The sequence below is a fragment of the Sciurus vulgaris genome, assembly GCF_902686455.1.
Source record: "Sciurus vulgaris genome assembly, chromosome: 1".
NCBI classification, from domain to species: domain Eukaryota; kingdom Metazoa; phylum Chordata; class Mammalia; order Rodentia; family Sciuridae; genus Sciurus; species Sciurus vulgaris.
This window is the reverse complement of record NC_136461.1, coordinates 105,446,301-105,567,138: the sequence shown is the minus strand read 5'-3', so window position 1 is coordinate 105,567,138 and position 120,838 is coordinate 105,446,301. Positions and strand designations below refer to the sequence as shown.

Sequence of the window (120,838 nt, the reverse complement as noted above, 5' to 3'; positions counted from 1 at the left end):
CAATTGGAGGCCTTTTTTTTTTTTTTTTTTTTTTTTTTTAAATCTGGACTAATGCAGAACACTTGGTTTTCCAGCGTGTCCTCCCCCTTCCCCTGCTGCCAGAGATCTAAAACACAAACACAGTTATGCACTTTTCAGACTAGACTTTTCCAGTGGCTCCCCAAATATTGCTAGAGTTCAAACTCCCTGAGGAGAACTTACAAGCTACCTGCCCTTTGACTTTCACCTTCAGAAGTAAAGAGCCACCTGTATTTCTCTGGATCTGTCTTACCAGGGTTTCCCTCTTTAACTTTGCCAACACTCTTCCTTCTGCTTAAAATCTTGCCCCCTCCTTACCTGGTAAATATCTTTTTTGTTTAAAAATTTAAGTATCTGGGTCTGCATCTCCTTTGCAAACCCTTTCTTGACTCCTTGGATAGGGCTCACCACTCCCTCTGTGCTGTCGGTGAACTTATATAATCTCGCTTTTATATAGTAATCAATTATTCACATAACTCTGTCTCCTCAGACCATGAATTTCCTAAAGGTAGTTTCTAATTCTTATTCATCTTTCTAGCTTTTCAACAAATACTTACTGAATGTCTGGAATATCAGGCACCGAGGCTGATACAGTGATTTTCAACTTGCAAAGACTTTGGAGTCAGATTACTTAGGGGCTGTGTGTGTGTGTGTGTGTGTGTGTGGTGCTGGGGACTGAATCCAGGGTCCCATGAATGCCTCTACCACTGAGCTTCGTCTTCAGCCCAAAGGACTGCCAGTTGATCAATGAGAAGAACATGCAAGTAAAGCCAAGGTCTCTCAGACACTTATTGCCACCTAAAACCATACACATGCACATTTATTCACCAATTTCTTGACACTGACCCAAGCCTTTCCTTTGAACTTGGGTCTATAGCCCGGAGTGTCTTACCATTTTCTCGCACAGACAAAACCTATGTTGTTGTCTTCTCTACAACTTTCAGGTTTGATATTTTTAAGTGGAGGAAGAACTTAAAATTTGTTAAGTCAATGAAGTACAGAATTCTTCATGTTTTTGTAATCTACTTCCACCCTCAGTCTTTTCTTTTTTGGGGGGGTACTGGGGACTGAACCCAGGGGTGCTAAACCACTGAGCTATATCCCCTGCCCCTTTTAATTTTTTGAGACAGGGGCTTGCTTATTTGCTTAGGGTCTTGCTAAGTTGCCAAGGTCTCAAACTTGCAATCCTCCTGCCTCAGCCTCCTGAGCTGCTGGAATTACAGGTGTGCCACCATGCCTGGTCACCCTCAACCTTTTATAGTTATTTTGCCCATACCTAATTTGGTAGCATGTTTTTTTAAGAAGCAATTTGTCTGAGTCTTTCCAGAGACTCTTTTTTATTGATAACTCTTTTTAAAATTACTAGGTTAAAAAAAACACATAACATTAAATGTATCATCTTAACCCTTTTTAAATACACTGTTTAGTATTAACTATATACATTATTGTGCAACAGATCTCAAGAACTTTTTCATCTGGCAACACCGAAACTCTATACCCACAGATTTTCCCTCCCAGGTCTTGGCAACCCCATTTCTACCTTCTGTGCTATACTTTCTACTTTAGATACTTTATATGAAAGGAACCATACATATTTGTTCCTGTGACTTGGTTTATTTCACTAACAATGTCATCATGGTTCATTCATGTGGCAGTATATGTAAGAAAAATTATCTTTTTGAAAGCTGTATAATATTCCATTATATGTACATACCACATGTTCTTTACCTATTCTTCTGTGGATGGCAATTGAGGTTGCTTCCACCTTTTGGCTAATGTGAATGCCATCATGGACATGGACATGTGATGTCTGATATATCATTTTGGTTTCTTTTGGATATATGTATCTAAAAGTGTGATTACTGAATCATCTGGTAATTCTATTTTTAATTTCTTGAAGAATTCCTCCTACTTTTTTCTATAATGGCTGCACCATTTTACATTCTTAACTACAGTACACATTCCAATTTCCCTGCATTCTTGCATAAGAATAACACTTTTCTATTCTTTAGAGTGGGCCATCTTAATGCATGTCAGGTGATGGCTCATTGCGGTTTTGATTTCCTTTTCTCTTATGATTAGTGATGCTTAGCGTCTTTTCATGTGTGCTTGTTGGCCATTTGTAGATATTCTTTGGAGAGTTTTCTACTCAAGTTCTTAGACCAATTTTTAATTGGGTTGTTTTTTGACTGCACAATGAAGTTCCTTCTATAGTCTGGGTATTAACCCCTTATCAGATATGTTTGTAAATATTTTCTCCCATGCCACTGGTCAGTTTCACTCTGTCAATTGTTTCCTTTGACATGCAAAGTTTTGAAGTTTGATATAGTCCCATTTATCTATTTTTGGTTTTGATGCTTATACTTTTGGTATTATATCCAATAAATCATTGCCAAATGCAATGTTCTGAAGTTTCCCCTTGTTTTCCGCTAGGATTTTTATAGCTGTAGTTTTACATTTAGTTTTTAATCCTCTTTGTGTTAATTTTTATGTATGGTGTAAAGGGTCCAACTTCAATCTTTTGCATATAGATATTCAGTTTTACCAACAGTCCTTTCTTCCTTCTCTCCGTCCCTCCCTCCTTCCTTCCTACCTACAGAGGACTGAACCCAGGGGCACTTTACCACTGAGCTACACCCCAGTCTGTTTTATTTTTTGAACCAGGGTCTCATAAAGTTGCAGAGGGTCGCACTGTTTCCCAGGCTGGCCTTGAACTTGCAATCTTCCTGCCTCAGATCTTCCAAGTCACTGGGATTACCTGGCAAGAGCATTTCTTGATGACCTTTTCTTTGATGTTCTCATTTCAGTGGTTTACATGCTATTCAATGGATTTATATAATCATGGTAACCAGTACTGTTGGCACACATAGATTTAGGAATACAGAGAACAGAGAGGATGCAGGAGCAGTACCTCTGTGGTGCAGCTGGGCTGCCTCAGTGGATCTCAGCAGCCCACAAGCCCCGAACAGTGTGTATTAACCGTGTCATTTAATCCAGCTTTTTGGTACTTTAACATTTGAGGTTTTGCTAATTTTGGAGAGACTGTCCCTCCCAGGGCTAGCCAATTACTCAAGGAGTAAAGGACTCAACTGAGATGTGCCTTTGCTATGCAAACCAACCAATCCAGAGCTCACACCCACCATCTCCTCTATCACACTCAGGACCTCGATCCTCCTGCCTTAATCACCCCAAGGTCATGTACCAGACAGGGACAGTTCCTGTGTCCCAGAACATTCAACTTAACTAATCCTAAGTCTGCTTACTTGGACTTTCCAGTTCCTTCCTGGGAAAAGAACCACAAAGGCTCTTGTCTATGCTTTTCCTCCTAATTGACCCTATTGCTTCCCCAGATGCCCCCCAATCTGCCACAGTGTGGCATGGCTCCCGAACTGTTGGCCCTGCATACCAAATAATAATAAGATTTATATTTTAAGAGTGTACCATGCACGCTGGCCTGCAGGTTAAAGGCAACGGGGTGGTTTTCATTTGAGAGCTTCTCTTGTAGTCTCAGAGTGACTGAGACTGTGACCACATCTACAAGATCCTGGGCACATTTTAAGTGTCCCAGTGTCAGTTATTATTGCAGTTTGGTACTGGGGCCACAGTGTTGAAGGGTCCCAATCCTCAGACACTTTCAGACCACCAGACCCTCTGGCGAGGGGATATTCATTTAGCCTGGAAGGGCAGGAAAGGCACGTTGGGGCCTGAGGCAGCCCAGACTGAACAGGTGGAAAGAGGTTGGCAGGCCAGCAAATGGGATGGGCCAAGGCTACAGGCAAGTGTGGCAGGGTGCCTGTGCTTAAATGCCCAGGCACATGGTAGGTGTACAGGTCAAGTTTTTGCTTTCATTTACATCGAGGAAGGAAAGGGTTTAGTAATAGGGTAGGGCATTGCCAAAGGCCAGCTCTGACTGCATCAGAATTTTGACACGAGTGAATCCTCTTGGTTCATTGACAGGCGGGTAATGACAAGTCATTCTCGACAGCAGACCATTTAACTGTGCGTTTATGAAGTCCGAGTACCTCCTTCATGACTGGAACGAGGCCAATCACTGGGCAGTGAGTGACAAGGACACACACCCAGCCCTTGAATAACTCACAGCATGAGGTGGTCCCAGAGCAGGACACAGAAGACACAGGGAACACACGTGGGGCCAACAGGAGGGTGGGCAGCTGAGGCCAGCCCAGGGTGGTGGCTGCTCCATCCTGGACCTGGAGCTCTTGGCACTGGCTCCTGCCCAGGTCTGCTGAAGCCAGTAGCCAGAAGACTGTTTGTACACTCTAGGGGGTTGGTGCCTTATAGCCCTGTTTGGCTCCAGACTGTATCATGAGACAGAAAAACCACCGTGTTCCAGTCACAATATGATCACAGAGCTTTGGTGTTTGTTTCCTCATCTGCAGAGAGGAACAATATGGAACTTCTCTTTCCTGAGAGGAGGCCTACAAGGTCATGAAAATCCACCAAAAGACCAAGAGACCTTCCTTAAGTAACAGGACCCTTGCCCTCAACTTTCCAATTGGCAGGAACCTCTACACAGACCCAGTGAGATCCAGTTCTTCTCTTCTAGTTTGTGAAGATCCATGATGCTTCAGAGGGTTCAGAGGGATGGGAAAGTGCTACGGTTGCAACTGGAATTCAGTCACAATCCCTCACGCTGGACAGATGAAAAGATAACAGAGGCTAATACCAAGTTCCTCACACAACTTCAATTTAAATTAAACTTCCTTTAATGAAATAAAAAACAAATGGTGCATTGCATAATATTTGTGGTCACAGTATAAAACAATACAATTAGTTCATATAACATTGGATATGGACAAAAATACACAAGACCCTTTCTTTTTCTACCGAAAATTCTGCAGATCCTTATGTGCCACGCTAAAAAAGAAAGTCAGTCAACCTTGTTCTCCTAGTGATCTGCACATGGATTTATCACTGAGAATTTGGTCAAACAGCGGAGGAGAACTTACCCAAATCCCAGTTCCCTTCTTCCTCTGTTGTCATCGGTGAAGCTAAAAAAAAGTTTTCTGAAAGTAGCAAGTTGTGTAGTATTGCTTATTGTTCCTGCCAAAAAAGGCTCAGTCTTTGGCTCACAGATGTCAGTGACAAAATCATGGCTGCAGGCAGTCTGCAAAGCGGGAGGCAAGAGCCCCCAGGGAAACAGACAGAGGTCTGGGCAGGAGGGAGCCACGTGGCTAGGAGGGGGGACACACACACATAAATATATTTCTAAATTAAGATTTAATCCAGCTGGTGAGTCAGAGTTCCGTCGTCCCATGAAAAATTTGAAAAGTTGTTAGGAAGCCAGAGTTTGCATTTTTCTCCTTTTAAAAAAGTGAAACGTGTCTGTAAACATCATAAAGTAAACCATTTAAAAGCAATTTCGAGGCTTCTATCTGAACATAGCTCAGGCTCTTTGGGGGGATATTTTTGTGATTAGAAAAAAACAAAAGCCCAACCCTCTATAAAGTTCCTTTGTGTTAAGAAGTGCAATCTTGCCTGTGCGAGGCCTGGCTGGGTCCCTCCTTCACTCACACGGTGCTGCTGGCAGGAGCCCCTCCCGGAAGAGCGCTTGGTGGCATGGGAGTCCTATTTGTTACCAGAGTGTATCTCACACTTCGAAAAGGACACACATCCCAGGCAAGTTTATGTCTTTGGAAGGAACCAGGTCCTTGGTGCAGTGTTCTGGGATTTCTGGCCCCTTGCCCAGTCCCCAGGGGACTTGCGGTTTGGCTGGCCCAATGGACATGGGTAGAGGGACCTCAGTGCTTTAACTCAGCCTTGAACCGCGACATCAGTTTGAAAGGGAAAGGTCCAACCTGAGACCACATGTCCCTTTTACTATCACTAAGTGCCTGGCGTGACCTGGTCCCTGGTTTTACACACACCTGGGGCCACCTGGTCTAGTCCAAAGCTATGTGTCCTATTCCTAGTACAGAGCCTGCGCTGGCAGTGAACCTTCCTATGATAACTACAAGGGCTCAAGGGGCACTGGCTCCAGTTGACAGTCGTTCTCTCTTGGTCCTGCTCGTACAATCACCTGGGTCCCTCTTCCTCGCAACAGCACAGTTGGGAAATGACATGTAGAAAACATCCAAATCCAGTGCCATCAGGCCCCCTCCTCTTCCTCTAGTCTCTCCCACTCAGGTGAGGCATACCTGCTGCCTGTCTTCCCACCACAGGGTCTAGGCCCGGGACATCTGTGCTGCAACCATGACACTCAAGCATCCGCTACAGGAGCGATCCCCGTGGTGCACAGAACAAAAAGGGAAAACTGAGTGGAAATCTGCTCCCGGGGGCAACTTGGTGACAAGCATAGAACCAATCACGAGCCACGGAGAGGGGAAGGGGAGCTGGTGAGCTGGGAGGAGCTCAGTCACCCGGCCCACAGTGACAAAGAGCTGCACATGAATGGCCATCATTTTGTATTACTTTATTGCTCAAAACAAACGAATCTTTTTTTTTCCCCTTGGGAAGACAGAGCAGTGTTAGATCCTTCAGAGCCAGGATAAAAGCACAGAGGATTGCAATTAGGACATGAGTCACCAGTGGGCCTCAGAAAACCCCACTGGAAGCTTCTGGAAGGCCAGTACCATGCAGGGGGCCAGACACTTCCGGGAGCCAAGGCTCCGAAGGGTGCACTATGAATGAAGAAGTCAGGGGCCCGGAAGATGTCTTTCTCTCAGCTGTCCTATTCCTGATGGAAGCAGTCAGGCAAAGCGACTGCTCTCAATCCTACTTTACAGGCTGTTCACATGACAGTAAATTGCTGGGTTTCCTCCATGTTCCTAATAGGAAAGCAAACATACCACAAAGTATACCCTTTCTCACGGACCCCCTGCAGGGGATCTTAAAAAGTCTTGAAGGACTGTAAAGGTCATGGAAAATACGTTTCCTCTGGGCAATTTCAGATTCCTTGAAGTCAGCCGGTCTTCAAGCAGCAATTTGCCTTCATGTGAAGGAGCCCAATGGGGTATGAAGGACAGGGTATCTGTGGGTCCCTGTAAGCCCCCTGGTGGCCAATGCCTTTGCCTCTCAGGAAAGGCAGGAGTGGGGAATGGCGGGGCTTCCTCAGCCTAGCACGGCCCTGGTGCCCTGGCCCTCCTGGCTCGGGCTGTGTGAATCTAACTTCCTAGGATCCCTCGAGGCACAGAGGCCTCGCAACTATTGGACAAAGCGTCTGTTCCTCTCCTTGTCCCCAACCTTCTCTTCCTCGCAGACTTCCTGACTGCCCTGGACAGAGGTGGCTGTGTATTTTTCTTCATATTCATTCTTAAGGCTAAGGTGGCAAGATAAGGTGCTTGGTGGAAAGCCAAATTCAGATTCCAGGGCTGCCATTTCAGCACGCTCACAGAAAGCAAATACAACAGAAAAGGAAGTGGGGCAGAGAAGAAAAAAAAAATGCACCTGGGCTCAGTGAGAAGTTACATACTCTGAGTTTAGATTTCAAATGTAGTCTACACCCCTGAAAATAGGGGATGGGTTAGAGTAGGAAAAGCCACAGAGGAGCCCTGGGCACAGGCCTGTGTCGTCTCTAGGCTGGGGTAGAGGGTCACAGCAGCTGTCCTCATGGGCGCCCAGGTGGCGGGCACATTCTCGCCCAAGGTAAAGAACTCTGAATGCCATCACCCCTTCCTCACCGCAGCCCCTCGCCACGGAAGCGATCGAAACACACAAGTCAGAGGACTGATAAGCCAGTAGGAGAAAAAATTAGACGATGGTTAACCATTAAAAAACTGCAGCTGGGAAAACACACACTCGATTGTTATATATCAGAAAGTGCCGTGGGAAGAAGAGCCGTGTGCTGGTAGACAAGTCCGCGCTCAGAACTTGACATGCACGAGAGAGCGAGAGCGCCAAGTCCCACCTGAGATTAGAGAGGACTGGTTTTAGTGTAACACACTTGGTTTTTAAAATCTCACTGTCCTCTTCTCACCCCCACTGTCCCTCTGTCACTCCCCGTCTGGCTGTCTAGTCCATCTCCATCGACATGAGCCGCCGGCGCTCCCGCCTTGTCTCCTGCACCTCCTTCTTACAGCACCAGTGGGAGCTGCAGTACCCGATGAGGCAGGACAGGAGCCCGATGACAGTGGACAGACCCACACCGATCAGCAGAGGGTACTTGAAGGCGTTCAGCACTGGGAGGAAAGATCAAAAGGGGAAGCCGTTAGTGCTGCCCAGGAGGCCCCTAGGGACCTCTGCCTCCCTCCCTGACCCACTGCACAGGCTCTCCCTCAGGGGTCAGGTGTCATAAACCCAGCACCTAGCACAGCGCACAACAGGAGCAGCTCGGCTACGTTAGCTGAAAAAATGCACATGTATCTTCCCCCACCCAGTTCTGGGGGGTCGTGCAACAACAACAAAAAAAGATTCCATTCAATGCGTCTGAATGTCAGCTGGCTTTTTAGGGTTTTGGCAGGAGACTGATTTTTAAAAGTCACTATAAGGGCACCGCACGTTCAGCAGCAGATGCGTCCTAAAAAAACTGTGCATAAATCAATTCCATGCATCAAATAACTGAAGTGTACTAAAGGAGCTATTTTAAGTAACACTATAGTAAATTATCCAGCAAAGTGAATAATCACTCCCCTCCTTGTTTGGTAAATCTGGGTTTTCATGTGGAGTTTCTTCAAGCAAGGAATATCTAAGATGCAAATTGGCACAGATGACAGAAGTTTTATATATGCACAGGCATTGCTTAGATTCCACCCTAGAAGCCCCATCTTGGCTCCTTGCTAGGTACCTTGAGTGAATACTGCCACTGGACTAAGTGCCTTACTTTTAGCATGGTTTGGATTTCACAGCAGCCCCATGAGAGACTACTATCCCATTGTACAAGAGAGGAAAAGGATCAGAAAGGCTGTTTTGGAAGAGCTGGAGTTCCCAGGCCACCTTCCCCAAAAGACTAGGAAAACAGACTCTTGAGTCTTCTCCTGATCCATGAAAGCACTTGGACTTTAATTCTCTCCAAGGTGTTTTTCATATTGACATTGACTTTCTGAAGCTTTTTGCAGGGGAAACGTATTTCTTGGGAACAAAGGAACAACTGCCCTGGCAGGCTCAGGGAACAGAAGTCTGTCTTTTGAGTAGGTTGATGCCAGGGTGGGTTAGCTGGGAATCACCCTCCTCCCTCTGCACTCTGTGAAGTCACTGTGTGCCTGTGACACCAGGGGGAGCCTCCTTTTTCCACGGAGGGCAAGTAGGGCGGCACGGGCACCTGATCCACAGTTTCACCTGGAGACTGGGACCCTCTTTCTCAACACTGGTCTCTTCCACTCCTCAGCAGAATCCACGCCAACCTCCGGGAATAGTAGTTTCCACAAAATTTATGGCAAAGCCTTGGAAATCTTTCCAGTGAGTCTTGAAAACCATTTCATGCTGGTGCCACCAGCAAGGGACAGCCAAGTTGGGAACTGGCAAGGGCTGCTTGTGCTTTCAGGCTATGGGCCCAGGCCAGGCCTAGAGGGAGGCAGGCTGGACATGTTATGGCACATTCCTCAAACCCTGGAAGCCTGGCTTCTGTCAGCTGTGGCATGGCACAGAGAGAAGACATTCCCCAAACAGAGAGAAAGATCTGTGTGTCACTCTTACCATCCATCTTCACAGTTATAAAGATGGGCTTGGAGTGGATCTCTGCTTCTCTCTGCCAGGAACCTGTTGGTGACTTCACCCATGGAGTCACGGAACAATAGTAGTTGCCAAAGTCCTGGTCCTCAGAGCCATGTACTTGCAGCAAGAATTCCAACACGCTCACGCGCTCCAGGCTGAGGTCACTCTTCCAGTCCCTCCGGGCTGTGGTTACAATCCCCTTCCGATCCAAGGAGGACAGGAGGACAGGAGCCTTGTCCAAGCCAAAGGAGTGTACAGCAAACCAGGACACATCAAAGGCCATGTCATCTGTGGATTACCAAGCCAAAACCCTGGGGTCAGTGCAATGAGCAGAACTAATGCAAGTAGCCACCATATACATAACCCTTATTACAGGCCTGTTCTGCTCTATAAAAACTCACTGCTGCCCTGTGATAAAGGTACCATCGTATTTGCCCTCTATCCTGAGACCACCTTGTTTAAGGTCACACAGTGAGAGGGAGAAGCATGTGTTCAACCCAGGGAGTCCAGCTCCAGGATCCAGTCTCTTACCCTTTCGGCTGCCACCACCCAGCCTAAGGAATCATGGGAAGACAAGTCAGGGCCAAAGCACTGGTATGCAGTGACATCACACAATGTCTCCCAAAGAAAGCAGGGTCCTTTGGTACTTCAGGCAGAAGAACACAAGAGTAGAAAGACACTAAAGTCATAAAGAACAAAATGTAACAAAATGAATTGCACAAAATTTAGAGTTGTAAACAGTTCAGATTTTATTGTTCACTGTGGTTTTTTTCTCCCCCTTCCTCTTTACAGAAGTGCTTAAGTTCAAAACAAGAGGAAAACGATGTCAAGCTGAGAAAATTGAACACAGTTTAACAGTCCCAGGGAGTAATGCTGCTGGATTGCAGAGTTCTCTGAAAAATTAAGGTTCTAACAGCTTCAAATAAATTAATATGGGTATAAGGGAAAGAAGACTTTGGCACAGTGGTAATTGTCATAGAATGTGAAAACCAAGCACGTGATCTCTTCTCTTGACTGATATCAACTAATATCAGTTGGGTCAGTTCTGAGATCATCCAGCAGCCAAGTAAGGACCATAAGCCACAAACACCATTCCATCTCAAATCCACTTGACAAGACTTTTATGTAAATTTAAATAAGATAATTTTGCTAAATGAAAAGTAACATTTGTTCATTTAGGAAACGTATACTAATAACTTCAAAAAGCATAGTTTAAGGCAAATAAGTGATGTTCAGATGATTACACATTTAAAAAGATTGTAAATCAAACTAAAAGCAAGAATTTCTCCAAGATCATCCAAATAATAATTCCTTTTCGACTCCTTCTGAAAACATAATATCTCCTTTTCTCTCCCCAAGGAGCCACTGTGGTACTGGAGCATACAATTTTCTTGTTTCCAGAGCGTAAAGTTGTGTCTATTCAACAAGACCAGCTCTGTAGGGGTAGAACAAGTACCACGAACTGCCTCCTACCTCACAGTGCACAGCAGGCCACCCAGTGAGGCTCACATACTCAGTGAAAACTTTAGCTCAAGGCTGCTGTCACCTACAGGTGCTGGGTGGTTACCAACGGCGAAAGGCACAACAGCATTCACATTGCTTGTGCCAGACTCTAGCTCCTGATTCCCCACTGTGCTTTGCAGGGTGGGCTACGTGGGCCGGAATCTGGGCACCAGCACTCACCAGCCATGTGATTTATACAGGTGCTGCTGGCGCCCTGAGCGGCTGCTGCCATAGGTGTTAGATGCTGAGCACTTGTACTGGACAACAGCTGACCACTGCAGGGTTATAAAGGACCAGATTCCTGGGTTCAAGCTGGGCAATACACTGGTCACTCATGAGAGCCCCCATGGGGGTAGATTTGTTCTGAATTCACATCTCTACCTGCTTCCATCCCTGTTCTATCTGGATTGCTCTCTCCAGCAGTGTTCTCTGGAGAGCGCTCCCTCAATGAATCACTGCATGTTTGTTTTAGCTTTGCTTCTGGAGGACCTGAGCTGAGGTACCACTTCAGGAGGGCTGTGCTCTGCTGCCCTCACCCCACCTTGACACAGGAGTGCCTTGGTTCTTAGTCCACTTATGCAACCATCCTTTCCCAAAGGGAATTCCCTTGTGGCCCATAGGATGCATGAAAAAATACTAAATTACAACGTGTGTTTAATTATTCAGAATCCTACACCCCACAGTCCAAGAGTGCAAAGTTCTGGAAAATCGTGATCTGTGAGATATCAGTTATGTATAGCTTTTGCAATTATACTGGAGGAAAAGATTTTTATATTAAGTCTACAATTGGTGACCCCACTAATTTACTGAAAAAGAACATTTAAAGAATTTTTTTTTGTATATATGATGAGTTTTAAGGGTAAAATGGCATCTCAGCACAGTAGAGACTGTTTACTTAAGGCCCAGGCTCCTCTTTCCTTACTCCCATGAAAAAAGCTAAGCAAATCCATGGATTTCCTTTTCTCACATTGCCCACAAACTTCTTTTTCCTATCTCTAAAGCTCATCCATATTCAGCTTTCCTAAGAGAGCCACTGTTGGCAACAATCAGTAAACTGCAGCCTTCAGGTCAAATTCAGTCCACACCTGTTTTGATAAATGAAGTTCCGCTGGAACACAGCCATGCCCATTTGTTTACATTATTATCTACAGCCGCCTTCCTGCTATAGTGGCAGAGTTGAGGAGCTGCTGCGGAGACCATCTGGCCCACAGAGCCAAAAATACTTCCTATTGGGTCATTTACAGAAAATCCTGAACTAGTTGCCACCTGAACCTTCAACTGGAGGTCCTGCAGGAGCCAGACATCTACCTGGATGGTGGCAGCCACCCAGGCCTCTGCTCTCAGACGCCAGAGGGGCCCAGTACCCAGCCCAGGGTGCTCACTTGGGTTTCACTACAGGTCACTCTTGGTCTGCATTAGCATGTCCCCTTCATAAAGAAAGAAAACCTGGTTCTTGTTTCCCCCAGGACCACATCTCCTGCTGTTTCTACACATAAACGTGAGAACCCTCCATAATTTGGCGTTCTCAAGGTGCCAATCTGCCCAAAGCCGCGGCTTTGCATGTGATGGGGTGGAGAAAGACAATCAGTGTCCAGGGTCAAAGGGCAGAAGAGATAAGGGCAGGTCTTTGTGAGCTGGTTCTTCATGAAGTCTTTGGGAAAAGGCAGAGGTAGATACAATCATGCTCAGCAACAGAGAGACCCTGCATTTAAGGTTCTTTCAGGCCCTAAGGATCCAGAAGCAAGAGTGGATCCAAGGATAAAGGGTATGAAATGGATGAGTCCCACAACTCTTAAGTATCTTGTTGGTAATGCTAATATTTTCTGTAAAGAAAAGATTTACAAAAATTTCCTAAAAATTCTATAATAGCACGATCTGGTCACTTACTACATTCCCTTACTCTTTTGCATTTCTTCAAAACATTAATTGCTGTCTTCGGCCTCTGTCCTTAACTAGGTTGCAAGTTCCAGAGGGGCAGACTTAGAACATTTTGTCTACTGCTCTATTCCCAGCATCTCCAGCAACACTTATGCTTTGAAGGAGCTCAGTAATACATGAATAAATAAATAAATGAAAGACACAGAGAAGGAATAGAACTCTGGGAGTATGTTTTGCACCAGTCTGAACCAAGTCTGGAGGGGACCCACTGACTGCCCACATGACTCAGGTTCAGATATCTGAACGTGTTTTCAAATCATCCAACAGATACATGCATCCATTCAACCAAGCCAGTACCTAGCAGGCAGTGGGGATAAATAGTCAATCCAATCCCAAGCCCTCCATATCTGTGTAATACAGTGGGGACTGATATGAAAAATATCTTCAAAAGGCAACCTGGGAAAGGGGAAGGGGAAATGTTGGTAGGATGTACCTGGATCCAGCACTGCTCCTTCAACAGTGATGATACAGAATAATTTGATCAAATCTCCCCGGATGACTGATGGTGTATCCGAATGCACAGAGGCATTAAATATGGGACCTGGAAGAAAATAAGGTCAGCCCTATTATTCTCTTTCATACTTTTTCAATTCCATTCTTGGTGGCATCTAAATGTGGTTCCCTTTCCTGGGAACTGGTCTGCCAACTCACAAGACAAGTGTTCTAAGAGTCCTTTTCCTCTGTATGAAGCAATGTGTGTAGCAGGCATATCCAAATGAACTCTGTCTCACGATGAAGCCAAAATACAACTCTTCCTAGAGAGCTGCTTTTGCTTCTGGCTTTGCCTTTCTTTTTTTTTCTGATGAAATCTCATTTGAAGGTCATCCCCACCTCTCATCCTGGTACAGGCTCGGTTGTTTCTGTTCACTGTGATTCACTCTAGGCCAGGGTGGCTTGGAGAGCAGAGGGACAGGATCAGAACCACAGATGCTTTTGGTCCCGATGTTATGAGAGACCTCATTGCACTGTGCTGGGTGCTGGGGACAGGGGCCCTGCTGTTAAAATGCTGAAATACAGTAAGAATTCAGACATGCCAACAATGATGTCTCTGAAGTAGGGCTCCAAGCTGCCAGGGGAAATCGAGGCAGCTTGGATAGTCCTTCAAAAGACTATCAAAGTCAGGGTGTACACGGGAACTCTTCTTTCTGCTCAGTTTTGCTATGAACCCAATGTTGCTCTAAATAAAGCCCATTAAGAAACAAATAAACAAACATGAAGCCGTGGACGTGGGCAGGATTTGTCTCACATACTTTCCTGAGAACACTGTAGGCGTGACCATTATTTTTAACCTATCTAAGAATCCCTCTTAGGTGACAGCATTTCACAACTTTAAGCCAAGCTGATCTTAAGAAGTCAATGTTAAAACCTTATCATCACAGCTCCTAAAATCCAGGAACAGGCAGATTTGAAAGAAGGTTCCAGAACATCAGTGCTAGGTGATTCCTCTTAGACTTCCCACAAAATAACAATAGATGGCCCTAGATGCAGATTCCAAAAACTCATTAGAAGAACACAGGTGTTACTATTTTCTTGTTCAGATTACCAGAAAGGAAAAACTACCTGAAAGTACATTAAAAAATGTATATCCCGAAGAAATGACCATGGAGAGAGAAAAAGAGAGAGAGTGCAAAAGGTCATACCATCTCACGAGGCAATTAATTGACATGTTATATTTTCATTTCAACTTGATAACTACGAAGACAAAATCTTTAGACTCTTTCCTAACACTAAGTATATAAATAGTTTGTGTTTTCTTGGGAGAAAGGGTAAGGATGGTTATAAAATATGGAACACTAGTGGGGTTTAGGAAACCCTGGATGGGAACCACTGAGTTCCCATTAGCCAGAGAGCAGTGTGTGTGGGGGGGCACATAACTCCAGAGGGACAGAGAATATGATGGCCCAGCAAAGCAGGAAAGGGATGAAAACCAAGAGGACAAGGACCTGGCCGCCTGCTGGACATCAACTGCTCGGTTCCTCAGCTCTCGGTTCCTGCTCCTTCAGGTCCCGCCACCCTGGGCTTGCTCTGCCCACACAGTGAGGAGGGACAGGACTGGGTTGACGCCTCTGAGCCAGCTCTGTGGCGATGACTGGGGTGCCTGATCCACAGGTGGCCATTGCTGAGTTCAGGGTGGTTGTAGCCATGGTGAACAACGGGCATTACATTTTTCTCTCAGATAAGAATTTCACTGTAATAAATGGAACTATAATAAGGGGCTTTCTGAAAAGTATGTGGGCCCCTTTTAAGAGAACATAAAATGTCAAAAAAGCTAAAAAATCCTCACAATGGATTTATGTTTCCATTTAATTTGAAGTAGCAAAAAAGACTTATCTAGTTTGGACAAATGTCACTTTTCCTTTATATTTCCAAAGAAAACCCCAAATGCCTTTTAGGTCACAAGTTACAGTTCTCGTTTCCCCTATTGGTGGTGGCTGTGGGAATCAAGAGGGGGTTTGTGCCACGGCTCACAATACAGACAAGGATGGCGAAGAAGGCCTTCATTGTGGTAAAGGAGGCACAGAAGTAGATTTCCTTCTAACGAAATAACAGCTCACTGTTAATATGGGTCATTATCCCAGGCTTAGAAATATTTTCATTATGGTCAATTTCTGTGGTAATGCTGTTTTTGTGAGGGGATTTGTCTGGTCAACTTCACAGATGACAGACTGGCACAGAGAATTTAAGTGAACAACCAGAGTCACTAGGGGTCCCTTGATTCCCAGTCTGCAGAGAGTATGGGAACCACTTAGCTTTTAAATACAGACACTCAGGCAAACCATATTCTAACCCCAGCCCTAGAAAAAGGCTATTAATGGCAGTGTTTTTGTGAAAGCAAAAATTGCAGACCATCTGCATGTCCATCAAAGGGGTCATGGGTAAACAAATTCTACTATATATAATCATTAAAGTTAGTGTTTACCTAGAATTTATTGCATCAGGAAAAATGCTTATCTTATAACACTAAAGGGGTAAGAAAACAGGTCATGAAATTATATACACAGCCTGATCTCAAAGTCATGAAGAAAACACAAAAGGGAAAAATTCTAGGAAGACAAAGAGTACAAATTAGTCTCTAGTAGCATGACAGAATTCTTTTTTTCTATCCCTTTATTGTATTTTTAAATTTTCCATATTAAAGAGAAAAAAATTACTAATATTCTTTTAAAAGGTTGAAATCTATAGTATCACTTTTAAATCTTACTTTTCCCCCTTGACACTTGAGTCAGGAAAAGCCATGACTTAGTAGGTCACCTTGAGAAACAGGTCTCAATAATAAGAGGCCATGCCTCTGCCATCAGAGGCCAGGAAGGTGAACACTGGAAGCACTCTTTGTTGTGTGTAGGAAGGAGTACTGCTGATTTTTAGGAAGCAAAGGCTCCGGTTTCAGATCAATGTCTGCTGGGGGCTATTTAGGGCTACATTGTTGTGCTGGGTACCGAATTTGATGGCAGACTCTTCTAATTAAAATGTGAACTGGCCATGACAACTCCACAGATTAAAAATAAAAACCTCAGGCAGTCTATTCAACCTGGAAGCACAGTGAATTTATCTGTTATATTTAGTTTTAAAAAATTGAGAAATAGATTCAATATCCATTCCTTACCCAGAAATACATACAAAAGATTTTATGTCTCCCCTCTTCTACAGAACAGTTTACAAGAAAGATCAAATAACAAATGTCAAACATGATGGAATTGACTCCTACAGATAGCAAAATATACACAAATAAAGGACAAAAACCACATGATCATCTCAACAGACACAGAAAAAGCATTTGATAACACCCAACACCCATTCCCTGATAAAAAACACTCAACAAACTAGAATGGAAGAAACTTCCTCAACCTGATAATGGGTATCTAGGAAAAACCCACATCTAGCCAGGCATGGTGGCACATGCCTATAATCCCAGCTGCTGGGGAGGCTGAGGGAGGAGGATCGTAAGTTCAAAGCCAGCCTCAGCAAAAGCGAGGCACTAAGCAACTCAGTGAGACCCTGACTTTAAATAAAATACAAAATAGGGCTGGGGATGTGGCTCAGTGGTTGAATGCCCCTGAGTTCAATTCCTGGTTACCTGCCTGCCCCCACCAAAAAAAAAAAAAAAATCCCAGCTCTAACATGATACTTAAAGTGAAAGACTGAATGCTTCCCCGCTAGGATCAGGAATAAGACAAGAATGTCCTCTTGTGCTATTTCCATTCAACATCGTACTGGAGGCTCTAGCCAAGGAAATCAGGCAAGAAAAGAAATAGAAGGTATTTGCCTCAGGAAGGAAGATGTAAAACTTTCTCTATTTACAGATAACATGATCTCATATTTTAAAAATTGTAAAGAAAAAATTAATTGTAAGGAATCCATAAGAAAACTAATTGGAACTAATTAAGTTCAACAAGGTTGCAGGATACAAGATCAATGTATAAAAATCAGTTGTGTTTCTTACAATTGCAATGTCCAAACTGAAAAGTAAATTAAGAAAGTGGTTCCATTTCCAACAGCATCAAAAAAGTTTACAAAATTAGAAAGAATTTAACAAAAGAACTTCCAAGCTTTGTACACTGACAAGAAAATACCACCGAAAGAAATTAAAGAAGACGTAACTACACGGAAAGACATTTCACATTAATGAACTGGAAGGCAATATTATTAAATAGCAGTACTCTCCAAATTGTTCTACACAATCCATATTTTTATAGAAATTAACAGACAGATCCTAAAAGTCACATGGAAATGCAAAGGATTTAGAATAGCCAAAATGGTTTTGAAAAAGAACAAACAGTTGGAACATTCACATTTCTTGATTTCGAAACTAACTACAAAGCTATAATTACCAAATAATATGACACTGGTTTAAGGACAGAAATACAAGATCTCTGGAACAGAACTGAAAGTCTAGTAATACACACTTAGGTTTTTGATTAAATAATTTGTGATAAGGGAAAAAGCACAGATTTTCCAAGTACTGATACATGTGACATATGTATGATCCTTGAAAAGATGCTTAGAGACATGGAGGTCACATATGATATTCCACTGTGTGAGATGTCCAGAATAGGCAAATCTATAGAGACAGAAAGGGGATTAGTGGTTGCTACAAGATGTGACATGGGAAGAGCAAGGCAGGACTGGAGGGTGCTGGTTAAGGGTCATGGTTTCTTTTGAGTGTCATGAAAACATTCTAAAATTGATCGTGGTGATGGCTGCACAACCCTGTGAACACACACAGGGCCACTGAGTTATGCACTTTAAATGGGTAAATTGTACAGTATATGAACCCATTCCTTATACCATATGCAAAAATGAACTCAAAACAGATTATAGCTGTAAGCGTAAGAGCTAAAATTTAAATACTCCTAGGAGGAAACGTGTACATCTTCATGACCTCGAAACAGGCAACGGTTTCTCAGATAGGACACCAAAAATGCAAGCAACAAAAGGAAAAACAGATACACTGGACTTCATCGACACTACACATTTGAGTTTTTCAAGGGACACCAATAAGAAAGTAAAGACAACACACACGGAATGGGAGACAGTATTTTCAAATAATAATGTTTATGGCAGCATTATTCATAATAGCCAAAAAAAAATTAAGACAGTCTAAATGTCCATCTATGAATGAATGAATAAAAAAATGTAGTATCCATACGATGGAGTATTCTTCAGTCATAAAAAGAAATGAAATATTGATACATGGGCCGACCTTGAAAACGGTATGCTTAAGTGAAAACGGCCAATCATAAAAGTCCACAAACTTCTATGATTCGACTCAGAGGAAATGTTCACAAGAAGCAAATCTATAGAGACTGAAAGGAGATTAGAGGTTTTCGAGTGGAGGGGAGTGTGGCGGATGGGCAGACTACTAAGGGGAATGGGGTTTCCTTTTGGAGAAACCAAAGTGTTCTGGAATTAGAGAGGGTGATAGTTGCACAACTCTAAATATATTAAAAACTATTGGACTGTATTCTTTAAATGGGTGACTTTCACAGTATGTGAATTGCATCTTAATAAAGTGGTTATTGTAAACAAACAAGCAAATACACGATAAAGAGAGGCTTGTGCCTTAACTGTTCCTTCCAAGTCTTAGGGCTTAAATCAGTATTTATGTTTTATTAATTTAAAGGTTAAGAGATGCTAGATGATTATTTCTCTATAACTATAAAAGGTTAAAATAATACAAAATAATAAAGAAAACGCTTTACGAGAGTGTAGCTTACCTGTAAAGTAAATGCAAATAATTTAATTCAACAAACATCTTGCATTTGTCATAGTGATTCACTTAAATGCCTGAATTTTTATGGGTGAACATGAATTAACACATCCAGAAATTTCTAACTGGAACCCAGAGCAGAGTTAATAAAAATGTTTAGTCTTAAACTCACAAATGATAATCCTTCACATTGATACTCTAAATAAAACTGGGGCTTTAAAACTTTTAAATCTCCTCCCTGCGGAAACACACACACACAGACTTGTCAGAGGATCTTCATGAATTACTTAGATGGGGAAGAAATCTCTCAACAAAAGCAGATCCTTCTACCTTATTGCATAACAATATTCCAATTACCAAAAATTAATTAAGAATAGAAGTGAAAATGCCCTTGTTTGAATTAACTTTCCCACAGATAAATATCCTTAACAATTTTCTCAACAAATCAAGTGGACAGACATATTCACCCATACCACAGCAGCTCTGATGACGTGACTAACTGTAGGAAATCTTTTCTCCAATCCAAAAGCAAGGTGAAGAATAAGATGGAGAATCAACCCCTGTATGGAAACACTGTTCTGATTAGTTGGACTGAGAAAAGAAGTCACAGCCTTCATACCAAAAGGGCCTTAGGCACAGAAAGCCATGCAACTTGTTAAGACTGGGGTCTTGGCTCTGGATCTTCCACTTTCAGCATGTCATTTAACATCCCTGGAGGCTCAGTCCCTCCTCTTTATACTCCACCAGTTTCCCTAAAGAATATCAACTGGCTGTGATTTTTGTTGTTGTTGTTGTTTTTGTTTTTGTTTTTTAATGAGAACAGAAATGGAAGCACACATTCACAAAAAAATCTTGTATGTGAATATTCATAGCAGCATTGTTTATAATAGTCAGGAACTGGACAGTCAAATGTCATTCATCAGGTGATGAAAGGATAAATAAAAGGTGGCATGTCCATACAATGCAATATTCAGTCATAAAAATGAAGTACTGAGCTGGGCACAATGGTGCACACCTGAGATCCCAGCGGCTTGGGAGGCTGAGGCAGGAGGATTGCAAATTTGAGGCTAGCCTCAGCAACTTAGTGAGGCCCTAAGCAACTTAGCGAGGCCCTAAGCAACTTAGCAAGAGACAATGTGCATGACCCTTGAAAAGATGCTCAGAGACATGGAAGTCACATATGATATTCCACTGTGTGAGATGTCCAGAAAAGGCAAATCTACAGAGACAGAAAGGGGATTAGTGGTTGCTACAGGATGTGACATGGGAAGAACAAGGCAGGATTGGAGGGTGCTGGTTAAGGGTCATGGTTTCTTTTCATGAAAACATTCTAACATTGATCGTGGTGATGGCTGCACAACCCTGTGAACACACGAAGGGCCACTGAGTTATGCACTTTAAATGGGTAAATTGTACAGTATATGAATTCTATTTCAATAAAGCTGGCTAAAAAAAGGACATTTGATCAAAACCATTTCCAATTCAATCTATGACTCAACAGAATTCCCTGCTCACCTGAGGTTTGGAAGTCTATCTCAATAGGATTGGAGAGACTGGTGGCTGCTTCTCGCCATAGGCTGCCTCCAACAGGAGACCAGGCTGTCACCATGCAGCGGTACAGCCCTGCATCTGAGACCTGAGTTTGGTACATTCGATAGCGAAATTCATCCTCTTGCACTTTCTCTAACACAACTCCATCCACCCGCGATGCATCTGTCCAATTCTCCAGTTTCACTACAGAATCCTGGTCCAGGGAGATGATGTATTTGGTTTCGTTGGGACTGGAGAGGTCTCCAACAGGCTTCTCAGCCGTGATGAGTACAGAGTAGCGTGGAGACTTAATATTCTTGGACGACACTTTGCAAGTCATTTCAAACGTATTCCCTGCAGCAAAGAAAGGCTTTGGCTGCCTTGCCTTCACCACGAGCACAGAATCTGGAATGAAGCACCAGAAGAAGGTGATTTCCAACAGGATCAGTTAAAGTGGATATGCACCTAAAAGCAAAATGTCAAGAAAATGGGAATTTATTTGCAAATCGCCACACAAAGACACTTAAGAAAATCTGGAAACTCACAAAGAAAATCATGTGTATCCGTGAGCAGGCTGAAAACCAGCACAGGGGAAGTAGCAGTTAGAAATGATTGAATGGGTGCAAGTGTACAGGGTTAATGGACAGTGAGAATTTGGTTTGGAGGAACTTCAAGCCCTGAAGATGGTTACCAAAAGAGAAAAGCTGGGGAGCTAAAGTGCCCCCAAGATGCACAATGGAGTTCACTCTTAGTGAGCTGGGGAGGAGGACAAGGGTGGATTAGAAACCCAAACCAGGCTGCTGGGCACACCATTCCCCTTTCCTCCCCTGAGCATCTGCTGAGTACAGAGAAGTCCCCCTAGCTGAGCTAGCCTGTGTGGAGTAGCACAGCAGGGAAAAATGACTGCTCTCTGTTCATTCCTATGAAGGTAACATTATAGAACAGATAGATTACTAAATGACAGGAGCATAAGCACTTGTAGATCTAATCACTTCCAACTGGTTTACACCTTAATTTCAGAGGTGCTATTTTAACATTCTGAGCCAGTGTCTATGGCTATACTAATGTTAGGTTTAAATGTGTTCTCTCTGCTTCTGTGTCAAAACAATAATCCCTACGCATATACACATTAGAATTCATCTATCATAATGGCACAGAGTCAGGCACTTGGAAGGAACTTAAATATTTGCTGAATGGGTGAACAGATGAATTAGACCCGTTCTTTTTATCCTTTAACGCAATTATTAATCCTATTATTTGTCTGGTTCTTCAACTTTAGGTTGGGTTCTTTGGAATACTTGTTCCTCTGCTAAGAGAGCAGAACATAAACGCTACATTGTCTCTCCAGAGTCTCTGATTTCTGAGGTTCTGCCGAGCGGAGCCATCGCACTCTTGATTGTCCTGTTTGATCATTCAGTAAACAAGCACTTATTGAGACCCTTCCATATTCCAGGCACTGGGAAGACAACAGTGCACTGAATATACAGAAATTCTTCCCTCTGTGCTGGAGGAAGGAGACAAACAAAACAAATAAGTAGAATATATGGTCTATTGAGATGGTGATAATTTAAGGACAAAAAACAGACACAGAAGAGAAAAGGGTAGTTTTGCATATGGGGGTGCATGTGTCACAATTATACAGCAGCCAGCACATTCACAGAAAAGGCAACATTTGAATAAGGACCTGAGGAGGTGAGGCAATGAGCCTCGTATCCACCTGAGGAAAAGCTTTCTAGGCAGAGGAAGAGCAAGTGGGAAGCTAGGAGGCGGGGGGCCTGGCTGGCACTGTGAGGAGCCACAGGAGGGCAGAGTGGCTGGCGTGCAGTGGGCTGGAGGAGCTGCGGGAAGCCAATGGAGATGGCATTGGTTGGCACATGGCACCAAAGACCAGTGAAAGGATTCTGGGTTTTACTCTGAGATCGGAAGCCTTTGATGGTTTAGAGCTGGAGAGTTTCATGATCTGACTTGAATTTTAAGGGCGTGGTTAAGGGCAGAGGGCGGAGACCAGTTAGGGAGCTGGTGATGAAACACAGAAAGAGAAGATGGCTCCTGGGTGTAAGTGGAGCAGAATAGTGGTTAGATCCTAAGTCAATTTTGAGAATGAAGAGTTGGGGTTTGGGGGGTACAGTCAGTAGTACATCACTTACCCAGCATGCACAAGGCCCTTAGTTCAATCCCCAGCAGCGCCCCCCCCCCCCCAAAAAAAAAAGAGCAAGGAGTGAAGGATGAAGGTTTTGGATGGAACAATTAGAATAATGGTGCTAGCTAGCTCTAATAGTTTAGAGAAGGTTGAGAGAAAAGAATTGGCTGATACCAGCGCACCATTCCGAACATAGGTTTGAGATATCCATTAGACAACTAGAGTTGTAAAGAAGGCAACATAATATTGAATCGGGAGTTCTGGAAAGAGCTCTGGGTAGAAATGTAAAATTGGAAGTCACTGGTGTCTATTAGAATTCATGAGATGAGAAGCGACTATCAAGGGAGCACATTAAATAGAAGTCTGAGGACTACATCCTGAAGTTGTATAATGTTCGGAGATTGGAAAAATGAACAGAAGCCAACAAACAAGGCTGAGGAAGCATTTAGAAAGGTTGAAGGAGTGATCACTTGTGTTAAATCCTGCCAACTTTAGCAGTGTAACTGACAGGTGGATTGTGCAATATGTGGATCCCTGGTAATCTTATATGTGCAATAAAGGGAAAATTCTGATTAGAATAGATACCAAAGAGAATGGGAGGAGAGAAGCTGGAAACATCTAAAACAGAAACATTGGATGCTGTGGCTATAGAAGGAAAGAGAGTAATAGGTGGACAAGGGTTACAGGGAACAGAAAGATGGAGGGAGAAGAGGGATCAGGACTAGCTTAGCTCCTTGCTCACCTTGAAGGAGATCTGACAGCATGTTAATAGGAGAGCTCCAGAGGAGAAAGAAATCTTAAAAGTCATAGGAGAGTATAAGGCTGAATATCATGAGCTTAGCTGCTGAGGTAGAGTGTGGGGGATTTTCTTGATTTAAAAAACATTTTTTTAGAGAAAGAAGAAGCAAAACCAACAGCTAATAGAGAGGTAGAGAAGGAAGTTTTCAGAGAGAGAGAGAGGTGGAATGCAATAATCATTTGGGAGAGTGGGGAAGTAAACAGATTAAGGAAATGCAGAATGATTCCCAGGCAGTGTTGAGGACCCACTTCACATAAGTGATCACAGATTTAAAGTCAGACCAGTCAACATTGTTTGAATGTTTTTCTCTACTAACATTTAACTCTGCAGACATAGGTCGACAAGCAGCAGAGTGTTGGCCTTGAACTGGGTTACGGTTTAGTCAGAGGATAAGGCAGACCCAAAGAGGGGAAACAGAGATAAGGCTGTACACAAGGGAGTGATATGACTGACTGAGACTTTAGGCCAGTAAGTGGTCATGTGACTTATCCCCACCTGCTGCCACAGACACATCTAAGAATGAAAGAGGGGGCTAAAGTAACCACACCAGCACAATAGGCGTTATCTGGACTACCCTAAGTAAATGGTCATCCTAGCTACGAGGGAAGTGAAGACATAGGAGGAGTGAAGGACAAGAGAAGGTGTAGCATCAGATCATTGGTCCCAGTAGGTTGAAGGGCTGTTTTTGTAGTACCAGCAGGAATGATCTAGGAATAACAGAAGACACGTTTAGAGAACAGGATGCTTGAGATTGAGATGATGGAAGGGTTTCAGTTATCAGAGATAAGCCAGCCTAATGGGCATACAGGAAGGGAAGGACCAAAACAGGACAGGAGACATGTCTTCAGAGAGGCAAATGAGGGGCTAAGAAGGAAACCCACATTAGAACCCACATTAGGCTTCTCAACCTTGCCACACACAAGAAGCAAATTCCAGCATCTAGACTGCATTCATCTCCCACCAATCAAAGCAGGGTTTCTGGTGGGGCCCATGCTCAGTATTTTCTTTAAAGCCACAAGGGTGATTGCAGTGAAGTTCTCCTGATAGGAGCAGTAATAGGGCATCTGTGAAACTGAAGTTAGCATTTCCAACAAAAGAACAGAAAACCTTGCCATGAGAGACAAAACCAGATATTCTAAGGGCTGAGAGAAAATAGTCTGGAAGCTACAGGGAGGAGTGAGGAGGGTGCCTACCTGCCCCACCTCTAGGTTCAGGAGTGTGGAAAGAAATGCCACTTTAGGAGGGCTCCAGAGGGAACAGTGTCCTCAGAGAGTGAGCTGGGAATGCTAAATGAAAGAAGGGGAAGGGAACACTCAGCCTGAGGATCAGGAGATTGTGCTAAATAAAGTTGCAGAGGGCCCTCTTTGGGGCAGCAGTGAGTTCAAAGAGGGTGCAGAGGATCACATCGTGATCACGGATCCCCAGTGGACAAGCACAGAGTCCTAGTATATATAACCTGGGTGACTGCATCTGAAAATGCACTACTTAAACAGAAACGAAACAAAAATGAATGATAAACAGAATAAAGCTCTACCTTCTGAAGCCCAAAATATATTGACAGGTTTGGAGAAGATGTCCTTGCTCTTCACCCAGCTGTTATTCCGCTGTTTGGTCCAGGCAGACACAACACAGTAATAATTGCCTCTGTCTTCCTCTGTAGTCCTTTGGATTCGGAAATTGAATGTGTCTGTGTGCTCCTTAGAAAAAATGAATTCTCCATCTTGGGCCCGCTGCCTGCTTCTCTCTCCATATCGCAGCGTCCAGTCCCCATCCATGACAGCAATCAACTCACTGGTCACCACATCATCACTGCGCCGATTCATTCTGTAGTACCACGACACCGTAAAACGAATGCTCGCCTCTGTGCTCTTCACATCCACTACCCGGCATTCCAGTTCTGTGGGCTCATCTGAAAACCCGGGGACCTTTGAAGCATTCAGATATACCTGATACTCTGGTTCTGAATAGGAGAGAGGCCAGGGGAGGGAAAAATTAGGGCAACATACCAAGTATTAGCAAAAGGAATGACACAAGTACTCAGAATAAGAAAATTAAATTGTGTCTCCTACTGGCTATCGGGATAGAAATTGGTCTGATCATTGGATGAGTAGGTGCCAGTGTGAGTATTTCTACAAAATTTGCAAAATGCTTCTTCCTATATTCCCCCAAGAAAACTCCCAAGACCAAGAAGTCAAAGTCCTTGATCAGACCCTCACCTTTCCATAGGACCAGGGTCAGCTGCCAGTTTCTCCAGGAGGTTAAAATCTCAAGGATCTCATAAGAAGCCCAGTGACCACACTCAACCAAGACTGTGTGGGGAATGCTGGGCAAGCCCACAGCCCTCCGAAGTACCCCCTGGAGCAGTACTGACAAACTGTCCCAGACAAGTTCCAGGATCCGAGGCCCACCACAGTTCAGGCCCTGCCATCCTCAGCCAGGGCCCGAATGCGAGGCACTCAGGTTGCCATCCCCTGCACATTCCCGTCCTCACTCTGCTGCTCCTCTGACATTTCTGCTGATTCTGTATTTAGTCAGTAGACACCCTCATCCTCAAGCTCCCCATAGGATGTTCTTTCCTGTCACAAGTAACTTGCCCTACAACTCTGCCAACCCTGAAACCTTCTAACTGTGAACCAGCTCACGAGTGACCAACAGCTTCTCTGCTCGACCCAGATTCCAACAGAGGGTGGAAGGAAAGCTAGCCCTCCTAGCATGTCCCCCGACTCTGCCACAGGTCTGCTGTTTTTCACTTGTATAAAAAGAACTCTTCCTTCCTCTGATGTTCCATTTCCTCAATGCATCCATTTCGGCACCTCCACACTTCTGTCCTCATTGGCCCCAAGCCTCCTCCTTGCTTGCTCAGGAACTGGTACTGGAACCCCTTTGTAGGCTCTTTTCTTCCCCATTCTCCTTCCATGTTATCCCTGATCACCAAAGTTCTCACATCACTATGGTGTCCTGTTTTGGATGTCTGCAAACTTCCACTCACTCTTCACTGTCACCCAGGACCCAAGGCTACAGGGGTGACAATTTCTCTATGATCCCATATGTATACTGGCATACCAGTTATCCATACCATAATTCCTCTTCACTTCTGAGTCTCATTCTCAAGCTCTAAAAACAGCCTTGTATACAGTAGGCACTCAATATATGTTCGCTGCCTTAATGCTAAGTTTTCTTTAAAAAAATATTTTTTCTGCAGAACCATGCCCTCTAGGAGAAAGATCATTCTGCTGGAGCAGAACTTCCCATTTGCCAACCCTGCCTTTGCCCGCCTTCATCAGTTCAGTTTTATTTAACATTGCTTTTATTTATGACTCATGCAGATTATAAACTGCTGAGGTCAAGGAACTGTTCTTCTGTGATTTACACTTCTAATGAAATTTATAACATCATGACTTCTCCAAGAATGATTCACTGGGCCAGGAAATGGAAAGAACTCAAAATCTTAATTCCTTCAAATGTCATCTTTGCAAGCATTTAATTGCAAGTGAGGATGGATGCGGCTGTAGAAAGTTAAACCAACAGGGTCCTTGGCCCCTGCCCGGCATGGGAACACATCCTACTGTGAGGCGGTGTCTGTGGAGAAATACCACTGGCTGCAGGAGGTCAGCACTGCAGAGGCCCTGAGCAGCCACTTGCCTCCTCCCTTCATAGGCAAGAGTGCTGTCTGTGGTCACCTTGCTGGGGCGTGTCCTGGTTCCTGGGTGGGGGACACATGGCAGCCTCCCTAGCAATGACTGACCATGTATGCACCAGCACATGCAAGGACGAGGAATGTTTGATCTCCCCCAATCCTCTGCCCATTTCAAGGCCTCAGACCTTTGCTCATGTTGAGTTCTGGATACAGACCCAATGCCGACCAGGTCAACCCAGTTCATCTACTGTGAAAAGGGCTGATTCAAACTGCTGTGCATACAGCAAGACTGCACCCTCATAGGCATGTCAAGGTGGACCTGGGACCCTGCCATATCAACTATCTGCAAATGACAAAAAAAAAAAAAAAAAAAAAAAAAAAACTATCTGCAGCTACTGCTTAGGGAACCTCAAATGGTCCATTTCAAGTACCACAAGGAAGACCCTCATGGATGTCACCTGACTACACTAAGGCAGTACAGAGCAGTGGTGAGGGTTGGGGTCTGGAGGTAGACTGTTCAAATCCCAGCTTTGCCACTGATGTGGAGTGTCGCCTTGGGCAGATTACTTAACTTCTCTGGTCCTTCACCTGTGCAAATGGGGATAACAACAATAACAATACCTCATAATCTTAATATGAGGATTAAGAGTTGAAATAGTCATAAAATTGCTTAGACTGATGCCTGGTGTGTGTGTGGAAGGTATAGGTATATCCACACAGATACATGTCCATACATGTACATATGCATACACACATAGGTATTTGTGAATTGTTAGACATGATTTCCATTCCATATCTGAGAAGATGAAACTTTTAAAAAGTTAACTTGCCCACCTAGCTCAAAGAGGGTAGATCTGGACCCAGCACTATACCCTTCCTACCACGTTCCAAGAAAACCCTCATCTCTCAATGAACCAAACTTACTATCTTCCAACTGTGTTTTCTAAGTTCCACTAACTGACACAGTGATTTTGAGGAATACTAAATGCCATGCCAGCAAGGGCACTGATAAATCACCACCACGGGGAATGTGGCCCAGAAGACAGCTTCCCACGGGATCTTGCCTCAGCCTCAGTGACCTATGAGCTTAAAATGCCATGATGCCACCTGGGGGCTTCTCTTCTGTCCCCTAGTAGATAATGCACTCTTTAATAATAATCCCTTCCATTTTTCATGGTGAGTTTCCAGCCCTGGGCATATTCTTCCAAAGTGACACTTTTTTGAAGGCTGCTAAAATTATGATGAAAGACAGCAGATGTTCACTGAGGCACTATTCACAAGGGCCAAGGTGTGGAATCACCCTAAGGGTCCATCACTCACTAGAGGAGTAAGGAAAATGCTGCATACCTACACACATCAGAATACTGTTCAGTCATAAAAAAGTAGGAAATCCTGTTGTGTGCAACAACATGGACAAATCTGGAAGACGCCACATTAAGTGATAGAAGCCGGGCATAGACAGACAAGTGCTGCATGATCTCACTTTATGCAGAACCTAAAAAAAGTCAAATTCATAGACGCAAAGAATAAAACTGTGGTAACCAGAGGCTGGCCTCAGGAGGGGTGATGTTGGTCAAAGGACACAAAATTTCTTTTAAATAAGGAGAATTATCCAGGAGATGGATTGTATAACATATTGACTACAGTTAACACTGTACTGTATGCAGGAACTTGAAAATCGCTAAGGAAATAGATCTTAAATATTTTCACCACAAAAAAGATATGTCAGGTAATAGATATGTTAATTAGCTTAACTTAGTCATTCTACAACAGAAATGTACACTAAAACAACCATTTTGTATACAATAAACATAAACAACTTGTCAATTTATAGAAGGATGGTAGAGAAGCAGTGACATGATTGAGCTGTTAATAGTCAGAATAGGAACACATGGACAAGCTCCACCAGGGCTGTTCTCTCCTCCTCCTCCATCCCCTATTCCCCAAAGCTCGCTCACCCAGGTATTAGAACCCAGTTGGCCCCTGGCTCTGGCCCCAGTTCTTCAAACACTGGCACAGAGCTCAGAGCTCAGTTCCAGGCATCCTGAGGGCTATCTCCATGGCAACCCAAGTATAGCACATCCACAATCTAAACTGCCTCTCTCCTCATCCTCCTCTGTCCATACACAAACACACAATGAAAGCCTCACTCCAAACATAGCCAGCTCCTGCCTCCAACCTTCCAATGACTGTTCCCACTACTACATTGCTCTCATTCATTCTTCAGCTCCCTCTAGCTTGAAATATGTGCCATTTCCAACTCTCCCTCTTCCCTTCCACCTCTCTGCTTTGAGGGTTCCTAAGTCTTACACATTCTGCCTCCTTGGTGCCTCTTCCATTTCTCCCATTCCCAGGCCTGATGCATGGCAGCATGCACCAAGTTCTTTATAGAAGCAAAAGCCTCACTATGGATACCCTGATCCAGGTCTTCGCTGCCTCCAGTCCAGACTATTAATAGCCTCCAGGCCGACTTGCTTGCCAGATCCCTCCAGGGCTTTTCCTCTCACCCATAGGGTCAAGAACTCTGTCCTGGCCTGGCACTCAAAGCCCTTCACTATGTGAACCCGTGAACCCAAACCCACAGCATACAGCCTTCGCAACTCCAGTCTGATAGCAACTCCTGCTGTTCGCAGATCAGTCTGATGCTTCCAGTTTCTCTGCTTTCCCTCCCACTGTTGCCTCTGCCTCAGTACCTGGAACACCTGCTCAGTAAGTTGTTGAAGAAATGACTGAATGGATTCTCCCATTCAACTCCATCGTCTGCCCTAAATGCACCTGTTTAAATCCTACAAACCCAAGTAAAGAAAATGAGAGCACAGGGGAGCGGCAGAATGTGTGCATCTGCTTAGAGCAACCTCATCTTGGCAACACAGAAAAATCTCCTCACTGACTTCAATGGCTGGTCTCCTCATTCTCCTCCACAAAGGCCTTAGCTTTAACGCAAAGGTACCAGGCTTGCAGGTAACTTGAGGCCAACACTGCTACAGAACGTAGGACTCTACCCACCATGTCAGACTGGTAGCAGTATGGGTGGCTTCTTATTTCTTTTATTGTTTTGATGCATGTATAGAAGCTGTTCTTTCAGACTGTTTTACAGTTTTAAAATCGGCTTGCCAAGACTGTGCCTTTCTCAAGGCCCCTAAAGCACAAGCCTCTCTGTGCAGCCCCTCCTCCCTAACAGGGTGCCTCCTTTGAACTAGCTCAGCACATCACACCTCTACTTCTTATTCAGCAAGTGTTCACACAGATCCTGCCACCTGCAGACTCCCTGCTCTCCAAGGATTTTACTTCAACACTACCTTGAACTTCAGTCATTTGTATGGGCGTCTCATGAACCTTCTGTAGGACTCTTCCCAGGGACAACCCACGTTATTCATCTGCACGTGCTATGTGTGCTGTGCCTTGTACATCAAAGGTATTAACATACTTGCTGAATTGAACTAATTTTAATATTTTGCATAAAAATGCTCATTCTGGGCACAAGCACTTCACCACTGATTACTGCCACATTCTGCTTTATCTCATCAAGAAATCAGCACAGAACGCAATGGTGGTTATGTTTAAAAAAAATGCTTATCAGTTAAGATGCATACTGAGGTATTTAACAGTAAAATGATATGATGTCTGGGATATGTTTTCTGCTCTTGCAGATTAAAAAAAATGAGTGTGTGCATGTGTGTGTGTGTGTGTGTGTGTGTGTGTGTGTGTGTGTGTGTGTGTGTGTATCCATGGGAGGGAAGTCAGATGAAATAAGATCAGCAAAATATTGATAGCTTTTCAAGCTGGTGGTTATTACTCCCAGTGTGAATATTTGTAAATTTCTGTTTTTAAAAGTTAAAAACAAACAACAATCCACACAGTCAGACCTTTTGCAGAATACTGAGGCCAATCCAAGAGCGATGTCACCAGCATCCCAAGATAGGAATCTGTTTGCTTATCTGGGTACCAGGATGGTGTGTGCCCATATACACACCATCCCTGAAGCTACAGATTCCATGGTGATCTTGCCCAGAAGACTTATAAAAAAATATTGGTTAGGGCTGAGGATGTAGAGTGGTGGCAGAGTGCTTGCCCAGCACGTGCAAGTTCCTAGGTTTGATGCCCAACATGGGGAAAAGTAAAGTCGGTGGGGGGTGGGAGTGGGGGCAGTCATTAAACTCCTTTGTTATGACTTTCAAAAGAATGAAAAGCTTTCAGAATCATTGATTAATCTGTAAATCAAATATTCAGTGCCTACTGTGTGCAGGAATATGACCTAAAGTTTTTAACTTAGATTTTAAATACTTAAAAACTTAGTTTTTAAATAGATTTCCTCTCTTTACTCTCACGTTTCTATAAGGAAAGTTTCTGTCATTTGCCCCACTTTACAACAATACTGTTAACATCTGGCATCGTCGAGGGCTCTCTATGTGCCAGCCACGTTTTATGCTTTCCTTGCATTTTCACTTAATCTTTATAATAATCATGTTTCCTATGACAATTATTTTCATATATGCTTTCAAATGAAAAACAAAACAAGCAAAGATGAAGCTTGGAACAGCTAAGACAGTGTGTGAGAGCAGAATTACAAGAGGCTTTGGCTGCATGGCCTGGCTCCCATGACCACATGCCCAAGTTCATTCCATACCTGGGTGAGGTTATCAATGCGTCCTCAAAGCCTGCTACCTCCCAGAAGGCAGGAGTGTAATATCAGTGGAAGTTCTACTCCTGTGTGCCATGGGGCCATGTTCCAATACCCACTCTGACACTGTTATCTTGATACAGCTAATTAAACCACCAGGCTGGATACATGAGTTAGAGAAAACAGGAAGAATCCCCTGTCTCTGCTGGAGATGGGGTTTTACTATCTTGGATTGGGAAGTACTTCAGAGGTAGCAAAGCATATAAGTCAAAGACTTACCAAAATCATCACTTTTATAACAATTAAATAGTCTCCAACATTTAAACAGAAACAGCTATAAATAAGAAAGTATTGTTGTGGAGGGGAGACTTCACTGCAGCTTAGCTGCACTATTATCATGAGGATGCATTTAGCATTAGACATTTTGGAACAATAAAAATATAATATTTGAATGGAACACTTATGTTCCACGCTCAAAGAACTATTCAGGAAAGGGCTGGGGTGGCCAACTCAACCCTGTTCCCTAACTTCTCTTGGAAGCAGCTGCTTCCAGGACACATACCTCCCTAGTTCCTTCAGGTGGGGCTTCTCTAGGCCCTAAAATACATTCCTGTATCCTAATTGGCTGAGAATTAGGTGGGCAAGACCCTCCAACACTAATCAATCATCGTCACTACAACCAAGAAAATGTACTAAGCACTTAAGTGCTAGTTACTGTACTTCCCACTTAAAGTTCATCATCCCATTAAACCAAGAAAATCAAAGCTCAGACATGTTAAGCAACACATCAGAGACAACACACCTAGAGGATGGTTAAGTAGGACAACAGGTCTTCTTGGCTCCAAAACTTTGCCACATGCTCTTCTGTCACCAGGGATAATCCTGGGCAGACAGCTAATAACAGTCAATCTAAAAAACTGCACAGATGTAAATATTATCTCTTATAGATGGCCCAGAACTCTGAAGTTTCCACCAAGTACTTAGCAGATTAACAGCTCCTTTTAAAGAAAAAATAATTACCTTCCTCGCTGGCACACTGCTGGAATAGGGGGCCGGTCCTCCAGTGGGGAAGAATGCAAATCAGGTTCTTAAGACTGAATAGCAGAACTCAGCTCTGCCTCCTCTGGCTCTTGTATCCGAAGCCCTGGAACCCTCTCCAATTAACACCACAGAAGCATGGTACTTGGGGCAGAGAGCTCAACCATGAACTGATTAGTATCCAACTCCTGCCAAAGGCTCATTTAAGACATCTGATAGCAGAGAGAGATGGCTTAATGTGCAGATTAACTAGCCATTCCGCTAGGCTCCCTAAGTTTCAGCTATACACTAAATTGGATCAACACAAAGCAACATTTGTCCCCCACAGTAATTCAGCTTCTTACAGAAACTCCTTCACACACTTAGGATTTATGCCCTCAGCTTTTATAGAGGGTGGATATAAGAACCATCCATTTAAATAATCATTTAGGGCCTCTTGTGAAACAGTTGAAAGCACTGTCCATAATGTTAAATCCCTGAAATGAAAAAGCACATGATAAATTCAGGGCCAAGAAAAAGTCTGTCTTTCTGAAGGAGTTTATGTTTTCCTTCCTCAGAAGAGAACTGTACAATCACATCTCTTTTTGTCTCAACTCTTCAAGACTTCAGAAGCAAATCAGTAATGAATTCATCCCAACCACCTTGTAATACCTATTCTCAGATTTTTTTTCCCACTCCTTTTGATCTTGATTTTATTTTTATGTCTCCTGCTTTGTGTTTCACTTTGCAAGCCAACTTGAATCTTTTCCCCCTCTGAAGTAGGACATAAATCCTAGGCAAAAGAGGCTCTTTCTTACCATGATCCTCTTGCCTGCTACAAGTGCTCCTTGACTTGCCAGGCCATTCACACGAGAGCCTGGTGTCTTCTCAGCTGACACATGGGGACTCGAGAAGGCCCCAATCACTGACCTCAGCACTTCAATAACGAGCAAATGAGAACAAGGACTATCCAGCTTCTAGAAGTCAATGAATGCTCTGGTGTTTCCAAGTGAAGTAGATCCCCAAGGCCAAAGGTGTTCCCACAGAAGATGACCACACTTGGAACAGACTTGACCTTGGGCCATAGTTCTCTCTAAGCCATCCCACCAACCATCTCTTTTGAAACTAAAGAGAGAGAGAAAGAGAGTGAGAGAGCATGAGAGAGAGAGAGAGAGAGAGAGAGAGAGAGAGAGAGAGAGAGAGAGAAGAAAGGAAAAAGCAAGCGCGTTCTCCAGTGTGGTAGATTCTATTTTCCAAAGATGGCTGTAGCCTTTCCCTTCCTACCTGCCCTTCTGCCACATGTCTCTGCTCCCACTAAGGGGCTCTTTTATTTCCCTCCCTTTTAGGAGGTATCTTATATCCCTTTGATATTGGGTGGTCTGTGGGTGACTCTAATCCATAGAAAAAAGCGGAAGTTGTAATGTACTAGTCTCAGGCATTGCTTTTAAGTGGAGTAGCAACTTCCATTTCCTGCCTCTTAGAAATGGGACTACTCTAAGAAGATCAAGCTGTGAGAGGTGTGTGAGGAGAGAGGCCCAGGATCATGGTGACATGTCTACAAGAAAGTTACCTAGAAGGCGGTCCCAAGTCCTAAATGCCCCAGCTGTCATCAGTATATTAGAGGTGACCTCCACTGAGTCCTTCCCTAATCCCTGACCCTCAAAATTGTAAGCAAAATAAAAAATGGTGATTTTCAGCTGGTGATAGGGAGTGGCACTTGACTCATGGGGTTGTTATGGGATTAAATATTTAATGCACAAGAAGTCCTTAGCCCAGTGCCAGGGCTAAGTACGTGTCTAGTCCACAGTATGTGCTCAATAAATGGCAATTAGTATTCTGAATCTGTCAAGTGGCAAAATCGAGTTTTGTGTATGCATCAATTAAACTCAAGTTTGCCACATGACGAAGCTGGGGATCCAGCTTTCTTAAGAATGCTTCTGTGACAGAATTCCATAGTCATATAACCTAAGGTGACCTATATATACACCTGGCAGGTCACCTGTCTTCCTGCTTTTTGGGGTGGGGGTTCACTTCCCTGTTACCTCGTTCAGGCCCCAAGTTGCACATGGCATGGAAGGCATTTGCACATATATACACGTTATGTTTCTAGAGACGACCATTTAGGGTGAGGCCAAGCACATCTGTTTCTGGGCAGAGAACCCAGCGTGGAGATCCTGACTAAATGTCTGCTGCTGTACTCATGCCCGACTCGTCTCCTGACAAGTGTCCAAGCAGCTGCAAGGGTATGAGTCATAGGCACAGGGAAAAAAGAGAAAAAGGAAGAAAGGAAAAGAATGCAGTTGTGTTTTTATACCACTTAACACTCCTGGTAGGTTTATCTGTGTGCAAATACCTCTGAATATTCTATGACTTGAACAAAATTGTTTGCAATTCTGGTTTTCCTATGTACATATTTTAACATTATCTATGTGCTGGTACTGGTTTATTTACCCATTCAGCCAATATTTATTGAGTGCCTATTCTGCGTAAAGCGTCAGGAAAGGCACAGGGTTCTATATGCATTAGCATCAGTCAGGGAAAAGCACGCTGATGATCTTCACGACAATGGTGCTGGCACTCTGCAGGAAAGCAAATGACAGGATCCTTAGGATAATAACTGAACCTTTTCCACAATTTAGTCTCTTTATTTCTTCTTGCTCTCTGGAGAACAGAGCCACCAACAAATCCCTTCCAGTTAAAAGAGCTCACGCTCTCCCAGAGCTCCTTTCCTGATGTCTGACAGTCCCTGCACCTCCCCCAGGGCATGCCGGGATCAATACAGGAGTACTTCAAAGAAACCCTCAAATTGGAGTGCACACAGCAGCACTTTCGGAAAAAAAAATCCTGGAGCTGGGACTCAGAAGTTGGAGGGGGAGGGGACGGGGAGGGGCGGCGCTGGAATTTGACAGCGCCACACAATGCACTGAGGATCAGAGCTGTGAGACAAATTCAGCTCCAGAGATGAAAAATCTTCTTTTGGTGCTGACAACATCTGTTTTATTTTGAAGGTTGCTAAGGAGAGTTCTAGCTGGGCCAACATTGTTCCAGTTCAGTACTTCACAGTGAGTCTCTCACACAAGGCTCAGACAGCGGGAATAAAAGCTCACCAGATAAACCTTGCTCCTTTTACTTTTCAGATATCAAAGGCTCACTTTGCTAACAGAGACAACTAACACCCTGTCTAGTCACAATTGCAATTGGACTGTCCTTTCTGTTTATTCTTATTACCTTTCTCCCTGCTCCCTCTGTCCCCACTTGCCAATCTCCCATATTTGCCAAATAAAGGCTTATGAGGGACAGACAGACAGTGAACACAGCAGCACTCCAACAGATTTCCATGCAGAGAAAAGCGAGGAGTGAGTTGCTTGACATGGCAGGAGAATGATTGGTAACAGACAAAGGAGGAAATCATTCCCTGGCCTTTAAAGAAGTGTTTTGCCTCCTAACAATCAGAGTAACACCTAATGCCTGCCTCATCAGGGCCCAATGCACTCATGGGACAGTAGAGAGGCAAAGCTCAAAACAGTGAAGAGCTTGACAGGTAGGCCCATCCCACCCTCATTACAAAAGCAGGTGAGAGGAAAGCTTTTCACACCCCACTTGACCCCATCCCTCCTGAGTTTACTTGCAATTATAAGCCATTAACAAAAATTAGGAAGAGTTTGCACACATTTTGCTCAGTGGGCAAACATGTAGGAAAACAAGAGATGGAGAGGGAAGACGAGCATGGTAGAAAACACGAGGCCATGCCAGTGATCACGCATGTAACAAGTTGAGGACATACTGATGATCTTTACACACATGACACATTGCTAAAAATGGGTGGTGAGGTGACCCACTCTGCTCCTCCACCAAGGAAACTGAAACCAGGAGGAGAGAGCCCCTAAGAAGAGCCCAGGGAAGCAGGAAGGCCCCTATGTGTAATCGGCGACAGCAGATAAAATCATTTTGGGATTCCAGGGCATTTAAGCGAGGGGCGGGGGGGGGAGGGGGGAATCCTCCAGTTAGCTGAAGGGCTTCTGCACTGGGCTTTGGAAAGCAGCAGCCCCTGGCAGGGAGCACCCAGGATTGTCGGAACAGGAGAGGAAAAATGGCAGCGCTCTCCCTCCAACAAAGGTCCATGTCAAAGCCGTCCAGCACAGCTCCCACCCTGCAGATCTCGACACAAAAGGAAACTATGCCCTCTCAAATGAAGGCGTTGAGACAACTGAGGCCACATTATCTAAACGATTCCCTTGCCTGCCAGATTCTAGTTCAGCCAGTTTTGCTTTCACCTTCAGCTTGGGATCTATCTAAAGTACACTTCTCCCAAGAAAAAGAATGTCTAAGTAATGCAGAGCACCCAGCACCCAGATTCCTCCAGACAGCTCAAAGGAGGGATTAAGCCGAAGAGGCTAAAAGCCCTTCTCCCAACACTCACCCAGCCAGGTCACACCCACGCTGGCAGGTGCAGACATGGTCTCTGCTACCTTGTGCCAGCTCCTGTTGTGTCCAGATACCCAGAGCGCCACGTGGCAGAAATAGTAGCCAGAGTTTTCTTTGCTAACATCTCGGACCAGTAAATGGTAGGAGCGTGCATCCACGTGACTCAAGGCCACATGAGGCGACCCATGCAGCAGGGAATCGCGGTCCAGCCGGGCCAACATGTGGCGGGCAGGAGAGGAGCCATCAGGTGTCCTGCTGAAGAACCATGTCACCTCAGCCCGGACCTCATCTACTCGGTCTGTCGTGATGTTGCAGGACAGGTCCAATTCCTTTCCTTCAGGCACAGATACGTTCCTGGCCACGGTTGCTCGCAGAACTTGAAAATTAAACAAAAAATAAATCTAAGTGATCTGGATTATGTTTGCCCCTTCCACCTATCATCTCCCCTACCCTGCCTCCCTTCAGATCATCTCCTTTTAAGTGCTCATTTACGGCATTAAAATTGGAAGGCTCTGTACAGTTGTATGTACTTAGAGATATTTAATGGATAAATTCATGAAATATGCTGCATTTCTCTTTATTTTGTAAAACAGTTAATAGCAAATACTGACATATGCTCACTATATTCCAGTGTTCTGAGTGTTTTATACATATTAATACTCAAAATAACTCTATTAGTAGATACTATTATGATCTTCATTTAACTGGTAAGGAACCAGAAGCATAGAGATGTAACCTGCCCCAAGTCACCTAGTTTATATGTGACACAGTTACAATTCAAATCTAGACTGCCTGCTTCTAGGAACTCTGTTCTTAACTATTATTCTATTGTTTGATAAGAAGTCTGCTGAAAGTCACAAAACCAAAATTATACTTTTTCCATTTACATAATAAAACTTGGGTGTTTTTATATAAAAAGGACAGCTAAGTTCTGATATGTGCACAGAGTCAGTTTGGAGCTGGGAAAGAGAAGGTAGGAGGTGAAGGTGAAATCATTTTCTAGAAAAAAGTGAAAAAGCCTTGGCTGGGCGTGTTGCTCAGGGGCCGAGCCCTTGCTGAACATGCGTGAGACCCTGGGTTCCATCTCTAGAATGGCAGAAAAAAAAATACCCTAAACAGACGAGACAGAGAAGTGGAACCAGAAAATTTTCCTTATGAATCAATTCAGAACAGCATTTATTTCATTAGAATGCCCACCTAAAAGTCAAATGTAAAACATATTCTATAACCAGAACACAATGATTTTTGGATTATCCACACTGCTGCCCTCTCTCATTAGTGTGGGTAATTAAAATAAAACTATATTTAGATGAAACACTCAAGTATTTGGTGTCACAGATTCCAGGGGTTTGAGTTTCAACATTCCCCTGTCAAAGCTTTTATATGGAAACATTTTATTCTATTCAGGGGATTTTTGAAAAGGAGTCGAACATCTGTAATCAGAGTAGAAAAACATTCAACTTGTGATAATGCTCTGGGAACAATTACTTAGACAGTAAATAGCAGACATCGCCCAAGGGATAGGAACGGAGGCACAGACCTGGACTTCTAGCAAGATCCACTGCATCAACCACTGTAACCAGGAGGCTCAGGGACAAAGTCTGGTGCCCAGTTCAGAAGAGACCCAACCCAAAAGCCCATGCTCTACAGTGTACATTACTGGCATATGAATATTTCCAGAGTCACAAAATTTCAAACAAGTCTTTCAAGCCAAGTTCAACATTCCCTTTGACAGATGTCAGAAAAGAAGGTGGATACAGCATTAGAAAAAGCAATTTAGAAGTCCAATTTCACCCTTCAAATTCTTCCTCTTCCCTCATCCCTTTAAAAGAGGCCAAAAGTAACTCGAGGGTATCTTTTGAAAGGATTCACGGAAACTGCCACCCTGAACCAGGTTCTGAAGTTTGAACCACCACACTTACAGTACGATGCTTGTGGTCGGAGACCCTGAAATCTGCTGGGGAGCCTCTGTTGGGCCAACAGCTTCTGGAGGTAAGACTGTCTCAGGAGGGTGTCAGGTCAGTGAAGGAGTACTCAACATGTAGCTGTGCAATGTATATATTGAGAAAATGGATACTGTGTCTTTCTACTGTATAGTTTACTTTGTAATTTTATCTGTGCAAGTGGCTAAACATTTTGTCATATCACTAACCAGAGGTCTCACACATTCTGGATTTGGGGGTTTACCACTGGAAGACTGGCTAGAGCTGGCTGCAGGGAAATAAATAATCAGTTCTAGGGATTTGTAATACAAGAGGGGACCCAGGCAAAGCCTGTGCTGCAGCATTCTCACTTGCAATATAACTGCATCCATAAACTAGGCACCAAGATTTGCATCAACCAGTCTACCTGGTACTACAATGGCGGGAGGTGGGGGCAGGTAACTACCTCATCTGGAACACAGCTTCATTGTCTAAGTGGCTTTGTGCCATTTATAACAACAATGTGATCAGAATATTTAAGCAGCCGAATATGGATAGTACAAGACAAGAAGAGAATGACCATAACTTAGACAAGATGAGAATGATCATAACTCAAGTGCTTTTTAACCTGGGGTCTGCAGAGAGAATTTATGGAGTCTGTGAATGTGTATGGGAAAAAAATCCATTTTATCAATGCTCCCTAAAATACAGTATCTCTTCCCAATGTGAAAATGAAACAGGGTAGTACTACCTGCCCCTGGGATTTTGCTCCAACAGAAATCACCGTTATTTTCACATCACATTATAGTTTTATAATTGTTGCAGATATTATAAAACATCATTTACATTCATTGCTACCTAGAAATTATGATCATTGCTAGGTCTGCCATTATACCTTATTATTAACATGTTAACAAAGAAGCATAATATTATTATAAATTTGTCTTAAAGTATTTTGATAACTATTTCAATATAAGTGCTTTACTCTGTCATCTGGTGTATTATGTTTTAAGACTTAAGACACCTTAATTCTGAGAAAGGATCTGTGGGCTTCAAAGGACTCTCAAGGAAGCCCATGGCATAAAAAATATTATGAACCTTCAGTCTCAGGTGAGAACTAGATATTATTACCTGCCTAGTAGGCTCGGTGTTCCAGTCTTATTACAAGATACTATGGGTTTTTGTGGTATTTGAAATTAAAAAAAAAAAAAATCACCTTTACAATTGAAATTCCAGGATAAAATGGTTAATTTGCTGCAAAGATGAAACTCTTTTAACCCTCCTGTCTCATTAAAAGCTGTTTGATGCTGGCTGAGTAGCTGGAGGTTTTGTAGGGTAGCTTCTAGACAGATCACTCTGCTAAGGAAGCTGACCTGAGGGCTGGAGACACAGCTCAGAGGTAGAACACTTGACTAGCATGTGCAAGGCCCAGGGTTCCAGCCTCAGCACTGGGGGGGAAGGGGGTGGCTTGAATCCATCTAGAAAGTGATTTCTGCAGCCAAAACTGTGATGAGTAGCCCCTCTCCTTGATAGCCACAGTCACTCAAGAAGCTCAGTCTTGCTTTTCACATCTACTTCTACTGAATTCTGTTCTGAGGTGGTGGCATAAATGCAGAGGAATGTGCCCAGGACAATGTGTCTTACAGAGAAAAACATGGTGCACATTGTTTTCTTCTTTCCTTCCCATCCAAGCAACAGAGCAGCCACACACTCACATTCCTGCTCAGGAAATGAGCCTAGCCAAGGTCTTCCTAGTGTAAAAAACAGGAGGCAGCAGCAGCAAAGCACTCTGAGATCTGTAGCAGTCAGACTCCGAGAACACAAAATCTGTCCATCCAGGCCCAGAAATGACAGTACCCCACAATGGTCTTTCTGCGCTCCATCTCTGCTGAAGCTATAAGCTCCACAGGTCCTGGGAACAAGTGTCATGCCACTCTGCCCCCAGGGTCCAGCCCAGAACTGAGCCACACAGGTGTTCTATTAACACTTAACAGTGAGTCAACACTGGCTTTTTTTCATATTTTTCTTCTATTTTTGTATATTTTCTAACATGCTTTTCTATTTTCTTAGTTGGAATAGGGGGTAAAAAAATACTGGCTGATTCACAGATGACAGGACAAGGGACTTCTGTACAGATCCCAGAGTTGGATGATCCTGAGATATGTATGGTAAGGAAGTAAGGGGCCCAGTCCTCCAGAATACCTCACCAGATGGGTTGGTGCAGCTAAGGGATCCCAAAGGCAGGCCTAGAGATGAAAGTTAGATAAGAAGTTTGGGGGTGATCCTGGCACACATCCCAAAAGCCATGGCGATGGGTAGATCAAGGACTCAGAAAACACCAAATGAGATAAAGCCAAGGGAGTAGGTGTGGGCAGACCTACTCTAAGCCCCCTTGCACACCAGGCAGGACTTCCCTTTGAAAGGGATTGCTGTTCTCATCTTTGAGTGAAGTGCCTTGAATAAAATGCTGCAGCTTCCCATGGGTACAAGTTCAGATAAATGCAGCTGCCACACAAAACTAGAGCATAGAGCTCAAAACCAATGCACCTCTCCCCAAACCATCAGTACCACCCTGCTCCCTTCACCCGCAACGGAAGGCTTTACACAAGAGGCCCATAGTCCTCATCAGAGCCCACGGGCTCCCTGACTTAGTTCTTTACACCCTCATTGGTCACAAAATACAGTCAATAACGCAGCATTTCCAGAAGCTCACCTGTTGGCTGGATCACCACAGTGGCAACTTCCACCGCCTTTTCCTGGATTTCTTGCCAGTTACCCTGGTCTGCTATCCATTCGCTGACCACACACCGGTAGGAGCCCTGGTCCGCAGACAACGCCCTGGACACCAAGAGGCGGTAGGAGTCGCTGCCCACCGTGTCGAAGCGCACGTCCCCGCCGTGGTAGCGCTGCTCATAGCCTGGGCCTGGGTGGAACCTGCCCTCGTGGGTGAGGGCGAGGATGCTCCGGCGTGAGGGCCCGCGGTGCAGCTCCCACAGCAGCGCCAGGTGCGTGTGCAGGGGCGAGGCAGTGGAGGCAACGCAGCGCAGCTCGAACGGCTCCCCCTCGCGGAGGCTCAGGCTGGGTGGTGGCCGCGCACTGGGGCCCACATGCAAGGCGTCTGCCAGCACTGCAAAGAGAGAGATGGGGGTCAGTGGATGTGGGCCCCCATGTGGCAAAGGACAACCACCTTCCAGGACTCTGGTCTTGAATCATGCCTATAGCTATTACCATAATTCCCTTCTTCCTTCCCTGTTCTAATACCCAGATGGGCAACTTTTCCCATTTTGACTCATCTATCTCAGTTGACTTAAAAAAGAAAAGAAAAACATAAAATAAAAAGAAAGAAGAAACTAGTAAATCCCCTGCTAGAACTGGGGTGGGGAAGGAAAACAGCCTAGGGTAGTAGAGCTTTCAGGGATGTGCCCATGTCACCCTGAGGCAAGTTGTTTTAATCTTCTGTGCCAGCTTCTTAAAAATGACCCTTCCTCTTGGAGTTGACCTGAGAGTTCAACAGGTTAAAGTGGGCAAGCTCCCAGGAGAGTGGTTGACATCGGGATAAAATAACAGGTAATGAGTCAAAGTACTTGTTTGGTTAGAACTCTGGGCTAGAATAAGGAGTCCGTAGTCAGGAGAGTGCATCTCCTGAGGCATTCCCAGAGTTAAAGCAGCAAGACCTGGGAGGGGGAAGGATGGCGTGAGCTGCCTGTGGCTCATGGCCTGGGAACTGCCTGGGATGAGCAGGGGGAACAGGGTATCAACAGAACAGAACCAGGCCAAGGAAAGCTGAAGGCCCAGTTATTGCTCTCATAGGGCTCACTGGAAGAAACAGCACTTCTACAGGGTCTAGAAGGCCTTGGGAGTGGGGGCAGTGGTCAAGGAATGATGAGTGAGTGCTATTTAGGAAGAGAAGTGATAAGCAACAGATGTTAGTATTCCGGTAACCAGAGAAGGGGCCTCTAACAAGGGGCAGGGAAAATCTCCTATTGAGCTCCTGGACTAGCCAATCAGCCTAGTCCTAATCATCACCCTTTTGTTTTTCCCTCAGTTCTACTCTCAGAAACTCATTCAGTGTCCCTGAGAAGGGAGTACTCTAGATAACAGAAAACAAAACAAAACAAAACAAAACAAAAAAACCATTATGTCCTTAGAAGAGCATATCCCAAAGTCCAGCCCTTCTACAAAACAGATACCATGACTTTCTAGAAGTATACATCAATCTGTGAGTCTGGCTAACATGACTCGGTTCTCAATGTCAGTTTATCTCTGGGTACGGATGAATAGTTTCAAGACCCATGAAGTTGAAGGCCAGAGAAACCCTGAGACATAAGTAGCACCTGCCAGAGGGTCTGCCTAGGCAGCCAGCCAGTCTCTCTCATGGCAATCCATCTGCCTTCCCAGGCCAAGGAAAGCCTTCCCTTGCTTCTCCTGTCTTCTAAAGACTAGAGAAGATAGAAAAAATAAGACACTGGGGATGGTGACTGGGGATGGGATTCTCCTGCTGCCCTCCCAGTCCTCAAGATGAGAATCACAAGGGAAGTCAAGGGAGCATATGACCTAGTGGAGAGGAAATATGTCACACTGCATTATAACTCCAAAGCAAAATGACATGGGACTTCTAAAAAACACGCTCAGGAATAAAGAAGAGGAAATGGAAGAGGTACTTTAATACCTACTTAACCGACATGGCTGTTTCATCCCTTCATGAATTTCTAGCCAGGGGACAGTACCTGAGATGGAAGATTCTACCAATCATAGTGGATACGGATGCCTGGAACAACCATTTCTTTTTATATCCTCATGTACATTTTTCACTTTCCTGATAATTATATACATTTCTATCCTTTGGGGAATAAGGCAGGGTACAAATGAATGCATAATTAATAATAATAACAATAACAATGTTTCTACTTTGTTAGCCTCCAATTAAAATGGTTTGTTCTTGCTCATTTACTAATTAGCTGTGTGATTTTAGGCAAGTAATTAACCTATGCTCTTCCATTTCCTTCTGTTCAATTAGAGAAATATCCTGCCTCATCTTTTTCATTGGTGTTAGAGGACTGAATGTGTGAATAAATTGAAAAGGTCTTGAAAGACAGAAAAAATAAAATAAAATCCAAGACCTTGCAGATAACACAAGATGTGATTCTTTACACAGCTGGGTCAATGAACTAGCAGTGATCAGATCATTCTTTGTGTATATACAAACATATAGCTTCTGTTACAAACAGGTATTTAAACCGTGAAGGGTCACAAAGAAAGATGAACTCTGAAGTATGTGCTATTCCTGTACAACTGAACATTGTCATTGTGACCAACACCTTCTTGTCACTAACCACTGAATGCACCTTGCTGGTGGCACTGCTCTAAGGCCTAGCACATGTTAACTTACCTGTCTCACAGGTAAGTACTGTGGTAGGTACTGTCATACCAAGGAGGAAGTGGAGGCATGTCACAAGTCATACAGCTAACAAGTGACAGAGTCAGAACTGGACTGGGCATAGGTGACCTAGCACCAGAGCCGGTTCTCCCACCACACCATGCTGCCTCCAACTCCCTGGCCATGAGATGCTTCAGAACCATGGAGGAGAGAAGAGAAAGGGCATTTAGAGGTCACCTGGTCCCTCCTCTGCTTTTAACCAGGTAAGACACTAGTATTTCCTTGGACAGGGGAGTTGTCTTTTGACATAGCCAAATGGCAGAGGAAGGTCTGGCCCCAGCACAATGACCCCACATGAGGACTGTACCTTTAACCTGTACTGTGTCCTCATAGTTGCCCTGGACAGTGGCATCTGTGCTGGGGGTGGAACATTTGTAGTGGCCTTGGTCGGAGGGCTGGACATTCTTTATGTGGAGCTCCACGGCGTCATTGGCGGTCCGCCTTAACTGGATCTCGCCCCTCTGTAGGCGCTCTCGGTACAGTTGGGCGGGGAAGCCCACCTCCCAGGTGCTTGCGAGCTCCACGAAGCTGCTCCCCAACGATGAGAAGCTCCAGTCAAAGTTTTGCTCGCTAGGGCCATCGTAGTCACTGACGTTGCAAGGGATGACCAGCTCAGTACCCACCACCCGGACCAGGGTTCCTGCAGGGACTCTCACCACACGGCCGCGACAAAGAGCTGCAAGGACAGAAGAGGACAGGCAGGTCTTTAATCATGGAAGGTCTTCCCAGGATGAATGGCAAACTCAAGGATGCTCCTGCCCTCAGTCCCAGGGCAGAGAGATGGCATCCTAACTGCTGGGAAAAAGGGGTTCTGTAGAAGGATGTTCAGCTGTCCCTAGAACTTTGAGCCATGGATACAACCCCAAAATGAGCGCCTCTCACATAACCAGTTTCCCAGGACTGACAGAGAGGAAGATTAAGTATTAAAACAAGGCCAACCATAAACCTGAATAACTATGTCCCTCCTGTTACTATTTAACATACTGTTATCACTCATAATATAAAAATACGTTAGGTTCTCTGTGAAAGAAAAGGGCACAGCTAATCAAGTATTTACATTTCTGCCCACCCTATGTCAACTCTCATCCCTAGAGACCATTCCCTGGGGCTCCTGAGACCTGATTTACAATGATGGATGCCAATTTTTAAATCCTAGAGCAACCTGCTGATAAAATGATTTAACTCCTGTTATCTGACATTGCCTATAAATTAATTTTAAAATATGACGATTCTACCAAGTATTAATTTTCTATTTTCTGGCTCATTTCCTTCTCTCTACTCTTTACCCTGATCTAAATTCAGAATGAGGATGGGGAAGCACAAAGAGGAGGGAGTCCGGACGGCTGCTGGCATTGTCAGGCATGCAGCAGCTTGCCGCAGGGGACAAGCCCAGTGCACAAAGCCCTAGGTTCACGGGCATTCCCTTTCCAGAGAGCATGTGACCCACAGGCCTATGGCAGGACCCTCTAGGACTGGCACCTGTGAGTCCACTCAGAAGACTTCCTTGCTATACACGTAAGCATGATTTTACCTTAGTGTGTTTACTCCCTGCATTTCAATTCAGACCAAATGGCTATGCATGGCTTCTTCTTAATGTTCTATGAGCAGGTATAACAGGCAATGGGTTGAACTGTGTCCCCCACCCAAAATTCATATTAAAGTCTCAGCATCTAGTACTTGAGAATGTGGTCTTATTTGAGAAGAGGGTCACTGCAGATGTAATTATTTGTCATGAAATTGTCCTGGAGTACGGTGGGACCCTAACCTAGTATGACAGGTATCCTTAAAAAGGAAGAAATCTGAAGCTGGACATGGTGGTGCGTGCCTGTAATCCCAGCAACTTGGGAGTCTGAGGCAGGAGGATCAGAAGCCTTAGCAACTTAGCAAGACCCAGTCTCAAAATAAAAGATAAAAAGGGCTGGGGATGTGGCTCAGTGGTTAAGAACCCCTCAGTTCAAAGAAGGAAAAAAAGGGAGACATCTGGATACAGACAGACACAGGGAGAACATCCCATGATAATGCAGAGATAGGGTGATAGGTCTAATAAGCCAGGACACGGACACACACACAGACACACAGACACACACACACACAAAATGCCATCAAGCCAGGAGAAGTTAGGAGAGACATATGGGACACATTTCTCTCACACAGCCCTCAGAAAGAACCAACTCTGCCAATACCTTGATCTTGGATTTCCAGCTGCCAGAATTGTGAGAGAAAGAATTTCTGTTGTTAAAGCCACCTAGTGTGGTTCCTTGCTGCAGAAGCTCTCCTAAACTAATACACCATGCTGCCTGTTTTTCAGGTTTAATTCATGATTTTCAACCTACGAGTTGCCACCTATTAGTGAGTTGTAAAATGAAATTAGAGTGGTTGCAACCAGAGGTGTGTGCTTTTTTAAATGGAATTTTAAATGAACAAAAACTATTAAGAGTGCATTGCATTTAGCAAGGGATAAATACTGCTTTATTATACAGTATTTTGTTAAGTAAACAAAGGTATGTGTGTACCAGATTATGACGAAAAACTAGTATCTAAATTTGGGTCAAGGTTAAAGAAAATTGAACACTTGTTTTTAAAGCCAGCTCTTGTTTTCTCTACCTGCTATCAATTCCTTTGAGAAGGGAAAAAGAAAGTGTCCATATAAGAGAACTAGTGAAGGAGGACAGTGTGTGTTAGCAGGGGGCTGGTTGCCTCCCTGCAACTCTCAGCCCAGCTGGGATAGGTCCAGACTGAACCCCTATTTGAAGAAAAGCAGCTGAACCCTAGATCCCACCATTCTCCTTAAAAATAAAATAATGTTACTGGGGCTGGCAACTCAGAGGAGCTATGGGTCATATATCTTCCCATGGAGAATAGTTGCACCAACCCCAAATACTGCTGAGTAGTGCTGGGACAGGTTACTTTCTTCTTAAGGCAACTTAGTGCCTACTGGATGATGCCGTGACCTCACACCTCTTTCTTCTGGCAAATGCGTAGCAGACCTGTGGCAGCTGCTTATTGTTACTTACCTGCCCCTTGGATAGGACTGGTCCTACCCCTTCACCCCTGGGATGGGCACTGGAGGTAAGACTAGTTAACTCAGAATTCTCCTGGTTCTTTTCTCCTGAAGCTTCTCAGAAAGACAATTGTTCCCAGTAGAATCAAAGTACTATATAAAGGTGGTTTACCCTGAAGCTGCATGCAGGCAGTCCTCCTGTACATGAGAGGAAGCCATCCACAGAAAAAGAGACCCTTGCCAACACCTGGACCCAGAGGTGGAGAGAACATACCCAGTAACCTGAAGGCAGTATTGGGCCACTGCGCCCAGCCACGCCTTCTAGACCATTTCCCAGGTGTTTAGATACAAGTGCATGCACACATACACCTTTCTTCCTCTGGATGTTTCCGTTTTTAGCAATTCCACTCACCTCCACTTATGTTTCTTAAACTAATTTCTGTCAGTGGGAACTCAAAGAACATTGAAATAATACATATTTCTACCTGGCAGTGACTAACTCTCTTTGAAGCTATCATGATCATGGCTCACAAAGAGGTGGTCACTTTTTCACATTTAGTTTTAGAGAGGACCAGACAATTCTGAATCTCTCAAAGAGACCTGTCAGAAGGATGCACCATGGCAGAGACCCTTCTGACGCAACTCAGCTTCCTGCCATGGAGACTGCTGCCAGCATACCTGCTATGGGCTGTGGTGAGATTAAGTGAGCAAATGCACTCAGCAGGACTTGAACAGTACCTTCCATGTGGTAGGGGTCCGTGGTGATCTGCAAGGTGGGCCACCTCTACAATAACCTTGACCATAACCATTCACCTTACTTCCTTGGCAAAGTTTACAAAGGAATTTCCAATGTGTAAATCTTTTCTCTTCCCATTTTTTATGAAGAAGTTGGCTCACAGGACCTTCAGGTTAAGACTACATCACTTGTGAGGTCTCTTTATTCCGAATTATTACAGCAATGGAAACTAATCCAGTTCCTTGTCTCAACTCTCCAGTCCTTCTTCCATGTGGTTGTCAAAATCGTCTTTTTCACACACACATCCTGCATCACTCCATGATCAGAAGTCTTCAGGGGCCGAATACCACACTTAGGTCAAAGCCTCTCCCCCAGCCACTGCACTGCAACCACCCTGGTCCAAGCCACTGCTCTCCTCACTTGCACTACTGCAATAGTGCCCTGGCTGATCTCCTGGCTTTTACAAAGGGATCTTTTTAAAAACTCAAGTTGTGTTATATCTTACTCTGCTCAAAATGCTCTAATCATTCCCAGTTTTACCAAAATAAAAGCTGAAAATGCTTACTGAGGCCATCAAGGCCTCACAAGACCTGGCCTTCACACACAGTTTCTTGACCATACATCTTGTTTCTCTCCCTTCTCAATACCCAGTCATGCTTTCTCCTAAACAAGCCAGATCCGCTCCAACCTCAGGGACTTTGCAGATTTCTTCAGCTTCGAACACTTTCAGACATTCACCCCAGTGGCTCATTTACCAGCTTCAGATCTTTATTCCAATATCACCTTCTTAATGAGGTCTTTCCTGACCCCCTAAAATAGCAGCCCCCCCTCCATTCTTGCTTTTGCCAAAATTTCTCATCAGTTATCACTAATATACCTTTATATGCACTTAGATATTTATACCATTAGATGCCACTGTCTCTTCCCATCAGAATGTAATTCCATGAGCAGTGTTCTCTGTTTCGTTTGCTCATTGCTGAATGCTAGTGTCTAGAACAGAACCTGAGACAAAGTAGTTGTCAATAAATCTTTGCTAAATAAAGGAATGAATAAGACATACAAGAGCATTCACAAGGTGGCCCATGGCCACCATTCTTCATTCCCTAACACTCACCCTTCAATGAAACAAACCACTTTCACTTTCTGAAAATGTCATACTCTCCATTGCTCCAAGGCCTCTGCCTCTGTGCCTCTTCCACCTGGCTTTCCAGCAATCATCTGGCAAGAGGCAGCTCCAGCACCACTTTCTTGGTGACCTCCCACCCCACCCCCACCCCCGACAACACACACACTCTCCAGAATCACTGAGGTGCTCCCTCCTCCTCGTTCCAACTCACCCTGCAGAAGTACCTTCGACAACAGCAATGTTAGGGTGCCACTGGGAAAAATAAAGCAGATACGAACAGATGCTTTGAAAGATCAAATTCTAATCTGAAAAGACATAAACCTGAGCCATGTCTTCCATGAAGAACTGCGATGTCCCCTCATTCGTGCAAATCAAGACTTTAAAATTTTGGTAACAGAATTTCAACTTGCCACCAACAATCTGGTATTTAGTACAGATTTCCATTAATATTGTTAAATAACAGCTAATGATACATAAAAACAAATACAAGTTGTAAAAAGTAAAGCATATGGCTTTTCTCAAGTCAAAAAGAATATCTACATAGCCACACACTGCCAGTTTTCATCAGAACCTTTTGTAACAGCTGATAACTTGAGCAAAAAAGGAAAGGAAAATTTCCTCTGGTTTCTCAAGTTCTACCAGCATGTTTCAAATGAAGAGTTCCAAATCTGTCTGTACTTGAACTGTATTAATGTAGCTTCCCATAAAAATTTCTTTAATAATTAACAATTTAAAATTATGGCTTCATTTGTTTGCAGGGGCCAAAATAAGAAACCTTCATAAGAAAACCATTTCTTCATCAGTTTTAAAAGTACTACTGAGGATACCATTGTGTCGTATCACAAGGATTCACCTGATAAAAATCCATTAAAATTTAGTAGCAGAAAAAAATAACTGTTAGGGTACCATTTTATCTTCTTTCCCCAGAAAACAAGAATTACACAAGTATCTCTTACCTTGCAAGAAAGTTACCACAGCCCCAAGGAACTTTCACAATATTTCACCACATAACTGTTGCAGATTTTATGCCAATTTTTTTTTTTTTTTTTTTTTTTTTGGCAAAAAAGTAGGGTGCAACCATGATGTGAAGCTTTTTTTTTTTTTAAATGTGCTAGTATTACTTAAGCATCATCTACTACTAAACTGTCTTTAATGCAAGATTAGGATGCATAGAATACTTGTGACTATACAGTCATGCAGTGGTGGCAATTATGCAATAGAATACAGTAATACTCGAGACTAACTAAGGGTACTTCAACATCAACTTTTCTAAAATCCATATGAAGCCTTCTATGCCCAATCAGTACTGCTCCCAATTACTAAGGGGCCCAGCATCACATTGTAATGCCCTAAGTAGACTAGACCCTCTGTATGGTTTGGACCTGGAATGTCCCCCCAAAATTCACGTGTTAAAAGCATGGTCCCCAACACAGCAGAGGTGGAGCTTTCTGGCAATGATTAGATCATGAAGGCTCTGACCTCATCAGTGGATTAGTTCATCAAATAGATTCATTATATGGGTTAACCCATTGATGACTGAATGTACTACTACGAGGTAGGACCTAGTTGGAAGAAGTAGGTCACTGGGGGCCTGCTCTGGAAGGGCTTTATCTGATCTCTGGCCCCTCCAGCCCTCTTTTCTCTCTGCTTTTTGGCCGCCATGAACTGAGCAGCCTTCCTGCGCCACACCTTCCTGCCAGGACATTTCTGCCTTATAGCCAGTCAACCACGGACTGGACTTCTGAAACTGTAAAACCAAATATACTTTTCCTCTTCTAGGCTGTTCTTATCAGGTATTTTGGTCACAGTGACAAAAAGCCAGCTAACACACCCTCTTAGGTAAGTCTCAGAACCCCCATCCTACAATTGCCTCCTAATCTTCATTTAAAAGCAACAAAACAAAAAATATCTAATACAATTGTCACTGCTAACTCCATCTCTTTACTCTGTCCCAAACTGCAAGTTTCCCTTTCCCCAACAAATATAAAATTCATGTTTCTTTTTGTATTTTGGCTTCAAGGAAAATCAATATTAAATATGATATTCAACTATGAATACCATACATAGTTTACATTTCTAGTAATCACCTCCTTCTTTACACCTTCCTCTGTTTTCCCTGCTGCCCTTGTACTTTGAACCTTTTCCCTTATTTTAAGATTATCTTTGTATGTGTATGGGTGTTTCATTGTAAGATCTTGGATATTGTAGGGAAGGGAATGAGTGTGTACAAATTTCAAAGGATCAATAACTGAGATGTCCCTTACCAGATTTATGCTTTGAGCTATGATAAAATAGCTTTTATAGGGACAACTCCCCCTCTTAAGAAAAACGACAAGACAGGAAAGGCCACTTAAATGCATTGATGAGTAATCAAGACAGTCAGGTTCAAGTGGCCACACAGTGAGGAGGCCTCAACAATGTCCACTGCTTATTCTCTTGAGAAACTTGCCAATTTCTTAGTGGTGTAGACCAGACCAAGTAGAATTTAGTAATTCAGAGTCTCCAGCAACTTATGGGGCCAAAATAACACAACTTCTGAACTTCAGGGACACTAAGAAAGTCAGAGTTTGAGGAGCCAAGTTCCTATGCAGGGCAGGGACAACAGCAGAGAAATGAGCCAGACACAGACTACATTGCTTCTCCCCTCAAGGCAACTGATAACATGAAATATGCATAGCAGGGTGTGGGCAAGGGGCTGAGAGGCTAAGCAGAAAGTAAACACTAAGAGGCTGAAGGGTTGATCAGAATCTTACAAAATGGGGGAACATACACTGGGATTCTGAGTCCACAAAGGAACGTGGACTATAAGTAAACTCCAAGACTGGAAGGGTTATGGTCATGGAGTAAGAGCAAAGCTGAAAACACAATTAGCTCTCGTGAAGACTGAAACCCAATCTAAAAGAATCTCAATTCCTCATTAGATTAATGTGAGTTTCTCTTGCACTATTGACCTTCCAGGAAAAAGTCTATCCTTTCTGGAAGAAGATAACATCACATAGACCCTATACATTTCTTCAGTGTTCAAAAAAAAAAAAACTTATCAGATAGACATTCAAGATGACAAAACCAGATGACTATAAACAAAAAAGAGACAACAAAAACTGATCTGCAGAGATCCAGGTATTGTTGCTATCAGATATAGATATTAAAATAACTAAGATTAAGTTACTAAAGAAACAGAAAATAGGATTTCACATCCTAAACTGGAATCTATTAAAATAGTCATATTGAAATTCTAGAACAATAACAATATCTGAAATTAGGAGCTCAGTGAATGTGTTTGGCAGACAATTAGATGCAGCATAAAAGTCAATATAAGTAACCCAAACTAAAGTCCAAGGTATAAAAAAAAGTTTAAAAAATAAAGACAAATCTATGAAAAACATGAAACACAGCAAAAAGGTCAAATTTATTTGTAACAGAGTCTCAGGAGAAGAGAAAGAATGAAATAGAATTAGAAAGAATTAATTCTTAAAGAGATAATAGCTAATCTTTTTCTCAAACCAACAAAAGACATCATGCTACAGAAGCTAGATGTGTTAAAACCTCAAGCAGGAAAAATACAAAGAAAACTTCACCTAAGTACATCATAGTAAAACTATTGAAAAGGAGAAAAATACAATTGATAGCTAATTTTCAATAGAAACAATGTTCATAAAACCATGAAATGACATCCTTAAAGTGATAAAAGAAAATAAATGACAGAAAAAAACCTTTTAAAAGGAAGGCAAAATAAATGTGCTTTTAAACAATTCTCAACAAGGGAAATTAGTAACACCAAAAAGAAACACTACATGAGGTTCTTCAGATAGAAGAAAATGATCCCATTTTGGAATTATGAAAATGTAAGAAATTCAAAGAGCACCAGAAAGGATAACTATGTGGGTAAATCCACTGAAAACTGACCATGTAATATAACATCAGTAATGTCTTTTAGAATTAAAAATATATACATAATTAAAATGTATGGTATCAACAATACATAAAATGAAGGGAGGGGTGGAATTAATTAGAGCTTAAATGTCAAAGATCCTTATCCTAAAAGTGGTAAAAAGACCACTATAGACACTAACCAGTCATAGTGCATATTATAACCTCTATGGCAGTCACAAAAATGGAATAAAGGGCAAAAAACAAACTAATTGAGTGAGGTAATGGAATTATAAATACTTGATTAATCAAAGAACCCATATTTTTGGAGATTCCTTAGAAAACTTGGAATGGACCCACCATTTGACCCAGCTATCCCACTCCTTGGCCTATACCCAAAGGACTTAAAATCAGCACACTACAGAGATACAGCCACATCACTGTTCATAGCTGCTCAATTCACCATAGCCAGATTGTGGAACCAACCTAGCTGCCCTTCAGTTGATGAATGGATAAGGAAACTGTGGTATATATACACAATGGGGAAAAAAAGCCATAAAGAAGAGTAAGATTATGGCATTTGCAGGTACATAGATGGAGTTGGAGAATATCATGCTAAGCGAGATAAGCCAATCCAACAAAACCAAAGGCCAAATGTTTTCTCTGATAAGTGGATGCTGATACATAACAAGGGGCAGTGAGGGGGTAAGGGAAGAATGGAGGAATTTTGGATTATGCAGAGGAAAATGAGTGGAAGGGGAAGGAAAGATGGTAGAATGAGACAGACATCATTACCCCATGTACTTGTATGATTACACAAATGGTGTGACTCTACATCATGTACAACCAGAAAAATGAAAAGTTGTGCTCCATTTGTGTACAATGAACCAAAATGCATTCTGCTGTCATGTATAACTAAATAGAACAAACAATTAAAAAATACCAATACTTTCAGCTAAAATCATATGCATTTCTTAGGTATTGATATTGTGTTCAGATCTCCAAGTCTCTCCGAAGAAGAACACCAGATAAAGCAAGAAGAGGAATATGTATGTCTCTTATATGCTGTGCTCAAAACCAGACCCTGTTCAAAAATTATCTTTCTTTTTTTTTATTTTTTATTTTTGGTACTGGGGATTGAAGCTAGGGACGCTTAACCACTGAGTCACATCCCCAGCCCTTTTTTTTGTTTTGTTTTGGTTTTGATTTTTTATTTATTTAGAGACAGGGTCTTGCTAATTTGCTTAGGGCCTCACTAAGTTGCTGAGGCTGGTTTTGAACTTGAGATCCTCCTGCCTCAGCCTCCCAAGTCACTGGGATTACAGGCATGTGCTACCGTGCCCGGCTCATAAGTTATCTTAATTCAAAGAACACAATCATAAGGTAGGTATTATCATCCTATCATAGATATAAGGAAACTGAAAATCAAAGAAGCTGAAAAACCCGCTGAGGGTCTTAAAAGGTATGACATGAGGACTCAAAGTCAGGTTTATCTGGCTGTACACTGCACTGTCAAGCAACAACGGGCTGGACTGCCTGCACCTCATTGCTTCTGCTCATTTTGTCTTTGCAGAGTAGGAAGAAGAAACAGCTTGAAACTCCCCATAAACCATTTCATATCCTCCAGTGGCAATGTGAACCAGGTGGGCACCTATGGAATAAAGAAATGAATCACTGAGAGAAGAAATAATATATATTCTCAATATGAAGTAGATAGATGACAGAAATAAAGAAATGGAATTAATTTCCAGTTTCTTCAAAAAAATTTTTTTTTCATGTTCTACCTTCATTACTTGAATTGAGATTGACTCTAACATCAGACACTACATGGTCATACTCTCAAAAGGTGAAGAGAGCTTTATTCAAAGTCATGGCTTTTAGAAGCTCTCTGCTCAGGCTGCTCAGCAGTAGATAATGAACAACCAAGAGCTCACTGCTTCCAGATTATCACTCCCCTACCTCAGTAATTCAATGCCTTCAACTCCCTTCTGTCATGTGGAATAGATGAGGACAGGCAGGAAAAGTCGGGCAAGTTTTTCAAGGTAAACAACTACTCCATGTTTGTTTCAGTAAGTGCTATTGGCAACCATGAGGAATCATTAAGAAAGACAAGCCAATAAAGCTAAACTTTATTTATCTCCCTCTTTCCACCTCCTCCTGAGATCCATGGGAAATAATTTCATTTCTTAGGTTATCATCAACATTATTCTAAATCAAGGCCTGCAGAGTACAGTATATCTGCAAAGGATTCTTGCAATTGTTTCTATTATTGCTCAAATTTTATCATCTCACTGAGCTGCCTGGAAGCAAACAATCTGACTTTCCAATCTGAACCATTTGGAAGATAAGTATCAGCAGTTACTGAATACAGTGGGACAGGTAGAGCTGAAACGCAGGAACTAAAGAGCTTATGGTATTGCAGTCTGCCTTGTAAACCGAAGCTTAACTCCCCTTCCCGGGTCCTCATAAGGCCTTTAAGAGAGAGACTGGGGGCCTATGGATTTCCATATGTGAGCAAGAAATGAACACAGAGAAGGGAAACTTGAACACCCCTCTGATGCCTTTCTTAGAGAGCCTAACTCAACAAATGAAAAACCTTTGTCTCCTCCAGTCTGCCTCGGAGAGTTGTGGCAGGAAGAGACCATGCCAAGTTTCATCTAGATAGTCCCTAAGCATTGACAGTGCAGTAATGCACACATTAAACAAGTCAGGATATGTAACGGAGTCACATGTGGCAGTGCTCCAAAATACCACCCAAAAGCACATCAGGAACTGTTAGAGCAAACCTTAAAATCATTAAAAACAAGTCCAGCTAAGACCTCTCTGGGAGACACCAGACAAATGCAAGACCATATTACTCATTCAATAAACAGCTACTGAGCAGAAAGTCCCTGTGCTAGCGACAGGTGAGAAGAAAGGTACAGCCGCCTCTGGACATTCTTGAAAGGCACACATGCTGTGCCAAGAGCCACAGGCATACGTGGACACACAATAGAGGAAAGATATAAGTACCAAACAGAGGTGCTAACCAGGGCCACAGGGTTCTAAAGAAAGAGAGGGCAAAGGGATTAGTGAAGAGCTTCATGCAGCGTCATTATCTGACTTGGATTTTGAAGAATGGCTGGGTGAGGAGGAGGTTGAACAGGGGACACGGAGGAGGAAGGTGATGAGATAAAGGGAGTAGCATAAGCCAAGACCTGGGTGAAGACATGTGGGAACACACAAGCAGGGTGGTGGAGAGCAGGGTGATGAAAGTGGTGTCTGCAGAGAAGACGTGGAGGCCGGAAGGTCACTCGAGAGCCCTCCCCTCCACCAGACGACAAGGAGAACTATGAAGGGTCAAATCAAGGGCAGTGGCAGGAACGGGAAGGCAGCAGCTCTGAGAGCCCTGCAGAGGAAGGGTCAACTGGTAGACCTGCGAGATGAGAGAGAAGTCAAAGGGAAGCTCGAAGCTGACGAAAACCGTCTCCTACAGCACAGTAGCAACACGGCAGAGAAAAAGAGTTGGTAAGATTTAGACAAGTTGGAATGGAAGCCCCTAAAACATACCCAAGCCTAACATGAATGTGGAGTCACATGCACAGAAGGAGGTGGGCAGAGAGAGGAGATCCTTGTAAAGGTGAAGATGTGGGAGTCACTAGTGGGTCACCAAGAGAGAAAGGGCCCAAACCAAAGTGAATGTCTTGATTTAAGATATGAGTACAGGAGAGAGTTAGCAAAGCAAAAAGGGATAGTATCCAGTTAGGAAGGAAACCAGAAAAGGCTAACATCCTAGCAACCCAGGGATGCAAGAATTCCAAAAGGAAGTCGGACGTAAGGCCCACTGTGTCATTCCCAGACACGCCATCTATTTGGAAGGCTGCAGGCTCCTGGAAGGCTGGTGCTGTTCCCAACTCTCATCTGTACCCTGCACAATCTCTAGAGCAAACCCCTATTATATGTTTGCTTGAAAAAAAATGAACAGTAATAGCAAACAAACAGAAATGTCAAGGAAGATAGGTGCCAAGAAGACAACTGAATTGATGGCTAACTAATTACTGGGAACTCCACAAAAAAGCAAATTCAGTGATGTGGTGTGTGATGTGGAGAGCAAGAGCCAGGAGTGAAGGAACAATCAAAGATGCAGGCAAACAAGGGCCCCACCATGAAAACAGACATGGAAACAGGCAAGAGGAGATAGGGGGTCAAAGCAGGAAGCTCATCCTGAAAAGTCAGCTGATCAGCCCTTCTGAGAACCTTCTAAGCACAAGGGACACAGAGCCAAGAGTTCCAACTGCCAGAAGTTTTCATTCTAGTGAGGAGAGAGTGAGATGCAAAGCCATAGATACAGTCTACCAAGTCAAAATACAACAGTATGGGGGTACAGTGTGGTCAGGAAGGACCTCTCTGAAAGCCAGGATTGAGTCCAGACCAGAATGAGGAGAGGATGGTTGGAGTTCTAGGGCAAACCTACTCCAGACGAAAGAACAGCAAATAACAAAGCTCTGTGATGGAGCAAGCTTGGTAGGCTCCAAGGACAGAAAAAAGATCCAGATGAATGCATGAAAATAACAAAAGAACAGGGGCCTTGGATTTCTGTAAACTAGGAAATAAAAGAGCCTGCTTTATTTATAAAAAGTTCAGCCTGCTTGTGATGTGAAAGGTGGATTAGGTGGGGTCAATTTGGAAGCAAGAATAACAGTATGGGAGGAGGTATAGCAGACCAAGAAAAAGATGATGGACACTTGGCCTCAGGCTCCACAGGTAGGGATGCTCAAGAGTAGTCCAGTTGGGGATATATCTTTCATATAAACGAAGAGACTTATGGTCAAGAGAGGGAGGAAAGAATGAAGGAATGAAAGATGATCCATGCTTCTGGCCTGAGTGTCTAGGTAGGTGGTGATGCCATTTATCATGCAGCAAAATAACTGGAAGAAATCAAATCTGTCCAAGCAAAGCCAGAGTTCTCTTCTGGCCATATCAAATTTGAGATCCCCATTGGACACCAAGTAAACAGTTGGATATATAGACCTAGAGCTCAAGGGTAGTCCACACTGGAGATATTCACTGGAGAGTCATTAGCACATAGATGGTATTTAAAACCAAAGGTTGCATGGGGTCAGAGGGAGAAGGTAGACAGAGATGGGTGGGGGGTGGAGCCAAAGACAGAAGGAGAAATAGATGGGTAAAAATACAGCAAAGTTTTGAGGCAAAAGGTGTGAGAAACCTTCAACTGGTCACTATTATCTCAGTAAAGTAATAGAATGGAGTTCAGATGCTAAAGATCATGAAAAAGCTTTAGAATAAAGACCAAAGGGAATATGATAGGAAATCATGACAAAGTAAACTAGAAAGAGGGCTGGCCTGCAGCAAAGAGGGCATGACTTTGTTGGAAATTCAGGTGGGCCGGCTTTCAGATTTTCCCGAGTAAGATGGTATAGCTTGGGCTTACAGACTATGGTTAGTGTGGATTATTCAAATATGAGAACTGGCAAATAAATATGGCCGAGGGTCTGAGGATGTTCACAAACACACTGCCAAATGGTGGCCACCAGAGTCTACCTGGGAATAGGTGCCAGGAAAAGGTGAGAATGGCCTGGTGGACTGGAAAAGAAGGAGTGTTCAAGACCAGAGGGTCACAGTAAGGATGAAAAGTGGTTTCAGCAGACACAGGGAATCTGAAGGAGTAAAGGCGAGAGGGAAATATCAGAGTCAGTAACCAAAAAGGTGACAAATTAAAGTGGTGGCAAGGCCCAGGTCTGGCCATTAAATCTTTCACTCTGTTCCATTGTCTCAGAGCTCGTTACCATAAAGGGCGCACCAGAGTCTGCTGGCCTGGGTCTACCTACAGAGACTTAAGGAAAGGGCAGGGCAACTAACAGGCTATAGGGCGAAGAAGGATGGCCCGGAGAGTTAAACCTTGCTCTTCCTTAACATTTGCATGACAGCTTCTGGCTCTGTTATCTGTAGTCATTTAGATCCAGAAATGTTGTTTTAGTCTTCATACACATGTTGCCTAAATCCTACAAAGAAAAGGGAGGAAACAGGAAGGAGAATGTACTCCATCAGAACTGATGGGCTCTTGCAGTCAATGTCACTTTCCCTAGCCTCTGCTCCCAAGACAAGCATCACCCCCTGCTCTATAGACGCGGATGGCAAGGGAGACAAACAGATGCAATGCCATCAGCAACTGGGGAACAGAACTGCAAGTCACTTCTTAAAGACTGGATCATTAACTAACTTAACTCTTTACCACTGAAACCATGACATCACTTCCAGTTCTATGGCCTCTGAGAGATCCTGGGAAGCCAGAGTCATGCCAAATCTTTAATTCTACATGATGAAATTGTAAGGTTTTATATTATATCAATTTGGCTAAACCAATACTACATTTCCCAGAGTCACCTTCTCTTTGCAAATCCAAGTTAGAGCTGGACAAAATAGAACATGTGAGATTTGGGAGATGAAAAGACGGCAGCAGCCATTACCCGCTGGTGGTTCTCGAGGTAAAGGCAACGAAAGATAACAGAGATGCCAGTAGGCATCAATTTGTCTGGGCTCTTTCTGCTATTTCTAGATGCTATTCTTATGGACTAACATAACCCCAAGATCACAGATACTTGGCTGTGAACATCTCAAAAAGAGTAAGGGACAAGTCAATTACCCTTCTTCAGACCCTTATGCCAGCCCCTTTTTGGGGTTCTACCAGGTTTCCAGATTCCTCTGCAAGCTTCACTTTGTCCACCCACTGGCTTCAGGAAGCCTGACTAGTGACTTTTCCCTGATCCTCCAAATCCCCTTTTCAGGCCTTCACTTCTCCAGCTCCTTCCAAAATTCTCTAATAAATGCCTACTTCATAATATTTACTATGGCTTTGCTTTCCTGATGGAACCAAAAACTAATACAGTAAACCAAAGTAGTGAGTAGAGAGCTATGCCCTTAAGGACTCAGTAATTGACAAAAACCATCTTACATTTATAGCACTGCTTTACGGTTTGCAAATTCTGCTCACATGATTTACTACTCAACCTTGAGAGGATTAAATAAGGAAACTGAGGTTCCGAGAAGTTATGTGACCAAATGATAATGATAATAATAAAAAAAAAAAACAAAACAAAAAAAAGTAAAAACCACCTGGAGGGAGTGGGTACTGATGAGCAACCAAAATAACTCAATAAACATGAAATGATTTAAACAATTCTCGGTCTGAGAACCACAGGCAGAAAAGGCTGAAGCAAAATCTATCCATAAGGATTATTTTAGAGCATTCTATAAAATCAACAGCTGCTAAAGGCCCAAGGACTGCCCAGTATCCCTCACTGCTCAGCCATTTTCAATCCTCTCCCTATACAAACTGGCCAACTCAGCCTGCCAAATTCTGTGTGAACACCTGGTCCTCCTCTGAGCCTCTAGCTGAAAGAGAACAGGGGATTTGCACCAGGTTTAAACTTTCATCTGGACATGAAAGGTACCTGAGATAACTGCTGGTGAAATTCTCCCCCTCCCTGCCTTGGACAGCTTTGTCTCATCCCCCTTTCCTGCTCTTCCTTTGTCTTGTCCATCCCTCATCCCCAACAACACCTGAAACCTGCCTCTGACATTTAGAGACCTTGCCAAATGCTGTGGTAGTGTGGGATCCGTGCTCAGCTTCCCTGATGAAGTTCAGTAAGGAATAGTGTCATAGCTTGGCTTGCAAGGAACTGAATAGGAAGAGACTCTGGGTTCTGGGTTCACATGTCTTTTAGAAAGACTACATCAATCTGATAGGAATGAAAATTCCTTATTGAGCAATTCTTTACTCACACCTACTGTGTACACAGCCACATCCTCACATGAAGTTGTTGAGCCAACATGCAGCGAGTGTCAGTTGGTGTCCATAAGACAGTGGTCACTTTATAGACAATCACCTACAGTGTCATGCCCAACTACTTTAGGTCATATGTGAGGCACTTCAAAATCACATGGCATTTTCTTCAGTTCCACTATTTTCCCTGTAAAGACCCTACGACTTAACCCTCCTCTCCAAGGCAAAAAAGAAAATTTTCTTCATAAATTAAAAATCAACATGCTCTTATAAATTGAAGTATGTCTTTCTCTGCACCCTTCCCTCTGCCTAAAACAAATTACCTTCCCAGCACAGAGGTATGCACCTGTAATCATGCCTGCAATCTCAGCTACTCTGAAGGCTGGGGCAGGAAGATCCCAAGTTCTAGGCCAGCCCAGCAATTCAGAGACCATGTTTCAAAATAAATAAAAAAGGGTTAGGGGTGTAGCTCAGTGGTAGAGCACTTGCCTAGCATGCTAGAAGCCCTGGGTTCAATCCCCAACAAAAAATAAACAAATTACCCTCTCCTTCTCACCAGACAAAATTACTACTGATAGTCAAGAGTTCATAAACTCAAACGAGTCCATAGCACTAAAACTGTTCCCGATCTTTCAGCCCCAGCCCCAGCCTCAGCCCCAGCCCAGACAGAGTTCAGAGAGCCTTCTCACCCACCATCACCTGATCTCGTTTGCTTGCCTGCCTCCCTTGCAGGGCTGTGGGCCTCTGGAAGAGGTAGACGGCTCCCAGATCATCACCACATTGCCAGTCCAGCTCTGGGCCAAGACATAATGACTGTGATCACTCCTATCTCAGTGAGCTTCTGGAATTTTAGTCAGAATTGACCTCTGGATCATCATCCAGGTGGGTTAACAGGAGTTACTTAATCTTATTAATTTCAGAAATAGTCCCTCATTAATAAATTTTCAAAAAAGCTCTTTGCCAAGCTCATCTGGAAAGTGAAGGGCATGTTTGGAGCAATTATGACATATAGCACAGTCAAGAGACCAGTTCTCAGCACCTCAGGAAGTGACACAATCTCAATATTCCAAATCCCAAATTTCGCCACATCAATTTTATTAACACTCCTCTTTAGGGCAAGCAAAAGCCAAACTACCTGGGTGACTCAGATCCCTTTGAAAGGGTCTCAATCCAGACATGGCACTAAAGTCTTTAAAAACACATGGACCAGTACAGACACAAACAGGTGCACAGGAACACACCTATTGTTTTACCTCTTCTGCAAAAGCACCTCTGTCTGAAATGGCCCAGAATGCTCTTTCTTTTCTCTAAATTTTCAGTTTTTTTGATCCAGCAATCCTTAAACACTTCTCTAATGCCACCTCACTTCCTGTGTCTATGCCATTCCTCCACATCTAAACTGACAGTTAAGAAGTCAAGGACCGAATATATGGTTTTATGTGCCCCCAGTTATAGAATAAGGCCTGGCACAGTGTAGAGAATAAACAGTGGTAAAGTAGGTTGACAGGGAGACAAGGCACATGCTGCAGGAGCAGCACCATTATTCCTGCCTGGGCCAGGACTCAGTAGGCTGCTTCTGCAACAGCGATGACAAGCAGGCGGTCTGCGGTCTGGACCGAGCCAACCACAAGGCACTTGGAGCAAGCACTGGGACTAAAGAGGTCTGATTCTCTGTACAGTGAATATCAGGACCAAGCCCAGGAAGGGAGCAGATGCCATTTTGGAATGAACAATCCCACAAAGGGAGGAATGAGTGGAGGGAGAGAAGAGACAATAACAACCCACAAGTCCTTCGTCTTACACACGAGCTGCCAAGGGAAAAACAAATTCCACAGGAGGGAGAATGGAGACTTTCTCATCCCTTTTTCTCTTTTTTTTCTTCTTTCTCATGGCACTGAGGATTTCATCTCTTCTTTCCTTCTTTTTCAAATGTGTGGATTCCATTTTCTCCTACTCTACTATATAAATGTCTCTTAGAAATGAAATCATGGGCAATTCTTTCTGAAATATTATGGTAGTCACAAAAATAGATAAAAAGCACACACAGAGGGTAGTAAGGACACACAGATAATTTCTGAGTTAAGGCATACAATTTCATATATGTATTATATGTCATATATTACATATGTATTTTATGTATAATATATACTATATAGCTCATGGGGTGTTTTCTTTTTCTTCTTCTTCTTTTTTGAACTTAGCCTTACGCATGCTACAAAAGTGCTCTGACACTAAGCTACCTCTTCAATACCCTTTTAAGTTTTATTTTGAGACAGGGGCTAAGTTGCTCAGTCTGGGAGATCATCCTGAACTGCTGGGACTATAGGCATGTGCCACCATGTCTGGCTTCTGTTGTTTTCTAACCATATTCAAAGATTCAGGATCAGTGAAACCAGACATAGTTCTTATAGCCATCCAGGGTGAGACAGACACTCATCCTAAGACTCTGGTCATCATAAACTGGGCTCTGAAGGCATGTGGCTCAATGAGAGCCATGACAGAGACCTGACACAGGCTGGTCTGTGCATTTCACTCCAGCATCCAAAAGTGTTTTCATCTCAGTGGTGAAGCAAGACTTCCCTTGAGATCCAAAGAACCAACCAGAAATTGAAGACAAACATAAATCAAAGAAGGGCAATGCATAGGTATATTTTATAGTAGTTTCTAAGAGCATGGGGTGAGGGAGGCTTGGGGAAAATTGCAAGTGGACTCACCAAAACTTGATTATATGTTGAGTTTTCATACTTGTTTGAGGCCCAAATACCATAAAGGAATCTACTGAGCAGAACAGAGCCTGCCTTATCATTGTGGTTTTCTTAGGACTCAGTTCAGATCCTAGCACATGCTGATTACCTTTGTGTCGGAGGTATAAATTAGCTTAGTGTTGATATGTGGGGTCCCCAGGGTCCCCTGGGCAGCATATGCCACCCGGCTGCCTCCGTGACACTCCAGAGATGGCCTAATAGAGGTAGCTTTCCCAGTTACTTATGTGCTAGGTACCACACTAAGCTTTCTGGGACTCATACTGATGTTTCAGATGAAACTTGTTTGTGGGATAAATGGTTATTAAAGTGGGACTCTGATGAATAAACCGCATGATTTCATAAACCTTGTTTCCGTAGAAAACCAACTAAAATTCCCTATCCTTCCTCTGAAACTTGTCTGTGTCTATTATCAGGTGATAGTCCTTTGAAGAAATGCTCTGATAAACTACCTAAGGGGAACATCAGTAATTGTTTTGCGAGCTGTTTTCCTTGGAAGAAACAACCAAAAATAGGATTATGGCCTGACTTATCACCTTAATTTAGCAGCCTTGCTTCCTGCAAGCCCCGGCAGACCTCACCAGCGGTGTGCATGCAGCTCTGAGCTGCTTTGTGGGCACTGACAAGGCTGCCAACACTTTTCAGGGTGACTTTGTCCACATTCTTCTTCTCCATCAGCTCCCCTCCCCAGAATCTAATATCCACATTCCCTGAGGTCTCTCTTATTTTTTCAGCTTAAGTCACCTGATTCCCAGAGGGGACACCAACATGGACACTTTTATCTACTCCTACCCCCTGAGAAACTGGTCATTTTCATAACTAAAATGCCTTTCCTGCTCCTGGCTCTCTATCATGGAGCCCACCTGCTCCATGGAGCTTTTCCATAGTAACAGTCCCTGGCCTCAGTTTCATTCCTATAGTTTGACAGCCCCATATGCACAGTGATCTTATAACTCACTCAGACTCTTAAAAAGCACCTACGATCTATTCTGTCCAGATGGAACTGTTCTGTTTCTATTTTGGACTCTATTTCCTAATTCCTTTGTAATCTCCCAGTGTCAGAAGCATGGTAAATATTCCCCAAGTGCTGCTTAAGTACTATAAGATAAGACCACAAGGAAAAGTGGGAACATATCATATTTCAGAGCAGAGTAATAGTTGGGCATAGACTTGCTCCTGCAAGGGTCACAAGCATGTTCACATCGACTGTATCCTGAGTGCCCACCACGTACCAGGCTCTGGTTGAGGCATTATGGACTTAACTTGGAATTTACTGTATAGATTTCTCAACCAAAGATGATGGACTGTAATGTCTTCTAATAAATAAGAAAACATTTGGATGTGCCAGCTTTCAGAAAATGGAAAAAGGAATAGCTGTGCCAAAAGCATTTTTTTTTTTTTTAAATTCCTCACCGCAACAAAAGCAAACTGGCAGCACCCTTGATAGACATCAAGTCAGATAATATGCTGTTCTTGGTACAGTGCAGGGGCAACACATTTATCAAGCACCACGTACCCCTTCACCTCTGGAATAGCACACGATAGCAAGCTTCTTAAAACTCAGCCCAGAATTCACTCCTAGAGAGCTCAAAAATATCTGCATGCAAGACAAATGAGATGGCATCACTGGGTTTAACAGCAGCACCAATAATAACACCTCAAAGTAGCCAGGGAGGGCTGGACAGCAGCTCTGATGCAGTGAGGACTGAGGTCAGAAACAGAGGTCCCTATCACTAAATATCTTGGTTTTCTAGAAGTTATCCTGCTAGCTGGGATGGTATTCAGCATCATTTTGAACGTTCACATTCAGACCAAGGAAAAGAAAGAGGTCCCAAATGTTAGGACTTATTTCTTAGCTAATTAAAGCTATTGATTAGAGATGTCTGGACTTCAGCTTTCCTGAAAAATACTTTAGGAAGAGTGTAAAATCCAAAGCAGTGTCAATATTTAGACACATCTGAAGATGTCTGTGTCTCTTCTCTCTGGAAAGGACAATCTGTGGAGCATAGCCATCAACCAGGCTCCTTCCTAGACTTAAAGGCTAAAGGTGGAAAAAAACACAGGTTATATTTCTGAGGACAGAACTTGATTACGCAACCCCAATTTATGCAGGGCCGACATCCTCAAATACAACTTGCACACACAAAAGATCAGTAACTGTAAAAAACTGTCATCTAGAAATGCTTTATTGGTTTTACTGATTCTGTGACTTTCCCAGAAGTTTATCTGGAAGCCCAGTTAGCTTGGTGGTGATGACACCTCATACTCTGGAGAACCACAGAGAAAGATGCCCAGTTTCTCAGCACAGGAAATGGGCTAGAATGAGGAAGCTATTGCTGACACAAGGACAGAATAGCACGCACTTCCCAGAGCCCTTGGAGGCACTGCAAGCCCGGTATGGAGAGGTGCCAGGCAGGTGAGAGACAATAGGCACAGGCTGCAGACCTGAGGAGTGCTTGGGAAGATGGGCTCAGAGCCAGGGAAGCCAGGCCCCACCAAGAGGCCCATATGGCCAACAGCAGGGGTCAGCATGGCTCACAGAATTCTGGAGAAGGAACAGGAGATCTTTAGGATGGCTAGACTAGTCCTTATTTTATAGGGGCTAAGAGTTAGTCAGCACCTTCTTCAAGGTCAGGCAAGTGCTGAGTTGAGTGGAAGAACTAGCACCAAAATCCAAGCCTCACATCTTAAACCGCAAGGAAACAGAAGTTATCACACCTTAGCTAATTGTATCAATTCCTTCCTATGTTTTCAAAGATACATTTTGACTCTGAGTGATTCAGACTAACACTTTGGACAGAAGAGTCTACTGTGAGTATGTGCCCAGACTGGAGTCAGACTGTCTGTTTTAGTCCTGACAGCTCTGCCACTTACCATGTGACCTTGACCAGGTTATTTCACTGTGCCTCAATTCCCTCACTATCAAGCAGAGGTAAAAACAGTACCTACCTCTTGGGGTTATGAAACCTACTAAATGAGTTAATACGTGGAAGTGCAGGCCAGGAGCTGTGGCACATGTCTGTAATACCAGCAGCTCACAAGGCTGAGACAGGAGGATCGTGAGTTCTAAGCCAGCCTCACTTCTAAGCCAGCCTCACCAAGAGCAAGGCGCCAAGCAACTCAGTGAGGCCCTGTCTCTAAATAAAATACAAAATAGGGCTGGGGATGTGCTCAGTGGCCGAGTACCCCTGAGTTCAATTCCTGGTACCCTGCCCCTCCCCCCCCCCCAAGAAAAAGAAAGTGCAGTGCCTGGCACAAAATAAATGCTATATAAAAGGTAAAGAGTTTTTTTTAAGGAAAGAAATGATTTTATATGGTTCCTCCCTAGCACACCTGCTCCCCGGCATACCTGCTCCCCACCCCCCAATTCATCTTAGTCATAGGTTACCACTTTTCTCTGCAACACCTGGGACTAATGCTTCTAAAAAGTCACACCTCTGTCTCCTAATTCATTTAGGCTAAACTCAGTCTGCCAGAGCTAAGCTGGCCAAAATAGCAGAAAGGCCCTAATTAAAGTGCTATTTGACTACAGGCCACCCTGCCTATGACTCTAGACTCTTACTTCCAAACACTGATTTACATGTTGGCTCTTTTGATCCCACCTCCTACCTTCCTAGACCACCCACTCCCTTGAGCCTCTGAATCTGCTTCTTGACCCTCATCATGTGCTCCAGTCTTCTAAACCTGCAGATGCACCAAGTCTTGAAGTCTCACTAAGCTCCTGGTCCCATCTGACCTCCTTGGCCAATCTTCTGTGTTATCTCATCAGCAACCTAGATTCCTTCATCCCTTATCTCTCTACTGTCTTCCATGGAAAGACATAATGTCATCCCTCCTAGGTGCTAAACTGTTGACAGATAAAGCCATGAAACCAGCTGATGGTCTCTGCCACAGACCTACACTACCCATCCTTCACTGCTAAGTGAAAGTCTGCCACATTCCCATGGAGCCCAGCCCTAGTCCACTCCCCTCTAGCTCTGCCTGTACCATGGCCTTTGCATCCACACTTACTGAGAAAGCCGAGGCCACCAAGTAATCTGTGTGCCAAGCACCATTGCAGATTAGGTTTGTATATATGGTTCCTCCCTGCACAGCTGCTCCTCAGTACATCTGGGGAGCCTTAAACTTTAGCATGCATTTGAACCCCCTGGGGGCCCTGAGAGTCCCCTAGGGACTGTGATACTGTTGGTCCCCAGATCACACTAGGAATTTACATACATTGTTTAATGTTTGTATTTGTCTAGAAATATTATTTTTAATCTTCATGACAGTCCTGTAAGAGATTTCACAGAGGTAGTAAGTGAGGTTCAAAGAGGTGAAGAAACTGTTCCAAGGTTCACACTGCTGAGAGGCACGATTCAAGCAGAGGGCTGATTCCAGAACCTAAGCCCTATTTTTTCTTTATATATTTCATTGAAGAGCTAGGATGGGGGTGGGAAGGACATAAAGAGCACAAACACTTTTTGAAAAAAAGAACAGAATTTTTTTTTTAAACACACATATAATCATTTATCTGTAATACAAATTAATAAATCTTCCTAGCTGATGTGAATGGGAAGAAGATGGATTATAAAATAGGACAGAGTCCTGATGCTAGAGACTTGACACAACAGTGGAGAACTAAAAGCAGCTATCAGGGAGTAAGTTAATTCCACTAATCCACATGGAAGATGACATCCGGGAAGGTCATGGGGTAAACTTTAAAGGTATGCCAAGAGGAAAGTGGACATACAGATGACCACTACCAAGCATGTCCAGGGACTGTGGGGCCACAGGGCTGACAGCACTGAGGGATGGGCATTCCATACCATACTGCTCCTACCAAGTTACCCCTCTACCTCTCCCTTCCCTCTTCTCAGATCCTCCAAGGCCAAAGCCCTGTCCCACCATCCCCTTTCTCTGGAGCGCACCCATGTCCAGCAGTCACCCAGCCTGTCCTTCCACTACAGTCTCCCACTCCACCTGGGTGTCCTTTCCTCATGCTGGAGTCTCTTGGACCCTGTCAAGTCAGTCTGCTCCTGCCATGCTCCAAGCTACCACCCTCGCCATAGTCTTCTACTTGCAGCACTTGAGAAGTGGGCAACAGTCTGACTCAGAGTTCCATCCCCACCTCACTTATTCCTCAACTTGTGTGATTTCCTTCCTCCTCTACAGTTTGGTCAAACTTTAGTGCCCAAATTCTAGTGGTCTTCTTTGTCTTTATCCTTCAGTTTTTCAGCAGCATTTAGCCAGTCTCTCTTTAGGAAGTCCACTCCCTCCCATCTGTCTGGCCTCCTGCAGGGTGCTCTCCTAACTCTCTTCCAACCCCAGTGACTACTCCTTGTAGAACTTTCCCACCCAGTTCCTGTCCCCTAATGACAGGCATTCCCAAGACTCTACCCTGAACCCTGGTTTCAATCATCCTCTTTCTGGAGATGGCCCCCAGCACACATCTAGCATCTTATCCCACCCTTCAGATCTGAGTCTGCTCTGCTCTGCTGTGTTCACTGAAGAATTCCCTGCACTTAGAACAATGCTTGGCCCATAATAGTAGGCACTGGCCCAGCATCTGCTGAATGGATACCATGCCACCAAGCTTCTCAGCTTCCACCTTCAAACAGTTCATCCCAAGGTAGGGGTGAAAGGCTCTGGTTCTCCAAGTGAAAGAGATAACTGCCAACCTTTGGCAATCACAGCACATGCAGGAAGTGATAATACCTGTACAGCTGCCAGGTAACTGGCTTTCAGATTTAGAGGCTGCCTCTGACTCTTGGGCTCTGGGGGCTGAGGGTAGAGTATAATGCTATACCTGCAACCTCCGTGAAACCTATGCAGCATCCTTTACCATGGCCAACAAGCAGGGGAGTGCTGACTGAGGCCAGCTCTAAATAAGAACAAGGAAGAGCCATTCCTAGAACGTCCTTGGCTTAGTGTCACTTTTAAGGTCTGAGAAGAAACCCATCTGTCTGAAAACTGCCTCTATTTCATTAGGATTCAAAGGTAACACACATTCTGAAATGGGCCCTGAACTCTTAAGCACAATTCTGCTTCTCACTGTTTGAAACCAAATTCGTCCAGGACAGAACAGCAGTAGCTACACTATCCCTTTCTACTCCCCTGAAATATTTCAAGTGATGAAAATGCTCTTGTAAACTAATTGCTTAAAAAGGTGTGAAACCAGATGCAGTTAAAGCCCAGAATGACATACTTAAACTTGAATCATGCCATTTAGTAACTCTACAATCTATCACAAACACTTGGATAAATCAGCATTCGAAGAACAAATACATACACTGTGCCATTATCTCCCATCTATTGGAAATCACACTGCCGGTAGGTGACAGCATTAACCACTGGGTCTAATTTTGTTGCTTCCCAAAGACTACAGTTGGTATGGAGAGAAATATTCCAAAATCTAAAAAACCACTGACTGTGCCAACTGCAGCACTTTGCCTTTTCCAGAAGATAAATTATGAAGATATTTTTGCCAGTGCAAGTTATTTTCCCAAAGCAGAGTCAAATGGCCTTGCAACCTTGCCTTAAGAAACCAATGCAATTAAACTGAATAGCTATGAACTGCCCCTGACAGCTTCCCCCCAACTTCATTTGATAAAGTGAGACACAGACACACACCGACAGACAAGCCCACACCTTATTTAACTGCCAGACACAGCGCCAATATGAAAATGTACATTCAATCTACGGGGGGAAATCAGCCCAGCAGCTCATCACTAAAACAAAATAGCCATATAAACGCCGACTAGCCCAACTGCCTTGTAAGGAATGATCACTGACAACCAGAGACCCTATTCAGCAGGCTAAAAAGAATAATTATAGCCAGGGCAGGCATTAATCAGCTTGGCAGATACAGGAATTCTGTTAACAAGGCTAAAATGAGTGCCAAGGAATCTCTGAAGGCCACAGCACTTCAAAGACTGAGAAAGCTGTATGCATTCACTCGGATCTCCTGCTAGTCCTTTTCCTCCTTCCATGCTTCCTTCCCTCAGGGCAGGGGTAGTGACCTGCAGAGGTTGCAGGTTGTGGCATCCGAGAGGTGCATGCTGGCCCTGCCACTTCCTTCAGGAACTGTGCTTGGGCCACACTCACCCCAGATCTTATTTTTAGTTACATTCTTGCTTGAAAACCACTATCATCCTTTTTTGCTGAAATTAATCTGTAGCAGTACACAGCACAGGTTATGTGAACATCAGTCAGCTTCTCCTTAAGAGATAGAATAGAGTCCTGAGATCAAATTCTGGCTCTGCCATACAGTTTTATACAATTGGCCAAGTTATTTAATTGGTTTCATCATCTATAATAGGGAGAAAGTAATGGTTACCTTTCACAAAATGTTGCCATGAAAAAATAAATGACAGAATGTACGTATAAGCCAGACATTTGACATGCAATTTATAACTTATCTATTATTATTTGGGTCCTTCTAGGTTCAGTCCTAAACAGAAGCTATGTGAGAAGAAAAGGGCTGGGGATATGGCTCAATAGTAGAGTGCTTGCATAGCATGTACAAGGGCCTGGGTTTAATCCTCAGCACTGAAAAAAAAAAACAGTGTACAGACATAAGATACACATGTTGTAAAGGAGTTCTATGGCTAGGCAGGTGGGTGAGTGCATTTTTCATTTTACATCCCTTATAACTGACACAGAGAGCTAGCTATCTCCCCAAGTTCGTTCTTCCTTTCTCCCACAGTAGCTGGCACATGGCTGCCAGGTTTCTCTGCATCTCCCAGCTTCCCTTGCAGCTAGTGTGAGATGGAACTAAATTCCTTCCCACAGAGTATATGCAGAAATGATAGTGTCTCTTCCAAGCTTGGCCCAGGAGGTATCCACATATTCTACTACATGTTGTTTCCTTTGTGGGACTAGAGTAGCGATGAAATCATGGACTGAAGATAGCAAAACTGCCACCAGCCTGGGAGCCAGAACAACTGTGTAGAACAGGGTCCCACCTAAGCCTTCCCCCTGAAGCATCCCGAGGACACTGTTAGAGAAGACACTTCACTGTTTGAGCCTCTATTCTTTGTGTCTATTTGTTAGAGTGGTTTAGCCTCCCTAATTAATATAATACCCTTTTGTAGTGTTTGAATTTTAAAATATAGATGTAATGCTTTGTCATTTAAAAACTATTTCAATGGATTTGCTGGAAACAAAAAGAAAATTTAAATAGACATGAAGAGAATGTGTTAATCCCTCTCCACAATCGCCAGCCCTTCCACCCTCCGATTCACACTGTACACTACTTGAGGATTTATCCTCCTCAAACACCATCCCCCTGTCGTGTTAATCTCGTCCTGCAAACTTTTAATGGCTACTCATATCCACAGATAAAAAGACATATCTATTCATATATATTCAGTTGGTCAACATTTATCAAGAACCCACTATGTGTTATATGTCCTATTATTAATAGGATAGAATAGTTAGCAAGACCACATGGGCCCTGCCCCCGGGGGATATAATTAGGGTAGGGATTTAGACAAGGGGACAGACAGTTACACCCAGTGAAATAAATAGGTGCCATGATAAGGGAAGCACAAGTTGCCTGGCAGCACCCAGAAGCCAACAAATCCACCCCTCACAACCCAGACTTCTCAGCACAGCAAGCAAAGCCTCCAGCATCTACCCCAAACCCACATTTCAGTTTACTCCCCCTTTATTTCCTCCTCCTCCAGAACCTCATTACATGGAACTCATGTGCCATTTCTGAGTGAATCATGCACTTTCACTCATCCACACTTTAGGCTTTTCCCCAGAGCCCAGAACGCTCTTCTATCCTTTCTTTCAAAATTCTAATTATCCTCAAGGCTCAGCTCAAATGTCACCTCTTCAGCAAAAGCAACCCCAACCCCCAAGTCAAAATTAATCATCCTCTTCCTTGCTTCCTACCAGCACTTGGTTTCTACTGGGGAATCTCATTCTGTCTGGTAGTTAGTTGTTTTATCATCTGTCCACTCGACCCCACCAACCACTCAGTGAGAAGCTGTCTTGGTTATTTGTCTGGAACACCCAGTACTGAACTCACTGTTATGGACAAAGGGAGCACTCAAGAGATGCCAAGCTGGATGGATGGACAAGACAAGTCAGACACAGTCAAGAGAAGTGAACAGCTGCCACAGGAAGCTGAGTGGTGCTGGTGAGATTCTGGTAAGGTAGGCTTAGCTGGGAAAGCTTCATGGAGGAAGTGAGTTTTAGAAAAAAAAGGAAATACACAAGCAAGATATCTATATATCCTATGTAAAGAAGAGCAAATGAGTCACTTGGAATGACATGTCTGAACCAGAAATAAGACTGGAGGGGAGAGAACACAAGGGTGAGCACCTCCCTAGAGGAAAATCATAAGAAAACGAAGAGAAAAAGTGGATCAAAAATGATCCTTTAGGAAAACGATGAGCTTAGAAGGGAGGTTGGAGGAAAAAATAAAGATGTCAGAAGTTACCTATGTGGGAACCTCCAGGACCTGGGCTAAAACAGTAGCTGTAGAAACCAGAAGGATGAGAAGCAACTTGAGCCTGTGCTTCAGGAAAAGCCAAATAATGAGAGACTGTGTGAAGGTGAAGGTCACAGAGAGCAGTGACACAAGATTCTATGAAGGCTGCAACACTGGAGGAAAGATGATTGTGCTTATCAATGTATTAAGTTTGAGGAATCAGTAGAGGGCTAGAAAGGTGTAAAAACAGGGAGGCCTTTCCAGAGGTCAAGCTGAAACCAAAGCACAGGAGATACTGAGAGTCAGAGCTGACAGGTGGAACAGCAACACTTCAGAGAACCATTGGTGAAAAGACATTGGCTGTAGTTAACATGAGACACCTAGGCAGGGCAGGATACACTGGTGTACAGTCAAGATTTCCCCAAGCTGTGCTTTCCCACTTACATTTCATTTTTACCAGTCTCTTTCTGCCCCCCGCTCCCTTTTTCCCCCAGACTCTAGTTACTCAAAGGCATTCTTTTCAAACTTTCTACCTCACCGCACCCTTCTGACTGATGTACAGGCTCTGAACTGCCCGACTCTAGAGAGAGTCATTCACATAGACTACGATGAACAGCAGCTCCTAGAGTTGTGCAGTGCATCGTACGTGCAACCATGGGTCACGGCCCTGCTTGACAACAGACACATAAGTCAATTAAACTGTGTGAACTACGGCCAGCAATGTGCAGCAAATACAGAATTTACAAGGGACTCAGAGTGTAAGGGAAAGATTAAAAGCACTAGGATGGTAAACCATAGGGGAGATGCTACAAAACTAAGAGGAAGATCCAGAAGCTTTCTGCACGTGGGCTGCATCTGAAGCAATGTAGTTGGATGAGCTCTCTAAGGGAATGAGTTTCAGACATCACCTCCCAGTGGAGGAAGAACACAGTAAGGCAGCTAGAAAGGCTGGCTTGCTGGCTGCAGGAATCAGGGGGCTGAGACAGTGTGGCCCTGGGGCAGGCAGAAGGGAAGTGGTGTGGAAGGCCATCACTGGGACCCTTTGGCATAAAATACACAGTAGTTATTTACCCTGCGGTGCAGCTGGAGCCTGGCTGGGACAGACACCAAAGCACCACGTGCTCTGCCAAGATTCAGATCTGACTTCTCTAGGGGATTGGAAGAGAACCTGTGACCAGGTCTCAGGATTCAGCTTGTCATGGTTGACACTTATTACAGGGAGCCCAAAATATCAAAGCATTTAAGAATCAGTCCTCCAGTACCATGGTGGGCATTTAACAAACATATTTCCTTAGCTGATTAAGATCATCGTGTGTATCTATGTGGAGATGGTGACTGTGTATGGAGTGAATGGAAAATGGAGAGAAAAAAAAAAAAATCCATGAATGATTCCTTGAGTGGGGGGAGGGCGCTGGTCCATCAAGAGAACCCCAGGTTTCCAGAGGGTGAAAGGCAAGGGACAGTAAGGGGGGGGAAAGTAACAGGTAGAAAAAGTTGGAAATGCTTGGCACTTGGGTCTTTGTGTATAAATGTGAGATTAGGCTGCTTGAAGAAAAGCTAAAAGACAAGACTGAGGCAGGAGATCTAGCCAAGACAAAAATGACGGAAGGGACGGTACACCGATTGTCATTGTAACGCTCTGGGCCATCCCGTGACCTTCGTGGAAGGAAGTTGCTGGATTCTCTCGCTTCCCTGGAAAGGCGACCCAGCGAGGGCACGCGTGTGCGAAGAGCGATCGGCCGGTGGCTGCTATGGCGGGGCGTATCAAAGGCTCATATTTCCGCTCTCAAGCTAAGGCCGGGACCGCAGGCACCTTCCGGGGCCGGGAGTTCAAGGTGAGACGGGCTCCCGGCGGCCAACAGGTAGAGAGGGCAGGGGGAAAGCGGGCCACCGGCCACTCCCCCGGCACATGCGGGGGGCGAGGCTCGGCCTGGCGGAGAGGCTACTTGCACCCCGCGCGGGGCCGGGCCGCTTTGCACCGGGCTCGGGGCGGCCCGGCAGCCGCTCCCCGCCCGGCCGGGCCGCCCGTACACCAGGGCCGGGTCTCCAGGGAACCACCAGGGCACCCTCTGCGCCCCAGGCCGCGCGCTGCAGCCGCGCCCCGCCGAGCCCCACAGGGCTCCGCCGGTGCCCCGCGTCCCGCCGAGCCCCACGCGCACTTACCCAGCGACAGGAGCGCCAGCAGCAGCGGCCTCGGCGCCAGGCGCCCCATGCTCGCAGGGCGGGAGAGACTCTCCCCCTCCTCCTCCTTCCCCGCCGCCTCTCCTCCTCCTCCTCCTCCAGCTCCGGCTGCTCCAGAGTCAGCGCTCCTCCGCTGGGCCGCGCGCCTGCTCCGCTCTCCTCGCGAGCCGAGAAATCCCAGCGCTGGGGCGTACGTGCGCCCCGGGCTCCGCTCGCTCCCTCCCGCCTCCTTCCTTCCCTCCCTCCGCCAGACGGCCGGCCCCGGGAGCTGGCCCCGCCGATCCCAGTGTGCAGCCCCGACCGCTTCCCGAAAGCAAAAGGGAAGGACCGCAGCGCCCGCCCGCGCCTCCCATCCGGCCCTTTGCCAGCAACAAACACAAACTTTCCCAAGCCCCTCCCCGCTCCAGGTAACGGAGGAGGCGCCGGGGCCACCCGCTTAAAGGGGAGGCGATGGCGGAGCCCACCCAGCCCTCCCCTCGGGCCCCCTCCTCATGAGAAACTTTCCTCCGACCTTTTAAAGTTGGACTGGGAAGACTCATCTGGAAATTCCATCGGTTTAGCCCTATCCCGGGACGCCCCGAGTTCCTCCACTGAGGAGTCACCCACGCGTGCCTGCTATTCCCTCAGCCAACGACGCTTACGTTACCCTCCTCGGGAGCTAAGCACCCCACCAGCCTACTGCGTGGCCCTTAGATAACATTATTCACATAAGACTGAAAGAGTTGTAAGGACTTTAAGGGCCATGGAATCCAAACTCTGTGGAATAGAGACTTGCAGTGTTTGACTTATCCAATGACTCAAGCAAAGGGGCAAGATCAGAACCGAACTTTGACAACTATCCTGTTGCTTGCCTTCCTCCTGACCCCTCCCTCCTCTCCTGGGTACCCACGGCATTGACCAGAACAACTTTCCACAAAGACACCCGCTTACAGAAAAAAAAAAGAAAAAAAAAAAAAAAAAAAAGCATATTAATAGCTAGAGTACTCATATGGAATGTACTCGTAAGACTTAATATTCATTGCTTTAAGTGGACACAACTGGTTATCAATAAAGACTCTTTTTCCCCCTCACAATAGAGTTCCTGTGCTTCTGATTTGAATACAAAAGGCTCTACTTTTCCTACTGGGAATATTTTTCGTGTTCCTGTTTGAAACTTCACAAGGATGATTCAGACATACAAGGAGCTGCACTGGTAACCCACTGCCCCCTCACCACAGCCTTTCATTAATATATGCAAAACAAATCACAGATGTTCTTGGAGAAACTGCCCAAGCTGGGGAAGAACACTGCTTTTATTCTGATACATTATTATTTCCACCAACAAGCGTTTCTTATTTCCATTAACCAATGTGTGATTAGCCAGGTATGATCCCTTCAAAAGAGACTGACAAATTCATTCCTGGTGATGCAATAATGTGAATGTATTTAATGCCCCTGAACAGTCCATTTAAACATGATTAAAATGGTTATTTTGGTGATATGTCTATTTTACCACTGTAAAAATTTTTTTTACTTTCTTCCTACAACTGATTCTTTCCCATATTGTTTGCCCACCCTCTTACTCTTCTCCCTCCCATCTCAATCCTTCCCTGGTATTTCTAGGGGCAGTTTATTATTATTATTTCATTCAATCAACCTTGAAAACAAGCCTAATGTCTAAGCCTTGGAAGATGTTGGAACTACAGAGAAGTGTAAGGCCTGGCTCCTCCAGAAGCTCAGATTTCTGCTCATCAATCTTTTCCCTTCTTTACCACCCAGAATACTTAACGTCTGGACTGCACATTTTAGCACTTGATCACGTTCAGTTTAGCACAACATGTGTACTGCTCCCATCTCTGTCTAATAATACAAGAACCTAAAAGGCTGGCACATTCTCATCTTGTGTCCCCCACATTACTGCAGAATCGATTTTTGCTCAAAAATGAAAATAAATAAGTTCCTCTTGTTTAACAAACAAATGCAAGTCTGGAGTGTGCCTAGCACATGGCAAGTCCTCAATATGTATTGATAGAGTGAATGAATGCCAACTAGATCCTGAAACTACAGGAATGAGTCAGACAGTTCCTGTCCTAGCAGTGCTTATGGTTCATGCATGATGGACTGTAGGTGCGGCAGTGTGTACAAGGTTCAGTCATGACACAATCAGGGAGTGGCCTGTCCTGGGGAAGATTTGCAGGAAAAAAAATTCACAGATGGGGTGACTGTGCAGTGAGTCTTGAAGTATCAGTAGGTATTCAGTTGTGAGGTCCTTGAGGGGATGAACCTACAATAGATGTTGTATTCTTAATGCGGTAGGGATTCTTCTCTCCTCCCATTCTACCCCAGGTGTTAGGAAATTACAATCACGAAAATAACCATAGTGAACAGTTGAAATGTGAAGAATAAATTAGACTGTCCAGGTAAGGAAAGTAGAATGGGGACTAAATAGACAGCCCGTAGGTGACAGGCAGTCAACTGTGTCACGAGAATCAACCAAAGAGCCATTTTGGTAGCAGAAAATGAGCACAAATTAATAACTCCAGACATTTGGTCACAACCACCACACTGTTTGCATGGCCCTGACGGCACGCAGATAAAGTGTTACCAACTAAAGAAGTGCAGCACCTACAGCAGACAAGCACAAACTGTTAATTCATGACTCTGGAATCTGATGATGCTGTTACTATGGCAGACATTTATTTGCCTTAGTGAGTAATCTTCTGTACAGGTAAATCTTTTGCCCCAACCAATTGTTCTCATTTTGATTAGTGCATAGACTTGCCAGGGGTAGGAAGGCTCATACCCACTAATTCTAACTAACCCATCCCCACCACCAATGAGGATGAATCCTAACTTGGGTGTCCTTTGTCCCATTACACTGACCCTTGGGACACTGGCCACAACCAGCCAGTATTCTCGCTTGATTACTCCTATCTGTCTGCAGGTATTGCCCCTGAAAACCTCACAAGAATCCTCAAACTCTCTCCCCTCAAACAGGTTTCCCTGTTGAGATCAGGCAAAAGCACTATATTATTTAACTTTGAAAATGAAATGTTAAAAATTCCCAAGGAAGGAATTTCCCGATTGTTCGAAGATTCACCCAGTCTTGGTACGTTAACCCTACTGCTGCCACCAACCCACACTCAGTCTCCTAATGATCTGACCCCTACTTCAGCAGGGTCTCAGGGGAAGGAGTGTGTTCCATGGCTCCTTTTCATTCTATCCATTATTTTCATTCAAAATAGTTCTTGTTCTGTGTCCAGGTGTGTATTTCCCCAATTGAAGTTAAACAGGGACTACTAATTAAAAGAAATATAAGATTTAATTATAGAATTAGAGAACGGAAATAAGAATTTAAAAGGGAGGGGCGGGAATAGGAAGCCTTCATTTCCTGATGATGAGTATCATTTGATTTTGGATTTTGGCAAACCGTGTAGAAAGTGTGGAATGTCATCTGAGACAACCTTCAAAACAGCCAGAGAATAGGGTAAGCACAGTTCTCCCGGGCTGGTCTTGCTCTGTGTCCCCTCCCAACTATCCATCCTTGCCATCCTTTCTTCAGTTCTAAAAGACTGAAGTGGGAGAGATAGAGAAACTGTTCTTAGATGTCTTAGAACTGTCCCTGATTCCACCTCCGCCAAGCCAAAAATGTCTCCCAAGCACCACCCCCAGAGCAAACATTTGCCCACATAGTGTTAGTCCCGCTGGGACACTGGGGTGGAAGAATGAGGAGAAAATGAGGAAATGGAATGAGAGGATCCTTTTGCAACAGAAGTGTGTTGTTAAGAGTACATGTGGTCCTGGCCCTGGCCCTGGCCCTGGCAGATCTTCTCATCTCATTTAATGTGTCAAAAGACCTGGGATGCTGCTAAGGATGGAAGAATAATGGTACGGGAAGAGCAAAGGAAATTGAAAGGAAGTTAGGTAGATAAAAGAGGTGCATGCCATATTGTGGAATATTCTGCACATATGCTATCATCAGGATTGAAGTCGCTCCTAGAATGAACAGAGGTAGTAGAATCAATGGTGAAAAGAAAGTACTGCCACATCTAGGAAGTTAGAAATAACTGTAGGGAACTGCCCAATGTTGGAACAGATTCTTTACCCAAGGCCATGGCTGCCAAGTATGGTGGTGCCCTACTGTGTCCAGTCTAGCCTGCCTTGTGCCCTGAGCCCCCCACTGGTGTGCCAGGGAGGGGACTTTTTCTCCTTTTGGGAAAGTCTTGGCCCTAGCCTTCACACAGAAGAGTGGGGTGCGGGGGGAGTGTAGGCCTGTCCTCTTCTCTTCCCTTTACCTCTCACCCCATCCCTTCTCATCACATTTGAACCATACTTCTCAGTTCACCTGGAACTATAAGTTCTAAGCCCTGCATTTAAAAAATGATATCTATTAACTAAAAAGCACTGTGAGTAGGGTTGCTGGCTAAAATACAGGATGCCTAGTAAAATTTAAATTTCAGATAAACAAGGAGTACTTTCTTAGTATGTGTCCCAAATATTCCATGGAGTATACTTATACTGAAAAAGGTATTCCTTGCTTGTCTGAAACTCAAATTCAACTGAGCATACTATATTTTTATTTGCTAAACCTAGCAACCCTTATCCGGAGAAGACTGGCCTTATATGGAAATAGTTTTTTTTCTGGAAGACTCTGGAGAAGACAATATGGAACTCTGAGTAAGCTATCTTCAGATTGTTTGGAAGTTTGCATTTGAAAGAAGGAACAAACTTTGCTAAGGGATATTCTGTTGAGTCACTGGGTAAAAAATTGCCACAAGAGAGAATTTGGCCTAGTTTGTAATAAGCAGAGCTAGCTCAATCCTGAAGGGAGCTGTATTATATGGTGGTATCTTCTTTTCCCTAAAACCCATTCAGTCACAGGTTAAATACCTACTGATAAGGGGAGCATTTAGGGGTAACTGCATTAAGTGAGACCACAGACAAGTTAACCTGGGGGGTGTCCTTTCCAACCTCAAGACTGTGCCCTTCATCCAGCTACAACCAACTGATTTTGTCCTCACATTGTCTTTGTCCTTGTTACATGTCCTTTTCCCCTTAGGGCTGGGTTGGAAGTTGGCTCTGCAGCATTAGAGGACAGAGACGCTCATGTGTAGATGTCCCTGTTTCATTGTGGAAGACTAGGCTTACTACGCTGTAAACCTATCTCCTCTCTACTGGAGAGAACTCACAGATCAACTACTATTCTAAAACCAAACCATCATTTTCAGTAGCATCTTCCCATTTTTATCCACTTTGTAGCCCATAACCCTTCTTCAAGTCACTTAGCTTCAGCTTATATATCATTTCAGTACTGGGGACTGAAATGCCAGGCAAGCTTTCTTCCACCGAACCACATCCCCAGTCTCCTTAAGTTGCTCTGGGTGTCAGTTGCTGAGGTTGGCCTTGAACTTGTGATCCACCTGCCTAACTTCCAAAGTAGCTGGGATTACTGGTGTATGCCATCCTGCCTGGTCACAGGTCATATTTTGCAACTTTATCCTTTTTTCCTTTATGTAGCACTGAGGCTCAAACTCAGGTCCTCACAAGTGCCAGGTAAGTGCTCTATGACTGAGCCACACCTCCAGTCCCCCCCCCCCCAACTTTATCTTAAAGTGTGAACAAGGAGTGCCATTTTTCACCATCACCTACTTCATGGATACTTGACTGAACAGGTTTTCATCCCCAGCAGAAGCATCAGAGTTTTACCAGCCCTCATATTTTTGCCAGCCTAAAATTATTGGATCTCTGCTTTATGACACAGAGCTTCCAAGGTCTTGATCATCCACTGACCTCTGCATTAGAGTGCAAGGTTACTTTCTGAGGAGACTCTTGGATGCCCTCTCCCCGGAAACACGGGAGTTTCACTTCTGATCTAAGGCAGGCTGTCCTGGGGTGGCCCCCACATCTTCACTAGAGGACATCAGGTTTGCCCCAGTTGGCTGATGGATGGGCAGAGCAGGTGATTTTGTGCTCAACCAACCACGAGAACAGCCACCATCCAGATGATTTCAAACATACTGTCTCTCAATATTTTTTAAAAGCTCAACTGAGAAAACAATATTTATGGAAGATTACCTGAAGAAAATGCAGCCTGTACATTCTTCTAGAAACCCTAAGATCCACCTCGAGTTATGAATTAAGTAGACCGTCAGTGAGCTTAATACCTGGATATATCACGTTGGCACCCCATAAAGTTGCTTTTACTGAATTGCATTTTGTCACGATGCCATCAGCCGGTATTGAAGGATGTCCTCAGAAACAGCCCAGTGCACTTTGTCATTGTGTTTCCCGCAGGACAGGTTTACAGACGCTCTCCATTACGTCAGGCAGCAGCCTCTCTGCTTAAGACCCATGGAGAAATTTTATTCTGATCTCAGTGCCACGAATAGTTACGCTTTTCCTTAGGGACCATTTCATTTCACCTGATGGACCCTGTAAACATTATAACTGTTGGTATTTTCCTTCTCAGGGTGCAGGGTTAGAAAGTTTATGGTTGAAGTCTTGGCTTCCTATAGCATGCAAATAGGACTTTTGTTATGAATTTTGTATAACCTCTCTTCAGTTCCTTCTTACCTTGTCACCATTATTTTCCCTTTCACTCATTTCACTTTTTTTCATTTTCGTGTCCTTTCTTGTATTGGTGCCGTTTTCCTATTCTCCTTATTGTGAAATTCTAGTCCACATCTCCTGCCCTACAAGAGATGTTTTTGAATTTGAACTCCTCATTTGCAGATTAAATACAATGAGGTAATAATCACCATGAGCTCTGCTCTTGGGACAGGTTGCAATGTGAAGGGACCCATGTGAGGAGGGAGCGTACAGTGACCACAGAGGCCTAGGAGCTCCTGACAAAGGGCGTTGTTTCCAGGAGCAGCAGACAGTGGACTCTCCTCTCCTCAACCCTAGGAATGTGCCCTGTTCATCCGTCTGCACTGGTTAAACAAATATTAATTTGCTTTCTCTAAGCACATAGTGGTTGAGGGCTGGAGTGGTCTGAGTGTGTCTAGGACAGATAGATAGTGGTCAACCCCGATTTTACTATTGACTGCATTGAATCAGAGTGGTCCAGTCAGCACCGAGGGGCTTACTGCTCCCCTGTCCCCTCTGCTGTCTCCCTTGGAAATGCTTTTTGCACTTCTTCACGTGGCCACTCCATTAGGTGAGGTTCCACAGAAAGCAGAGTTTGAGACACTGGTTTGGCAGTGAGTCCTTTATGTGGGAAATGATCTCAGAAAGCAGCAATGAGGTCATAGGAACAGCAAATCAGGGGACAAGAGAAAGTCAATGCAGTGGTGTTGTTGAGGTGAGTACTTCTGTGCATAGAGCCAGCTTAGAGTTGTCCCTCAGGGACAGGAGTTCAGGTATTTGTTCCCTGGTTCTCCTCCCCAACACCTGGGATTGGACCCTAGGGGTGTTAACTCCTCCGGTCTCTAGTGGGCACCCATCTGAGCCCAGAACACTGAGGCAGACAAGCCTGTCTCTTCCACTAGAGTGAGAGAAGAGGCCTGTTCTGCTCAACCTTCTATTCCAGGCACCAGCACAGCACACAGTAGATCTGCTCAGTAAATGCGTCAGCCCCAATTAGGGGTTATTCTGCTTTCATCTCTTTTTATATGTTGGAATGCCATGCAAAACTTTATTTGGGGAGAAAATAATCTGAAACCACTGATCTAGCCAAACCTCCTCATGTTATAGATGAGGCAGCTGAGACTCAGAGAACCTAAGTTACTTGTCCAAGATTACACAGTACATTAAAGTGATTATGGAATATTAAAATGATTCCACAAAGTACCCCAAATGCAGACAAGGGAGACACCTGGAGTTACAATGTGAATTATTAGCACTTCCAATGCAGGGTACGACCACTTCTGTGCTGGATTTCCAACAGGAAATTGCTTAAAATAAATTAACTTGGAAAGTTCCTGTGCTCTGATTAAAGAGGTGAATGGTTTGAGTGATGCTTTCTCTTCCAGGGAAAGAAATTCACCCTCTGTAAACACATTTCAGATAATGTACCAAGAACTTTGAGTCAGAGTGAATTCATTTAGCTTTCTTTTCCTCCAGCTGACAATGACAACTACAGAGAGAGTGGCATTTTTGTTTGTAATAAATAAATGAAGTCTGGGGCTGGAGACGTGGCTCTGTGGTACAGCACTACCTAGGCCGTGTGAGGCCCTGACACCAAAACCAAAACCAAAGCAAAAAATGAGGTCTGGATTACGCCACCATCTCCGTAAATTGTAAAAACCCTCTGCCAGCACTCCACTTTTCCTGTGCTCTCTTCCTACCTCCATACAGGCTTTCTGCTGCAGCCTCTGGCACATGAGTGAGTTACAGCATTCCAGGGACAGTCAAGGATTATGACAAAAAACAAGAGTTGCAATGTCTCACTGCACGCTAGCACAAAAAGGCAGCAAAACACTTGCTATTTGGGGGAAGGGGTCCTGTGAGTCATGGGAACCGTTCATTCCTGCCAAGTGAGAGAGTTAGGATTTATTTGAACAGACATACACATACTGAACTTTTGTTATTTGCCCAGACATGGGTCAACGTTACTGTAGAAAAAGAGGGACTGGTGTAGCATTTCCACAGTCCATGATACCGGGAGGGAAAAGTACTTGGTGAGTGTGAGGCAGACACCTACCCCCTCATCCATGTGGCCCATTCTTAAAAGTTTTCCTTCTGGGTGGCACGCCTGTAATGTCAGTGACTCAGGAGGCTGAGGCAGGAGGATTGAAAGTTTGAGGCTAGCCTCAGCAACTTAGCAAGATTCTCAGCCGCTTAGCAAGACCTTGTTTCTAAATAAAACAAAAAAATGGCGGGGATGTAGCTCAGTGGTATAGGCCTAGGTTTAATCCCCAGTACCACAAAGAAGAAAGAAGTTTCCCTTCTGGCATTGCGTGAGCCAAATGGTGAAGTCAGATGATGAAGAGAAATGGTGGAGTTTTCCATCAAGCAATATAGAGTAGAGGTTAAGAGAATCAGATGTAGACTCACTCAGTGTAGGGAACATTCCAGCTCTATAAATTGCAAAATCTATCTCACCTGGAATAAGTTACTTAGTTTTTCTGGGTTTCAGGTCCCACATCTGTAAAATCGGGACAATGTAACATATATGTCAAAGGACTGTTTGGGGATAATAGAGAAAGGAAAGAGTCAGTAATAGGAGATGTGGACTGTCACTTCCAGTTTCCAGAATCACTCATTGCATGGCAGACAAACTGACCCCCAAAGTCTGCATCCCGTTCCTCAGTGTGCAGTTGCTGCTGGACATCGGCTTGCCTGCCAGGATTAACTTCAAGAGGGGCTGGTGAAGAAGCAGTTGTGTGGCTTCTTCTTACTCTCTTCCCACTGTCTACTTGGTGGAATAGAGACCTGAGGTGACAGAACCACAAGAAGGAAGATAAATGAGTCCCCAGTATCCTCCTGGAGGAAAGCTGCTGCCCACCAGGAACACTCACATTGTTCTGTTACTGGGGATAAATAAGTTCCCATGGTGTTAGGAACTGAAATGTGGGGTCTTACTGTAGTTGCTCTAAGTGACACACCTCCTTCTTTTCTAACAGAACCTCCACGTTTTGAGGGGTCCCTCATCTCCATTAAGCCATACATATCCTTTGAGGGTGTCTGGCTCCATCCCCAGTCCCTGCAGGAGATCCCTGATGGCTCTGAGTACCCTAATCCTAAAACTCTGATCTTCCTAAATTTCATTCTGTGTCAATGATTGGTTTAAACATGAACATATGAGGAAATTCTGGCCAATAGAATTTGAGAAGTCTTAAAGGATCATAGAAATGTCTTCTTTATCTTATATTATCAAACCCACTTCAGTTTTCATAGGATTACTGATGGGGGGGTATTTTTGTTTATTTTCTTTTTTTCTTTTTGATCTTTATCCAGAGTATAATTTACATATAATGAAAGTCATCAATTTAAGTGTACAGTATGATGAATTTTGACAAATGCAGATAGTCATACACCCTCCACCATAATAGTGATAAAGAATATTTTCATTTTCCCCCAAAATCCCTTGTGTCCATTCATAGTCGATCCCTCCCTCCACACCCAGGCCCTGTCAACCCCTGATCTGCTCTCTATAGCTACGGTTTTGCTTCTTCTAATATCTCGTGTAAATTAACTCATATTATATATGACTTTTTCCACATACCACAATGCCCTTGAGATTCGTGTGTATTGTTGTATGTGGCAGTAGGTCATTCCTGTTCAGTGCTGAGCAGCATTCTATGGTGTAACTATAACACAGTTTGTTTATCCATTCACCAGCTGATGCATATTTAGGTCCTTTGTAGTTATAGCTTATTATAAATCAAAATACTGTGAACACTTGCAAGCGAGTTTTTGTGTGGATAAATACGTATTTTTGGAGGGGGTTGTGGGAGGGTACTGGTGATGGAACCCAGGGCATTTAACCCCAGCCCTTTTTATTTCTTATTTTGAGACAGGATCTCACTATGTTGCTTAGGGCTTCACTAGGTTGCTGAGGCTGTCCTCAAACTCTCAATCCTCCTGCATTAGCCTCTGGAGTCACTGGGATTGCAGGCACGTGAAACTGTGCCCAGCCTACATTGTCTTTCTCTTAGGAAAATTCTTTAGGAATTGGATTATTGGACCATATAGCAAGTTTATGTTTTATAAGAAATTGCCCAACTGTTCTTCAAAGGAGCAGTTTGGAATGTATTACTTGGCAATTTCATCAGAAATAGATGAAAGTTTCTGTCCCTCTACACCCTGTCAATACTTGCTATTGTCAGATGTCTTTGATTTAAGCTATCCTGGTGGGTGGGTTGTGGTATCTCATTGTGGTTTTTATTTGCATCTCCCCAGTGAGTAATTACGTATAGCATTTTTTCATGTGCTTATTTGCCATCCATGTATTTTCTTGTGTGAAATGTCTATTAGAATGTTTACCACTTTTAACTGGGTTGTTCTTATGAGAGTGATAAGAATTAATTATATATTTTTAATTTACCAGGGGGCTGGAAGTATAGCTCTTTGGTAGAGTTTATGCCTAGTGTCTATAAGGCCTAGGGTTCCATCCCCAGCACAGCAAAACAGAACACACCATTTATCAGATGCAGGTTTTGCAGATATTTTTATTAGATTTATGTTTGCGTGACTACCTTTGCCTTTACCTATCTGTGACCTTACATTTAAAATGCAATTTTAGTAGACAACATAGAGTTGAGTTTTGCTTTTGTCCCCCCCCAACAATATTTGATTTACAGTTAAGGTGTTTGAAGCATTTACATTTAATGTTATTTTAGTATGATTGAATGTTTAGGTCTACTATTGATGATATGTACTAATAGTAGAAATGATTCTACTATTTATTTTCTATTTGTCTCATCTCTTCTTTCTTCTTCTGCCTTTATCTGGATTGAGTTTTGTTTTATGTCTTAGCACTCCATTTTGTTTTCTCTCTCCCTTTGGCTTTTAGCTGTATCTTTGCTATTTTTTAAATTGGTTTCTGTGTTTGCCATGTGAGCTTTAGCTTCCCATGGTCTACCTCTGCCTCAGATCCTACTGGGCCATGGGTAATGCCAGCCTCACAGGCTCTGCTTCCATTTCTCCTTCCCCTTCTTGGAGCTATTGTTTTCACCCAGTTTTCTTCTACATATGTTATAAATCTGACCTCATTGTTGTTATTTTTGTTTTAAATAGTCAATTAGCTTTTAAAGAAATTTTTTTAGAATAGGGAAAAGTCTTTTTTATTAATTCACATGTGTACATTTGCAGAGCTCTTGATTTCTTTGTTTAGTTCCCGAATTCCATCTGGCAATATTTTCCTCCCACTTGAAGAACTTCCTTAACATTTCTTGGTATGTTCGCGGTGATAAATTCTCTCAGCTTTTGTTTGCCTGAGTGTGTCTTTATTTTGTCTTTATTTTTGAAGGAGACTACTTCCCTTAAACCTAGAACTGTAGCATGGAAGGCTTCTTTTTCTTTTTTTCTTTCTTTCTTTTCCCTTCAGGACATTAAAGGCATCATTTCATTGTCTTAGGACTTGCAGTTGTTTCCATAAGGCAGTCATTATTCTCACCTTTGTTCTTCTGTGTACAGTGTTTCCCTTCTCTTGCTACTTTTCAGGTTTCTTCCCTATCAGTGGTTTTCATCTACTTTATTATGGTACATTTTGCTGTGGTTGTGTGTTTATCCTGTCTGGGCTAGTATTTTAAGATCTTTGTTTGTAGTTCTCATCAACTTATGAGAAAAAATGGCAATTATTTCTTCAACTTTTCTTGGTGGTAGTTTCTTGGAGGTTGAAAACAATCTCTTCTCTTCCTGAGACTTCAATTATGTGCATTAGTCACTTGATATTATCCTATAGATCACTACAACTCAACTCTGTTGTTTTTCAGAAGGTTTCCTATTTGTGCTTCCATTTGGACAACTTTTATTGCTATGTCTTCAAGTTCATCGATCCTCTCTTCTGCAATGTGGATGATGCTGTTAAGCTTACCCAGTGACATTTTCATTTCAGATATTGCATCTACCTTCAGAACTACAGGTTCTATTTCATATTTCTTATAATTTCCATTTCTGTCTTCACTACCTTTATGATGAACTCTTGAACATATTTATAATAACTTTTTAAATTTCTTTCTGGGAAATTCTACCATGACTGTTACTTTTTGTTTATTTGTTTTTAATAACAGAGATTGAACCCAGCAGCATTTAACCACCAAGTTACATACCCAGCCCTTTTTTATTTTTTATTTTGAAGCAGGGTCTCACTAAGTTGCTCAGTGCCTCACTAAGTGGCACTTGTCACTTTTAAATCTGTTTCTGTTTCTGTTGACTAATTTTTCCCCTGGCATGGATCACATTTTTCTGCTTCTTTGCATATATAGATGCTAAGTGTTGCAACTGTTATATTGTTGAATATCTAAATTTTGTTGTCTTCCTTTAAAGAGTGATGGACTTTGTATGAGTGGGCAGTTATGTTACCTGCAGGTCAGCTTGATTCTTTTCAGGATGGTGTTTTAAGTGTTGTGGAAGTGGACAGTCTTTACTCCAGGTTTAACTCAATCCTACTACTAAGGCATGACCCTTCTGGGGACTGTGCTGAATGCCCAGGTCTTTCTGGCCAAAATACAAAAGATTCCCATTCCTGTGTGAATGGTGGGAATTGCTTGGCTCACAGATCTTCAAGAGTTGTTTTGTTGTTTGACCTTTTGTGGGTTTAATCCCAGTCTTTAAAGCTTCGTAGTCACCCAAACACTCCAAGTTTCCCTTAATATCTATTTCTAGGGGTTCTTTCTCTGAGTTGCTTTCTCTTCTCCAGTACTCTACCCTACAGATTCCAACCTCTACCTCCCCAAACTCTGATCACTGTCTCTTAAACTCAGAGAACCCACTGTGTTTTGCTTGGGTCTCCCTACTGCTCTGTGGTCCTGAAAATGCCTGTGATTGTAGAGCTCATCTAATTTGTTGTCCTTCACTCGGGGCTTACCCTGCACTGCCTATGAACAAGGTCGGAAGACAGTTGTCTCATATATTTTGTCTAGTTTCCTCGTTGCTTTTGGCAAGAAGGCAAGTTTGAAACCAGCTACTCTTTCATGGTCAGAAATGGAAGTCTCTTCTTAAGAGAGATGCTTACATACCAGTGTCTTCTTTCTGGATGTGGTTGTGATGTTGGTTGTGTGTAGGCCAAATTATAGACAAGAAGGGAACCGTCCTGTAGACCAATCACTATGACAAACAGGGCAGGAAACAAAGATGGAAATTTCCTGCGTCCCTAAAGGCACTGAGGAGTCACTGAGTTAGCCAATCCTGGAGGCATCCCACTTTGGAAAATCACACTGTATGAGAAAAAGGTCTTCTAAAGCTTTAAGCCAATTGGGTTGGGTTTTTGTTATTTGCAATCAAAACCAACCTAATTAATATAAATTCATGGGCTAATATAATAACAATGGTTACTCAGTAATTGTTAAGAAGTAATTTTTAAATATGATTATAGAGCATTGTACTACATGGGTAGTGTCTAAAAAGCTACATATTATCTATTGTCAGCAAGTCTAGGATGTCAGTAGTAGTATTAACCCTATTTTGCAGATGCTCAAAGCTGAGAAAATAGCATATTTCTCAATCTTACAAAACTCCATTATGGCGCAGCCAGGATCCAATTCCAGGCCTCGCCACCTTCAAAGTTACACTATCATTTAGTTTTCCTAATAATGGTTTTCAAAACCCAGAACTGACTAAAGGCCAGTTTTGTTTTGTTGTTTTTCACTTTAAAGAAGAAGCTGATCCATGGAAAAGGTATCTCATGAGTGGGGGTCAAGGACACCAGAATGTCAGCCTAGAGTTAGCAGGAAAGAGAAAGTTCTAAGCTGGGCTCTGTGCCGTAACTTCTCCTGCCTGCCTGTTTCTGAGGTGACAGGTCTGTGTGCTTTCTGCTAAGTCAGGGCAGTGAGCCTAAGCCTACAGAACAGGTTAACAGAAAACCTGAGCTAGCAGGTAACTGGGAACTAGAGTTAGGTTCCCGAAACAAGGCATCTGGATGCATGATTGGGTGAGACTTGTAGCTAGGGAGTTTGTCCTGTGCCACCTGACCGAGGATGTTTTCAGGTCAGAGTCAGTGATACAGGAGATGGAGGAAAGACCCAAGATTCATGTTCTGGTTCCATTATGGGCCAAAATCTACATGATGCTGGTTCTAGAAAGAACCCATGGTCCCTAAATCTTACCCTGTTTCTGCTAGGAATGCCAAAAACGTAGTTGTAAGACTTTGAAAGACACAGGATATGGAACACATTATGGTGTACAAACACTATACATCTATTAAAATCTTCGTCACTCAGTATAAATGAATCTTCTGAGAGCTATTACCAGTGGAGAGGAAGGGAGAGAAAGAACTCAGGAGCAGGAAGAGGAGGGCTATACTGAGGAAGGACCAACTGTGCAGGGTCAGAGCTCTATCAGGAAACATCACCTATGCCTCCTTTTGCAATTGACTCAAGTCAAGCTCAAGGCCAGAACAGGCAGAAGGCCAAACAGACGCTTTCCATTCTTACCTGGTGCCTTTCCCATAGTCGTTTGGCAATAAAGTGGAGTGAGTGGGTGAGTGAAACCACCTTGCCAACCAAGAGAAAGGCACCAGGAGGGTGTGTGTGTGTGGGGGGGGGGGTGTCCCAGGGGTGTAGATTAGAAAGGAGACATACTTCCTGCCTCCAATCCCAGAAATCTGAAAATGACATTAATTTGGGTATAGCAACCTTCAGAAGTGAGGAAAAGGCAAGAGAAATGTAAACACTACTGATGGAGTGAAAAGAGCAATAGGGGCTGGTGGGGTGGTTCAGTGGTAGAACACTCACCTAGACTGCTTGAAGCACTGGGTCCAACCCTCAGCACTGGGGGAGAAAACAAGGCAATGAACCAGAACATGGAAAAAAGAAAATTGTAAATTTGCTAGTGGGGTGGGATTGTATATATTTTAAATGTCTGTTATTTCAATAAATAGCTTTTTTGTTTTGTTTTGTTTTGTTTTTTAAATGATATTCTAAGTCCGGATCCTGTCTGAATATTCCTGAGTCTCCCATTCCTGGAATCTCAGTCCTTGCCCTACAGGCTGGTAGCATTTCAAACTGATCCTGAGAACAAAGAAGGGAGACTTGGCCACATTTTAATGGCCTCCAGCTGTGGACCAGCCCTTCCCTCCCAGAACCTTAGCCACACCCTCTCAGCGCTCTGCTTTGGGTCAGTCTGTGCTTCCCGAGGTTTGGCTGATTCTGAGTTAGATCAGCCCCCTGGAAAATGTTACTGCCAGTATCACCATTTGCAGAAACCATTCTGCCTTTGGCACAGGGAGCTTTGCTGGCTTTGCTTTACCGGTGTTCTGTGGGGAGAATACCCATGCAATACTGGCTGGGGCATGGGGGTGGGGGCTTCTGCAGCTGCAGCTCAGTGGAGAGACTTTGCTGAGAGGCTGGCCTGGTCTGCCCAGATATTTGATGACAATCCTGTCTATGGCTCATGCAGCATGGACAAAATGATGCAATGTGCAGCCTCCCTCCTCTTCAGCATCACGGCATCTCAAAGGGAATTACAGCAAGGATAACGCATTGGATAAATCACTAGACTCCAAGGTCACTCCCCTGTCCTCCAAGCCAGGAGAACCTCGGTGCTGAGAGTCTTCTTCTCTCCTGTACTACTCATGTGATTGACTTTAAAAAAAATTTTTTTTAGTTGTTGATGGACCTTTATTTTATTCATTTATTTATATGCGGTGCTGAGGATCAAACCCAGTGCCCCACACAAGCTAGGCAAGTGCTCTACCACTGAGCCACAACCCCAGCCCACATGATTGACCTTTTCAAATTTAAAATTAAGCAAAATTAAAGATATAATTACCACATGATCCAGTAGTTCCTGCTCCACGATTACAATTGAAAGGCCTAAAACCAAGGACCTGTGTAAATATACATACATCCATGTTCATAGTGGCTTACTTCACAATAGTCAAAAGGTAGAAGCAACTCAAGAATTCACAGTGGATGAATAGATAATGTGGTGCATACATACGGTGGAAGAGTATTCAACCTGAAAAAGGAATGAAATTCTGATGCATGCTATAGCACAGATGAAACTTGAAGACATGCCAGGTGGAGTGTGCCAAACATAAAAGAACAAATATTGTATGAATCAACTTGTATCACGTACCTGGAATAGTCAGATTTATGGAGACAGAAAATAGAATAATAATTACTAGGGATTGGGAGTAGTGGGGAATAGGAGCTATTGTTTAATGAGTTCAGAGCATCAGCTTGGGATGATGAAGTTCTTAGGGTAGATGTAGTGTTGGCTATACAATGTGAATATACTTAACACCACTGGATTATCCACTTTAAAATGTTTAAAATAATAAATTTATGTTATGTATATTTTACCACAATAAAACATTAAATGAAATGTAATAAGTAATTGATTAGTGCGGTCAATACTCATTTATGGAGAACTTACGTGCCAGCACTACACTAGGCAGAGAATAAAAAAAAGTGAGTAAACAATATTACTGCTCCCAGGAAGGATGCCATCTGCTATTGTTTGGGTCTCAAATACTCTCCAAAGGCTCCTATGCTGACCCAATGTCTTGGTCTCCAGAGTGGCAATACTGGGAAGTAATGGAACTTTTAAGAGGTGAGGACTAGTATGAGGTCTTTAGGTCATGGGGAACTTGCCCTTGAAGACTCCAGCCCTTCCTTACTGCCTCTTGCTTCCTGTTCATGAGATAAACAGTTTAGGTCCACCATGTGCCCCCACCATGGTATGCCATCTTTCCACAGGTCCATAATTAATGAAGTTAATCAAACATAAACTGTAATGTCCAAAATTATAAGCCATAAACCTTTCCTTTTATAAGTTGATTACCTCAGTTATTTTGTTATAGGGACAGCAAGCTGACTAATGCATTATCCAAAGTGCTAAATATAGTCTTGTCCAACTTCCATCATTTTATTTCGAGTTTCTGTCAAGAGGATTCATAGATGGAAATCCCATGACTTTTACCAGACCTCTTGTTTTTTTTGGTTTTTGTTTTCATTTTTATCCCTGGACCCTCTACCTGATCCCTTTCTCCCCAGATGAACACTTAATGAACACTTAGAACATTATAATCACTGGCCTCTGTATTTATCTCCTTCTAGATTCTGATCTTGCTGATTCACCCTATCCCTAGACCCTAATACTATGAATGGTGTGTTCCTGTGTCAGATGGAACATGCAGAAAAGAGCCTCTTTACTCAAAGTATGTTCTGAGACACGCAGCACTAGCCTCACCTGGAAGTTTATTTGCAATGCAGACTTTCAGACCCTCTCCTAGTCCTATTTAATGAGAATCTTTTTATTTTAACCAGCCAATCTGGGTACCCATTACAATTTGAGAAGCCCTGGGTTTGAGGCTTGTTCAGGTGGATGATGAGCATGTGTTTAGGTATACATAGTCATGCTTGCTTTTTATAAAGTCTGACCACCCCCAGAGGAGGCCTGAAATGGCAGCCTTTGGCAACATCCTCTCTGATCACTTACTTTGGCTCGTGTCTTGACCTCAGCTTTCCTCCAAAACAGTGGCTGAACTAGACTTATGTAAGAAGTGAGGAAAATGAGCTGGAATAAAGAGAGGATTCCAGCCTGCCTGGGTGGGGCAATGGAATAGTTGCTGCTTCCTCAGATCAAATCTTATTACCACAGCAACATTGCCATGGCAAAATCCCCTGAATAACAGGTTTCCAAGTTCCAGCTGACTGTCTTCTTTCATGAAGAACTTCAGTGATTCATATAATTTTAAAGGTACTCAGTTAGCAAATGTTTGTTAAGCTTCCACTTTAATTCTTTCATTTCATAGAAGAACAAAGCAAAGACCTACTCTGATTTGTCCTGCAGGGTCAGGAGTGGATCAAAATTGTGAGCACCCTGGAAGGCTAAAGGATTGATACTTCTTCAAACTGATATTTTTTTAAAAATTGTTCAATATTTATTCAGTGATTCCAGGTATAAACTAATTTTCTATTAATAAAATTTCTATCTAGAAAGACAGTCCTCTATTAATTTACATTCACTGGCCCAAATAGTCCGGGTATGTTGAAACTTGTCAAAATAATTTCCTCTTTTCTGATGTTCTTGATTCAGTTTCCTTTTACAATTTTCTAAATAAGACAACTTCATGAATATATAAAGGGCTTAAAATGCAAACAAAAAGATTAAATTATTTGATCTCACTAAGTAACATTATGTGGCCCCTATTCAGTATCAAAATGTGTCTAATTGTAATATCAGCTTCAGGTATGGTTGTAGCAAGTCACTTGCATAGGTACATGGTATATAGGTACATATAACCCACAAAGATAGATCAAACCTGGCAAAGAGTGTTGTTAAATTATCACTCAAGTGTACTGTGTACTACTGGAAAAGAAATCAATATTCATATGACTCAGAGGAAACCTGAATTAAGTGGCAGTTATTCTGTTTACATCAGTGGTGTTCTTGTACCCTGAGCAGTTACATAGCTGAGTCTCTTAATCTCTGATTAAGCTCTGATTGAAATTCAGGTGCCTCCAGGCATATCTGGAGGATTAAATGGCAAGACCACTAGGAGACTATTTACACGAAGGGCCAAAGAAAATTGTGGAAGAAACTTCTAGAAGAGGAGTATTCCTAAAGAGAGAGTAAGGCACTTGTCTCAGTACCTCCTATTCTTTAGCAGCACCTCTACCTGCCCTCCACCAACAGGAGGAATTGGGGGATTTCCCGGCTTCCTCCTCTTCTCCTTCATCCTCTAACACAGTTGGCTTCACCTAGAAGTGGCTCTGGCTCTAGAGGTAGCTCCATTTTCCTGGATGCAGGTGCCAGCAGCAGGACATCAGGAGACTGATGGGGACCAGAGAAGAAGAGGAGGAGAATGGAGCATGTGATGTGGCAGCTGCAAGGTCTTGTTCAGGAGTACACATGGGACTTCCTGGGGCTTGGAAATGAGTAGGAGAGACTGGGGCTGAGGGAGAGCCAGCAAAGCACTATTAGGGTTATTCTGTTTATATCCTGAAGCTCATGTTTTCTGATGGAATAAATAGGACATCAGGACTCAGGACCTCAGCTGGCTACTAGTTGGATGACCACTGGCAAATCAGTGATCTCTCTGGGCATTGGTTCCCTCCTTGATAAAATGGAGTAGCCATAACTGCCTTCCTCTTCACAAGATTATTATTATTATTATTGGTGCTAGGGCTTGAACCCAGGGCCTTGTGCATGCAAGGCAAACACTCTACCAACTGAGCCTTATCCCCAGCCCTTCACAGGATTGTTGAGTTTCATATGATATAAAGAACTTGAAAACCTTTTGTTAACTATAAGTGAAAGTAAGATATTGTTATTTTAACCAGAAGAAATGTCCACTCCCAGAGTCAAATTCTAGAAAGGGCTGTAGGCTAAATTGAGAAAGATCATTAGGAATCGGATTGATGTTCAGAGTCTAGTGTTTGTGCCAAGAGAACCAGGAAACCATGTGAGCCAACCAACTCTAGGTTACTTGCAGAACAGCCACGTGTGGATAGTGCCCCTGGACTTGTGGATCACAGCAGTTCGGGTCCTTTGCAACCTCACATCTGTTTACATTGTACTCAAGCTTGATTGTGTGATTGAATCACCTGTGCTAGACTGCATTGGGTGAGACTCATGGGAGGTACTGACTTGGGAAAGGAAGGTTTAGAAATGACAGGCATTGTCTGCAAGTATACATTCTAGCCTCCATAGTACCCTTAGTAGTGGCAAAAAAAGTATCTAACCTAAGCTCTCCCAGACCAGGCTTCCATATCCTATCAAGAACAGGGCTTTCCCAGGAAGGGAGAAAACCCACTCTTCATTCTGAAGGTTATTGCCATGATGTCATAGCCTTGGGATTTTCATTAACAGAACAAGCAAGAAGCACAGGTTACAGCATGCGGTGCTCCAACTGGTTCTGACCACACAAACCAAGGTGGAGCTTTGGGTGCCAGAAACCCTTCAGTGGGCAATTAAAGTCATCTTGGTTATGTTCAAAATTACTGTTAGCCTCATCCTGGTGGATCCTATCACAATGGAAATTTTGGGTGTTTTCCCAGCTGCACTGTGATGTGATTCCCTTGGAAAGGGATGCTATGCTAAACACATTTGGACAAAAAGCATTGCAGATATTTTTTTGTTCCATACAGAAAGCCTTAGGAGTTAAACCAGAAAATGTGATCTTGGCAGGGACTGCTGGGTTCCTGGAGAGCCATCCAGTGTAGACACCTGGGGCCAGCTCCTTGGAGTAGCGGGAGGTATTCCCCCTTCTGCAGGCCCGTGAGAGCTGTTTTGTGGCCCATTCCCCAGGGTACCAATGGTTCAGTTTTCAATCAATCTTCAGTCAGTCATCAAGGTTCCTTTCAGCTCTAAATTCATGAGACTGTCATCAAATATTCATCAAGCTACTAAAGATTCAAGGCACAATCCTTGGCACATGAAGGAAACACAGTTTTTTCTCCCTGTCCCTGTCCTCCCAAGAGCTATCTGAAAGGCCATGAAAAACCTAAAGAACAACATTTTCATTCATTTAACATCTTCTGCTAAAGCATTGCAAGCAAATTATTTTTCCAGATAACTAAAGTTTACTCCATTAAGTGCCAAGATCATATTTGAATCGGTATAGATGGAAATCTTTTCAAAATGTATTACACAGTTTTCTGTTTTCTTAAAGGGAGAGTTCCATACAATCTTACTTTTCTTTAATGTTACAGGGTAACTGTTGATTTGCAACCATTTGTTCAACATATATTTATTTAGTAACTATTATTGGCAGTATATTTCTAACTATGGTGAAAATTTTGTAAATCCTTCCCTCTAGGAGCTTCCAGATGGTGGGGAAGACAGAGAGATTAGCAGGCAATTCCCCTTATGGTGAGTTACTGCTGTGATAGGGTAAACTGAGAGACACTCTGTCTAATCTTGAGGTCTGGAAATGCTTCCAGAGGGTGCCCTCCAGACTGAGGACTGAAGCCCGGGGAAAATTACTTGAAAGGGAAATCAAGAGTTGAAAGGAACCACTGGGGAGAGGAAATTGCAAAAGCAAATGCCAAGAGTTAGAGCGGAACCACAGAGATGCCAAGTGTGAGAGGCATCCTTTGCGGGGGTCATGCAGGGTAGCTGGTACACACAAGGCTTGAGACGGGAGATCTGAACCAAGCCTGGATGTAAAGAGCCTTCTACGCCGTTGGGTACAGATTGGATCTTCATCTTCTTTTCAGTCTATGTGCACATAGTTTGCCCAAAGGACAAATATTAATGAGCCACCTACCAAATGCCGGGTGATAATACTAATGATAATTGCTAACATCGAGTGCTTACCTTATGCCAGGCATTACAATACACACTGGCATGAATCGCTTTATTTAATCCTTGTGAAGTAGGGATCAACATTATCCCTGGGTCATAACTCATCCATAGATGAGGAAATGGAGGAGGGTCCAAGAACTTAGGCAGCTTACACACAGTCACATGGCTCATTCAGTGCACATTGTGCTAGAAGCTGCAGGTAATGAAGCATCCACAGGACATTCTTGTAGAAGTCATAACATTTTTATGACTTAGACTCAGAAGTCACAGGCCTTCATTTCTGCCAAATTCTGTTGATGAAAGAAGTCACCAAGATCCACTCAAGTTGAAAGAGAAGGGATATTTGACCTCATCACTCCATGGGAGGAGTGTCAAGGTCACATTGTCAGAAGAGCTTGAGGGATGGGAAATATTGTGGATGCCATCTTTGGAAAATGTAGTCTACCTCCAGGGACCTTGGGGAAAGGCCAATAGATAGAAGGCTCGATGCGCTGCCTTCCTGGGCACCTTTGTGTACAGCACAAACTGCAGAAACACACAGTACTCCTGCCCCAGTAATTTTGCTTTGGGAGATGCCTGAATGAATTATAGATGCAGGGACTGTTTTCTAGATCCCCATACTGTATTTGCTGGAATCATTTTTACCTTGTATTGTCAAGGTCTTTACACCAATGCTGGTGTAGTTGGATGCACAGTTAGTATTAATTTAATGGCATTGATGGTCTCCAGTCTACTGAGCAGTAGGGCAGCTGCTAGTGCGGGAGGCAGTAGTTGTGATGTTTGTGAATTGCAGTTGATTACATGACAGTCACCACCTCCCACCTCTCCCTAGCAGACACCAGTAGACTGTGTTTCATGTGAACATGATGTTACCCATGGAGAGCTTATCTGAGAAGGGGCATCCCAGACAGGATAGGAATATCTGTAAGTAGTTGGAGGTTCTCTGTATCCCAGTAGATGTGACCTTATTTTCTCTCCTCATTTGCTGGTGGAGCACTAGCCAAGACACACACACACACACACACACACACGCAGAGAGAGAGAGAGAGAGAGAGAGAGAGAGAGAGAGAGAGAGAGAGAGAGATTGAAGAATAACCAGATCCATTTTATTGCAGTGGGTGATCCAACAGGTAAAAGAGAGAGGAGATTGAATAGGTAAATTGTAGAGGACTTTCACTATCAGGTTTTCTTATACTTTATTATTTTATTTTATTTTTCAGGGTTTTTCTTTCTACTTGGACCCATGTCTTCCAAACACTTTTGATCTGGCAACCAGCGTCTGGAGTTGTTTGAGTACTTCCTGTCAAAATGAATTCTTTTCCCTGCTATACTAATAATATATATGATATATACTGTAAAATTTATTCAAGGATAGAAATTAAGGCAGAAAAAGACAAATAATTGATAAGATAATCCTAATTGTTTTTCTGTGTTCCAGTAGGTTTGTGCACACATCCCACTTTGAAGGCCACTGGCTAGGACACCTGGAAGATTTTGAGGGGCCTAGCCCCTGTAACAGCCTTGTCAATGGTGGCCTGTAAGGAAATCTGAGCTAGTGGTAACTGGGGCAGTCTGCAGCCCTCTCTGTGGTTTTGTTACCAAGAGAATCTATTATTCAAGCATGAACTCACCTGGCTCCCTCCTTGCTTTTCACATCTCTCTCCTATCCCAGTCATGGAGGGTAGGAATACTCCTTGCATTGTTCCACACTCTGAACAAATTGCAGATCTGTAGACCCGCAACACTTCAAATAAAGGAAAATCATGTCTCATTCTGTCAAAGCTTTTTCTTGATCCAGCCTGAAAGGATATCCGGTCTGCCTTCCTCTGTTACCTTGTGCTACAATTTCTCTCATCACCTAAATCTTGATAGCTCCCTTTCTCTGGCGGTTTGTGTTGGAACCCCGTGAATCACCCGATGGGCCAACACTGCTGCTCTGCGTAGGAGAATGTCTGATAATATTGTGTAATACGCATTCAGCAAGTGTGAATACGCACAGCTGTTGAATGTTAATTCTCTCGGCAGGCTTAAGAACACAAGTGCCAGTCTGTACTGAAGTCATGCTTTGGGTCGTCTGGGCCTTTTGTCAATAAGCCTGGGCTGGCGCTTGAGTAGAGCACACAGGTTTCCTTTACCAACTGGTCCTGGGAGGAAGGTCAGCCTCTCCCTTTGCATTACTGCTACCTTTTATAGGACATGGTCCATTTTTATTTTTCACCCACTTATGTCAGGAACCCAGGTTTAACTGGTTATTCGAGAATCTAATACAACAGGGACTTTCTGGGGGCAGCAGCCATCAAGTCAGAACCTTGCTGTCACTTTGGACAGGGCCAGAACTAGGGTGAGGCAAGGACGTTGTTGAGGACACAACACTTAAGGAGGTCTTCCCCAGGTCACCTGAGCAAGAGTAGGATCAGCATCTGAGGATGAGGTCTCTTTAAATTTTGCCCTCCAGAGATCTCACTTACCTCCCCCTGGTCCTGGCTTTGCCTGACCCTCTTTGCCTCTCTAGATTGACTTAGTGCCCTGGACTGAGATGTCAGGAAATAAGGAGATAGATTCTTTTTACCAGGGTTGAAGCTGAAACTCATCTGATCTAAGCATATACCAAATTCTGAGGTTTTCCATTAGGCCAGGGAGGCTGAGCCCAGATGGAGTTGAGATGCAGTCAGTGGTGATTCAGAGTTTTAAAAGCCTCTCTCTGAGGTTTGGGAAAAGATACAGTAGAGGTTAGGGGAGGAGAAATAACTCACCATCCCTTGCAGATTCACACGTCATCACAGCCCTTGGCAAGTGGATAGTGACAGTTCCTCTGGCTGTTGAGAGGATCTGAATCATATACTGTGTCCTATTGGTTTAAGGATCCCTGACCTTTCGAGCTCTGGCTGGTGGGTCATCTATTACCAAGTTGAATATTGCCTCTGCAAGTCTGGTGCTCAGCCTCCAGGGTCAGAGTCTGGTTCGTGACCATTTCTAGCACACTGGCAGTCAAATGTTGAGCATAATTCCATTCTCCCTCCCTTCCTTCCAAGTCCTTCAGCAATGAATAGCACCTAATGAAACCCCTCCAGCTCACACACTCCTAACCTTTGAGTAAACCTTGACTGTAGGTCAAAGGTTATCAAAAGAGCCTTCTGAATGCACAGGTTAAGTGGCTCTTTTCCGTCTGGAAAGAGTCCATAAAAGAGAAAAATGGGAGTAAAGATTTTGTTTTTCCTACTTTTTAAGTGGTGTCAAGCTGGAAACAATCTAAATGTCCAAAATAGAGGACTAGCTAAGCCCATTATGGTACATCAACTTGAAGGAATGCTCTGCAACAATTAAAGCAAGTAAGAAAATAACCTTATGAAAGTATGCTTATAATATAATGTTATAAAATCAGAAAAAAAAGCCAGAATACAGAATTTTATTTCACTACATGAAACATATGAGTGCATGAACCAAAAAAAACCACGCATATATAAAACCCATTGCTTTGGGGTGATGAACTTAGCAGTGACTTCTTTTTCTCATTTAAACACTCCTTTAATGATGTTATTTACATAATGATTATATAATGAATATTTTGTGTTTAAAAAGTTCCTAGGCACTTAAAAAAAAAAAAAAAAATGGAGATCTGATGAAGACTGAAGATTTCTTGCTGTCCAGTGAATGCCCAGATCCCAGCATGGGGGCTCTGGGTTCCAACTGTGTAGGTTAAGATCCTGATTTTGCCACTTTTTAAGTTATATGACCTTGAGAACAGACTGACCTTGCCAATCAAAGATAAGAATACCTATTTCCTAGGCTTTATACACCTAGGTGAGTTAGTATGCATACAGTGCTTAGAAAAACTCCTGGCCCAGAGTGAGCACTCAGTCAATATTAGTTCTTGTGATTACACTGTGGATAAGCCAGGTGCCCTGTGCCACATCAGCCTGGGAAAAAACACTCAAGTCCTAGGAATCTCTCTGGCTGGATAGTGACCCCATTCTTGTGAGTCTTCTGTGATTTTTTTCCAGGAGGCAGCAGGGCTGGCTACCTGGGAAGCCAGTAACTTTCACTAACTCAGCTAGCTGGCAATGAGGGAGGCCTGCCCGCCTCCTGGAGACTCACCAGTCACAGCAGGGAGGCTGGTTATTCCTTCCAAGGACACAGAGGCGTCTGCTGCTGCAGCTGCAGGGCTGGCAGGCGAGAGGCTGCTACTGCAGATGCCACAGCTGGCTTGGCCTCCTGTGGATGTCCAGAGTCACATGCTGACTGGCCTGTGCCAATTGACTCTGGGATCTGCCACCTTGTCCCTGGTGAGAGCACATTTTTGACTTTTCACTGGGGATCAGCCCACCCCACTCAGTCCACCAGGACAGAAGATGAAGCCGAGTGGCACACACCCAGTTGCTCTTCATACTGCCCTCCTCTGCCACTGAAACTTGCCAGCTTGGAGACTGCGTATCACTAACTCTTCCCTCTTTCCCAGGAGACCCCACTGCCTTCCTGCCACCACCTTCTGCTTGTCAGAGGCACAAGCCCAGACCTGACCGATTGCTCGTGTGAGGGCAATTCTGCTCCCACTGGGACCCCATGCAGCACAAAACCAGACTGATGGCCAACCTGGAAAAACATTTGGATGCAGGAATGAGGAGCAGATGCCCAGAGAGCTATGGGCAGGGATGGCCAGACAAGAGAGAGAGGGAGGGCCTGAGGCTGTTGCTGACTAGACACTGAAGGTTCGGGAAGCAGGGAGGGGTAGAGGCAGCTGCTGCAAAGGCAAAAGGAAGGTCCCCAGCAGATACCAAAAAAGCCCTGGAGCTCATTCCCCAAATCAGCTTCTACTCCCCAGAGTGTCTTCCTCATCACGACACTCCATTCTTCTAAACTACAGAAAAAAGGGCGTTGAGGTTGTGGGGTGGGGTGGTTCCATAAGTGTGAGGGACTCACCTCACCCTAGAGACAGACCTATTATCTGCTATGATGCTCCCTCCCCGCCATCACGAGCCGGATGAGAAATGGGGACAACGTTCATTAACAAAGGGGAGGTGGGTCTGAGGAAAACTGGATGTTGTATAAAGGGAAGAAGATGCAAAGTAAAAAGCCCTGGTGGAAATAAAGTGTTCAACCAGTCCTGTATCCATTAAAGTAATAACATCAGTGCATGGCGGGTTTATCACTCCCTTGCAGCTCCTCAGCCTGGGAGCTGTGGCTCTCTTTAAAAATGAGAACAGAGTTGTGTGCTGCTGCTCCAACATGGAAGGGCAGGTCTCCCTGTCCCTCCCCCCAGCGCTCCTCTCTTCACCCCCTCCCCACAACCTTGGACTTCTCCCAGCCTCTAGAACCATCACTAAAATTCATTTCACTCTTTAATTAGATTTCATGGAGTAAGGGATTGGGAGGGGTGCTGGGAAAGGCGTTCATGTGCCCTCTTTCCATAGAGAGGGGTAACGCTGTTGATGGAGGAGGTGGGACAATGGTTGCTATGGAGACATATTCCCAGACATACAGACACACTCATTTTAATGCCTCTTTTTTTTTTTTTTTTTTCCAGCAGGGGAAGGATCCAGTGCCCTATTTTTAGTGTCAGATTTCAGCAAAACAATTCACTTTCATTTCATCACACACACACACTGCTGGGTTTTAAAGTAGGTCACATCTTCTTACTGTATCAGGAGCACAGATCTGCCTTGCTTGAGTAATGCAAGGTTCCACCGAAGATTTAACTGATTGAGATGAAGATCTCAGACTTGCATTGGCACAGCTTTCTTTCATCTTGGTTTGACAGGCATTAGAATAGGCAGAATGAGTAGCTGTAGGTAAATTTACATTTTAAAGACTAATGCAAAATGTCGAGGCCCTGATAATAGTAAGGGAGGTATAGAAATGAAAATGACAAACTCATCTGCTATTCTGTTATCAGATTATCACTGATTATTACAAAAATATTCCTTGAGTACCAATACTACATAGCCCATTGGGGAAGAAATAAGTCCTGACTGGTAGCTGTCCAATTTAAATTTTTGATCTTTACTCCAGATTGGGAATGGCAGAATAAATGAATCAGAATTGTGGGTTTTATTTTTGCTCCATCTCAAGTGGCAATTTTTAAGTATACTTGTCTGTATTTCTTCCTTTGTAATCTTTGCCAAATCTCACAATCCCTCTGTGACTAGAATACCCTATTGACTGGAATGAGCACTAGATGTTCCCCTAGCAGAACTAGCCCAAGGCAAGGCTGTACATTGGCCAAGTGTCTGGCTTTAGGAGCCCCAGACTCACAACACGCCCCGGATCTTTCCAGTGCCTCCTCTTCCCAGGAGGGAATGTTTGTATGTTTTCTAAACTTAAAAAGAAACAGGATATAGTTCCTTTTTCTAAAATGGCAGCAAATCCAGACTCACTGAAGAAGGGCTATTCTCTCTTCTCTTGAAACTCAGTGTATATTAACTGGAGCCTTTGGTTCTTATTTTCATGTTGGCAGAGACTTCTGGCTTCTCATTTATAACACAGTGAGGAACTCCCTGTGCCTAGAACTAAAGAGTATCCCATGGTCCTCAGCTTTAAAAATAATAGCATAATAGAAAAACTAGAATGAAACCATCAAAATATAGTACCAACTGTGTCATCCAAGTAGTGCATTTTCAGTACATTTTTTCTCCTTCATAACTTTGCATGTTTTCTAAACTTAATTGAGCATATATTTTCTTCTTAATCAGGAAAGAACACAATAAAAAAAAATAAAAACTGGAGCAAAAATCTCCCACTGAGTTACTATTATGTGCTCATTGCTATGCTAGGAGAGCTTTATATATAATCGTCACAACTGCTCTCCGAGATAGGTAGCAGGATCCCCATTTAACACAGGAGGCAACCGACAAGGACAGAGTTTGTTCACAGCCACCCACCTAGCAAGGATCCAAACAGATCTGTGCAAATTCAAATTCAAGTGCTATTATCCTAACGATGAGGTTCCTGAATGAGTGTAGCTACCATTCATTATACGCTTATGAAATGCTAAGCATTATATATTTATTTGATATATATTATGCCAAATCTACACAGTGAGTAGATTTGTTTTTAAATAGGCATTCTGTCTTAGTTAAGAACTAAGGTTCACAATCATCAAGTAACTTGCCCAAAGTGATAGTCAGCAAGTGGTACAGTGGGGGATATTTGAATTCAGGTCTGTGCAAAGTTCATAGGACTGCCACATTGCTGTAGGCTCAGATTGGGGGACTGAGAAAAACCTTAAATGGGCATTCTCTAAAACAGTTGCCCTATTGTCACATACATAAAACTATTTGTCAAAAATTCTGAGTTTGGACTACCTAGCAAAATTTGTTTGCCTGCTGTGCAGATCATGGCTCTACACCTCAACAGACAAAAGGATAAGAGAGAAAGCCTTCATCCCACTAGCTACTAGGGTGGGTGATGTGCTTATGAGGACATTGACTCAGGCAGTCTGGGAATGGAGCACCTGTTCTTGACAGTTACATGAACGGGAAATGCTATTCTATTGTGGTGGAGTGACTACATTCCTAGTTCTGTTATTGGTAGCAATGTAGCCTACCCCAAATAAACAGAAAGTGGTACTAGGAGTAGGGTGGACAAGCACTGTTTGTAAAATCCAAAATCCACCATCAGCAGGAGAGTAGCAAGCTAAAGCTAAGTTTATCCATTTTTTTAAGATATTAGGGGAGTTACACAGGCTGTACTCTGTGCCTTTGTTTGGTCTTCCATTTAGATTGACTAACAGTTTAGTAATCTGGGAGCTTAAAAGTAAAAACAAACAAACAAATGTTCTAACCCATTCAGTGGCTCCAAAGTTGAGTAAGTTTTGTTCAAGTGCCATTAAAAGCTTTCTGGTGACAGTGGATGATTATTATCCAAATCAGTCTGTTGCTTTCCTTCCAAAACCATTGTTTTAGATAGTACCAACTACCTGCTATTAAATCAGGGGAAGGGGTGGGCCAAGGGCAAAGGTCTGTAAGACCTGAGTCTCTAAGTTTAAAAACTGTTTTCTAGACAAGACTTTTGCCTGCTGTCATTTATTCATGGAATGGATAAAAAGCAAATAGAAGAGATGTCTACTGAGTTTTGAGGAAATTGCATTGCCCCAGTTCCATGTGTCTAACCAGCCACAGCCTCTGACTTTTCAATACTTAAATCAGCCCTGTGCCTGCAGATCTGCACCATCAGGAATCGGGCTCTGAAAGTTTTGCAGTCCTTCAAAGGATTTATTCACTGCATCCTGCCTTGGACATGGCCACTGAGGATGCTGGATCCGGAAGCATCTTCTACAGAACAGTCCTCTGATCCTTTCTGTTGGAGGAGAGTTCCCTGTATTCTTATTTAACACGCTTTAATCATTACCAGAGGCTGTGACTTCTGGGGGTTTCACATTTTCTACAGGGTAGTTTTAATTGTGGTTTTCCTGTTCTTACACCATCACAGCACACAGAGTAGGCCGGATGGAAGATAACCCGTCTTCTAGTTTATGGTGTGGGCTAGGGTTTGACAGTATCTTCTCCAAAATTCATGATGGAATTCAATTCTCAGTGCAATGGTATTAAGGGCGGGGGTCATTTAGGAGGTAATGATGTCATGAGAACACTACCCTTATGCATGGGATCAGGACCTTTATAAAAGATCTCCAGTGAGTCTGGCCATTTTTTCCTCCTTCTGCCATGTGAGGACATAGCGAGAGGTGCCGTTGTTGAAGCAGAGAGCCCTCACCAGACACCAAATTGGTTGGCACTGTGATCTAGAAATCTTGAATTTGAGTTGGAGACTGTCCCTTGATAAGATTTTGTGGTTTCTTCCCCTGGGGAGGTATGTGTCCTATAGGAAGGAGGAGAGGACAAATATTTTTGGGAGATCAAAGGGGGTAAACTAAGACAGAGTCTGTTAAATTGTCCAATAGCATTCACTTTTCTCTGTTCTATAGAATTAGAATCCTCAATGTTTAGCCAGGCACATGCAATCAGAAAAGCTCCGCTTAGACCCCTTTCCAGTCAGGTATGTTTATGTGATTAAGGTTTGGTCAGCTGGGTGTAAGTAAAAATAGTGTGAGCAACTTTTAGGAAGTGTTCCTAAAGGGAGGATGTATTCCCTTCTCTTTGCCTTTCCTTCTTTCTCCTGCATTGAATGGGGACATGAAGGATGGAGTAAAGCAGTTATTTTGACCATGAGATGATTTAGGAAATGGAGATTATGCAGTTATTGGCAGAAAAATACAAAAAAAAAAAAAATTCTGAGTTCTTGACACAGTGAAACCCTTTGCAATCTGTGAACTACCTATCCAGGTTTCTGTGAAAAAGAAATAAACTTCTGTGTTGTTGAATCCACTGGTGTTTTTTTTGGGGGGGATGGGTTGGGGGTAAGGAGTTCAATTTCATGCTGCTAAATCTAATCCTAATACTTGAGAAGTTGGGTACACCAGTTTCCCTAAAATGAGCATATTTGGAAAACTTAGGACAAAAGGTGGTTTGGAAAGGCCACAAATTGAAGCAAACATAATGCCACCTTATCTTATGATACATCATTCAGAGGAGGAGAATCCCAAGCTGAGAGAATTAATATCTGCTACAACACAATTTATATCATCATCAGTGTCCCTAAGAAAAATCATGTCCCTATCCCTTTTTGTATTGAGACTCTGGAACTTCAGAAAATCAAGTGCATTTACTTCTCTGGGTTCTAGCCAAGAAGCTGGCCTGCAAACCCTTTTTAGACAACCGTCTGCCAGGTTGGTTTAGGAAGAAGTGCCCAACTGGCACAGCATAGCTGAGGCTCTGGAAAATGACTAAACTATTCCAAACTGTTTTAAAAGTTAATCCATTTTTAATATCCCAGCAACTGTTTAAGTTTTATTCTACCTAGTTTGGTATAAGTCTATTTTTACTTTCTAGCTCCTTCCATCCCTCGCTGGCTTCAGTTTTTATGCGGAATTTTTTACATTTTATTTCTTCCAAATTACATTTTATTAATTTGATGCAGTTTCAGCCTGCCTCCAATTCCACATAATTACTTCAATCACGTCAGTATAATATTGGCTCAAAGATTTTGTTATTGGTTACCTAAATATTGCTAGTTCTCTTCCGTTTCCTCTCTTGTACAATGATAACACTTGTTTATAAAACTGCTTTGAAATTACCAAGGGGAAATAGCAACATCAAGATAAAGTGCTGTGTTGTTCTTCCTTTGGAATTATGCCTTGGCTCGGATTTGAACTTGGGGTATAAATTGTAAAAGATTCTGCCAAGAGTACTCCAGTTCTGATATGTGCAGCATTAGATGAATTTCTCCTTTGAAGCCAGGTCATTGTGCAACTCAAGAGAGATGGGAAAGGAGAGTCAGGCAGGAAAAGGGTGAGTTTTATTCCAGCACTTATCACCTCCTATTGTACCCACTATCCATTTCTCCCTTCTTTCAGGACCCCTACTTCCCTTCCTCTTTTCCTTCTTTCTAAATTTTCCAAGTCCTTCTTTCCTTCCATATCCCCTCCCTCCCTTCCTTCCTTCTTTCCTCCCACAAATACTCAATGAGTACTGAGGTAGTCTTTAGAGATGGTGCCCCCATGAACTTGGGTTTACATTCAGGCCCTGCAGACCATGGCCCCGGAAGGACTCTAGCCAGCAGTCCGGCATCCTGTGCCAGCCTTGTCCTCCAGGTGACTCAGTCCCAGTCGCTGTTGGCCTCCACCCACATGGAGATTTTCAAGGAACAATTCCCCGGGAGATTCTAGTCCAACTGTGGAGTTATGAGATCATGGAAAGCTATTGTTTTAAGTCACTGTTTTCGGATGGTTTATGATTGAAAGGCACACTTACTATGAGACAGAGCTGTTCTAGATCCTGGAGAGTGAGCAAAACCAACACCCGCCAGTGTCCTAATGAACCCACACGTTAGGGGGAGAGACAGTCAATATGTGAGAGTGTTTAATATGCTGTATGTATACATGTAAAATGTTTGTGTACATATAGTATGTGTGTGTGTGCATGCACATGGCATGCGCGCACACGCACACACACGTGTGCACATACACACAACAATGAGAGTCGAGGAGAGAAAATGAAGATAAAGTAGGGAATACGAAATATGGTGAGAGAGATGGGGCATTGGGGTCGGGCAGTCAGGGAAGGGCTAAGAGAAGTGGGAAGTTAGTCACATGACTGTCTGAGAAAGAGGGTCTCAGGGGAGCAAACTGTCACTCAAAAGTCCTGTGGGAGCAGGTCTGGTGTAGACAAGGACAACAAAGAGGTCAGCCCAGCAGGGGTCGAGAGAGTGAGGTCATTGGCAGTAAGGATACAAGGTTTGGGGATGCAGGTCAGCAAATCTGAGGAAGGACCATGGCCTTTGTTCTGGGTGAGATCAGAGGCACTAGAAGGCTTTGAGCTGAGGAGTGATGTCATTTGGCTGATGATATAACAAGATCACTCTGATTGGTCTGCTGAAGCAAGAGGAGTGGAGGGCAGAAGCAGGTGCTCCTCAGGAGCTTTGTAACAGTGCAGGGGAGAGATGATGGTGATTGGGTCTGGGTGGTGACAGGTAAGGGGTAAGGGAGAGGTTACATTCTGGGTACATTTTGAAGGTGGACTGAATGTGGGTTAGAAGAGAGAGAAGCAGAGAATAATACCAAGATCTGAGCAACTAGAAAATGAAGATGACATTAATCTAGATGGAGACCAGGTGGAAGCAGTGGTCTGAGACAGAATAGCTGGTGCTCATTCCTCATTTTCTAATTTGTCTCCCCGCCCCCGCCCCCCATCCCTTTTCCCCATTCCTCCTTCCTTCCTGCTTTTCCTCCCATTGAAATGGGATCTCCCTCTTCTCAGTCAGTTTCCAGAGCACATTGTTCAGGATTCCACATATATTAATAAGTTCGAAGAGGGAAGCCAGACTCTTCTGCACCCATTCCATAGCCACTATTTATATCAGTGATTGCAGAGTGCAAACAAAATGTTTATCCATCTGTTCCTATCTTAGTATACTCACTGGGTAGAGATGCTGGATCCTTAATAGAAGTTGGCCAACATGGGTCAAATTCAAAACATGAAAAGTGTGGAATTCTGCTCCTTTGGTAAGAGCCTCTGACACTAGTGTGATGTGCCTTGCCTTGGTGGAGCCTCCTTCTGAGGGCTGGCCCACTCACCAGTCACGCTCAGTGACAAATACTCTCAACCACATTCCCAGGAGTATTCAGGAGAAAAAGATCCCTGGATTCCTGCATTCTCTTTTTTTCCCCAAGGAATGTCAACTAGCTCATGGACACACAGCAGCAAAGATTTGGGTTGAGGAACAATATTTTTAACAAGATGATTTAGAAACTTGGTAGAAGACAAGTTGGATCAGAAATTTCCAAGTCACTGAGGCTTTCTGATAGAAGGTAAAAATTTTAGGAAGTTGAAACGATTTCAAAATCATTCAAGCCTGGAGGATAGAGGCAGCACATAAGTGACCTGAGCCCATCACCTCCCACTAGATCTTCAAGGGAATCCTTCTGTGTTTTGCACTTTTAATATTCAGTTATGAGGCCCTCACAGCCTAGCTGGTCTTAGTCAGTAAAATACTGAATGATTGACTAAATCTTTGGGGTAACCATTAGAAAGGTACTGATGAATGTCTAACAACTGGCCCCCTTGGGAGATGGGTGGGGAGCTCTGACTGAAGGAGTTTTCCAATTGTCTTGCTGTGTATAATCCCACCATGACTGATTTCAAGCTACCAATGTGGCATTGCTGCATGCAGAGTTGAGAATGCACCATAGCTCACCACTGCATATACAATTTCCACCAGCCATAAAAGATGCAAATAACTTCAAGAGCATTGATAAGATAGTCAAAAGTGGTAAAATAATTAGTAAGTGATGTCTATTGAGTAATTATCACATTTGTTTAAAATGTAATTATTTAACCAAAACTTTACATAATCGAATATTTATTAATGGCTATGTTTAACAACTGGGTAGAAAAATTCCTAAAAATTAACCATCAGGTCTTGCCAGCCAGTATTAGTCAACTCCAGAGCACTGTTGGTTTATAGATCTTAGTAGTGATATCTTTGATCTACACACAAAGTCACGTTTCTGGTCTCAGGCTGGCCCAGAACAGTGGGTTTAGGAACTGTGCCAGCCTTTGCCACCTGGTTGGCCCATTTGACTCAGTGAGGATCTGGCCTACTGGTTCAGCTGCTCTCTAGCCTCAGAATGAGTCAGGCTACCATGTTATCTACTTCTCACTTTGAATTCAGGGAGCAGGGACTTGAACTTCAATCCCTTCCCTCCAAGGAGTCTCTAGGCTCTTGGAAAAATAGGTCCTGCACTTTCAGAATATCCAGATCTGCAAATGAAATCATGGGAAAAGTTTTAATTGGAAATGGATTGAGAGAGAGGAAGAAAAGGGGGAAAACGTCTGGTCACAACTTCTCCCAGGACAAAGGTCCTACTTGACCTACATTTATATAACTGAAAGGGACTGTGATTGATGTGTCACTGACAAGGAGTATCTGCTTCAGGATGATATATCCTTATACAGGACAATGGATCCAATTCGACTCCATTTATATAAGCAACAGGAAGCCTCTCCACAGAGCAAGGAGACAATTCTGTGTGGTTTCTGTTCTTGACTATAGAGAAAAGGAACTCCCACTACAGAAAAGCAAAGCATAAGTGTACTCTAAGATGCATTCATCTGAGGAACCCTCTGGCTCCCCTCCTTCCTGTAATACCCCTTTCTTTCTTCCTTCCCTAAACATTTATAATGTGCCTTCTTTAAAACATGCGACTCAAGTTCTAGGAATGTCTAGATAAGTAAAAGGTGAATTCACTCTTGTTCCCCCTCAATTCCTTCCCTACAATTCCACCTGGATGCTCCTTAAAAACACAAATTAAAATGTAAGTCAATTCTCCCCTCCTCCTTTTCTTTGTCTTCCCCTCTATGCTCTTCCCTCTCATTCCCTTCTGTTCTCTTCCCTTCTTTTCATGTCTTTAAAACGTACTTATTAGCTTGCTTTCTTCTTCAAAAAACCTGAACAAAGTAGGTAGCCAGTTGTGAGGATGCTGCTTGCAAAGGGGTAAGCCAGGGGGTGTGGCCCAGTGGTGTCGGGAGATTAGCTAAAACAAGTAGAGTAAGATGAGAGAGCTAGGGTTCCCACCATTGGGAGGGAAAAATATGGAAGGAGGAGCCAAAATAAACCTTGTAGTGTTGGATTGAACCCGGAACTACTAGTATAAACTAAGAGATAGATAGCCAGATGATAGATGGAAAGAAATGGAGATGGATAGATACAGAAATGCAAAGAAATGTATTTGTGCCTGTGTGCATATACACATATGTGTTTTATGGTTCTTTTCAGAAAAAGAAATGAGAACCCCAAAATCCATGAGTATTGAGTACACATGTAGTACTCAGATCTTGGTTCCCAGTACTGTTCTGTATTACAAGAAATATATACATATACATATATATATATATATATATATTTTTTTTTTTTTTTTTACAAATGACTGATTGCAGGGCTGGAACCAGGAAGGAAGCAATATTATGAGCTCAGATTTTTTGGGGGGTACCGGTGATAAAACCCAGAACCTCATGCATGCTAGAGAACCACCTTACCACTGAGCTACACCCTCAGCCCAAGCCGGGAATGTCTTATCATACCAGAATGTAAGGAATTTTTCCAAGAATGGTGAGGACTTGTTGGGCACCATGGTCCATGCCTGTAATCCCAGGAATTCAGGAGACTGAGGTAGGAGGATCACAAATTTGAGGCCAACCTGGGAAAGTTTGCAAGACCCCATCTGAAAATTTTTTAAAAATTAAAAATAAAAAGGGGTTAGGCATGTAGATCAGTGGTAGAGCATCCCTGGGGTCGATCCCCAGTACTAGGAAAAAAAATGATGGGGACTGTCAAAAGACAGTGAAACCAGCTTGCAGGAATGTCTGCTGACCAAATGTGGAACAACATGAGAATTGATACGAATAATACTGATCCATTGAACAAAACAGAAGCCCAGATATTCATGTAGATACAGTTAGACAACTGAATTAATAAATGCAAAGTTTATTTCTTATAGCAGAAAGTCAACTAACAAATACAGAATAAACAGGGGTAGGAGAAAACCCCCATTCAGCAGCCCTCATTGCAGTAATCAATTCAGGCAAGAATGGTGAGGCCAGTGAATGATGGCAGACATGGACCAATGAGGCCCAGGCCCGCTGGCCCGACCTTCCCAGCATTTCCACATCAGCATAGGAGATGTCCCTCAGATTGTACCTGTTGCCCACATAGCTGACCTGGGTGCTCAACCCTGTCCATCTCTCAGGTTCTGTCTCATTATTGCTCCTGAGATAATTCATGAGTGTGAATAGAATTTTACAGAAAGGGTTTTTAAGCAACTCCTTGAAATGAAGCATGGCATTATAATATCTTTTAATAGAATAATGATATAGTAACAGTTAACATTCATTGAGCACTTGCCATATGCCAGGTGCTTTTATGTGTATTCTCTCATTTAATTCATGCAACAATTCTTGCAGGAAAGACTGTTCCTACATTTCCTCTACCAATAAAGATGCTTAGGCCCAAAGATACTAAATAACTGAATGAGAAAAAGGAATTGGCTTATAAAGATAATGTGATATAGGACATGTGAGTGTCTCCAGGACAATGCACTGTCTCCAGAGTGTCAATCTGAACCTTATTAAGGGTAACAGTCTATATGGGTGGAGAGAGTCTCAGATAGCCCCCATCATACCTCCCACCAAAAATAAAACAGTCTAAGTAACTAAGAGTGGCATTAACAGCCAAGGAAAACACACCCACTTAACGATGAGTACTTGTCTTCCAGTGACATTTATGTCTTCAAATGCAACTTAGTTTTTTCTCCCTCTCTTACCCAGAGTGTATATGATGACATAAACTGGGAGGAGTGATTGGAGGAAGTGGAGCATGGGGTGGGAGCCAGTGGGAGAAGTCAGCCCAGGTGCAGGCAATAAGGGGTGTGTTAGTCTATAGAGAGTTTAAAAATAATAATAAAACCAATGAAAGGCCATCTGGTTTGTATAATCACCATGCGTCTTGGCAATTCTAAACAATGTCAGTGAGAAAATGCTCCTCCCAGCCAAGGGCTAACTCTTCCACCCTTTACCCACTTCAGAATGTCACTGGTTGGAAGAGATACATCTTCCTAAATTGTGGACTTTATCCAGTTTTGCATTCCCAGACCATGCAGGGTCTTCTATATACTAGATGCTCAATAAACCTGAAGTTGGAAAAACTGTAGAATTGAACACAGGTATATGTGCAGCCCTTTAAATCTGTGTTGGGGCTCCCTGAAAGACCTTCATGGGTGTCACTTATCAAAAAGGAAACTTGCAGCAACACAGAACCCCTCTGTTAAACATAGGAAAATTGAGGTAGTTGCCCAAGAAATGTAAGCAAAGTCGAAATTTGGCCAGAATCATAGAGCTGCCTTCAATGTCTTACTCTGCATTGGTAGTGGTTATCAGGCATGCCACTGAGGGATTTTATTTATATATTTTATTTCCTTTTCTTGCAAAACCAGCAAAACTCACCTCGTAATTCAGGATGTTCAAGGATCCATTAGTTCTCAGCTGGATCCTAAGGGAAACTAAGAGCTTAGGAAGTGCTCCTCCTACTACACAGGCACCAGCACACTCTCAAATTACCCAAACCAGCTCATAATTGGGACCAGCTGGCAGGAGAGAGGAAGGCCCCTGCACTGGGCTAGGAATCAGATTACAAATTTCGTCCCTAGAAAGAGAGTAGTCTCCATTAAGGGTTAAGATGTGGGAGGTCAAAGGAATAGTGCTTAGGAGCTGGAATGTAAACTGGCTAAATAGAACCTGAAAACAAAGAGTATTCACATCAGCAACGACAGCCCCTTGCTCAGTTTGGGACAAAATGAAAGAAATAATTGAGGGAACTGTGCAGGGCAACAGCCTCAGCCGAATTTCACTTCGTAGTTTACCTTTCCAGAACTGGCATCATTGATCTGTAAACGATCCAGTATCTTTCCTTTCCCCAAAGTTGTTCCCACTCCCCTGGGAAGTCGGGCCCTCTCCATCCTTGCATAGGAAAGGACCAGATTTAAAAGGGTAGTGACTGTGACATCTGGTGCTGCCTAATCTGCAGAGTTCCTTGAGATCCACTTTCTCCTGTGTTCTCGCCAGACCTGCTCAGCACCTCGGCTCTGTGCCTCCACCCTGCTGTGGTGTGAGCTGGAACCACAGCTCTGCTTTTGGAGAGCAACTCATGAGGCCCGCCCTGGTAGCCTGGCACTGGGCTTCTAGCCTGCACTGGAAATGTGGAGGACATGAAGCAAGTGCATGGTTATTCAGTAGAAGAGGCAGCGGTGGCTGTCAGTGGCTGGTGCATGGGCCGCTGGTGACTGTCTCAGCCGAGTGGTTTTCAGCAGTGTGACCTTGGCTGTGCTCTTTGGTGCCAACTCCTTTGGTTCTTGCCTGCTCACTGGGCCAGATTTTCCAGGCTTCCTGTCGATTCTGTGAACTATTTGAATACTTTCCAGTAATTTTTTTTTTCTGCTTAACAGAGTCAATTTCTGGTGTCAGAAACCAGGAGTCCTGCCTAGTACAGCATCTGTCCCTTCAAGACTTAGGTAACCAAGGCCAGGGCTTAAGAGGGAGAATGGGAGATGAAAGAAAATGAGTGGAATAAAGAAAAGGAGTTAGAAAGCAGAAAAGGCTGAGGCCTTATGGAAGTGTGGGGAGAAGGAGAGAGGAATGCAGGGGGAGAAAGGAAAGGAATTGGCAGGTGAGGCAGAACAGCCTGGAAGGGGTCATGCACCTTGTTAATGCTTGTAATAGGAGCCTTGAAGGAAATTGCCAGAGTGGCCTCCCTAAGGTATTTCTGCATTTCTATTTCTGGCAGACAATGTGGTTTAAATGGTTTTTTGTAACTGTTTTAGGAACAACAGTTCCTTGATTTGGACTTGCTTCTGGAGATAAATGAAGGTGTTAGCTTTTACTTTGTGCATTTATCAAGTGTGCTGCATGCTCGGAAGCACACAGATATATGGGCATGCATATGCATGGTGTGATATGATAAATATATGCATGAGAAAATAGGTCTTGGGCTAGTTCCGTAGGTGGGGAAGTTTTATGTAACAAGCTTATTTAATATCTCAAAGGGAAAATATTACTTACTATGCCACATTAGCATATGATTTGTCTTATTGGGAAGACAGAATGAAGAATCTTTGACAATTAATAGAAATCATAGGAAAAATTATGATTAAGTGCCATCTGCTGGCTTTTGTGTGTTTTATTTTTATGCAGCTTCAAGCCTGTCCTCAAAATTATCCTATGTCTCTCTCTTGCTGAGGGCTTATATCTGGCCTGATAATGAGAGCTGCGTTTTATGGGTATGTATGTGTGGTTGGGGTGTGTGTGCACATGTGTGTGATTGGAACTAATTTGAGAGAATAAATTCAACTTACATAAATCCATCCTCTTCTAAATTCTGACTTGAGAGAGTAGACTAGCGTTTATTTTAAAATTCTGTTTTCGTAGCAGATTGAAGAGCAATGTGTGCTTAGCGTGTGTATAGAAGCAGGAGGGGAGGCAGGGCAGGGGGAGGGGGATGCTGCTTTGAAAGTGACTTTTCTCTTCAGTTTCCATCCTCTCCTCTGAGTACGGATATGGTTGGCATCTGGAAAGCTCTGTCTAGTTTATGGCAGGTGAGGAATTTCCACATCTCATTCCGATGACATTGCAACAGGGCAGCCTTCAGAAGTTGGTGGGAAGGAAAACTGGTTCCTCGTGAATGTATGTGACCTCTTCCCCTGTGTCTAGCTCTGGAGGCTGGACTGGAAGTGCTCAGCAGGAAATAGGTCTTGCTGTTAGTAAATTACCACGACTTGTGTTTACATGGCCTGCCACAGACCTAGGTCAGTTCCTTCTCCTCAAGTAGACCCTGCAGCTGATCATCTATTTGAGCAACTCACTTTCCAAATCCACTTTGGACTGTGATTAGTGAGAATGATGTTTACTAGTACCACAATAATAGTGATGGTTACCATTTACTGAGCATCCATGGTGTGCTAGGCACCGAGGTAGACTATTTAAAAATGTCTTCATAGCTTGATTTATTTACATATTTGAATCAGTCTTATTTACAAAGTCAAGAACAACTCGTTTCAAATGAGCTTCTCTTATTTATTATTTTAATGTTATATTTGATACACAAAAGTAATATAGATAATAAGCCTGGGCATGGTAGTGTACACCTGTAATCCCAGCTACTGAGGAGGTTGAGGCACCAGGATCACAAGTTTAAGGCCAACCTGGTCAATTTAGTGAGACTCTATTTCAAAATTTAAAAATTAAAAAAAAAAAAAGACATAAAGAAAAGGCTGAGGATGTAACTCAGTGGTAAAGTGCCCCTAAGTGGTTCAATCCACAGTACCACAAAAGAAAAATAACATACATATATGTAACGCATTCAGGTTATAAAGTATAACAATACAATGAACCACCCACATTGGTCCTATTGGTCCTATTGGTCCTTTTCATTCATTTGACTCAAGGTTAGAAACAGAATGTCACCAGTTCTGTGTCACGATGGTAGATTCATTACTCCCATCTCTCACATATGAGATGTGCTATTTTTCCCACTTTACAGATTGGTAGCTTGAGGCTCATAAAGCTAAGCAGCTCCTCTCCCTCACACAACTGGTAGGTAGGAGAGGAGGTGTGGTAGACATCATCAGGACTCAGCAACATCCTTTCTCATTCCCCTCTGGAGGCAAGGCTAGTTCTTTGTCCTAGCCCAGTATTGAGACAGGCTTATCACATGTGAACATATCACTTCTAGCTTGAGGTGCCATAATGTCACTAAAGCTGGTGCAGACTCTGTCCCTCTGGTGTGGCAGACACTGTTAGTGCTCAGCATGTCCCCTTGGTGCCCCTAGTTCCCCTTCACATCAATGGCATGTTTCTCCAGTCACCTGTGACTTTTGTTCAAGTGGTCAAGGCAGGTCAGAACTGCCAGAGAATGACTCCCTCTGGGAGTGGCCATGAGTAATGTCCCACAGGATTTGGTGATAAATACCACTTCTTCTTGACCCCTTGAATGGGACCACTCTGGGGCATGTTCTGCTCTGTCTCAGTCTCCAGCAGTTTCCTGTTCTTTAAAGAGCTCTATGCTGATTGCCTTTCCTTCCCATCTCACTTCCACATTCCCAAACAGATGACTTGTGCTCACATTCCAGCCTCAGAGTTGACCTCTGGGAGCACCCAAGCTAAGATGTTTGGCATGTGTTCCCGGGATGCAGATGCTACATGATAAGGTATCTCCACGTGTGGGCTCTTGTCCCTCTCCATGAAAGATGTGTGGCCCTAGGGACCAGGAGTATTGTATGCAGATAGTCTTTAGCTATCAATGTCTGCAGGGCAGCCTCAGCTGCAGAGAGCCTCCCCACCCAAGGTCTGCTCTGATTGACATGGAGGTATAAGGGCATAGTCTCTTGGCCCAAGTCAGGACAGATTCATAGGGTTACCCAGGCTCCAGAGACCCAGGGGTTGGGCCAAGGCTGTTGCTGGGTGGGCATGTCAGCCCAGCTCTGTACATTTTAGTTTCCTACAGCTCTTTTTCACAGGTGCTGATCCCAAGGGTACTCCTAAACTAACATTCTGCATGTTAATTTCCTTTCAGAGTCTGCTTATCAGAGACCTCAATCTGCCACAGTCCATAGATGTGAGTCCCTGAGTACCAAGTAGGGTAAGATCCATGTCTCCCATGATGGGCATGTCCTGTGATCAAAACTAGCCCCCTTTTTGATGTCACATCAATGATATTTCAGGGTTAATTTGTTAGGACAGCATAACATGGTGAATTTAAACTTGACTCTAAAACCTGAATTCTTTCCAATTATCACTCCACTTCCTGAAAATGATTATTCCTCCTTTGGCCCTGACTATGTTGGAGTTTGGAAAATGATACCCTAAAGTATGATGCTTTGTCTTGCTAAGTACTTTGAACTAAAGGACACAGTAAGTCTCCAGAAGTTGTCCGAGAAACAAAGTCTCTCTCTGACCTGTCCTCCTGTCTCCTTCCCCCTTTTCTCCCCCAAAGTGAATCGGAAACCTTCATGCCTCCTCCCCAAGGTGCATCATAGAAATTAGAGTCCCGCTCTCCACAAAGTCAGTTGTGACACCTAGAAAGTTCATGCTTTCCCTTCTTCCTTGGAGGCCTCCTTCCAGAGGCTCCTGCCCTATACCTGGGAAGGAGGAAGGCTACATAGAAGCCAAGAGAAATCTGAGCAGACAGGGACCACCTGGATCTGTTACATTAGATCATAACATTTTGTCCACATTTCTGCACAGCTGTCCACTCTTCATCAAACCTAAAAGAAAAAGACAGCTTTCTCAGCGTCTTTGAGTTTTCATTTCTGAAGACTCAAGTTGCATAAAGCTTTGATTAAATTTGTTATGTTTTTCTCTTGTTAACCTGCCTTTGTTATAGAGGTGTCAGCCATGATCCTTATGATGACTGAGGAAAGATTTCACACTTTTCTGCCCCCACAGTTAACAGAACAATTTAATATCTATTTGCATCTTGGCTGTGTTTTAGATGCTCACGTTATCTTTTGATCTTAATTGTCCACGAGATGACTGGGACCAACTTCGCAGGGTTTAAGAGACTAAGCTAACTTCCCAATTCAGGCCAGGATGCAAAGATGGGGAATAGGCCCTGAGTCTGCATGTGCTGCCACTGTGCTGGAGGGCCTTCATTCCTTCTCTCCATGGTTATCGGTAAAGAAGAGGTGAGGGCATGATGGGTACTTGTTAGCTCATAGAACACGCTAATTCCACACACATTTGTAGAGTACCTTATGAGTGCCACAAGTTGAGGGTATGATGATGGATGAAAAATAGTCCCTGTTCCCAGCCTTGTAGAGATAGGCAAGTAAACAAAGAATTGCAATATGATGTTGTAAGAATAAATAGAGGAGGTCAGAGAAGGGGCCTGGGAACTTGAACGGAGGAATTCAGGGTCAGCACCATGGGGAAAGTGCCATTTGAGTTAGCTCTTAAAGGAGTTAAAGGTGCTCACTGGTGGGATAAGTAGGGGAGGGAAAGTCCAAGCAGAGCACAGAGTCTGTGCAAACACAGGGAGGAATCTGGCTGGCAGAGCCAAGGGGGTGAGGCAAGAACCAGGGAGCAGGTGAGGGCCTTGGAAGCCGTTGGGACTGTAGACGATACTGTGCAGGTTGTAGGGACTTAGGTTACAGACTGACTTTTTAGGAGGACGATAAGAGCCCTAACATTTATTGAGGAATTAGTGTGAGCTGACTATTTTACATAGATTATTTTGCTTATTCCTTTAAGAGCCTTAAAGATAAAACCTTTATAAGATAAAGTCTTTGGGATTATTACGTTTATTGGAGAAGCTACCTCTGGCAGCAGAGTTGGGGATGAACTAGAGGATACAGAGTCTGATGGTAGAGAGAACAGTACAGAGGTGCATGATGTTCTGGGCAAGAAATGACCAGGCTCTGTGCCAATGGAGTAGCAGAGAAGAGAGAGGGCTCAGATGCCTAAGCTGTTTCTGTGGGAATTGGTGGCTGACTGGTTGAGGCTTGGGGACTTCTCTGGAGGGATAGGTTAAGGTAGACTCATGGGGAAGCATGCTACATGGAGATTCCTGAAGATGTCCAGGCAGCAATTTTCATGGAAGTACTGAATATATAGGTATGGAGGCCAGAGGAAAGGCCTAGGGTGGCCTTACAGATTTGGAGTTCTCTCTCTTTAAATGGTGAGTGAGGACCTGACAATAATAGAAAGAGTTTAGACATTGGAGAGGTACAGCCCTCATGTAAAATTCCAACTCTGCCATTTACTAATGGTGCAACTGTAGGCAGACTACTCTGTGACTTCATTTTCCTCATTTGGAAAATTGGGGATGATAATACTGACCTCATTAATTATCATAATAAGCATTTAGAACACCCAGTAGAATTCTAGAACATTAAAGTGGTCAATAAGATGGAACTTTTGTCAGGCAAGTGGATGAGATCACTGCTGGAGAGTGTGTTGGGGGAAAGGAAGGAGATTGAGGCTGGAACTCTGGGGAGCAGAGGTATTCTAGAAGCAGATAAAAAGAAGACAGCAAAGGGACAAGAAAGAGGTGCCAGAGAATCAGAAGATGAAGTGTCCTGGAGGCCAAGGGGAATGATCATTCTAGAACAGAGGGGTTTTGCTGGTATCAACACTGAGAAAAAGAACTAGGAAAAGAAGATTTACTGAGAAGGAAATATGAATAGCGGGCTGGGGATGTAGCTCAGTGGTAGAGCATT

The 120,838-nt window shown here is 43.5% G+C and overlaps 2 protein-coding genes across 2 annotated transcripts; one reads left to right on the top strand and one right to left on the bottom strand.

Annotated features, from left to right (window-relative positions):
* Nucleotides 1–7,594: 7,594 nt before the first annotated feature.
* PTGFRN (prostaglandin F2 receptor inhibitor) lies at nt 7,595–75,927 on the bottom strand. Its single transcript, XM_079117179.1, has 9 exons — nt 75,670–75,927; nt 45,112–45,480; nt 42,081–42,494; nt 37,441–37,821; nt 25,280–25,705; nt 20,792–21,211; nt 13,502–13,609; nt 9,610–9,915; nt 7,595–8,156 (listed from the first exon to the last, which is right to left on the bottom strand). Exons 1-9 carry the CDS (start codon nt 75,716–75,718, stop codon nt 7,990–7,992), a joined length of 2,640 nt encoding a protein of 879 aa, XP_078973305.1. The 5' UTR covers nt 75,719–75,927; the 3' UTR covers nt 7,595–7,989.
* Nucleotides 73,872–76,733, top strand: LOC306647793 (uncharacterized protein). The gene is made up of 3 exons (XM_079117321.1): nt 73,872–75,341; nt 75,939–76,094; nt 76,208–76,733. Exons 1-3 carry the CDS (start codon nt 75,258–75,260, stop codon nt 76,382–76,384), a joined length of 417 nt encoding a protein of 138 aa, XP_078973447.1. The 5' UTR covers nt 73,872–75,257; the 3' UTR covers nt 76,385–76,733.
* Nucleotides 76,734–120,838: the final 44,105 nt, after the last annotated feature.

Excerpts from the sequence above, each read along its gene's own strand:
- PTGFRN (XM_079117179.1), bottom strand. The coding sequence starts at position 75,718 with ATGGGGCGCCTGGCGCCGAGGCCGCTGCTGCTGGCGCTCCTGTCGCTG. Across the intron at positions 42,495-45,111 it reads GGACACAGTACAGGTTAAAG|TGCTGGCAGACGCCTTGCAT; the intron begins GTACAGTCCTCA and ends CTCTCTTTGCAG. Across the intron at positions 37,822-42,080 it reads TGTGGTGATCCAGCCAACAG|TTCTGCGAGCAACCGTGGCC; the intron begins GTGAGCTTCTGG and ends TTAATTTTCAAG.
- LOC306647793 (XM_079117321.1), top strand. The coding sequence starts at position 75,258 with ATGGCGGGGCGTATCAAAGGCTCATATTTCCGCTCTCAAGCTAAGGCC. Across the intron at positions 75,342-75,938 it reads TCCGGGGCCGGGAGTTCAAG|ACGGCCGGCCCCGGGAGCTG; the intron begins GTGAGACGGGCT and ends TCCCTCCGCCAG. Across the intron at positions 76,095-76,207 it reads CAAGCCCCTCCCCGCTCCAG|TTGGACTGGGAAGACTCATC; the intron begins GTAACGGAGGAG and ends GACCTTTTAAAG.